Here is a 144,038-nt window from a genome sequence, read left to right on the forward strand (position 1 = left end):
AATCGTCCATATCTTTTTACACCTACATGTAATTAAGCAATACTAAAATGAACTTAACTATTGCTTAATCATAATTTGATTCATATTTGTTTAAAGTCAACAATCATGTTTGATTCTATAGCTTTAAGTCAAGCCCTTTAAACTTGTTTCCATTTCTTTTGTCAAAATACACAAAAACAAATAAATAAATTATCGAGTAAACAAAAATGCTTAAATTATACCTCAGCTATCATCATATTACAATAATTTATCACATAGTCTATTTTTTTAATTCATTCAGGAAAAAAAAATATAATAAATTTCTGTCAATAATTGTTTTTATCATTTCTTAAAATTTCCGAAATTTACACACTTGATTTCAACTGCTTGCCTTTCACCAGAACAAAATTCAATTGGCTTAATTCATTGAAAAACAACATACACTTTGATTTCTATTCATGATTTTTAAACGTTAAAAAAAATTCCGAATTTAATTCAATAAATACCCATTATCGCCATGTTTTAGTAAAAATTACATGATTATCTAGTCAACTAACATGTGATGTGCTGAAATATTAACATCTCGCAATAAAAAAAATGACCGCCCGATCAAAATTTCTGTAAAACATGTCTTAACAACAAACGTACAAACAATCTACGGCTAAGAAACTATCGTCTAGGAATCTAACTATCTACTAAAGCATCCATAATTGCAGAGCACATGTTAATACTAAATACATCCGCTGTGAAAAAAAAAAAATGAAGCTTTACAGATAAAATCATCGTAGTGAACATGTACACTTAATAGTCTCTATATACATAACAAACAGGTGGTGATTTTTAAAAATCATATAAATGGCACCACTTTTTCCTCCCTTTTATATGATAATAATTAAAATTACTATGTACAATTTCATAGGACATGTTCATTCAAATTGGTAAATGTATAAAAATAGCTTTCGATAAAATTTTAAGCTATTGAATTATGTACAAAGTTTATTTCATCTACTTTCTCCTTTATATATAATCATATATACATCATTCCTTAATTTATAAAATAAAAAAAGAGATTTATAAATTGTGTTTTAATATAATCTGTAGAAGAAAGGGAAAAAGACAAGAGAATTAAAAAATATTCGCGTGCTTTCAAACAACTATGTAAAAATATGCTTGTACTTTTTTTCTCCAACTATTCTAAAACTGTACAACATTATCATAAAAATTTTCTTCAGTGAACACAATAATCAACATATCTCTACAACTATTACAACTTGCACTTATAAAAATGAAACCCACTCGTCAAATCTCCCGTCAGAATCATGAACAACATGACGCTGTTCAAACATGGCTATACTCAGCTCACTCGAAAAGATCAAAACAAATTTTTTTTTAATTTCCTACAGTCTACAACAACTAAATAATATATACGTCGTGAACATTTTCAAAAAAAAGAAATCAATTCAATACAAATTACGTTACCCGTTACAAAGATGAGCATGATTAGAGACTAAAGCACTGCTGGGCTTACTTTCAAAGAATTTCACATTCATATTAATTTTCACATATTCAAAACAAAATTCACGTTTTTAAAATATTTAATATTTTCACTTTTTTCCCTCCAAGAAAAATATTTCATACATGCCGTTTGTTAACTTATTGCGAGGGGTAGAAATTCAAATTTTCAAAAACTTTTAAATTTTGCATCTTTAAGAATGAAAAAAAACATCATTTAAACGCATTTTCACATTTTTCAATATTCCGAAATGATTCCATTTCAATCTTCTTTTTATATATACATTGTCACAAATTTCATATGATTTTCACAGAAGCATTAATGTTCTTATATACATGTACATGGTGGGATCTACAAATTCATTTTCACAATCAAAAATTTACAAATGAAAAATCTGAATATCTTGACATACGAACCATTATACCCCTCTAAAAAATTACGATGACGTTAAACAAATGGGTGAAAAATGTGCCGTAATTTATAATTTAAACATGTGCAAGTCAAAATAATACGAAAAACTATGATCTTTGAATAACATAACTGGCTTTCTGACTTCATTCACCAAAAGCGAGGAAAAAAGAAATTAATCATAAAAAAGAATTTAAATATCTGACACTAAAATGAAATGTTAAAATGTTCTCATCTGATCTACTATATAAGAAAATACTTGCAAAAAAAGATGTAAAGTTTTCTTTGTAAATTTTGCCTTTTATTAAAAAATCGCAAAATGAAACAAAAGACATAAATGTCATTCATTAAAAAACAAAAATCCACACAATGATTTAAAACTAATTGTCAAGAGAAAAAAATTAAAACCACCGCAAGCGTGTTCATCGAAAGCTAAAATCTGGATTAAACAATCTACACACCTAATTAATACATGCAAGCTAAAAACTAATTTAATGCAAACAAAAATAGACTCAAGGAAAAGAAGTGAAAAAAATCAAAACTTCAAAAACTACGTAACAAAATCATCGTTCGACCCCTGCCGTTACACAACAAGCTTAATATGTCAAGCACGTCAAGTTAAATAGGTGGGTCACTATACTCATTTTCAAGTCAATTTTTTTCCCTAAATTCAGTTCGTAACTGACGTTAACTTTTCTTAACCCTCGTTAAATTTCCAGTCATTCTTGAGACAGACTACAATATTATATAAATCACAGAATTCCCACTCAAAAATTTTACTAAATATTATTTTTTCGTACGTCTAAAACTATTAAAACAACATTATTCGCCTTGATTAATAGTCAATGCACGCATAACTACATCATTTATCACATGACAGGGGAAAAATGTATAAATATTTACCATCACAAATGCAATAAGTACAAAACTACAATGCTGAAAAATGTCAAGCCTCCTTACCAAGAATAATCATAAAATACATATTGCCAAATTTATTTTCACGTTACCATCTTTACATCAAGTGCGTATCTTGGGCAGTGATATTCATAAGTTTAGCTCTATAAAGGTATAAAGTTTACATATAACACACCAGTACCACAATATCTATAATTAGATTTGAATAAAATAAAGTGAAAACACATCGCTAGATAACATCATGATAAAAATATGTCATGTGACGTCGCCAACGCCCCCATTTCTATACTTCCATTACGCATCTTCCAACTCTAAATTCAGTTAACATGCAGAAAAATGTTCCTTCATAGTACCGTTCATTTTGACTAACGATCTTTTTCATCTGGCAAAAAACAGGCCAGCGCCAAGTTAACAACTGGCAATTACGTGCATGTTGCAAACTTCAGTTAAAAAACGTGTATTTTTAACCTGCAAAGTATTGATATGGTCTTGCTTTAGCTGGAGACATCTGATACGAGGTGTAAAGTCCCGTCGTAGCCGTACTTAACGTAGGGTACTGTGGTAACTGTGAATGGTAGGTCCCAGGTATGGATGTCGTCTGCAGTACTGGATGAACGTGAGCCGGCAACGGATGAGCTGCGTACTGAACGTGCCGCGGACTCTGATGAGCCGGTGGTGGAGCTATTGCGGGAGAGAACGGTCCAAACTGACCAAGACCTGCTGGGAGTCCAACTTGTGGCTGTTGATGAGCCGGAACCAGATAGTGGTGTATTGGACTCGCTTGTCGTCTTCTGTAATCTCTGAAATAGTCACATCAAAAATTGTCAAATTTTAAACTAATTTTTAATTTGCCGTATTCTACAACTCTAACCTTCACCTTTTAATGTCAGTTTCCATATTCAACATACATTTCTTGTTGTTTTATTGGGTTTTTAAGTTTAGACACTATACATGGACTAAATTAACAATGACAATTTTAGAGACAGAAGTGGTTGGAATCAAAGACATAATATGATATAGTTTAAAAGCTTGTCATGAAGACGTTTGCCCTTTTGATATATTACAATATAACATATGACTTGAGCCACTATATGCCATTTTAATAAATCCCATGCTTTAGACAATGATATGAAGTCATTAGATATGATTCAAGTAATAACTTTTAAAGAAATAAAGTCTTACCTGTGAAGATCCACCTGCGATGCGGGGTTCAGTAACACAGTTGGTTGCCCAAGCTGCAGCTGTGGTTGTGCTGGGGACAGTTGTGACATACTACCCCCAGCCTGCCGAGACACAAAACCTAAGTTTCCTCCACTGGAAACCTGTTTCTGGCTCTGACTTGTAGACCCGTGGAACGTATGTCTGTTTAGGTTATTACTCTGTCTCACCGTCGGCGACACATACGCCAGTTTCCCTTGTGCGGCCAACATGGTCTTTTCCAGATCCTGCGTTAATCTCATATCTATCCGAGGACTATTATCCTTGTATTTATCAGCCATATGATGGCTTGTGGTCAGAGTGTTCTGTTTAGTACTTGATGCCTGGTTCGAAACTTTATCATTGTTCGAATGTGCATGTCTTGGCTCTTTCCGCGAAGAATTAACGCGTAAATTCGGCGGAATGAGTGCCGCCGTCTCATCGACGGTGACTCCAAGCTGACTTCCGAACAAGTAGGCATCGTTCAACATATTACTCTCGATGTCCTCGTGTTTAATAGGTGTAAGCATGACCTGTTTTGAGCTCAAGTTTTCCGCTGACACATTGTTTGTTATAACGTTCTTCCTGTTGGATGACGTACCGAAACTTTCTCCTAACGCACTCTCCAGCAGCCCTGGATCTGACATGAACTGTTGTCCGGCTTGTTTCTCTTTTTGTTGTCTAATGACAGAAAAAAAGCAAATTATTTTTTAAATATTTTTAAGAAAACAAAACCATGAAAATTTTGTAGTTTTTCTGTAATTTTTTTTATACCTATTTCAACACATTTTTTGCTCACATCTCGGAGGTCAAATCCACCTAACTGGCTTTCCTTGATAATTTTGTAAAACAAATGTATTCCATTTAGTGTGGTGGCAAAATTCTTTGCTATTCACCTTTCATTTACTCAGTAAATGAACAACACAAAAGCTACACATGCGGTGTTAACGCTTGTCTGTTAAAGGCAATGACTATGAACAACCAATTTTGCTCGTCTTATCTCTTTATGATAAGCAAGTACTCCAAGTTTGGTATTGATACCTATTACAAAGTTTGAAAAAAAGAAAACATATTAAAGTTTGTGCTTGGTGACAACGCAGTGATCAGATTATCTGGACTTTTCCTTCAAAACAATGAATCAATTTTTCAAATATATTTCTGAATCTCTGCATATTAAAAATAGTACAGAACTTACAATAACTTAAAATAATAAGCATCTGGTTCTGAAGCATTAAAATTATCAGAAAACATAATTGCAGATTGAATTTTAAAATATGAACATCAAAATAAACTGATTCTTTTTTGGGATTTATTTGTCAAAAATAGGCATAAAGTCATTTTCCAGCTTTTACATGAGGAAGAAAATTCTGGAAGTTCCTCTACTACTTCAGACATTAGACCATGTGTGTAAAACCACAGATTTTCTTTTAGCTAGCTATTCACTTCTTTAGGAAAATGATAATCGCAGGAAAAAAGAGAAAAATTATCAGAGGCGTTTATTCAATTTACCTTCGTATAACTTTTGTGTCTTCGTCTTCCTCACTGTCAGAACTTATCGTAATTACGCTGACCGACGGACTCGGTGAATCCGCGATCACAATCGTCTGTCGATGGTCCCGTCTGGACCCGGTATACTTCACTGTCGGCAGCGTTTCTGCCCATGTCGCCGGCACCAGTGTGTCAGCCTGCACAACAGGTGCCCTCGCATTGTGGTTTCCATGGTTACTCTGTGGAGGCGTGTTTTCTTTGACCCGTTTCTTTACTGGCGAGAGTTGAGTGGAGGCCTGCTCCTTTGTTACTCTGCAGTAAGGAATAAATTTATCAAAATATTTTACATTAGATTTTTCGCAGATTTTTTACAAAAAAAGTCTGAACAAACAAAATCTAAATAAATGGCAATAACCTAATAAAACTACTGTTGGCCGTAAACATCTATTTCACTTTCTTCATATTCATTCATGACATACTTACAAATACTCATTCAACAGAATGAACTTTAACTCAAACAACAAAAACTTTATATGACATTATACAAGTAATTATGTCCCCTGCCACTGTTAAAATACATTTTAGAACTAGTTGAGACTCAGCTGGTGTTGAATCATCTGTTTTATTGCATATTAAGTTACACCAACATTTTAGTTAAGGTCATATGGCGACCTAATAACTTTACTGGTAGAGGAAGACCTCAGGTACCCCTTCTTGCATTATTTCAGGCACAAGCTGGCACCTGAGTAGAACTACCAACCTTCAGCAAGCTAGCAGGATAACTTTCTCACATGAAAGAAGTCCCTAGAACTGGAACCAGCAGCAGTGAGAGGCAACGGCTTGTCAGGAATCAAACTGACTAACAGTCACTCTTTATCTATTTGATTTCAAAAGGTTCAGACAAATGTTAAACAAAATTGAGCAGACCACATTTTAGCAGACGACAACATTCCCAGTTAGAAAGGGTATTACATATTAAAATTACATATCAACTTTATTCACCTCTGTTTTGGCTGTCTTTTACTAGTCTGTGAAGAACCATGTCTGTTTGATGCCAATCCAAACGGCACCATACCTAGATTCCAGGCTTGTGGCTGGGCACCCTGTAAGTATGATACAACTGTTAAGTCAAAATATTTCATGGAGTTTACGTCACACTTTACCATATACATTTGTATAAGGCAGGGATAATCATTTCATAGTGCTTGGAAGAAGCTGGGTCATTAAACATTGCCATGCTAAATATCTTAATGGGCATTGTAACTATCTTTAATTGGTACAAATCAATTTCAAAATAGTTACTGAGGAAGATTAAATGCAGAACAGTGCAGACATGTCAGATAAGCACAATGGTGGCTAGTGATGCTGATTTGATCTGCACTAGTCGCATGGATTGACTCAGTTTCCACCAGTATGCTTAGGCTTAAAGGAGGCAGATACATGTACTCTGTTTAGATTATATCACAACTTTCTATGTTCAGGAAAGTTAAGATAGTTAAGATGGATTTTAGGTAAGTCTTTGTGTATTATTATTCCTATATGCATATATTGCTATTACCAGTTTGTTATCCTGCATATCAATGTATCAACTTGGTTTGATATTTGTTAAAGTCTGAAAATCCTGTATTTAGCAATTTTCTTTATTGTTTATGCAGAAAAAGAAAGCTTATATGAATCTGAATATCCTGAATTCAGGTAGGATACTGAAAACTTTCACCTATGCAACAGGTGCCCTCAACAATGTAGTTACTACGGTTACAAACACATGTTAAACGTTATACACTTCACATACCAGCTGAGCCAAGGACGTCTGATCAAACCCGTCCAGCACTATTGACTGCCTCCAATTATCTGACAGCATCTGCTGATGAGCCAAGTTCTCCGGTAGGATCTGTTGGGTAACAGGTCGCTGGTTTGTGGCTGCGGCAGCAGCTGCAGTGAGACCGGGTATCTGTTGAAATGGCCCTACCAGTACCTGCTGTGTGGCCGGCCATCCACTCATCGGGGCACTCTGACAATGTAAAAGTTACATTTCTTAACCATATTCTCCCTTTTCTGTTTATTTCTATGCATTTGCTTTTGCTTTTCTTAACCTGCTGGATGTTCCAAGGTTTGAATTTGTTACAGTCCAAAGATTTTTTATTTTGAGACAGTTATCTCAGATATGTACTTGGTTAAAGAAAGAAAAAAAAAGAAGAAAAAATTAATTTTTCTAACATAATGATAATAGAAAAGTTATTTTGTAGATAAACATATTTATCATCAAACAATCTCAAGATAACTATAAAGGTAAGAATTACATGGAAATATACTGAATAAATAAATAATGAAAGGAAAACCCTTTTTTGAATTCTTGTTAGCATATCATCTCATTTAAATTGAAAGTTTAAATCTTCTGTGGCCATTTGAAGCAATGATTCAAACATTGTATTGTGTCATTGGTCATGAATATTTAACTATGAATAGATTGGAACATATTATAGCATATCTGCTGATATTCATATCTAACTACAGTAAAGAACCATAGACCAATCGCTGACCATTTAGTGATCATATGACATATTCTAATCAACCCAATTCATTTTATCAATTCAAATAATAGTGAAGGGTGAAACTTATAGTAATGCTACTGCCGTGGTCTTGACTCTATTGTTTTTAAATTGACTGGCTCTCGGATTAACTATATCCGTATATAATAATATAAATTTGGTGATCCCCTGAATATTGATTTAAGTGGAGTTTACTGTAAATGCAGGGGATACTTTTTGTGTCCCTCTTAGTACGTATTATTTCTGACTGTTTCAGTTGATATCTGAGTAAAACCAACAACATTCTGTAAGCTAAGTGGTAAGCTTCCTGGCATGAAAGAATTTAAAATCCAAAACAGGAATCACTTTTTGTTATTCAAAGTCAACAACCTTAACCATTCGATCCACGAAGACCCCTGGGAGGGTATTTAAGGTAAACAAAAACTGCTCTATTCCATGGAATATTGGGGGAATAAATAAGGTATCTTTACAGTATTTCGTACATAGAATGAGGGAAATGGTTATAATTAATAAATATCGACCAAACATGCATTTGTGTCTATTTAAATTTCACTGTGTATATTTTTCTAAACATGCAAAAAAAAAAACTGTCATGCACTAAGGTCTTGTAAATTTTCTTACAAACCAAGACATAAACCTACTCTGAACAAACTCTCTGTGCCTACTACTGTAATTTAATATCTTTATTCTCTACACTAAGTTTTATTGTCAATTCAATACCAATTCACACAAGGTTATATATACATATATTTGATTTACTAGCAAATTTCAAACCAGCTTCATTTATACATTCTCAAACATCAGAAAATTTGTACTATTTATGAATGACATTAATAGCAAATTATAAAAGGTAACAGATATTCCCCCATAAGATGTAAGGTTTGCATGCTCCCTGATTAATAAAATAACTACGCATAAGAAAAAAAAATTGAAAATATCTTTGTGATTAAATTACCATAAACACCACACCAATTCATATTAGCACCTAAAAGTGAGGATTGAATCAGGGTGGTGCAATAATATAAAAACATGCATGTTTATTTCGGAAATAAGCCCAAGGGTATGATCCAGCCAATTAGCTACAGCTTACTATTTAAATGTCTAATTACAGTGAATGTTGTAAACTATAGCTGCAGTTTCTAATATGAAATAACTATATGTATTTGGAAACTCAAAACTGCACCTATGGTCTATTATTCTAACTTAATCTGTCACCTAACTATAAGGAAACTATAGTCTATTTACTAAATTGCACTTATGGTCTATTATTCTAACTTAATCTGTTACTTAATTATTGGGAATCTTAAATGCACAAATGGCCCATTATTCCAACGTAATCTGTTCCCTTACTATAGGGAACCTATAGTCCATTAACTAAACTGCACCTATGGTTTATTTTTCTAACTTAATATGTTACTTAACTATAGGCATACTATAGTCCATTAACTAAACTACAGCTATAGTATAATATTCCAATCAAATCTAGTGCCTATTGTTTGCAAATGAAGCTTTGGTTATTTACTCAAATTCTAAATAAAACTATCTAAACAATCGCAAAAAAATTTCAAGGGATATGATATTTCATGTTGAACAAAAAAAGAAAAACCTTTCTACCACCAAATCTAATAAATAAAAACTTATAATGAACATGAGGGATGCCAAACATGTTTTCACGTAAATCTGATTTTTCTTATTAATAATTTCATTTCTAACAATTTTTATTTCATTCAATGCTGGAAAATCTAAACCCGACATCTGGTGGGATAATTTTAATACAAATTTAAATGAAAACAAATTGTTCATCACAGGTTACTATTTTACGAAATTTCCAAAATTAATTTTTCCCAATTAAATTCACAACCCTTGATGTATGTAAAAAGGCCATCAGGTTGAAAATGTCATTATATAAATTTTTATTTTGTAATCTGGTTTTCTTAATCAAATGGCTAATGTTAAGCTTTTATATAAAATCAGTGATATACAGGACTCGTACATTTATCAGGGCATGCATTTTTAGTGCTGTTACCAAACACAAGTGTGGAATACAAAACACAAATTTTTAGATAACATTCTGGTACATTGTATATAAATTGTGACATTCATGGCAATGTCCTTCGATACAACATTCACAGCATCAAATAAAACAAAAATGAAACATCCAACAATAACTGAAGTACATACTACATAATGGTATGGTGTTAACCATATTTTTTTTGCTTCTTTTCAAATGATAGGTTACTATGAAAACATTCCAACATTTATATGCTCTTATCTCACAATACAGTCATTGACTTTATGATTTTGTGACATTCATTTCCAATTTGTGACATTCATTTCGAATTTTGTGACATTCATTTCCAATTTTGTGACATTCATTTCCAATTTTGAGACATTCATTTCGAATTTTGTGACATTCATTTCAACTTGTGACATTCTGACATTCCTTGCAGTCATGACCAAAGAAATCAACCAAAAGACTTGAATGTTTTGTGACATTCAAATATGCAGTACTCTTTAACATTCCATTCAAAACCTCAACAGGTAACCCACATTCTATCTCTAGCAAATAGTGACATTCAAGTAATATGCACAAACAGCAAAACTTTGATGACATTTAACTTAAGGCAATCAACGTTGGGATCGAATAGAACCTTAAGATCTTTGTGACATTAAAAAAATAGGAATAAATTGTGACATTCAACTTAAGGAGAATCAACAATTTTCTTTTAAAATAAACCATTCACAGTAACTGATTTAACAGTTACGAATAGTGACTTAACACACACTTGTTTCAAATATCTCAAATATCCACCAAAAAAATATGTAAAGAAACATTGTTTCATCTTTAAATCATTTGAGACATTTAAAAACAGACATTCCACATCAATGTGACATTTAAACATGTAGTATATTAATATGAATTTTTGACATTGACTTCAAATGACTGGATTAAGACATTAAAGGAAGCACAAATCTAAATATCAGGATTTTATCTTTTTTTATATATATAAAATATATATATACATGTATAATACATATATATAAAATATATATTTTCCCTTGTATAGAAAAAGTGGGTGGGGTATGATAAATGAGAAGTGATTCAGTGGAACATTCAATGTGGCGTGAAAACACATGGCTATGTGTTGAAAAGGCTGAATGGTTAAGTTATATGTCCACTTACCATTCGTGGTTTCTACAGAGCCGAAGAAGAAAGAAAGATTTCAGAAGAGAAAAAAAAAAATTCTCTTAACATAATCCGTAATTCTTTATTACGTCTCAATTTTCAACACAATGAAAAACATCAAAAGCAAATTATCTTCAAAAAAGAATGCTGTTGTTGTTTTTTTTGTGTTTTTCTTTTTGTGTTTTTTGTTTTCTTTTTTGCTATTTATCATAAAAAGCTTGTGCAAAATTACATTTCTATCAAAGAACATCTTATTCAATTACATCAAATTTTCCCATATTACAAGAAAGAAGAAAACATTGTTTTTTTTGTGTTTTTTTTAAATCAAATTTTGTTTACTAAACATTTTTAATTCGTCTACAAATTTTATGTACAATTTTTTTTCTGTACATGTATTTCTATAACCTCATTTGAGAAGAATCATTTGTTGTTTTTTTGTTGGTTTGTTTTTTTTTACTTGTTATTAGTGCAAAGTAACTAAAAAAGCATTTTAACACACTATATAACGAGAACTAGCTGAGAAAAGGTTTTCGTAGGGTGATCAGAAAGCCGGTAGCTTACCTGGGTTATCAGTTGAGGCTGTATCTGTAGCGTGGGACCAGCCTGTGTTACCATGGGAACCGGATTATACCTGGTAGGTGAATTTAAACCTGTAAAGGACAAAGTAAATTCATCAAATTTATTAGGGGTGTCACATTTATCCGTTTAAATGGGGCGGAATTTTTTTTAAATGATTCTAAATATTATCTTTTTTTTATGACAAGATATGACAATTGTTTGTATTTTAGTTGTACTCAACAATGTATTTTTTCTGATCTGATAGAATATGGTACGACCCAAGCAGAAAATAATTACTCCATATTCTGACATGTATTGTAATCGCTTTGAGTACAACAAAATATGAACAAAATTATTGCACTATCAGTGCTACTTCCTTTAGTTTTTAAACATTTAATATGCTCTAAATCCATTGTTAAAACTGTTAAACATGTTTGACCTTTCCAAAGACTTAAAAGAATATGGATTTCTTAGGCATAATGTGCCTTTCAAGTATGGGATTTTGGTATAAACAAGAACTCTCGATAGGACAGCATGCACGAATATTTTCAGTGCTTGATAGTAAAACAAGAGCCTTGATAATATAGAATTTCAAAATCCATGTGCAGAGTTGTGGGTCTTGGACAATAACCTCCCATTATACTTTCAAATAAGTGTGTGATGTTTCAACCCATTCCCTTCAGTAGGTTTGGAGATCCCAAATTGCATGCAAAGACATAACCAAAGTGTCACACGCCTGGTAGAGCACAAAAACTCTCCTTATTCCATAAAGAGTCAGGCTAAAAATGTTAGAATTAAGCAGGCAACAGTAAAGAGCCTGGTTAGACTGTAGAGATGTGTGGGGGGACCTAGCTCTATACTGAACAATGTGTCTTAGATCAGTCATAATACTATACTAATGAGAGTAAGGACATTTCTGATATACAATTCCATGTTTTTTCCAAGTCTGAAACATTTCTGTGGCAAAATATATCAAAGGTTAAACCTTTCCTTTAGTACAACTGCGTATAGAAAATTGTACATTCCAACACAGCATTCACATAAATTTAAATGATAAAATGTAAGAAGATTCCACTTGTAAAATGTTTCACTTTTACTGCAGCCGTATGTTCATTAAGAACAATGGACTCGAGTAATTGTGACTTCATATTCCTCCATACCCAATCATACTATGAACTCACTCACTCATGCATGACCCTAAAGGAGGACACACTACTGGGTCAAATCCCGCTAAGTTTTAACCTCTGCTGTCATGTAAAATAAAGCGATTAGCCTTTGCCACAAGTATAGAGCCAAGCCAGCTAAATGGCTAAAATCGCTAATGGCAGAGTGAGCTTAAGTTGTCTCTATTTGAAAATTTCATCTTGATATCCCCAAAATAGATAATGGACAGTTGCAAAAATAAAAGCTAGACTAGTTCATGTAAGATTTTCAGCAGGCTAAGGATGCTTATTCCATAAAGAATGCCCTCTGAAAGACAAGAGCTTCACTTCGGAACACTTATTGCTCACCTTGTAATCCAGGAACCACTATAGATGACACACATAGCGACTGCGTGAAAGGATCTGTCCGACTGAACTGCGTACTTCCTCGCTGCGCTGGTAACGCCTGATTCAAGTGCTGACTCTGATATGGTAGGTAGGTTCGAGACATGGGATACGGCAAATACTGTATTTCTGTACCCGTTGTATGACCATTCTGCAAGTCCAGAGCACATGAATTACGTAACATAAAATTAAAGAAAGAAGACATGCTAAAATCCATTGATTAACAAAATTTAAGTGGCTGAATTTTCACAAAACTGAAAGAAGACATGCTAAAATCCATTGATTAACAAAAATTTCAGTGGCTAAATTTTCAAAAAAACCTGACAAGTTTCATTGTACAAAGAAGTTCCAATACTGATTCAATAATTTTATTATTCTCTGAATATTGAATTCAATGAATTCTTAGAACTACAACATTTCCCACCTCCAAATATAGACATGTGAAATATATCACCTCTGAAAACCATACAATTATAAAGAAATCCGGATTCAGGAAAAAAAAATCATATATATCTTGGATTTATGGCTTCATTCCTAGAAAAAGGATAATAAATATCAGAGTTCTAAGAATTCTGATAAAAATCACTAAAAATTGACGTCTTACAATACTTTCTACAGGATATTACTGCATTGAACGTGAGTACATATATAGATATTTTGGTCGAAACCTCCATGGATGATAACATTTGAGCTTACCAAAAAGTTATCATTTAACTAATCAAAAAGTGTGAACTAAATAACATAGTAGCTGGAATTCTGGTTAAGAACAACTAACAACTGAATACTCATACTTCTTAGTAAAGGTCGTAACAATGACTATGCCTGCCTAATTAAGCTCAACAGGGACGGCATTAGGTTCACTGAACTCGGATCCATAATCTTTTTTTAAATGACACTATAAAATTATAGTCTTAGTGTTTCCACTTACAGGGTGTAGGATTTAAAGCATACTTTGTGTTAAGTCAAAACATGTTTATTTTATTTTTACAAAAAGACAGTGTAGCAATTATTATATTTTCAAATACATGTATCAAATTTGAACATAGTATTTTTTAATTGACGCCCTATAAAACAAACTTAATAAAGTAGTACCTGAGAATGTAAGGCATTCATTTGATTATTGAAGGTCACAGTAAGGTTGTTAGTGGACGCCGGGACAAAGTTTGGCACCAGGGAACCAGAGTTTTGGTTCACGTCATACAGTGATTTGATTGGTCGACGACACACTTCCATAGCTTGCACATTCTGTTTCACACTATAAATACAAACACATCAAAAGTCATATATTTGAACAAAAGATGTTAAACAGTCTTCAATTTTTATAAAATTCCCTGTTTCCTATTCCTTCTTCCTCATTAATATTTGAGCCACATCATGACAAAACCAACATAGTGCTTCTGCGACCAGCTTGGATCCAGACCAGCCTGCACATCCATGCAGTCTGATCAGGATCCATGCTGTTCGCTTACCAACCCTATTACAAGTAGAGAAACTGATAGCGAACAGCATGGATCCTGATCAGACTTCGCGGATGCGCAGGCTGGTCTGGATCCATGCTGGTCGCAAACGCATTATGTTGGTTTTGTCATGACGCGGCTCATTTGTTTCAAAGAAAACATTGTTAAATCATTCATTTATAGAATAGACTTCTACTAACAATCCAAATATTTTCAATTTTTTTTAACTTTTTCAAATATTTCCCTGTTATTTTCTTTTTTGCAGGGAAGTGGGGAGGGATGATCAAGAGAAAATGAGAAGTTTGTGGGGGATTTTATAGCATATTAACTCTTTATATAAAGAAGTGAATGAGAAAACAAATAATGCAAAACGTTCACTAAAATAACTAAACTATTTACATTGAATAGTTGCATCACTAGTTTTAATGTAATTGATTTAAATTTCAAAGTTCAAGGGCTTTTCCGGCTGATTTCTAAGTAATGCAATGCAGTGTAACCAGACTCAACACAATTTAGTCTCTTAATTTATTACATCATTATCAGATATAGAAATCCCCTTAAATTGACAACAGGCCGTATCACATTGAAATTAAGTCAATTTCATTGCAAAAACTAGGATTATGGTTAATTTGTATAGACTCTATGACAGGCCATTTTGCATTACTTTTTCCTTGTTTGTTTGGAGTCACGCCAAACAAGTTAATAAGGTCATATGGCACCTTTTACTGGAAACCCATTGGAAAGGACCTTGGTCCACTTGTAATATACCTTGAGTCCCAATATGGCCACCTAGGTAAACTAACACAGACCTTTAATAGTTGGACTTACCTGAGTATAGCTTCCTCAATATAATACATTCCCATTGTGTTTGTACCAACATTAAAACGAGTTTAAAAGCATTGAAAAACCTTCACAAACATAGTCCCCACATTAAACTCAGCAACCACATATCTTTTTTGTGGCGTAATCAGCTGGATGCTCCTCCTATAAATGTCGACAGGCCTCGCCAGTTTGATCTTCATTCACTCCCTGATTATACCAGATCATACATTCACATGGGAGAAGTGTCATGAAAAACTCTCTCCCGTCGGTCAACTTGCTCCGCTAACAACTCACTGCCTTCTAAATCTGTTGGCACATTAATCTAAAAGTACATGACATAAATGTTCAATATTAGCATGTTATATATACATATATAGGTTTTATATTTAATATTTCTATATAAAGCCTTGGTAAAGCTACATAAACAATTACTTGAAACAGCATTTCTGTACTTTAAATAATCTTCTTTGTTTTGTTTTTTTGTTGGTTTTTTTCCCCCACTTTTCTAATTTCATAACAATTCATATTTATTATGTTTCCTGAAATTTTTTGTCACATCAACTTTTGTGCAAAACCACTTAAAAACAAACTATGAGAACAGAAAACCAGTAATTTTGTTTCCCATATATGATTTTACAATTTTATATCATTTCTTACAGACCAAATTTCAACAAAGACTACCTTTCCCAGTTCTCCCAACTGGTGTTTGCCCTAAATTTGACTGCATATTTGATAAAAAAAACATCAATATATTAGAAATATTAACAGCCAATTAAAATAGTCCAAAGATGTTAAAATATGCAAAAATAGCCCTTACTGTGTTAAAGTAACTAATGCACTAGAAATATGTCGATAAAAATGCAAAATTGTCTTTAATCGCACATATAAATATGTAAATTATCACTTAAATTTTGAATCTTTTTACTTTTCATAAACTCTTAATAGCATTTTCTCAAGTTTGATTTTCTTAAAATATTTGGCTCATCTGGAGGCATGCAACTTTAACTGTACCTCAGCCCTTCCTTACCACCAAGAACCCTGAATTTTAGTACACTTAAGTCAATGCAAATGTCAAAGGTTACAAGGTAACTCAGATCGTGCCAGAACTTGCATTAAAATTTCAGGAAAGAAGTTCACACACAAGACTTGTATATAGTGTATACAGAATAAACTGATTTTATTTTTGCCTTTCAAAGGCCCACACAAAGACTTAACAATTTCGTATATCAATAATTCAATTTGTTTAACTTCGTACAAGGGAGTGTAAGCTAATACATCGGTACTAAAACCACGGAGTATATATCTCTAGAGAGAATTTGTGGCCAGAATGGATTCCAAGACAATTACCTCGCTTCATTCAATACCAGGAATCAATGGAATGAACAAACCAGCTGTATGTATGGGATTTTCCTACCAAGATCTATTTTTGTTATGATCTACTGATTCTGTGAAACAATACAAAAATCTGTCAATTTTCTCCTCAATTTTCTCTTACTGGTTTTCTTATTCACCATTCAGTCTGGAAAATCAGGCAACCTTAAAGTCTGATAAAGTGAACTTCTGCAAAAAGTTCTTATTTAGAGGATAACTTCAATAAACAGCCACCTCTGAACAGAAGACCTTTTGTTTGTTTTTTGACTCGGCATAAGGCATATCAAAAGTAACTGCCTAAAAAGACCATAGGTCAAATAAGATATTGTCGTGCATTACCCAAAAGTGGACTAACAATGTGTGTGTGTGTTTGATTATGGGCGAGCACAGACTTACAATCAAATTTATAATGCCTTATATATAAATCTTAGGTACGGTTAAACCTCAATATAAAGACCATTCAAAGAAAGGGGAAAAAATGGGTCAAAGACAGAAAAGGCCGGGTTGCATTTGTACACCAAATATCATGAGGCTGTGATGTTACGAAAAAAAATTTCCATTGACCCATTAATGTCGAAAATTTAATTCAGTAGGGTATACAGGAAGTGGATGAGCTGCAGACTTGAAATCGAATCCCACAGTATGGGACCATGTGTCAATGCTGTATGCCAAATATCAAGAGGCTGTGATAAGTAGTTGCTGAGAAAACTGTTACGAAAATTTCCTACCATTGACCATTAATGTCGAAAAATCTAACTAATTTTAACTAAGTGGATAAACAGGAAGTGGATGAGCAACAGACATGAAATCCAATTCCATAGTACGGGACCACGTGTCTGTGCTGTAAGCAAAATATCAAGAGGCTGTGATAAATAGTTGCTGAGAAAACTGTTACGAAAATTTCCTACCATTGACCATTAATGTCGAAAAATCTAACTAATTTAACTAAGTGGATAAACAGGAAGTGGATGAGCTACAGACCTGAAATCAAATCCCACAGTATGGGACCATGTGTCAATGCTGTATGCTAAATATCAAGAGGCTGTGATAAGTAGTTGCTGAGAAAACTGTTACAAAAATTTCCTACCATTGACCATTAATGTCGAAAAATCTAACTAATTTAACTAAGTGGATAAACAGGAAGTGGATGAGCGACAGACCTGAAATCAAATCCCACGGTATGGGACCATGTGTCAATGCTGTATGCTAAATATCAAGAGGCTGTGATAAGTAGTTGCTGAGAAAACTGTTACGAAAATTTCCTACCATTGACCATTAATGTCGAAAAATCTAACTAATTCAACTAAGTGGATTAACAGGAAGTGGATAAGCGACAGACCTGAAATCAAATCCCACGGTATGGGACCATGTGTCAATGCTGTATGCTAAATATCAAGAGGCTGTGATAAGTAGTTGCTGAGAAAACTGTTACGAAAATTTCCTACCATTGACCATTAATGTCGAAAAATTTAACTAAGTGGATAAACAGGAAGTGGATGAGCGACAGACCTGAAATCAAATCCCACGGTATGGGACCATGTGTCAATGCTGTATGCTAAATATCAAGAGGCTGTGATAAGTAGTTGCTGAGAAAACTGTTACGAAAATTTCCTACTATTGACCATTAATGCTGAAAATTTAAGTAGGTCAGCAAACAGGAAGTAGATGAGCGACAGACCTGAAATCAAATCCCACAGTATGGGACCATGAATTGATGCTGTATACCAAATATCAAAAGGCTGTGATAAGTAGTTGCTGAGAAAACTGTTACGAAAGTTTTTTCCCCGCCCGCCCGCCGCCCGCCGCCCAACATTCACCATACTATAACCCGGGTTTGCACCAGTGCAACCCGGCCAAAAAGTATGTTTGGCCTATAGAAATGCTGATGATCACTCAAAACAATTGAATTTGCATTATAATAAGTCTTGCAGCGGGGTGGGGGACTGGTTAACTTCAACAATAAGATTAAACAATTGGAATTTATTAAGAGATGACATTGCAGCACAGGTTTGTCTATATATATTTGCAGGTCTACTGTTTTATTTTCTTTGGCATTGATTTTTTTTCTTCACTAAAATAGAAAGTATCTTCTGTTATGAAAAGTCACAGAGATCAACAAGCATAAATTTATGCAATGATAGATAAGATGAAGCTTTCAACCAATCAGTCCCCAACCCCCACTCTTTCCCCCCAAACCCCCACTTCTCTAAAAATTTCACAATTTCTATTTTTAACAAATTCAGCCATTCAGCTCTTCAGGTAAAATCCAGGTTCTTTTCCAGGTGCAACAAGTATTTTTGAAACAGAACTATTTTGCCAATTCAATCAAGTATCAACTACCAAGACTGTGCTGGGGGACCCGGGGGTAAAATATACAGTGTAGAGCTGTATGTAAGAATATTTACCTGCGCCATATCATCAATACAATTAAAGATGTATTTTCTGGCTTCTTTTGATTTGATTTTTGTTTCTAACTCATGCTCTTCTGGTGTCTGAAAATAACACGAAAATAACAATTTAATAGAAATATCAATAAATAGCAGAACATCATAGTAAATAGTTGTTGTTGTTTTTTTTTTTACTTTCCCTAAACAAACTTTTGTTTTACTCTGGAGAGAGTGAAAAAAACAACAGCTATTGAGTACAGAAAAACAATCTTTCTTATCAGTAATCAGTGAGGTTACGCTGACAAGGTAAATGCAACATGGCTACATTCCAGCACATAGCTAGAGACCTCAGGTGCCTTTCCATGCATTATTTAACAAACATTATGTAAAACACCGGTCTATTCTTTTTTTTACCTTCCATATTTTTGTTTAAATTTGGAACAGTCAATTCAAAATATTAGGGATTTCAATAACAAATTTACCTGCCAAATGTTTGTAATGGTTCTATCCTGCTTTGAAATTTGGAACAGTCTATTCAAAGTATACAGGATTACAATATCGAAATACTATTAAAAATTGAGCTGCCAACCGTATAGAGCCTGGTCAGACTGCACACAGCGCAGGCTGGCATGGCTCACGTTACTGGTTGCAAAGACTAACCAATTTCTATTTTCATTACTGACTTATGAACTAATGTAATTAGTAGCCATGAAATATAATCTTGACTTTTGATCACTATTTTCTATTTTCCTCACAGAGCATTATATAAACTTCTTGAAAGTATTTCTTGGACAGGGATGATTATATGATGCAGCTACTGTCAAGGCCTAAGATAAAATATTACTTGTTTCCCCTCCCACTACCTTCCCACAAAAATCACAAATAAAATTTCCTTGCCAAGCAAAATACTACTATAGAAACTAGAGTCTGTGAATAAGGATTCCATCATCATACAGACTGGTCTCGTAACACGTTTTTGCCCTTTTTTTTCTTATGCAAAATTGTAAATATACAAACTGGGATGAATATAATTATTTGAATAAAACTTTGGAACTTTGGTTCTAAATAATGCCTTTACAATCTATTTTTTCAATCAAATATAATTTGTATATTGAATAATTAAAATCATCTTTATCCTTCCTACCTCCACCAAACTGGCAAGGGTCATGAGAAGGGGAAACAAAGATATTTTTATGGCGGCTTAAGTAGATAACTTTATAAATACATGTATGAATACAAGTCAATACAATTGTGGAAAACAGGTACATCTGTACTAAGAATTGCTGAAAATACAAAAATTAAGTTTTTATGTAATCGAATTTGCTGAATCATCGAAAAACAACTGTTTACCATAATCCCACAATCACAAGGCTGTTAAACATGTCGACATGTCGCAACACTACTCCATCATACTTAAAAGGGATACACATAATACAAGTGATTATGCACAGCTTCTAATAATGGCTGCCCTTATATGTGTATAAAATCTATTTTCAGACATTTAGTTACATCTTCGCTAATTCTTTCATTGACCTATAAGAGGATTTGCTTCATCACATATTTTGTTCTAATTTTGGCTTAGTACATGTATATACATCAATAAGTTGTACCAAAAACAACCAGTGATTTTTCTCACTTATTTGGGAAGAGGCCTTAGCCACTTGATTTTGGGAAAAATTATCTCTAAGATTGCTTATTTCGGAAGTAAAAAAGCAGATATAAGTTCAGATTTTTGGAAAAACTGCATGATTTTAAAGAAAATTTCAATTGGGAAGAGGCCTATTATTAGAGTCTGTTATATAAGCAGGAAAATCACTGACAACAACATATTAATAATAATAATTTTGCCCAAACTTTGCGTGAACACCTTCATAATAACTAAATTTTGTTAAAAATAGTCATATTGGACTCTTTTTTTTATCTATACACATACCTTTAATCTCCAGAAAGGGTAATTACTGTCTGTGTTTTCACGTATGAAGAACCGTGTCGTTTTTGTGGCGTTACTCAACATATGTTCTGCGGGTAGGCCCTGAGTCTGTGAAATGTAGCGAATCTGAAAAAACACGAACAACAATTAAACAAACTACAAACAACAATTAAACAAACTACCTTAAATTCATCTGGAACACTGATGCTGAAAGGCTTTAATGGAATTGTTACATTTTATATAGCTACAGCACTCGTTCAAGAAGTGCAATTAAACACGTCTGGATATCAAATGGTATTTTGATTGCACGAGACAGAAGTTCCTGATCGTATTTCTGTCAAGTACTGGCAGGCAATTTGTTTAATAGACTAACGCTAATCCAGAATTTCAAATAAGAGCAAGATTTATGATTCATTTTGTAAGTAATGTCTATCAACTCCTCTGAAATAGGACTCTTTGACTCAAGAACTAAATATTAAGTTACACGAACACTATTACAAAATCGGGCCACTTCAAAATCACTTTGAAGTTTGTTTTAGGCCAAGTTGTTCATCTAAAGGCGACTTCTTCGCCCTAGTCCCCCCCCCCCAGCTCAAGCCCTTAACATATATAGTCATATGGCTACACTAAAGATCAAAGCAAGCCTGCGCTTCCATGCAGTCTCACCAGGCTTTCTCTGTACTGGCGGTAGCTCAATATTTGTATTTTGATATTAAAATCCCTTAATTTTCAAATGGACTGTTCCAAATTCAAAGGCGAGCAATTCCATTACACAAATTCAGCTGGTTCATATATAATGTAGCTGGGAAAAAGTCATCAAAAGAGCACATTGATACAAACAAGAACACCACATTCTGTGTCAACGCTCATCTGTTAAAATGACCATATTTAACAAAAATTCTGCAGTAAAAAGGGGCATAACTCCAAAAGATTCAACAATTATGCCCCTTGTCTTATAACTGCCTGTTGTCATGATAAGCAAGTATTCTAAGTTTCATATAGATACCTTTGTATGTTTAAGTAATGGGCTATATTAAAGTTTTTGCATGACATCAACAACGCAACAGCTATTATAATAGCTCGAATTTTTCTTCGAAACAGACAAGCTAAAAATAATATACAATACATGGACTCTCACATGAATTTGTGCGACAGCCATATAACAGCAATAGCTACATCAGCAGTGACATAGTTTTTTGTAAAGCTTTTCTTTCACTTTAATTTCACAAGGAGTGCTTAGGTCACAAAAAAATAGTTCCCTCCCAGATAAATCATACTTCAATCTGACAAAACATCAATACTTGAACCAACATAAACGATGGACCTAAATTCACAATGATTAATCAACTGCTTCTTTCATCTCGAGAATGTCACACAAGTACACGACATGTCACATCAAAATAATACAGACTTGACCTAAGGCAAGGATTTTTCTTAAATGCTGCGTTACCAAAATTAGGGGAAAAGTCATTTCTTATTAACTGATATTGGAAGGCCTTAACAGTGTCTTTGCTAAGGTTTGAAAAACGGAGGGGTGGGGATTTTTATCAAAAAGTGAGAATTTATTACATTTGTTGATCTTTTTCCTTCTTTCTCTATGAAAAATTTCCCGCCTGCCTGTGAAGAAAATTCTAGTCTCCAATAAACTGCATCAAAATACCCTTGGATATAAGTTCTCATGCTAACAACTATTCTAAGAAAGTTTCATAACTCTTATATAAATAAATATGTTTGGAGTTACAAGTGACACAGAGTGGACTATAATTATATGGACAGCAGAACAGACGGACCGCAGGTCAGAAAAGGGCAAATCTGTTTGTTTCCCAAAGTGGTGGGGGGGCCTTAAAAAATGTTTTAAACCTGGCCTGTTTCATTGATTGGGAATATATCCTTTTACAGCTACCAGTACTTCAAGGTAAAATATTCACTGATAGGTCACATGGCCACTAATTGATTGATTGGGTTAGATTTTTAGCAAACCAACAAAAGAAAGCCGCTCATTGTGGACCTCATAACAATAATTGATTTTCATACATCAAACTGAATACTTGATATTTCTCCATTTCATTTTATGGTGCATTAAAAGGTCAAGAACAAGTTTTTGAATTAATGTCCTTTTCACATTGTAACGAAAGGTTAAAAATTCACATCCTTGTGAAACCTAGCTACATTTAAGGAAATAAAATACAGAAGACGGGCATTAAATCTGTTTTTATTGGATAATGAAATTCATTTTAAGTATTTTCTTCCTTTTTTTATTTCACTAACATTTTATCAAATCAACTTGTGAAATCTCAAACAAACATTTTACACAGTCCTAATGCTTCTCGAGTTTGTTTACATTGTTTTACTTTGAGAAGTATGGGGGAAATTAAAATATACTCTGGTCAAACAAAACATCATTAACTGTCTGCTGTATAAAAATATCTTCTCTTTTTTTTTTTCTCAGGGAATTTACATTCACATTATTTTAATAATAACCCATTGGGCAGTAACACAAGTGATTCATGTCCTGAACCATTATGAAACTGCTATTTATGGACAAATACACAGTAAATTTCTATTCTGTTTGCTAAGTTTCATTGACTTTATAAAGCTCTGAGTCTATAAAGTAAACAATTTCCAACCACCTTGCCCAAATGATGATAAACAAGGCCTTTGACTTGGAAACACAGGGGGTGGCCCCTTACTGTTGTAGGTTCAAATCCCACCAGGGAATTGAATATTTTATCATGTAATGCCGCTTGCCTTTCTAGCCTAAGTAGAGAAAGCTTCTGGAAAGGTAAGTGTTTCTACTCAGGTGCCCGCTTTATGCACAAAGGGGCAAAAGGTGTCTTTCCCCAAAAGGGGCAAAAGGTGTCATTCCCCACAAGTTAAGATAGAAATTATCTCCATGTGACCTTTACAGTGTGTCAGTGTGTCTTAAAACCCAATCAAATCAAACATCATTTATCAGAAGAAATTTTGTTACCTTAGTGCAGTAACAGGTTAACTCATATTAAACTATATAAGGAGTTAGCCCATACTGCACTAATGTAAGTAGTATCTGCAATCAGCTGATTTCCCAACAAAGATTTTTGTATCTATGCAAAGTCTTACTTTTTTGTGTGCGCAAAGTTAACATAAGTTTACATAACAATCAACAAATAACAAAAGATCATTATGTTGTAAAATTAACAGCTGTGGCAAAGATACCACACACGGGGCAAATAAATTTTTAATTTAAATTCTAAACAAAGGGTAGACTTCCATATATTTATTCAATACAGAATTCAGAAAAGGAAATCAATATCAAAATTCCTGTTGACATTTTTCAAATGGCAAATCCAAACTGTAAACAATGCCCTGTATAAAATTCAATATAGCCCAGATTTAAATTACTCTAGTATGCTGCTCTAAATCGAGGTGCCCTCTGACAGCTATTAAGTTTTTATTCAGATACCCAGGTGACTTAAATCCGACTTGTGAAAATTCTCTTTAATTCAGTGCACAAATAGAAAAGATTGGCTGACTTTGTAAGATTTAAACTACAAGCACTACAATGTACAATACCTTGTATTTCTGATCTTTGTAATGTACACAAGGTTTATAAATGTTAAATTGCTCTCCTGCTTTAATCAATGCACTAGTTAATTGTAATCAAATGACGCCCGAACCCCCCCCCCCCCAATATAGGGCCCCTCCCCCCCTCCCACACACATACACACACAACACCCCCCAAGATCTTTGACCTTTTAATTTTGAAACCCTTACTAAGATGCATCCCTGTGTAACCTCAAACTATTCTGTTTTCATCAGCCATCAACCTGAATAGGGAAAGCATCAGATAAGAAATATAGGAGGTCTCTGGTCCGATCCTGTGGTAAGGCAAAATTTCTTAATGATAAATGATCTTGGTCACTGAGCCTTAAATAGTCATTTGCCTTTCACTGCTGATTCAAAAATCACATGGGCTTAGTTAGTCGGTCACTTGTAGGGAAATTGGTCAAAGACCTTCGACGGAGGCATTTCGCACAATAAATTAATATCTTGATTTTTAAAGCAGAAAATTTAATAAAAACAAGTTTTTTGGGTGGGGATTGCATAAAATGAATTATATCTTTGCAGAAATAATAATTCACTTACAAAAAAAAAAAACACAAACATATTAGACACAAAACAAAATGCACTTTATGACCACAAAAAAAACATCAACATATCATACACAAAAAGAAAATACTGTGAAACTTTGATAAAACTGGATAATTTAAATTTATGTATTATCTCACAATCTTACGAATGTGAATGAATCCCCTGGCAATTTCAAAACCTTATTTAATTTACAAGCTTCGCAAAGTTTTGTTTTTCTATTTTCCATTTATTTCGTGTTTTATTTCTTTTTATGATATCAAAACAACATGAGGGAAAATGAGTGTAGCTCCTTAACATTTCTTGAGAAAAAGTGAAAAATACAAAAACCGTTGAATTACATGAAACAAAAAGATTTTCACAATTTTCCACTGTACAAAACTGCAAACATTTACAACATAATGACACAGATCAAGTGATTTTCTTCTCCAATAATATGTTTCATGAAACAAGAAATATGGCACAGCAATAAAACCAGGTTTTCAAACCGGAAACCAATTTTCTATTTTTAGTAACAGCATTTATTAGGGATGGAGCATTTATTAGAGAAGTCACGGTATTTTTTGCAAATGAACCGATAAGACTGGCTATCTTTCCTATCCTTGGAGCAAAAAAATAGAAATACAAATTCATGACCAACTAGATAATTTAGATAGGAGTGAGTCAATGCATGCAATAATTTAACTTCAAAATATTTCAATTATGCACCCATTTTTTGTTGTTGTACGAAAAGAAAATGTTTTGCGGCAAATTTTCATGATGGAAAAAGATTTTAAAAGGATGGGTGTAACTTTTTACAAAATTGTTCAGGTTCACTAAGGTCTGTAATGAATGAGATGAGCATGTCTGTATTGACTGAACCCACAATTACATCCTCAGTAGCAAATAGGCTACTAACAAAAACATTCCCCCCCCAAACTCCCTTCAGCTCCCCCCTTAAAGCCCCCAGGATCTGAGCTCAATAATTCAAACTTTAATGTAGAGGTACCGTAAACTACTAGATAAATTCTGATCCTATATTGAAAACACCTGAAACTTGTCAGACTCAATTAACAAGCATTACTGCAATGGCAAGTCATAATGGCACTGTGCATTTTAATGCCATAATGGCCACAAATTCTCTAAGACTTCTGGTACCCGACAAACAATCTCATAAAAACATTTGCTAGAATGTATAGTAAAAGGGACACTGTGAAGGTCACACAGTCATTTCTTTCTCAAAAAGACCTGTAGTCCTTACCCTTTAAGCCAACTTCAGGGACAAATATGGCACCCAATTAAGACCAGTGAACAATATTAACAAACAGAAGATTCGTCTTACCTGATCATACTCGGAGGAACCTGGGTACAGTGGCCAGCCGAGGAATAATTCCGCTATCACACATCCCAGTGACCACATGTCTATAGACTCACAAAATGGCAAACCTAGCAGAATTTCTGGTGCCCTGAAATATACAATAACATTAGTTAGTGCTTTAGTTACAGTATGAATAAGCAGTAAATATTTTCAAACAAAATACAACATTTCTTATATTTACCCCAATACCTGCTTTACAATAGCCATTTAAATTTTTTTTAAATCTTTAAGCCATTTCAATAACAAAATGCTAAATTAGTAGTCTAGAGGCAGCAGTGACAGTCCAGCATGATACAGAATGGCACACACTGACCAAAATTTATACTAGCTGCAAGAATAGCCTTGCCATTTTTGATGCTACATGTACCATAGAGTTATTGTTACAATCCTCTAATTACTAGGGATGGTGATCAATTACAGTCACATAATTAATACGTAACTGATTACAAAATTATGACAAATTTAGTGTCAAAGCAGTATTATTACTGACACTATGCATTTTGAAAAAAGAATTCCAGCTTTTAACCCATACTGGTAACCTGCTTGAACCAAATGTCAACAGTCTTTACCACCAGTGCAGAGCCAGGCCAGGGTGCAGATCCATGCAATCTTACCCGGCTCTAGTCTATACTGTTGGCTGCTCAATTTTTGTATATCCCTGAAACTATGAATGGACTGTTCTAAATTCAAAGCAGGGGGAACACTTTAAGAAATTCATCAGGTTAAGGGTTAAAACATATTAGTTGTAGACTTATTATGTAACTAACTTCATAAACATATTAGTTGTAGACATAAACATAAACATGCTCCTACAGCTACAAAAGCCAATCATTAAGACTTTTTAAACTTACAAATGTACTAAGTTTGTATAATGGATTTGCCCTGCTTTCAATTTGGAACAGTCCATTTAAAGCTTAAGGGATTTCAATATCAAAATACAAAAAGTTGAGTCAAAGCCTGGTCAGACTGCACTTATTTACAAGATGGCCTGGCTCTATACTTGAGGCAAAAGTTGGCAAGAACTTTTTATTTTATTCGGTTCAAACAGGCCTTGCATTAAGACAAAGAATATGCAGGCAGCATGAAACCAGACTTTTACTCTGCAGCTGCCAAGCTTGAAGATGCTGACGCTATATATAAATACCTGTTATCTCTATTAGCAGGAAAACATGTAAATTATCTTATAGCCAAGTTAAATTATCATACTCAATGCCTTGTAATTTCAAACTCTCCAAATTAACTTTTATCTCACAAAATTTTCTAAAATTCATCCAACAAGACTAGTATGCTTTGCTCTAGTTTGTTTGCTTTTAAATGTGCATGTCCACTTGACTAAATAAAGCATCACATTTGTAATCCAGGTCACTCAGGTTTGATCCTCGGGAAAGGCAAATTGTCTCTGTGCCGGGACAATTATATGATAATGAGTCTGTTTCAGAAATCATGTGGGATTTGAGTAGCCAGTCACTTGCAGAGAATCTTTCACTATCCTGAGAAACCAACTAGTGGATATGACCAAAAATGTATTAAAACTGTGTAAAAACCTACTTACGGTAATAAACAAAACTATCTAATGATGCACTATATCTCCGGCAAAAGTAAATACCTTTAAAAGAATTTTTTTTTCCCATACGGAAGATTACTGAAATATTTTCATTAACAGCCAGTAAACTGATATTACTAGGCAAATAAAATCAAAGATACATCTAAATAGTAGCTACTGTACCAGAGTTACTGCAAAAACTTTATGGAACACAATGTATAGAATTAAGAGGGAATATGGTAGTAAAAAACAATACTGTCGCCAATATCTAGAATATATAATTACAAAATATCATAGGCCCAGTTACATTCCGTCACTCAGTGATATCCAACCAGGGATACTGGACTCTTTTATGTATATAACCAACCTAGCCAGCGTGCAGATATTCAGTGGTTTGAAACAATAAGCCTAAAATAATGCAATTAAATACTCAGGGACAAACATAAAATTATGGATTCTTTCTTCTTTTACCAATAATAGCAGGAAAAGAACACAATCCTAGTTGTAAACAAGAAGTGTGAGTGACAACCAATAACGAAAGAGGAAAGAAAAACATTCCGAATTGAGCATGATAGTAAAAAATCTGTTCCAGATTAACTAACAGTGAGCAAAAGTAAGGAAGTTCCTACTTTTCCAGCCAGACAGAAATCTACCAAATTGGAAGCATACACCATATCCAATGACCTTTTACACTCAAGTACACCGAACTAATTCATCATGTTGAAAGGAAAAAAACAGTTCAAAACGCTTTATCAAAACTGCACTAGACGTGAAAGAAAGAACAAAACCCAGGTAAAGACTTAAAACTTTAAAAGATCAAAGTTGCTTAGCAAAGTCTGCATAAAATATTCAATCTTTTATCTTCTAGATAATTCATACAGCAAAAGAAAAATTTACTTTCCTTGTTTCAAGCTGATTCAGAACTACATGTAGCTTGCACAGTGTTTTCATATAAAGTAAACAAGACCTCATTATGAAAAACATAATGTGAACACAGCTCCTTTTTAAAAATATCATAAAAGGTGCTGCAAAAGTTATGTTGTAAAACTTTTGATGTGTATGTGAACACATGTTTGCTCTCTGAAAGCATTCTAAAACACTTGCTACAAATTTTTATACTGCTTTTATACACAAGTTATATATTGAGGGTTGACTGCATAGCTGATTTAAGTCCTTCCTTATTTCATATAAGTTACTGCAGTTTTGCGGTCAACCCTAAAATTATGCTTTTATAGCCATGTATATACCAACCTTATGAATTCATTTTAATTTTGAGGGAAAACAGAATTATATGGAAGGGTGGAGTGAGAATGAGTGTGTGGGAATGCCTGTGTGAAAGAAGCACAGGTGTGCAAAATTTTGTTAATACTGAATTTATTTAAGTTCAATTGCGTAGGGAGCTATAAGCTTATAGACATACTTTCGAATCAGTTCCTGGAACCAACCAGTACTGAGCAATGAGTGTAAAGTTTCTTACTCAAGGAAACGACTTGCCCCTGAAGGGGTTTGAACCCATGCGACTAGCAGTAATTATATTACTAGTTGGACGCGTTAACCACTCTGCCATGCCGCCACAAAATTTGAATAGTAATTCTTTATATTAAATTTTGAAATCTTTTTATTAGTCATATAATTTGACATCTTTTCAATTTACCAATGATGATGAGATTTTCCATTTTCCTTTTCAGGAACAGGAGGGCACTCAAATTGACTCACAAATCTCCAATAAAGCCTGCTGTTGGCTAACACAGGAAATACAAGTATTATAACAACAAAGGCAGGAGTGTCTTATTTTACCGATATATAATATATACAAAAGGGTCATAACTCTTCTAAAAACATTGCAAGAGCGTTGTTAATTTGTAATATGCAAATCTAGCATACGTTTAAACTTAGTGGATAAATTATATGTAAAATGCAATTTGCATCACACTTTTCATTAAATAACTTGTTTGAAAATCAACAAAGATATTCATTCATTAATGTCTTGCCAGGCCTAGAAAATTAATAATGATTAAAAAAGTAGTAGATATTAGTTGTTTCAATGGCCTATAATAATGCATGCTACTAAGGCTGGATATTATAACACAAAATTTCCAAGAAAATAGTGTTGTGTAACCACCTCAGAGTAATATCAATCAATACACCTTTCATTTACAAAAACAATTCAGCAACACTGTTTCAAGGGAGAACAAAAGGACCAATTATTCATTAGGTAAATCATAGACATTAGTTCATAATTAGCAATATTGACAGACGAATTAATCGTGATTCCGAAGTACCGAGAATCACCGAGAATCAGTTCGACATACTATCATTAAATCATTCAGATTCTCCGCACAAACTAATACTTCAGCAACACGACACTTCGAGCGAAACAAACATAATGTCAATATAATCTCTGCCTTCTTCTGACATTTTACACAGCGACCTCCGAGAAAAACAAAAGCCGTCAAAATAACCCTCCTGCCTTGTAGCGTTACTTAAGAAAACCTCGATACTTAATAAAACCTCGGAACAAAGTAACTGTCAATACATTTCTGCTTTCCTGATCTGACAATGCAATTCTGACTAGAATCTTAAAAAAAAAAATAACGCCAGTATCTTTATCATGCTTATTTTGTCGAAGGATTTAGTTAGAAAAGCTAACAAAATGTCATCAAATGGTTAATTACTTCAAAGTTCTGTCATATGTTATATAAAACATGAAAAAACACAGGATGTAACAGGGTAATATTCCAAGAAAATGCTCTGTAATAAGATTAACACAGATTTTCTACCAGTAGAAAAAATCAGTAGCAATGAATGCATTATTAGCAAGATTTATATAACGTAACAATTTGTCAGTTATATGGCAAGGCCGGCAAAATCAATTGTACCTATTGCCCCGGTTGTCCTGGATATATAAGTGATATTTTCCAGAATTTTCTTCATATTAAAATATCATAAAGGACAAGTAAAGAAATAATTCAAATAAAACAAAAAAGTAAAATCACAATGGGATTTTGATGGCCCAGTTTGAATATGACATCAGATTCGAAACAAAAATTACATATAAACCCATAGAAATTTAATTACATATAAACCCGTCACATAGCAGTGAAAATCATGACCCACAAGAGTGGCTTTACCATTTGCGCATTTTGACACAGTTTATGAAATTTGAGCAATTTGCTACTTTACATAACACTATCTACTTTTTTAAGTAACAATATTTTCAATTTATTAAATTTCATTAAAAAAGGATAGCATGCATGTGGAGATAAGCTGCTTTAAGAAGTATTAAAGCAAAGTTTAATCATTCATATTCAAATACCTTAACTCTTAAGTTATGCCCAATGGCCCCTTAGCAGTCAAACGATGGCTCATGTTTAATATCACCAAAATCAAGGCATCGCTCATGTTTAATTAAATTAATATCACTAAAATTAAGGCGACAAAAGTTCAATTACTTATAAACTGGCCTCTATTCTCAAACATAATAATCTTTTTTTTTTTACTATCGGCAACATATCTTTCTTACAAAAGGTTCAAACTAGTGGAACTTATTTTATGTTTACGACTTAGTCATAACCGATTGAGCAGACAGAGGTAAACATGTCACGACCTTGGTCAGACAGAGTTCAATGTTTAATGTCAATAGTTGACAACTTACGGTGATGAATGCCCTGATGAATGCGTTACCACCAGAGGTGGTTAAGTTAAATCTAATGTAACGGAAAAGTAAACACACTGAACCAGTCTACTATCATATCAAGGGTTGATTTCAAAACTGCAGTTAACTTATATAACATAAAGTAAGACATACAACAGTTTTGCCATCAATCTCAATATATAGCAAAACAAGACACATAATTATATCCATGTTTTGAGTCTTGTCTGGAAATTATCGGTGCAAGTGAGACAATTTAATTATAATATCATTAAAAACCAAATAAATTAAGATTAGGAAGGCAAATAATGAAATTTCAAAGTAAATTCATCAAAATTATTAAAACTCATAACCAAGTAGGAATGTATGTAATGTGTATTGGGGACATCCAGAGTTAGTCAGCCAATAGTATAGAGCCTAGTCAGACTGAACGCCTGTGAAGGCTGGTCATGCTTTATACTGGTGACTTAGGTAAACACTTCCGGTTCCTGACAGGGTTAAAGGTCACCCAAAATAGCTAAAACCATTGCAAAGTTCAAAATATTCAATGTTATAGGCTAACCTATCAAAAATTATCAAACAAGTAATTATTGTCAGGCATATTAAGGTTGTACTTCCAGGCAGCTGAACAGCTAACTGAATTTAATTGACCTATTTAAACAAACAGGCAGATATCAGTAAATAAATTAACATGCACCCAACTGTATTATGCAACCTACATTTATGGCATTGTTCACAACTATTTTTGGGGGCCATCAAGATGAAAATCTGGACTTGGTCAACCAGCAGTATAGATCCTGTATATACATGTAATTTGCCAGGGCTTTCTTTCATGGAAGCTTGGAAGACATATTTATTTACTCCTTGATTTGACTTACAAAATATTACATGCTTATAGATATAAATTATAATGTGACTTCCAATGTCAGAGATTCTGCTATCTCTGACTTCGAAATTTTGAAACTTAACTATGTTCATGGAAGCCCTGTGTGCTGGTGCCAAAAGCTGATCACTTCTAGCTCCAGCATGTTCAGAGTTTGAGCTGAGTGAAAGAAAGATCTGTCAGAAATATTCTGACTCTGGCAAATCCAAATTCATGAGTTTTCTAAATAAACACAGACACAGAAATGGAAAATCAACCTTGTTGCCTTCTATTATCTGATATACTTCGTTCATGCCTTGTTGAATCCGATTTTCGTGGTGTGTATGTTTACTTATTTATAACCGCAGTCGCTGATAGCATTAAAGCCTTGAACTCAGTAATAATACGTGAACTTAACCTGGCCTCTACTACAGAATATCAACTAATGCAAACATTGTATTTTTACTTTTCGAAATCACATTTATATATATTTTTGCAAAAATACTTTATAAGTATGAAGTCCATATATGTCATGCAGTAACAAAATTTTGCAAATGGTTTTATACATCTAAATAATTCAATTTATCATAATTTAAAAGCAGGATAATGCAATGCTGATTATGAAGTTATTTTCATTTTTAATAATGACTAATAAAATGTAACATTTTGATGAACGACTACCGACTATCTAAGTAATTAGTAATTATAAATACATGTATATTGCAACTAGTTAAAGTTGCTCAAGGCAGTTATTTTAAAGCTTGAACTTTCAACTTGCTTTAGTTCACCATACGGCTTCAACCTCCGCTTTATTTTGTATGTAGGATAGTCCAAAAAGTCCATAGTTTACATATTTTGACATTTTCCCTAAAAGTGGTCAATAGTAAGTTTTCCCTAAATTCAGTCAGTTAACAGTTAGAAATACTCCTGAAAATGACCAGCTTCAATGATGGACAAAAGCATTTAAGATATTTAGTGTTTATAGGGTTAATAAAATAACCTTGAACTCTGAGCAAATACTAACCAAGAAAATACTAATCATAGCTCAAAAGCATCTACTGCAGTACTCATGTCTGCAAATTTATTTTTGCTTCTCACACAGCTTTGACAGGATTGTGTAAAGCTTTGAACTTCTATGGAACCACTGTTTAAAGATATCTCATTTCCCATGAGCATAATCTTGAATATTCAAACCCAGTTCTAAATTTCTTCAAGAAATTCCTGATATTAATTTCGCTGATAACTTGTTTCAATAACTCTGACCTATTTTTTCCGCATGACCTACTGACCTAAAACTATTTCATAAATATAGGTCATCTTTAATTTCCATATCCCTGAAGGTTCATACTTTCTTACCCATATCATGGCTTTCATTTTTATTTGAGGCAACGGATGAGCCAACGAGAACGGCTGATTTTCCCATGAGTTTAGTTGAATATTTTAATCTAAAGGCAGAAAATACAGCATAATCAACATTTAACCTTGATGATAATTAACCCTTACTGCACTAATTAAGTAATTAACTTAAATGCACTTGTCAATCAGAATCTTCCAGTCTTGACAAAACCATTTCTCATTTTTAAGAAAAATTTCATATTAGATATGTACAGGCTGAATAGCGAAACAGTGCAGACCATGATCATACAGCGCTGCACAGAATACAGCACAGAATGATCTACCGCCTACTTATCTTGGTATACACTGGTTGCATAGGTGGTTTATCATTAATAATTAAAGAGTTCCTTCATTCCACCATTAAGTGATACAATACTTATTTATGATATGACAAGAAAAAAAAAACTCTGGACTCTTTTAATACAACATTTCATACGATACCGTCATGTTAATTAAATAGTGACAAATTCTATAATTCTGCTTCTTATTATCAGTTCTACCTACAGCACTAACAAAATCTCAAGTATTAATCAATGCATTATGCTTGTAAAAAAAAAAAAAAACAAGGAAATTAAGTCTTTTTACCATTTGATACAACTTCGTACTGTATTTAACTACCAGAAGTAGGCCTCATTCTTACCTAAAGTAGCTACATCAAGATACAATCAAACGACTTCCTTCACGTCAGGAAATTCAACTTCTGTTTATATTTAGTACATTACAACATGTCAACATCACATCCACACATTTCACTAAAATTTCACTCACAGCCAAATTTAGATCAGCTGCTTATATAATCATTCTTCATATTCTTTACATTTGAGCCGCGTCATGACAAAACCAACATAATGGGTTTGCGACCAGCATGGACCCAGACCAGCCTGCGCTTCCGCATAGTCTGATCAGGATCCATGCTGTTCGCTATCAGTTTCTCGACTTGTAAAAGGGTTGGTAAGCGAACAGCATGGATCCTGATCAGACTGCGCGGATGCGCAGGCTGGTCTGGATCCATGCTGGTCGCAAACCCATTATGTTGGTTTTGTCATGACACGGCTCATTTACTGAAGCTACATCGTGTTCAGAGAGTTTGCAGCTTATCTGAAGTTGAACCACTCTTAACTGGTTCTTATTACTGGTAGTGATGTTCCGATTGTCGCAGGTCGCCGATAATCAGTTACTGTTATGTAAAGCGACAATAATCGATTCACAAAAATTTGTTCCCCGACGTCGTGGAAAATGTTTAAAGTATCAAAGGGAATTAATTCTGACAGTAATATTATTTTAGGAACACCTCGCTGATCGCAAAACATCATCTCAGAGACAATTTGGAGTTGAACAGAATCAATAAGTGATGTAAACAATAGTAATATAATGTGATGTGAATGTTATTATTTGACATCCATTGAAAAATTAAATCTATTTCGTAAAAATATGACTATATAAGGTTAAAACTGTGTTGAAAAGTGCTTAATGAAGTTCATGTTACTAAATATAATCAAGTACTATGGGAAGAAATGTTACTTCCCTCTTTCTTTTTAACGCGACTTTATTCGAAAAGTTATCGATTATGTCCCATCCGACTGAACCGATGATCGATTGGGACAAATTTCATCCGATTTCCATCACTAATTACTGGAACGAACCAGTACTGAACTACTGATGTTATGTGAGGAAATATGGTCTGACACGACCCCGATAGGGCTCAAACTAATGATCCCTGGGTTGAGAGGCAGACACCTTAAAAACAAAGCCATCACTCCTGCTCTTTACTTCTGTACTTTTTTATTATACTAGTATAATGAGTTCGATAAACGCTACTTTCATAGATATAGATATTAAGTGCATTAAAGGTTTAAGGGTACCTCAACTTTATCTAACTAAACAACTCAAGTACCATAATTATACTAAAATTGCAAAGCCTTGCAATCAATCCAAAAAGGACACTAATCTTGTTCTAAGATTCTAAACTCTGAAATACATTGTATGTGAATTCAACACCCCCTTCTCCCCTCCCAACCTTGAACCCTCATAGAATATTTTGAACAAAGAACTTAATTATTAAACTCAAACTTTGTTGAAATTTTTTGGTTTCATTTTAAGGCCAAAATAAAAAATATGTCTGGTTCAGGGAACCCGACCGACCCTATTTTTTTACCGCCGACCCTAAACTTTTTTTTTGATTTTCGGTACGAAAATGTTTGGGTACGAAAATTACAAATGTGAAAATTTTGTTTTACGATGCCTGTTGAAATAGCCGATGAGTAACAATCTTAAAATAATCAAAAAATATTTAATCTTTTATGATCAAAATCAACAACAAGTAGAATTGTGAATGTTTCTGCAGGAAACAGACAAATTTTCAATTGTCACATATTTTCGCGATGTCGCTTTTTATAATTAAAACAAGAGCTGTCCGTAAGACAGCGCGCTCGACTTTTTTATTGCTTGCCAATAAAAAAAGTTTTTGCAGTAAAAGGCAATACAAGAATCTCTGTATTTTTAAAGTGAACAATGGCCATGAGCATTAAGATATTTAGTGAAGAATTATTTTACTGAATTGTGTGATACCCTTGAACACTGCAGCAAAGTTTGAAATGTTTAAGTCAAAAGAGGGCTGGTAAGAAAGAAAAAAAAACAGAGTTGAGCCTTAAATAAATTTAATTCTAAGTCGATAAAAGGCCTTAATTTTTAAAACAAATCCTTGACAGAGTTACCTTCTCTTGCGTACAGATGGGGGTAATGATGTGAAATAGCATTAAAAGTTTCAAAGCAATATCTCAAAGGGTTAAGGCAATAAGTGGATTTTACCCATATTCAATGTATTTTCTAAGTCAAAAAGGGGCATAATTCTGTCAAAAACCTTGACAGAGTTATGTCCTCTTGTCTGTTGATGAAGGTCGTGATGGTAAACAAGTATGGTCAGTTTCAAAGCAATACCTCCAATGGTTTTGAAATAAAGTGAGGTGGTACAAAAAACTTAACCAAGCTCAATACACTTTCTAAGTCAAAAAAGGGCCATAATTCTGTCAAAAACCTTGACAGAGTTATGTACTCTTGTCTGTAGATGGAGGTTATGATGGTGAACAAGTATGGTAAGTTTCAAAGCCATACTTGTAATACTTCTGAAATAAAGTGGGGTGGTACGAAAAACTTAACCAAGATGTGACGCCAACGCCGACGCCGACGCCGGGGCGAGTAGGATAGCTCCCCTTTTCATAGAAAAGTCGAGCTAAAAATCGTAGCCAAAAGGAAGATATGTTTTGTTAAAATGTGTGTAATAACACTTAAAATATAGTTTAAGAATTAAATTAACTATTAATAGTTGAGATGGAGCCATTACCAGTATGTGTTTGTAACAATAATGAATATTTTCTTTTTTAAGGGAGGGGGGTGTAAGGTCTGATGATGTATGGTTTTTAAATTATATTTCAAATCTTTTCAATCAGTTTTATGGTACATTTTTTTCCATTTGGGACATATTACCATTTTCCTGAATAAGCCTTTTCTCTTTTCCAACTCTGACTCCCCAACCCCTTACTCTGCTATATACATGTATTATATTTGTCAACTGCATATGAGTGCAGCAAAGATGGCTTAACATATTCAATGTGATCTGGAACTCCTACTTTTTTTGTGCTTGGGAGTCTCAAGACTCCTTCTCTGTGAGAACCCTGCAACTGTTGGTACCAGTTGCACATAAATGGCACATAATTATATATATAGACTTGCGCCCCCTGAAGACCATTTGAATATGTTTAATATTAAAATTATATATACAGTAGCTGTGTTATTTTGGTCCCCGGAATAGTGCATGTCAGATGCTCTAAGCTTATAATACAGCATTATTATTAACTTGTTACAGAGGTGACCTTGATCTTTTAATTGTCAGACCTGTCAGATGCAGGTTAGCATAGTACAGCGGGTGATTCAAAGGGAAAGGGACCACATAATAAGCAGAATAGAAAGCAAATTAGTATGAATACAGGTGCTACATGGTTAAATGACTACATACAAGAAATAAACAACACAATATATATCACATGTTGATGGTTTATTACAAAATGGTGTATGCATTGATTGATTACAATCTTTGTTTAAGTATGTTAAGCAAGCAGCACATCTATATAATTATGGAAATTAAGACATTCTCCCAACCATAAAAAAAAAAAAAAAAAAAAAAAAAAAATCCCTACCCTCCTGATTTTTTGGACCAATGTTTCCTGAACCAGACATATTTTTTTTTTTGGCCTAATTAAAGATTACAAAAATTATCACATCCAATCTTCCACCGCACGGGGAACACCACAAAGTCTTCAATTAAATTGGCTCACTTTTATTGAGAAAAAAAAATACTGAAATTTCTTTGGAGCAGTGAAAAAGTAATCAGCGATTCAGCGGTAATCCAGTTTGTAGTTTCTTCAAGGCTTCGAAATGTGAGATTACAGAAACAAATGAAAATGTAAAGGATAACCCTCCTTACACCTTTCTTCTCACAAATGTCTGAGAAAAACATCTGACAAAAACAATTCCAAGAGAATATTTTCACTAAAATTCCTGCACTTAAGTACCTGAATTACCGTAATGCCCTGTAAAGTACCGAATTACCGTAATACCCAAAGTAAGGATCCTGAGAAATGGACTTGCCATACAATGTATTATAAATGTAATTATTATTATTCACATTTACTGAATAAATTGGTACACAAATTTAAAGATCAAATTTTTAAAACCCTGCGTTAACAGAGCAATGGATCAGGCATTGAACTTAAAGACTGGAATGGCTCAAAACTGGTGACATCCGGGCATAGGACTTCTATGACAACCACCTCTTATTCCTTTCAAAAGTACACTAAAATTGATTTTGTATTAGTTTATATTAAAGACTTTAGTACATTTTGTACTTGTTGTATGAAAACAAAAACTTCTTATAAATGCAATTCGCCATACATGTAATTATTTGTAAAAACAATTATAACCCATTTCAAATTTGGCTATATAGAATAATTTATGATTTCTTTTTTCATGTTTTTCCTGTCCTATTTCTAAATTATAGACCACATGTCTATTTAAGTCTAGATCAGTTAATTTATCGAGAGTCCAAAAAAACTGCTATATATAGTTATTAATCAACATAATTGCCTAGGATTACTGCTATGTCTGCCACTTCATTCCATTCCTATGAATATAATTACTCTGTATCTTTCCAAGCTATTATCTGAGAGAGACACTATTCTTATAAATTTGTGATTATTTGTAACTGTGTAATTTCTATTCCTGGTTGTGTATCGGTAAGCTGTTCCCAAAACTGCCGCATATACATTACATATGGCTGTACTTTCACTTTTCTATATTTCATTGCCAAGGGAATGGGTTAACCGTTAAATAGAAAAATTATTTCTTCTTAGTTCTATATGGCTACAAGTATATCAAAGTCATTTCCACCATTTTGATAGTACTTTATCAACAGACAATAAAATAGTTAGACATACAGGATAAAAACGTGGACAACTATGCAGTTTCTAGATATTTGTTGTCTATTGGTGCCCATCCTATAAGTCTTATTAGCAAACATAGAGAAAGGGACTGTCTTCAAAAAATACAACTGTCATCTTTCAAATTATGTATAATTTGAAGAATTTTTATCCAGCAAAAATGACTTTTATTTATCATTATTTGCATATCTTTGAGGCAGTGCACATCAACACCATCCCAAAATGCTATATAAAGGTATAATTAGTCATATTTCACAAATGCATGTTTTACAATAATGATGTATGTATATATGTATGTATTCAATCACAAAATGTATTTAAGGCTAATATTTTTCTTATGGCCGACATTAAAAAAAATCGACATATTTTAAAATAAAACTCTACACTACATTTGGTAATTAAATAAACGTCTTTTCAATGATCTAGGCAGGCCTGACCTATTAAATCCTACTCTTCCATGTTTACCTGATAGAACACACATAATGAAAACACCATGTTTAAACTAGGACTGTATGTCATGCCTTAAATGTAAAGAAATAACTATCCTGAAATAAAGTTCATTTTTCCCTGATAAAACAAAACCACTCATCAGGTCTGAAATGTTAAGCAATAATAAATAAAAAGAAAATTTACCTATAATATCTTGACTGTAGATAAGTTGAACAAACAGCTTTTGAGACATGACTCGCAGATCCAAAGTCGATGACCTTGACCCTGTACGGAAACCGCACCGGGTCCACTAACATAATGTTTTCAGGTTTAAGATCCGCATGAATTAATCCTAAATTTTTCAATTTCAGTAAAGCTGTTAGCACTTGCTGAGTGATGGGACGGATATATTTTAATGGTAACGGTTGGAACTTGTTATGTTTCAAGAAATCATACAAATTCTGCTCAAGCATTTCAAACACCAGGCACGTGTGACTTTTATGTTGAAAGCACTCATGTGCCCGCACAAAATTAAACTCGTCTGCATTTTCCTGGCTTAATCGTGACAAAATATTCACTTCAATCTGACCTTGACGTGCATATGAGGGATGATTTTTCAAAATTTTTATTGCTACGATTTCATTGGTTCCCTTCTTCCAACACTTGACAACTTGCCCGAACGTCCCGCGTCCAAGAAACTCCAAAACCTCGTAGGAATTTGTCATTGAATACAAGACCTCGTGCTGAACCAGGGTGTAGTCACCCTCGTTATTCGAGGAACTTGTGGTTTTGGAAGTGGTGGTCGTAGTGTTTCCATTGTCATCTTCACTTGAGATCGCAGTCGCTTCCGTCAGTGTTAACTGCATCTGTAGATCTAGATTATTTAATTCGCCTCGTTTTCGTTTAATGCCACACCTTTTATATACACTAGCCACGTTGGAAGAGTTTGCTGCGTTATCCAACAATAGATTGAGGTTTGACGCTGACAAGTAATTGGCGTTAAGTGTGTGTTTATGAAATTCCCCCGACTCATTCCGGGCCTGAGGGAAGATGTATGCGTTTTTCTGTCCGTCTGTAAAGATGGATGGGCTCAAGCGTCGCTGGTTGACTACATACTCACTCGTGGGTTCAAGTTTCACCTTTTTAAAGTTACTAAATGCGCTTAATTTAGACGCTAGGTAGAGCTCCTCTTGCATTGATCTGGCCAGTCTGAAAACAGAAAATACAACAACTCATTATGTCAAATAGCAACTACATAACAACTAGAATACATACTTTAACATAACATAGCCAAATGTTATAATGGTAGGACACTTTAATAATTCCAGTGTTAATAAATATATTGATTATATTAGTTCACGACAACCATCTTATCACTTAAGTATCTTATTGTTAATAAAACATGGTTATAATGCATAATTCTCAGGTCTCCCTTGATAAAAAAAAATCCCCATAATTACTTGGTGTATTTTGTAAATTCCCAATTTGAGTCAAAACAATGTATTTTTCCCAATTTGTTTGGTACTTGTACCATTCCCAAAGTGTGTACATGTATGGGGGGAGGGGAGCTGTACCCTCAGTCATGTAAATATATATAGGTACATGAATGACCTTTTTACAGGTACGGGTGGGATAATTTTATATAATAAAACACAATTAAACAATAACTTGATATGAAAAACTTACAATTTATAACTCCTTCAGAAATGTATATATCCACAAATATAAATTTATACCTTTTATCCCCAAAACTTTTTATATAAGATATAAGTAAACTTGTCAGAAAAATCACAAAAATTTGCTCAAAATGTGCGAAAACAACAACAAAATCCTTTCACAGTCTACTGTTTATGCAGCCATTCCCTTTGTGAAAGTTTCACGATTTTTTTCATGTGACACAGGCATAGCAAGTATCAATATTACTTAAATAAAGCTAGGGATTGGATGACGGCTTTTAGCAGATCTATTTCACACATGTATGATATTATGTCACTTCAATTTCCACACCATTTTAAAACTACCGTGAAATGGTACAGTAACATAACAATAAACAATGATAGTAACATTTCACCACTCCAAAATGTGTGTAAAACGCCAGTCCAAACTAGTATGATTTGAAAATGGTTCAACACAAACCAGGGTTTATGAGTAAGTTATTTCACTTCCCAATATGAGATATCTAACAAATTTCCTGAAAACTGACTACCCAATAAGAACAATGAGGACATAAATTGAATAACGAGGTTAAAATATTTGGAGGTTACAGGTAAATACCTCATTTCGGACTAAATAAGAACTTAAAGGCTAAATGAAGACCTTTCTCCTACTGGAATCAAAATTGAATAGTCTACAGCCTACACTGACCTCTGTGCTGACTGACTGGTCACTTTACGGCTGGCTGACAAAACTATTTTTTTGATACCCCTTCCATTGGTAATGGACAGTTCCAAAAATTAAAGCTCGACAAGTCCATTTTAAGAAATTCACAATTTCAGCAGATTTAAACTGGTGGCTCCAGCCAGACAATAATGTTACCGAAAGCGTGGATGTTTTGCATAGTATGATACAGTGGAAAAGTATTAAGTAATGTTTTTATAACAGAAATGAACATACCAAATCATTGTATCTAGTTGGAAAAAAATAAAAGCCTTTGGCAATTTGTCATTTTACAAAAGCTGTTAGCATGCTCGATTATTTTCTCAGTGCTTGATAGTAAACCAACAGTGTGGATAATTAAAAATTTATATGATGAAAAAGGGCCATAATTCTGTCAAAATCCATTTTTGAGTATTAAATGAGCCTTGAGCTCAAATAAGTGTGTGAAGTTTCCTTCAGTTAGTTTTGGAGATACCAACTTACATGCAAAAACTTGACCAAACCATGATATTGACTGTGACACCATGATGAGTCTAATAGTCTCTATTCTTTGAAAGGTCAAGCTAAAAATCATATCTTTCCTTTCAGAATATGCATGTATGTAGTTATATGTAACAACAGCACTGAAGGCTAAAAATTTCAATTTTTCTCTTCTTTCTTGGGGGATTACTGAATAAATTTGCTCACAAAAAAAGATGTTAAATGCACATTAAAATAAGTGCACTGTACTTTAAAAGCTTTGAGGTTGTTTAACATTATTTACATTCAAGATATACATAAAAGTTAACTTTCACAAAATGAATTTACTCACCCAATGTAAATGTTCAAACCTTTTTCTATTTACCAAAGGCAAGGTTAAAAGGCCAAAGCGAAAATATGTCTCTTTAACAGTACCCTCTCCAAAAACCATGATCTTACTTTAGTTTTCAGGAGAAATAAAATAAATATGTGGAACAATTTCCTGGATAAATATGTAAGCACTGTCTCAACATAATTCAAGACCAGTCAGAAAACCTTTACCAGGCAGTGTATGTGGTAGATTTGTTTTTGTTACACAACAAGTCAAGTTACATAATTCGCTTAAAAATCGTTAAACCAAATTATTTATATAATTATTATTATATTTCTCCATGTTTCCTTATTAGTTATCATGTTTCCGTTTTAGTTTTCCTACAAGTTTTGCACATAAATGAGCCGCGTCACGACAAAACCAACATAGTGCTTACGCAGTCTGATCATGATCCATGCTGTTCGCTATCAGTTTCTCTACTTGTTAAAGGGTTTGTAAGCGAACAGAATGGATCCTGATCAGACTGCGCAGATGCGCAGGCTGGTCTGGATCCATGCTGGTCGCAAACGCACTATGTTGGTTTTGTCATGACATGGCTCAAATGATGTTTTTTTGCTTCATTTTTAAACTTAATAAACAGGTACAACCAATCACCTGTCACTCTGCGTATCATACCTGAATTATGTATAACACAAGAATAGTGAGTTATGGGAAACAATATATACATAGTAAACATTATATTGGCTAGGTTTACAACCGAGAAGACAATTTCTGTAGAAACTAAACCCTTGGAATTGTGGTCTACTTTAGTGTAGACAGCTGGAATAAATTCTGGACTAAGCTGTATAATATACAGTCATGTTTATTAATAGCATTCATTTACTAAGAATTGCAATGGGTTCCTAATAGTTGTTATCTGAAACTCGGCAATTGTGGATTTTTCCAAGCTTACCCCCATCCCACACCCTATTACAAACGAACCTCTTCCATTTTACCTCCATGGTGCTCTACTAATCACAATAGATTTGTCATACTGTTGTGCTAATTTTTGAAGCTGTAACTGTAAAAGGTGAGCAGGGAAAGCCTAAAATGTACTTAATTCAGGAGTAAGTCTATTCACAACACAGCAAGTCCAATATGGATTTTACACTATAGCTACGCCAATATTTATAATTCCCACCTATTAGGGAAGCCAAATTTGGAAGACAAATTTATATAAACAATTGACAATAAAAATAATCTTTTCGAAAATATTGACATTATATTCAAGCATTTTTAAAATAACAAAATACTTGAGATTGCATGTAAAAGCAATTTGGCACAAGGCTTAAAATTTGAATTCTCCAAAACCACAAGTAAAACTCAAAATATTTTTCTTTGAACCAGCGTAAACTAGAATTTGACAATCAAAACATTTGACCTATTTTATTAAACATACCAATCTAAAGCATATTTAATTTAGTAAATTATCCAAAATTCAAGGTTGTTACAAAGCACCCAACAACTAAATTATAATACATATTTCTCTTTATACAATGAATTTTTTACATTTAATTTAAATTCAATACTGTTTTTATAAAAACTAAATATGCCAACGGCAAAATCAATCTTAAAAATTTTTCCCATTCTAAAAAATCTATTCATAAAGATTGAATATCTTGATAACTTTCAATTCATCAATATTGACAGAAATTTGGCCGACAGTGGCTATTATTATCACTATAAATTGGGACTTGAAAATACTTTGACCAAGATCAGGATATATAGATAAAGTTGATTTTATTGACAGTAAAACTTTGTCAGAATGTTAAAACTTGTTAACTCATTTTTCAGCTTTACATATTTTATATATGTTATTTTCTATTTCATAATCAATATTTATATAATATTTATAACAGTATATATTAATATTATTTTCTTCTTTGCACATGTAAATAAATTAATAAACCTACATAATAATATTACACTTAAAGCAGTAATCTTAACTACTGAAAGATTTTTTTCTTTCACTTTGCTCATTTTAAAAATAGATTGTTATCAACCTGTTGAAAGCTGAATACACCCAAACCTGGCCTAGATTCACATAGCGTAAACATCACTTTTTACCATGATGAACAAAGAAGTTGTTTGCTAAAGGCTTAACAAAGGAAAAACTCCCGCCAAAATTTATGATAATTTTGATGACAATTCTCCATCAACAGGTGATTTCTTATTAAACATCGGTGTTAAATCCACTCAACAAGACTATGCGTTTATGAAAACACTCTGTAACAAAAATGGGACAATCCCTCGAATCAAAGCAATTGGAAATTTCTTATTGATCACAAAACTTGGCGAGGGTATATCAAACAAACTTACGAAAAAACCCAAAGGGCTTATGGCAAGATTAAGAAAATAAAAATCTTGAAATTGAAATATTCAATAAGTTTTATTGCCTGTTGTAATGTAGGAAATGATCACCTGGTCAAGATTTGAGTCAACAATCGAAAATCAATCAATAAGAGTTACAAAATCAAACCGTTGAACATTTTATAGGAATGTTTTAATATCGCCTCTAAGTGGATTAATTGACAGTAAACAAACCTTTAGTCCATGACATATTAAGTTTGGAATACATTAACCCTTTGACCGTCATTTGAATAAAATGAATAAATAAATACATACAATGTACCTATTTACTAAAATCTGTTCACTCTATATAGTATACCATGTAGTATTATTGTTAAATATGTAGCACTGAAAATTAAATGATGTGAAAAATGACGAAGCATTACATTGTATATAAATAACAATGATGTATTCAATTCACCTTCATCCTTGCATAATAATTATTTTAAGTGTATGGCGCAAAGTTAACACGCTGATTCAAATATCCGATTTCCTATACAGTTTAACACTCACATTTTCACGTAACTCTAAATATCATTAATGACCACTAATCCACCAATTGTCACACTATAAACTATTAAAACAATCCCTTGAAAAAATCACTATCTTTCATCTCATCTGTATCATTGAAAGGCTGTTCGTCTACCACGACTCTGTTTACATCAATGGACCAAAACATATTGATTGCTCTTGGTCATGATTAAAAATAATAGCACAACGCGCAGAATAATCTTGCCATATAATGTTACATCAGTTTTTGTATAACAGGCCAGTTTGCTCACAGACCAGAATGAAATCTTTATAATCGCGAGTAATACAATATTTGAAGATTTTTGACGATGACCGATAATGTATATGGAACGTAATTAGGATCAACAAGAAATATTGGCATATATATCGATTCGCCAAGTTGTTACCAATTCATTGAGAGCAGCTTCAAGAGGAAATTAGACCTTGCCAATACAGACTGACCATCAATAACTGACTGATGATAAAAGTCTGGCATTCTAGAACACACTGATGATATATATATAATCCACAAACATGTACATGAAAGTACATGTAGATTGGTTATACACAAGGGAAAATTGCTTTTGATGTAATATACCATACCCAAACTTCGACATTTTTCTATATAAAAAGTTGAAATCTATATATAGTCCCGGGTGCCGCTTATGATTTTATTTGTGTGATTTTTATGTGTATAAAACTTTCATTATCTATGTGGGCAAACTTCAGACCTCATTGATTATTGAAAATTATTTTTTGAAGAAAACATACAAGTTTATAACTTGACTTGAAAGCATTTCTATACAATTTTCTCTTGTTAATTTTGTAAAACAAGGCTTCATTGTTAATTATTGATAAATATTATCATGAAAAGTCAAGGTTTTACAAATGCTATTAAAATGACCAGTATATCTATAGCAGTATGTACAGTACTATTTATTAATACTGTTTTAAGGGTGGTAGCACATCCCTGAGCGGACAGACAAATCGATTGGGACATGATTACCATCATCACAATCATCTTATAGAAAAGGAAGATACCGTACAAGTATAACAATGGCAACAATTAGCAAATACAAAGTTATAACTTACAATCTTACATTTTATTAGAACAAAAGTTGGCCCATTCATTGAGTACACACAGAGATTCAAAACAAAAATATATTAAAAACAATTTTCAAAGAGAGCACTCGATAATTCTTTATCCAATATCAGTCATAAAATCACCTCAATATCTAAAGGACTTATTTGTGCAATTACAAATAAGCTTTGTAATAATAAGTTTTCCGCAATGCATTAAAAAAAATTATTTCCCCCTTTAGACTTTAGACAAAAATATACACAAATTTCTTTTGAAATTAAAACAAATTGAAAGCAAATTTAATGCATTAGAATATCAAAATTTAAACAGCAAAAAAAATTACAGCACACAAAATAGAAACTTTTGTTTTCCTACATTAAAATGGCTTTAAATTGAACATACAGCAAGGCACCTGTTATCTTGATATTTATCACAAAAACATATATACATTTAATCTACAAGCCATACCTATTGTTTTTCTGTCTTGTAAATTGTCAAATTTAATTATAAATATCAGGTTCTAATACTATATTGCATTAATCGCTTAATTGAACGGCAAGGAGGATTTAGCTGATCAGTAACTACTAATAGCAAAAAACAACAAAAGTAATGGAAAAGGCTTAACTTATAGTTACTAGCATTGTTTTCATTTGAGTTTATCGATAAAAAAGTTAAACAAAATTACATAGTTTACTTTATTCATGCTGAATACAAATCTATTGTTTCCTTAAGTTTAAACAGTTTTAGAAGAACTTGAACAGCAAAATTTCACTGCAATCGATAATGCTGTTGCCTTTCATTAGATGATATCGTCAAAAAATTATCGGCATCTTTCCTTTTAGTTTAATTTGAGACTCGTGGTTTAACTTCATACGACCAGTGCAGACCAAATCAGCTTCCAGCCAGCATGATCAGATGCCTTGGTCTGCACTGGTCGTGCCGCTGATATAATGATCTGTGCTGTTTGAAAATGGTCTGCACTGTTCACTTTTCAGTCAGTACATTTTTAGACATCTTTTCTTTAATACAAATGGTAAATGCTTCCCATACTTAACACATAGTGGACAAGTCCAAACCTCATATACGCATATAGTCAGGTTTATACTAGTCAACCCTTAGAACGGCTCAAATGCTTTTCCCAGACTAAAGATCATTAGATGGACTAATAACCTAAAATCATAAAATTTGGAATTCTTTTGTGCACTTAAAATGGAAAACTATGAAATAGATAATATGTAAATATACTTGGTACAAAGATGATAATCGTTTTTTATGTGTTTTGGGGCTGATATTTTTTTGGTAATTAACATTATTAAATTGATCAATCTTACTAAAGTTCAGATCTACGTATCTTAATGCAGAGCATTATTTAGAGCTGATTTTAATCAGATTGAAAATTGATTATCCCTGGGAAGTTTCTGGGAAGCAGTTTGAGCAAATGATCAGAAATTTTGCTCACAAGTTATTGGTTCACATATCATTATAGTTACAGTAATACAAAAGTCTTGAAAAAATATGTTCAGTCCCTTCATGTCAAAAAACCTCAGTGGAGTCCCTTTAAGCAAAATTATTACTTTCTTTACAATCAATGATTCATACAAGAAGGAATTCAAAAAAATAAACGATACAATTTAATACCACAGCTTGTATTGATAGATTTTCTTAATGTTAGTAAAAATAATTCACAAACCAGGAGATAATGATTATTTGAAACAAAAATAGCAGTAAATTATGAAAGTCCATTTATTATTGGTTTGTTTACATATTAAATAGCCTTTCCTCTGACAGAAAAGTGGCAGGCAATTAGATATTGCAAATTTGCCAAGTGTAACTGAAAACTTTTTAGTGCCTAACCAATTTAACAAGGCCTTTTGCTCCCCTATTATATTTCCACAAATGAAAGAAAGCAATCTCAAACAAACTGTGAGTTAGTCCCAATGGGTTGCTTGTATTTTAGTACCATGTCTTTTTGTGTTCATCAGGATAAAAAATTCATAAATACCACTTAACAAAACTGTTTTATATATCCATTTTTTTGGCAATTTACACACAAAAAATGTAACATAATAATAGATCCGAGTTATAAAAGAAGCCACTGATCAATATGATTTGATTATTCCCAACTGCAAAAACTTGTGACCATGCATGTACTGTGAAATTTTATTTTACTCAAAAGTGAATACAAACAGTCAAATCTATAGATTATCTGGCAAGCAACCAAGGCAATGCCAATTTAAAACTAGCTCTGGTCAGCATTTTCACACAGCATAAATATGGATATTTTAAGAATCACCATTATACCCCGTTCAGATATTATTTATTTTTATCATTTTTGTCCTGAATTAACACAATATCTTATTGTAGTTTTTTTCCTTATTTTTATCTAAGATTTGCCCAAGTCCTCAAACTAAAGCAAATTTTATCTTTACAATGAATTACATGCCCAAAATGTATGTTGAGCAAGTAGAATGGGAGATTTTTTATTATCAAAGTAAATCTTATATATTTATGTAAGTGAGTTGAAACACTTGATAAAAAAAAATAAAAGTTAATAAAATATGGAAACAGTGATTTTTCTCACTTAATTGGAAAGAGGCCATAGCCTCTTGATTTTGGGGAAAATTATCGCTAAAATTGCTGATTTGGGAAATAAAAAAGCTGGTTAAAGTTCAGATTTTTGGGAAAACTGCAGGATTTTAAAGAATTTCAATTGGGAAGAGGCCTTTTGTCAGAGTCTGTTATATTATAAGTAGGAAAATCACTGCAAAATGAATGTATGCCTTGAAGCATTTAAGGCTCGAACCCGCAATACCAGGGATTTAATACACCTTGAGGCTTCTGCATATGTTAATGCACGAAAAAAATTGAATTGCATAAAAAATATCTTGTCTCATAAAAGCAATTTGGTTATTGACATTTTCAATACACACACGTGATGACCCGTTGGCTGCTACACATGATTCAGTATGTATTTTCGTCATTAATACCGTGAGTGAAAACAAACATGGCAGTCTTTGTGTTCAACTTCCGATGAAGATTAACTGAATTATGTTGAAAAGAAAGTCAGATGCGAGACACGGCGCGCATTTACTTCACTAAAATGCCTGATCTGCAAAAATATGTGCAAATTGCGCAACCGCACGGCCTAGATGCAACACTGGTATATATATCCTTCTACTACATAATGCCCCTGCGAATTTCAAACAATTAAACTCCTGCAAATTTATCCAACTATAGAATCTATTAGCTGTCCCAGTGCATTTTCACTTTGTATAACTGAGGCCTATAAAAAGGCCTCTTCCAATTGAATTTTTGTTCAAAATCATGCAGTTTTACCAATTATCTGAACTTAGTTACACAAGCTTTTTTCTCCCATATTTGAAATGTTAGCAATATTTTTTCGCAAAATCAAGAGGCTTAAAATATCTTAGAACTCAAATAAGTGAAAAAAATCACTGTGTCCTTATTCATGTCAACATCATGAATACCAGTCACAATGAAATTTGTTACAGTTACTGCTTAATAATAGATCTTAGATCATCTAATTGTTGAATCTTATATATTTTTCTGGTTACTTAAATAAGTTGACCGTTCAATTGATGTGGGTTCTTATGTTTTACATTATACACTGTGATTCACAAACTTTGATCACAAAACACGATGGCCCATGGCCTAAAATGGCTAAATCAGCTAACAGTAAGCTAACGTATACATATTCTTGTTTAAATCACATTGTGCATTATCAAAATGTATATTAAATGTATACCTAATAACCGTTTTGACCTGTCGGCGTTATTATTCCAACAGCTTTTCAAACCTCAATCATCACGCGATACCGGATTTTGTTTACCAAAACTCGTGAAAATCCAAGCATTGTTTTGGTAAAATATGGTTATGTTTTGTGGCAGTTTTAAGGTGTTTTCAGGTAGATCTTTTCACTGTTTTCACTTTAATCGTCACTTTTCTTATCATTTGTTAGAAACTTATTGTATTTTCTTGTTTCAATCACGAAATAAGGCTTCCAGAGCCATTATTTTATTATCACTGCTAATGTATCACTCTCCCCATTCAAGATCATGAAAAGTTCAGACTGATAAACGAAGAGGATTCTGGTTGATGGGTCAAATACGAATAATTTATTTTCAATAAACATGCAAATACATAAGATCAAAATATAAGAAAATGGTTTAAATACATATACGCCAAGCAAATGGCATGAAATAATTCAAAATTTCTACAAGAATTATAAAGACGTTTCATATTTTTCGGATTTACAACAATTTATCCTTTAGATCAATGACAGACGTCATGTGACGTCATGGATACCTGTCTTAAAATAGAAACCAATAAATCGGGAGGGAAAAGTCAGCAAACAATAATTTGCCATATAAGACAATTGACTCGAAATGAATTTAAAGATTTCTTTAGCAAAAATTAACTTAAACACATTCAAATTATACATTACTGACAATATCTACTTCATGGCCGTTACAATATTATATAAAATATAATCTCCCTTCTTAGTGAAATTAGCCAGAATAAGAGGTCTGCTAGATTTGCCTCCCTTGCTTTGTGCATTTTGTGGTCACTAGATTTTTCTATTTCACGGAAGTCCAAAAGCTTAAAAATATAGCTCATAGATCAACTCGGACACTTAAAACAAAAAGATATACAAATATATATATATAAATATGTAGAGTCTACTTAGAAATAGATCAGAAATCGTAATTGTCCAATTTTTAAAAGTGAAAAGCGTTGCATCGCTTTTCAATTTTGGGAGTTTTTCACAATTAGAATAATTAATATATAAGGTAAAACTTTGTCTAGAACTTTTATCAAATGGAGCATTAATTATTACGAAAATATAAATTCTGGTCTCGACATGTCAAAAAAAAACCTCAATGGAGTCCCTTTAAGTATCAGATTGGCCTATTTCAACACTGTCACTTTAACTGCGGACTTCTAGCTATAACATTACTTCATTGTCTGCGGTTTTAAATAATTAAATTATATCTATTAAGGATTTGGGCAAACCACTTTAATAGTGACACATGTAGATCAAGAACTGTAGGGCCTACTGCATATTTACACTGCATACTCGTGAGCTTCAAATTAATTGTCTGGGATCATAATTAATTTACACACTTCAAATAGAACAATTAAGATTTGATCTAGTTATTTTGCTTTTATTTCAAATTCTATTTGAAACACCCTGGTCAAATATCTGCAAATATCTGCATACAAAATTGTTAACCAGTAAAAGTTATTAGTGATTTAACCGAAGAAAAGTAAACTACAGGAAAATATTTGAAATCATTTTTTTCCGATCAGAATCTAGTAATTGAGGAAAATATTTGATGAAATAAAATGAACATATTGATCACAGCTTTTGTTTCCGCTGTAGGCCTACTGTTAACTTATAGGCCCAAATGCATTGTCCGTTGTTGTTGGTAGTAAAATAATGTTACACAAAATATCTAATAATACCTATTAAACGCATTTTTAAGATAAGGTGAATCACTTTAAGTTAGTACTGTACAAATTACACCAACATAAAATTATTTTAAGTCTTCCTAACAAACATTTATATTATTAGTTTTATATTTACGTCTGCTGTCAATTTATAAAGGTATCTCACTTTTGTCTCTAAAAAATGGAAGTTTGCAGTATTATTAAAATTCGTTATAATTTCAGCTAACAACTTTGTTTCTTTTCTATTTCTATTCTATATTTCGTCACGGCGTTAATTGCAAATAAAGCCCCGATTTCATAGACTAGTACTTTTTGCACGGACGAGCACCTGTACAAAATACTTGAAAGTTTGTGATGCTATTAAAATAGACTATTAGTATTTTCCCCACTATTTGGCATTATCGTTATGATTTCCATTCAAACACTGAGATCGGAATCTCGCTTCAAAGGGGAGATATTGCCCATACACAAAATACGCGATGGGCTACTCAGAAATGCAACTGCTTTGAAAAGCTTTTTGTATAGTTCCGAAAAAAAAGAATTAACCGGAACAAAAAGTTGCTTTTTGGCAATAATTAGTCATAGTGATTAAGTACTTTGTATGGAAGTCAAAATACAAAAACTACTTTGTTTACATTTGCTTCTTTTATGACAAATTATTTCACGTTAAGGCAACAATAATCTAACATGCTCTAAAACGTTATTCAAACGTTATAAAATTTATTGCAAAAACTATACTAAATAATAAGCCAGCATAATTTCAAAAGAGAAGAACGTATGCATTGCGTATAAAACATTTATTATTTGAAGAAAAGCATAATATTTCGAGTAAAAAAGAATCTGAACTGTCCAATAAATGTATGGGTAACATATTGATAACGTATGTACACGTGTATACGGCAAACGGGCAGCGCGTGAGACACAAACGTCTGTGTATCGCACGTATTTCAGCGCTTGCATGAGTACATTATGTATGCGTTTGTTTAAAACATACATACTTGAGGAACGAACGGGTAACACAAGAATAACGAATATACAATATTTGAATAACATATGACAAATGTGAGAGTAACTATGTAAGAAGCGCGTGAGTAACGTATACTTAACGCATGAGTAACGTAAAATTAACGTATGAGTAACGTATTATAAAATGAGCGCAATATCAACGTATGGTTAACGCATATGGGAGTGTAATATAAGTACAGCTCGAGCATCAAGTATGGATTTACAAATTCGCTAGGAAAATATTGTAACCAGCGTACGTGGCATTTAGCCACTTAATAATTGTTTTAGATGTTTAAATACATTTATGCTAGTTAATTATCGTACGTTACAGTCCCTTCAAATATAATTGTCCGAAAAATCGAAAATGAATTCAGTTCTAACTCTGTAAAACTAGTACTTTTCAAACGATTGTTTTTTGTTATTTGTCGCAATAGATGAACTCAATGCTAAATAAACATTTTTTCTATATAATTTCAAAAAATCGTATTAATAGATCTATATGCATATTATTTGTATATCTTTATGACAATTCATTTAATGTATTTGTTAACTGTGAAACTATTTAAGTCAAATAATTATTCAATTTTCCAAAACATCTGTCTACCATGTCAACATGGTGATTGAAATTATCTCGTTATTTAGATAATTTAACGGCGAGCAAAATGTGTTAAATTCCATTATGATTGGATGGTTTATTACTGTGCAACTGGCAGAATACACATATTTTATGGCCAATCGATTTTGTTTGGTTTTACGGCGCACCAACACTATCTAGCTAGGTCAGATGGCGCCGATACAGGAAAGGTGATTTTGGCTAACCCCGGGTGTTACAAACTTAGAGGCAACACCAGGGGTCAAAACCACTTCAATTGCTGGAGCTTAGATGCACAGACTCTAGATAGTGATTCGAACCAGTTTAGTCGCGTACGTCTTTACGATCACGCAGGGATAAACGGTGGCTGCAATTCTGATGTCTCAACCCTTAAATTAGAGGCAACCCCTCAACCACAAGGCTTGGCCAATCAAACATAAAGTATCCAAGGCAAGAAATGTCCTAGAATCATCCCTGAGGGTTACAGGGCAGATACAATCAAGAAGTATACAGGAAGTTGGCTTATCAGTTATCAGTAGGGGTGGAAGTGGGCATATTTTTTACAAGGCTGAATGAGTTGACACTTACCCGCTAATTAGACTTGACCATCTTTCCATCTGGACACGATCATTTATCAGTTTTTAGAAATATTTTAAGATATGTACTGACTGCATTCCAGACCATTGCTGGTAACGAGGGTAAATTCTGACGCAGCTGGCAGCATGCTAAGGAGTGCTCAGACCGGGGACTGGCCCGGACGGTATCTAGTATTAAATGTCTGTGAGGATATTGCAGAGTTGCAGCACCATTTCCGATTCAAACACCAGCAATCTTCATGCAAAATTACAACTGCTTTGATACAAATTTCCTGCTGGAAATTACTGACCAGCCTTTGTCACCAGTATAGAGCCAAGCCAGCCAGTAAACCTGTGCAGCCTGACCAGGCTCGATACCACTAGTTGCTCAATGTATGTATGTATTCTAATTGTTTAAGGATGGTCTATCCGCCCGTTGAGGCACTAAATGCAACTTTTGCTGTCGAGTATAGATGCTACCATACCCTTATTAAAGGGTTAATTTTGAAACACAAAGTGGTGATAATTTCCAGGGAGTATTAGCCAAAGATATGAAATTTGCACCAAAAATAGGTAACGGAATGGCCGTCAGTAGGCCACATAGAAACAAAAAACAACACATATTTTTTATTTTTTGTTTCTATTTATTCTATCTAAGACTTTGGTATTGGTCTAAAATATAAACATACACATATACCAATAGTATAACATAAAACATTTTATAATCATTTAAAAATAAAAAAAAAGTTCATTATGACAATATGGGTTACAAATGTACAGTAAATGCATATTTAAAACAAAAACAGAATGGTTCATTACTGTATACAATGAAATGGTCACAACCACTTTATATGGGGGTGTTTTATAGATTAAATTTTAGCAAATAAAGCTATATATATCTGTTGCCTATAGTTTACAACATTATTTTAATTAATACTTTCAAAATACCTGTATGAAAGAAATATGTTCTTAAGAGCAAAATGGCATATCCATGAAATTAATGCTAGGCAGTTAAAAAAACTTTTAGTACTTCATTAGCAACATAATTTTTGTTTCAGAACATTTTATTCCGTTGACATACAAAATTTATGTGCGATATTCTATGTTACAACTCTTTTGAGAACTGACCACATGAATGTGAAAACCACATGGATATGAAAACTACATAATTTCACTGTTTATAAATTTCATAAAAATATTTCATTAGATATATAGATTTATATCTGCTAATTTTACCAACTTGATTAAATTCTAACCTGATTTCTGAAGACAATAGTACATGTTATTTTAGTTTAATTTCCGAACTACATTAACAACAATGTTACATGTACATAAATTTGTTTATAAGAAAATTTGTTTGTGAGATTACATGCATTCAATTTTAATTTGTTAATTTATAAAAAAAATAATAAAATAAATTTGCATTACAAATAAAATAATGTAAATATGTATTTTCCATAACTCTAAGCACATGTTTTATGTTTAAATTAACAAATAAAACAAAGTCACATGTGAAAATTTTATCAGCACAAAATTATTTAATCTTAATTCAACAATATACAAAATGTACTATATTGTTTATAACCTTGTACAATATGACTTTCAAGTTGTGCGACATGTTTTGAAATTAATAATTTAAATGTAACAAAATTCAAAAGAACTTTTAAAAATAAATTCAAATCATTTTATTTTATACAATGGCCAAGATGTTTGCAGGGAGAAAATAAGACTCTAATAATGATGAATTTCCAGAGCAATGAAATAATTTCTCTTCAGTTTAATGAGGCATACACTTTTATGTTGTTGCTTTTTTTCCCCCACCCTCTTATGATATGAAGCAATTCTTATGATAAATATGGTAGAAGAAGTATCATCACAAGAAGTTCAAGGAATTTAATCTGCCTCTCAACCCAGGGATCATGGGTTCGAGCCCTCATCAGGTCACGACCATGTTTCCTCATGACACCAGTACTAATTAGTTCGAGGAAGCAGACTGGAAAGTGATTAATAGAAGTAGCAAGATCGAGCATATATGTTTAAATCTAAATGGTTGTGAAATATGCTAAATATCTGAAATGGATTTTTCAATAATCACAAATTTGTTGATCATTTTTATGATAAATTTCAAAATATTCTTGTTTGTTTATTCCTTATGTTGAATTTTCAGTCATATCTAGATTACCATTAATTATGTGTCAACTTTCCAGCTTTACTGTTGGAAAAAAAGACCCCAGAAAAACAAAACAAAAACTAGAAATGTGTCATCATGCCACGGATGCCCCCGCATGCAGCCAAAATTTCAGATGGTGCATTAATTATTTTTTTCATTTTAAGTTTAAAGCCCTTAAAACTTTTCAATGTTAACACAAACCATTTTCATAAAATGTTCAAGGCATTGAAACTATTCAGTCTAAACCTTTTAAAAATAGCATATTGCATATTTGTAGCCAAAATAATGGCTAAAAGTAAGAGTGCTGAAACTGAAAGTTCAAAATTTTTCCAACATTCAGGAAAGATAAGTTTGTCTTAAATCATTGAACTACAACCAAATTCAAACTTAAACTGCTTATTCCTAAGATGTATCTATATTATTTTCAAAGTGAAAGGGACATAACTCTGCCAAAAAATCATCAAACCATGACCATATTCCAACTTGACCTGCCCATTCCTTTGACATATCCATATGTCAAATTTAAGTTGAATATGTAACACTGTTGGGTAGATAATGCACAGAAACTGTAAATTTCATATTATTTTCAAAGTGAAAGGGGCATTACTCTGCCAAAAATCATTGAACCATGACCAAACTCAAACTTGGCCTGGGCATTCCAAAAACATATCCATATGTCAAATTTGAGTTGAATGTGTTGTACCATTTGGGAGATAATGAACGGAAACTGAAAATTTCATATTATTTTCAAAGTGAAAGGGGCATAACTCTGCCAAAAATCATTGAACCATGACTAAATTCGAACTTAACCTGCGCATTCCTTTGACGTATCCATATGTCAAGTTTGAGTTGAATGTGTAGTACCTTTGGGGAGATAATGAACGGAAACTGAAAATTTCATATTATTTTCAAAGTAAAAGGGCATAACTCTGCCAAAAATCATCGAACCATGACCAAATTCGAACTTGACCTGTATTTTCTCATGACATATCCATATGTCAAGTTTGAGTTGAATGTGTTGTAAGGTTGGGGAGATAATGAACGGAAACTGAAAATTTTATATTTTTTCAAAGTTAAAGGGACATAACTATGCCAAAAACCATCAAACCATGACTAAATTCGAACTTGACCTGTATTTTCTCATGACATATCCATATGTCAAGTTTGAGTTGAATGTCTTGTACCGTTGGGGAGATAATGAACGGAAACTGAAAATTTTATATTATTTTCAAAGTAAAAGGGACATAACTATGCCAAAAACCATCAAACCATGACTAAATTCGAACTTGACCTGTATTTTCTCATGACATATCCATATGTCAAGTTTGAGTTGAATGTCTTGTACCGTTGGGGAGATAATGAACGGAAACTGAAAATTTCATATTATTTTCGAAGTAAAAGGCATAACTCTGCCAAAAATCATCGAACCATAACCAAATTCGAACTTGACCTGTATTTTCTCATGACATATCCATATGTCAAGTTTGAGTTGAATGTGTTGTACCGTTGTGTAGATAATGAACGGAAACTGAAAATTTCATATTATTTTCAAAGTAAAAGGGGCATAACTCTGCCAAAAATCATCGAACCATGACCAAATTCGAACTTGACCTGTATTTTCTCATGACATATCCACATGTCAAATTTGAGTTGAATGTGTGCAACCGTTCTTAAGATAATGAAAGGAAACTGATGATGACGGAATGACAGAATGACGGAAGGACGGAAGGACGGAATGACGGAACAGGGTAACACTATATGCCCCGGCCATTACATGGCGGGGGCATAAAAAGATTGAAATATATTAATTATCTTTTTCTATCTATTGCCTAAGACATGCATTGACTCAATAAATCAACAAAAATACCATTTCAACTGTTTGCATACATACACTAACTTCTCAGAAAACATACAGTACATTTTCAGATCAAAGACAGTATATTCTTAGGAAAATGTACTATACATCCTCAGATAACATTTGTGTTTAATTTATTCTTAGATTTCATACTGATAATATTGTGTAGATTTTCAGATAACATTCTCAGATCATAATCAATAACCTCTCAGATTACATACATGCAAAGTACATTCTAAGAGAACATTTTGTACATATGTTCAGTAAGCATATTGTATATTCTCATATTAACGTATTGTAAAATCTCAGATTACGCATTGTACATTCTTAGGTTATGTACAGTGCATTCTCGGATTACATAATGTACTATACAATCCCAGAATACATATCATACACCCTCCGACATTGTACAGTACAGTAATGTATTCACAAATTACAGTTTATTTCCACATCATATTCTTAGAACATGTACACAACATAGTCCCAGATAATGTTCAGTACATTATGAGATTATAAAAAGTACATTCCTAGAGCACATACTGTACATTTTCAGATTTTGCTCAATATTTACTCAGATCTTTCGAAAGATATTCTCAGATTATACACAACATGTTCTCAGATCGGGCACTATATAATTCTAGTTTTGCAGAGCCCATTCTCAGACTACAAACTACAGTACCTTAATCTCTCCAATCAAAATCAAATGAGCTGCGTCACGACAAAACCAACGTAATGCGTTTGCGGCCAGCATGGATCCAGACCAGCCTGCGCATCCGCGCAGTCTGATCAGGATCCATGCTGTTCGCTTACCAACTCTTTTACAAGTAGAGAAACTGATAGCGAACAGCATGCATCCCGATCAGACTGCACGGACGCGCAGGCTGGTCTGGATCCATGTTGGTCGCAAACACACTATGTTGGTTTTGTCGTGACGCGGCTCAAATACACATTGCATTCTTAGATTATGCTCAGATTTTCCGAGACAGCTGTAACAAATCTAGCCTAAAAACTACAATAACTAAGATAATTTAATCTAGTACTGAATTATTTCATTGCTATGTATATAAATAAACAGGGGTACGTCTTTTTGAACATTCATTTCTCACAATCTCTCATAAAATAAAAATGCACAAAATTTTCCAAAATACTTAGACTTATTATTATTCCTTTTTGTTTTACAATGTTGGACATACTGCTCTCATACATATAATATATTTGAGCTAATTCTGAGACCAGACCTGGGGTAATCACTAATCGTAATCATCGATTTTTTAATTGATTACATGATTACAGTGTAATCATCATGTAATTGATTACCTTGCTCAAAATTGATTACATTAATTGTAATTAATCAATTACAGCTTAAATTCAGTCTGTAATTATGATTACAATTTGATTGATATTGATTACTTTCAGATTTTACATGAAACTATTGAAATTCAAATGATTTATTTCACATGTTACAGTTTAACTAAGGTAGTAAAATATCAAGTGAGACATTTTAAGACATCACTCACAATGAAGAAATAAGTTTTAATCCATACAGTTAACCAAATTCTAACTGAAAGATAGACATCATTGTTTGGCTGGTATTCTAACCAAAATGTCAAATCATTGGATTTATGATGTCTTTGAATTTCCTAAAGAAACATCTGGAAATGTGACAGCACAGTGCAAATTGTGCCCTAAGAAGATAAATGGAAACACTAAGTCACATTCAAATTTCATTACCCACATAAAGGTATGTTAAATTTTGTTTCACATATTTTGGTTAAACCATGTTTTAAAAAGTTTCAAACAATGTAGATAACTTCTTTACTTTGTATATTCTAGAGTTTATGCCAGATGCATAGTACCATATTTTAATTATATGCAACAGTTATTTTGTAAGGTGACACTGTTGTACCATTGAAGTGTTTGTAAAAAAACCTGATAATTTCTTTGTAAAGTCTATTGTCTCTTTGAATTCCCATATAAAAATTTATTGTTTTCACACCTGTTTTAACACCTGTATACAGTATACTGTACAATTGACACTTTTAAAATTTTCTGTTGCAGAGAGTTCATTATGAAACCTACACCAAGAAGACTGAGGACCATCCCTGCATCATTGGCCCCTGTAGAGCGTTTGTTTAGTGTTGCGGGTAAAATTTTCCGTCCTGATAGATGCAGTCTGACTGATAGACGGTTTCATTAACTTATAATGCTTAAGTGCAATGCTAAAATATGATAAAGTGATGTGACAGTAACTAAAAGTGTGTTAAAATGATGACTGTTGATGAGTTGGAAATCCTTTGTGTATATAATGTATATAATGTATATATTAAATAGCATTAAGAAACTTTTGTTTATAGTTATTCATGGAATGTAATCAATTACCAATCAATTACTTTCTCAAAGTAATAGTAATTTAATTGATTACAGAGGCAAGTCTGAGTAATCAATTGTAATCAATTACTATAAAATCTGAAAGTAATTGTAATTAAATCAATTACTGATCAATGTAATCATCCCCAGGTCTGTCTGAGACAGGGCCAAATTTGGCCGTAAGTGAACCAAGCCCTTTAAATTATAAAATCAAAATGTATTTTCTTAGGAAAATTCTATCTACTAGCAAATGGATGCTTTTTTTTTTTACTTCACTTACGATAAATATATAAAACATAGGATTCAATTGGAATTTTGCAACATTATTATCAACCTCAAACATGGAATATTCTACATGATTCCCGTAAAACTTCAATAGAGTATGTTCTTATTTTCATCTAGTACAATTTATGAAAGGAAACCATAAACTCTTACAAGAGGAATGAATGAAAACTTGCACAAATCTCCCAAAATGTTTAATATACCCCAGTACTAAGTTCCAGGTGCGAGATCATTTGTTTTTATTGCCTAGGTTGTCTCATATTTTCCCAAGGATAAGTGAGTTTTTGTTCTTATTCTTGATTAAAAACATAAGAACAAGTTAAAGAAATTCTTCTGATCAAACGGACAAGTAAGCCAAAATCAGATTTTGCCGGCCCTACCTACCAATTCATGTAAATCTATCAGTAAAGTTTGGTACATCGTCAAAAAATGTTACATTTCGATTCAATACCATAAAATTCAGAGTCTTTAAACACATATTTCTCTACCTTCATAATGTACTTATATTTATGTACACAAAAAATAGCAAAGTCATAGCAAATCTATGAAAGTTTTCATGTATACAGACATAAAGTTCATCTATGGTCCATATATATATGATATATATATTTTTTTATCAAGAGTATCTAAATATACAAATATGTCATGTATATCGCAATAAACAATAACATTTATAAACAAATTTCCCATTACACCACCGCTCCCTGCCCAAGCAATGTGGCAGATAATAGGAGAAATGAGTGTAATTTTCAACAGTTTTTGCATTCCAGTCATTGGGATACTGTTTTTTTTATGGTAAAATTAAACTTGAGATTTGTTCTACTCGCAGTGCAGGGGGCATTTAGCCAGGATTTTATAACCCAAAAGCCAAAGTCCTTGCTATTCTTTGGGGGTGGGGTATGGTGTGGTTATTGATAGGTGCCTCTAGTATTTGAAACTTGGGGTAAAACTAAAAATATTTAACCTTTCAGCATAATGTATAACACTAGCTTCTTAAAGAATAGGTGTGGGACTTACTTACAGGTAAATTACCACCCATATTACGTAGGTATTTGGAAAAACAGGGAACATACTTTGAAATTTGCTGATTATTTATTAATTTTAACCAACAAGAACCGAGTTCCCACAGTTGAAGAAATGTTCGGGAATCTACTCATTTCTGCCCCCATCCCCACATCATCCCAAAATGGACAAATAAATATTAGTCTCTTTTTTTTTTATATTTCCAATGGCTTTATATGGCTTAATATGCAGATACAATAGTTGTGGAGACACCCCTCTGATTTAAATACATATTTAAATGAGATTCTTCATTATATGTAAAATGATTTTATGATAAAACAAAAATACAAAACATGGACCAAGACTACAAAACTTGAGATTGAGTACCAGTCTATAATGCTTGTACACGATTGGCTGAATTCTTTCTATGAAATTTCAAACGGACCAATGGAATGGCATTATACATAGACTGGTGTTCAATCTGAGAAATATAACCTACAATCCTATTCTCTTTGACTAGATACTTAACTAAAGCACTAATTAACACACATGTACAGACAGACACACAAATAAAGAATAAGATCATATAGTTGTTTGGGGAACAACATACTTTGTAAATATGGGTAATTAAAAAACAAACAATAAAACCCTTTCCTTCAAACTAAGCAGATATCTTGCTTAGCAGTTTATCTTTTTTGACAGCTGAATTGATCTGATATGTGATTTCAACTACAAAAGCGAGAAAGGCATAATATTATATTTGAAACATGAAAAAGAAAGAAATACTGTTATATATGTGGCATAAATAATAAATTGACCAATGGAAACCAAGGTCTATAATAACAAATAATTGTACAAGATAGCTATAGAGACAGATCGTATATACCAATATTTAAGTGCTGATCTAAACTTAGCAGCTTAAGACTTAGTAGTAATGAAATTTTCCTGAAATCTCTAATTATTAAGAAATCAAAGCGACACCAGGACTCATTGGAGAAACAATTGAATGGCAATAATTGATACAATAATTAAATGAAAAATTTAATATGTATAGGGTTCTGAATGGAGGATTATTTTTTTGGTTATCTTACAAAATTTTAAACCATAACTATGTCTTCAAAAAACCTAAACTATCCAAGTCAGAACAAGTATTGTAAATAAGAGATAGCCAATTAAATCAAAAGCAACTTAAAATTGAACAGCCAACATATACATTAATCTGCATGTCAATTAAAAATTCTAAAATTAAATCAACCGTCAGTACAGTGTAAAAGTCATATAATGTTGACATTCTAGCTTTTTTTGCTGGTGGTGGAAAACTCTAAGACATCGCTATATGCATTTTTAGGCATGCGTAGGTATCCAAGTTAAACAACCAATTTTCTGCAAGCTGGATGGATAACTTACTCACTTAGGCCTAATTTTATAATGATGACATACCTAAGTTATTATCACTGCTGTCTAGAAATTTATAAAAATCTTTCCAAAATTTTAAACCATAACTATGTCTCCAAAAAACCTAAACTATCCAAGTCAGAACAAGTATTGTAAATTAGAGATATAAAGACTAAAAGATATGTCCTTACAAAGGAAAAAGAGAGAAAGAAAAAAAGAGCGAGAAAAAAATACAAAAACAGTTCACATTGACAATGACAACACAATAACTTACAACTATGTGAAACAATAAATGTATTTGTGATCATTTACCGCATACCCTCTTATAAATGCCCCTTTCCTAATAAATGCACCCTCATTCTTTGACAAAAAAGAAGTAAAGAACCGAAAACAGTTACCTAAATAATAGCAATATATTATAATACCAAGGAAATGAAAAGCTGGAGTTTCAAGTATATATAATCCAGTCAATAAAAATCACAAAAACTGTAAATTGTTTCAATTTGAATGATATTTAATTTATACAATTTTATTTTAGTTTGATTGTGATAAAAGCTATAAGCTTATTGAAACACATGAATCTGTTCCTGGAACCAACCAGTATTATTTTCAATTGATTGTATTGAAAGCTGTAAGCTTATTGAAACACTCAAATCTGTTTCTGGAACCAAGTTTATTTTATGTACAAAATCATTTTAGTTTGACTGCGTTAGAAGCTATAAGCTTATTGAAACACTTGAATCTGTTCGTTCTGCGGCGTTTATAAGAGATTGTAATACACGCCGAGGGCGTTTATAAGAGATTGTAATGCACACCGGGGGCTTTTATAAGAGATTGTAATGCACGTTGGGGGCGTTTATAAGAGATTGTAATGCACGCCGGGGGCGTTTATAAGAGATTATCCGGTAATGAACATCTATCAGACATTGAAACATTCATAACAGGAAAAATATATATATATCAATGCAACAACCTAATACCTTGTCTCTAAAACATAAAATGTATAAAATTTCATCAAGGCATCAGGGAACATCACTAACAATTTGAGTCTAGACAATTTTTTTCAGCAAAAATCCTCAAAATCAAAAAATAAATTACAGTACAAAGAGCGCAGATTTGTCAATACATTCAAAAAATATTTTGTATTCACACAAAATGGAAAAAATAAGATTTTTTAAAATTATAAACAACAAGATTATGTAGGCTGCGACACACAGTAAATGCAACAAAAAAATATTTTGTATTCACACAAATGGAAAAATTTAAGATTTTTTTAAAATTATAAACAACAAGGTGTAGGCTGCGAGAACAACACATATTCAACAGACTGTTCTTAAAAAAAAAATCATTATGCACGACAATATATTATATATGTATGTTACATACATGTATCATAATATAACAGAATAATAATAATTCAAGACAGCAGTATAAAAGTTATTTCTACACAACAAAAGTTGTATTATTTTCACCAACTAAAGAAAAAAGCTGAGTGATATCAAACATATCTCACTAAGAAATATATCAAATATATCTCACTAGAAAATATATCAAATATCTGCATCAGTGTGTAGATTCTTAAAGAAAACTATTACAGCTTTTAATAAATAAACAGAGATTAGTTATAAAAATAAAAGAACAATATTCATTTTTAACAAAAATACAAAAAAAACAGTATTTCGTAGAGTATGATTTAATGTATACAAAACTTAAATCGCTGTTTATTAAACATACTCGATTCTTTGGTCGATAGAAATGCAGAAAGTATAATAGCTTTTACCTTATAATTGACCTTGTGTAAAATTCAGTTACTAAATAACTATTCTGAAATTAATTATTGTTCTTTAAAGCTGCATACCTCCAGAATGAGCCAAAATATTTCAAGAAAATCAAACTTGAGAAAAATTTACTACGATTTTAAGAAAAGTTCAAGATTCAAGTAATAATTATGTTATGTATGATTAATGACTTGATTTTGCAGAATTTATCACCATATTTCTACTGAGTGACTAACGTAGTAAGGGCTATTTTTGCTTATTATTTGGTACCTTTTTAGATAATTTATGTGGATTGTAACTGCCATTTAAATTTGCAATGTGTAAATTACTTTCTTTGTTCACTTCACAAGATTTTACTATTCAAAAATTTCAATACATTTTCAAAATTTTCATGAAAAAAAAATTAGCATGAATCTGGAGGCATGATATTTTACTATGCCAATGGTCATTCCTTATTAAACCTTTTTAAGACACAGGAGTCAATAATCATAAATGCAGTGATTTTTACCATTAATGAGGATATAACATTAAACCAACTTGCTGAATACCCTTATACCTTCAAATTAGACTATAATATAACCTTAATGATGACATTAAAACAAAGATAATACTATTGGGGATTACAACAATATCATTCTAAAATAAGAGCTAAACAAACAACATATGACAATTAAAAATTAAAACATTGATAAGTGTATTGCCATCGTGATAAAATAAATCTTTAACATATTTTGTATTATTAACATACATGATTCTTTTTTTACACATAAAATTCACAACAAAAAAGCTGCCTTTAAACAGGAACTGTATCCGGTTCCTTGGTCACCTGTACACTATTGTTACTTTTAATGAATTCTTTCAGCTCTTCAATATCACTGCACTGATTGTACAAATCTTCTCCAAGCACAGTGTCCTCGATCGTGACCTTATGACCCGGAAGTTCAAGCTGCATGGTCCCTTCATCCCCTAAGTCCTGCCGAATACAAACTGTCCCTTTAATGAACACTTTTGAACTTTTTCTTGGTTTTGGAGACCGAAATGAAGCTTTTGTGCTGGGGTTTTCGTTTTGTTTCGCGATTTTAATCAAGCCTTGATTTAAGTGAGACTTCCCTGTAGATTCAGACTCCGTTTCTTGCCATGGTGAGATAACAGATCTCGGTTCACTTATACGCCATTTTTCAATTGGCTGAAAATAGTTATTCTTGATCGGTGAACTGAAATCGCTCATTGCCGAGCTTGTGGACAGGGATTTTCTCGGTGATTCATCGCTAGAACACAATGAGCTGTTATCGAACTCAATTTCTATGCTGTTGCAACCATCAGACCGTATTAGAGCATTCATTTGATGATCATCTATGCTGATCACCTCGCATTCGAAATCTGAAGACAAGGTACTTGTGCTTGTACGACTCCGTACATCATCCCTTCTTGGACTGTGCCACGGTGGTATTCGCCACGGCTCCCAAATTGGTGGTCTTAAATTCTGCAACGTGGTGTCATTCTTACTAGGTGTCTTTAAACCATGATGCGGAAAGCTATCCTGCCTTCCAAATGTTTTATTCAGAAAGAATTCACCCCATGCGCGTAAATGATCCATTCTTGGTGACATATCACCAAAGTTTGACCTTGTTCTTTGATGAATAACGTCAGCGAAGGCTTGATGAATATCACTGTTGGATCTCCCTGAATTTCTCCTCTCACGATTATTTTCCTCTGCTCCACTTCTTGGACTACACAATTCTGACACTTTTTGCTTTGTATTGCCTGTTTCCGACTCTTTTGACTTAGGAATATTTTCATTGATTTTATACCCTGCCTGTAACACCTTCACATCGTCAGTGCTGGGTGAAACAGGAGGGCGTGAGCCGTTTTTTGGACACCCGTGCTGAGAATTATAATATTGTTGAGAAAAAGTGTTCCCCATACCGTATCCATGACCTTGACCTGGATATTGTGGAAACGAGGCTGTTGATGACATTCCTAACCTCGAAAAAGGCAACGAACCAAATCCTTCCCGGTATCTGTCAGGCGGATAAGAATATCCTGGCGGGAAGGAATTTAGAAAATTTGAACGGAACGGATTCATTTCAGAAGCACCTGGTATAAAAGAATGTCCACTAGGCTGATAATGTCCAGGCATTGAATATGGCAGTCCAGGATGGTACATGCATGATGAGTCATTTGGTCCCCTTGCGAATGTATCAATGTGATTTGCAGCATTAAAGTTCATATGAGGTACCCTTGTGGGGTCTCCAAATAGCCCCGTATCCCTTGTTGGCATGTGTGGATGTGGGTGAACAGGGGGATAATGAGGATGCGGGTGATGGGGGGTCAACGAGAACTGCTCAGGCGGTCGAAACTCATTAACAGTCCTTTCACCAATACCAGGCATGCTGGGTAGTGTAGGAATAGGGGGGATGTTAGTAAGTGAAGCACTTGACATTGATGATGGTGAAAATACAGAGGGAACTGGTGGCCCCATATGAGGCATGGATGGGATATGTGGCGTGATACTTGGACAAGACGATATGGGAGTAGGAATGCCTGGAATTGCTGCCATTGGACTATTTACAGGTTGAGGCACCACTGGAGAAGTTGCATCCTGCATTTTTTGAATGGGCGGTGAGGTGGCGTTGTTCGGAGCATGAGGGCTTGCACTTATCTGCATATTCATAGGTGTGCCAGCAGTATGATTCGGTAAAGAAGGTGTTCTGTTATCCATAATAGGATTGGGCGGAGACGCATATCCATTATTTTGCTGTGCAGTCACTGTGGATTGCTGAGGTAGTTGTGCTGGGAAGAAAGGATGATTTTCTGGGCGAGGCTCTGGCATATGAAGTCCAGGATCTGTGAATGGTATTCCTGGGTGCGTTTGTGAATTTGATGGCGGCCTGATTCCAGGAGGAGACTGCACCATTTCTCTTGGAGAAACACGCCCCTGCGGACTCTGGTGATGAGGTCGGCTATATGGTTTAGGCTTTGATCTCAAGTATACACATTTACGGTAAATGCAAGTTTGTTTGAGGACGTCTTTGCGAATACAAAAATGGCACTTCATACAGTTTTCTTTAACCTGACATGGTCCACACTGACCACACCTTTTGCGGCGTTTACACCTTGACCGGTCATCCAATCCGTAAGTGTCATGGGCACCTGCCATGTGGGACTCGTCAAGCTCAATAACAAAGTCCTCTTCTTCTGTGTGGACTTTCTGTGGGAACGACATCCCAGAAGGTGGTCCACCATCACCCATCTTCACCTGAAATTCAGTAAGAGACTATGTAACAACATTTTGCTAAAAAAATAAGTCTAATAAGAAGGAATAATAACTTTGCATTTAGAAAAGTGACTGAAATATTTATCTTACAGTTGATAAACAGATTACGGGACAGGGCTGGCCGTACCAAGACAGACTGTTATTTTGGATAGTGGATCGTGACCTTAGACAAAGCAAACCAAGCATGAATGTTCAATTTGATATTTCTGTGTCTCATAGGATTATATGAATATCATATATTAAATCTGTTTATCACTTTAACCATCATCCGAGTTGGATAGGTCATATAGGTATTTTTTCAGAACAGCCATGGAATATAATATATAATTCATTTTTCAATTAAGTCATTACATTGAACATTGCAACTCTAGCACTGGATACGGCAAAATCTCACTTATAAACCTTGCCTTTGGCAGTGTTTTTTTTCACTTTTGGGGGAAGGGGGTCGGTGCCCTTTGGAGGGGGAAAATGCAATAGGAGGGGGAATTTTCCCGTTTACTAATTTTATATTGTTTTCTTTGCAGTGGAAAAGGGGAGCAACTCTTGCAACACAAGTTTAAAATACATCTCTTTTTCTTATATAAGAATTTAAAATATTGATGCGTCGCACGTTAAACTTGTTGGGACGCCAGGAGTCAAAGCTCCCCTTATCTACCAGAAAACGATTTGTAAACAACCTTGCTTAACAGTAACTCTTACAGGCATAAAATAAAACATTTTTCGGCAGTTAGAAGCAAAAAAAAAAAAGATTTTCATTGCAGGGAAAAAAACATACTATTTTGAGGGGGAATGGGGCCGAATTTCGCAGAATATTTTGGTGAAAAAAAAAACACTGTTTCAACTTTGGTCACAGCCAACCTGTCCCAAAATATGTCAACCTTGTCCTAATCTACAGACTGCCTTGGTACAGTATACTCTATGTACCTATTGACCTTTTCGAAAACCTAGCTAAACACCGTTTTCCGGTACGTTACGGATTTAGCTCTGGGGAATTACACCAAATGAAGTACATAACACAGTTACATGATATTTCTATTTTTCTATCATTATTTTACCGTTTAAGTTGAAAAAAAATGATGTATTTGAAAATTATCAATATTCCTTTAATATCTATTGCAAATTCTTCAAAAAAATAAATTGTTTCTAATGAAAATCAATATAATTAAAGCAGACGTAGAGCAATCTTCCATAATAAATAAGGTTATATTCAGCTTAAACTTGTGTATTTACTTTATTTTTTGTTTGGAATTATTCATACAATGATATTTAATTATTTTCTTATAAAGAAATAACTGTTTTATTTCAATTTAATTCAAAAAAAGGCCGAAAACATCGAGTTTGCTATTACACTCCATTAGGTGAATTCCCCAGAGCTATGTACAGAAAGTACCGGAAAACTCTGTTTAGCTAGGTTTTCGAATTCGTGAATATCCTGGTTTGCCTTTTCCCATAGATGACCGAAAAAAAACCTAAATACTGTACATATATATCAATTGTATTAAATTGTATTATCTAAATTTGCTTTCAACAAATATTCTCTCAAAGTCTATCATGCAAATATGATATTGAGTTATCTCAATTATCAAATAATATAATCCAATCCAGCGGTCGGTCTATTTACCCCAAGACACACATAGACTACCCCAAGACACACATAGACTACCCCAAGACACACATAGACTACCCCAAGACTACTCAAGACTATGTCAAGACACCCCAAGACTTTTACTGACATGTAAATATGTTTTAAATTTACATTTTTACGGGAGGTAACTATGCGATTTCACATTTACACATTGAATCTCTCTTCATTTATTTCCCTGTATTTTTTTAATGTAAGATTATAAATATATATTCTTTTTTTGTGCAAAATAGTTTACAACAATGAAATAATGCCAATGTTGCTGGATTTGGGTGTAGTGCAAGTTTAATTCTGCGACAATGTCATTTTATGAGTGACACATTTTTCATGCCTGATTATTAAATCGATCATATTCTGTTTAATAATATTGATTTTTTTTACTTCATCTGCCCCACATTGCATTAGATTAACAGATTAACATGCATAGTCTTGTTGTTTTAGTAAAGTTAATTTTAATCAAAATATTTTTTTATATTAATTTAAAGAGTATATCAATAAATGTTTTAGTGATGACAGTTCTAAGTTCATACATATTAACAATATTTGATATATATTTGACTGTAATTAACAAGATGACACGTAAATAATCATTTGTCGTATATAATAACACTTTCCCAATTTACACAATATATATAAGTTTCTTGGGGTGTCTTGGGGTAGTCCTGGGACTAAAAATGTGTATCTTTCTGTCCCAGAGTGTGTCTTGGGGTATCTTGGGGTAAATAGACAGGCCCTCCAATCCAGGTGTAAATGTATGTCAAACTTATTAATATTAAATTTATTTAATTTACATCCAGGTGTAAAGTCCAACACCATTTCAACTTAAGCACATGTTCAGTATACATACATTTGATTTAGTCACATGCCTCAATAATATTGCAATTACTATATTGGACGGGTTGACCTGTACAGAGTTGCTTTAGGCCAAGTTTTACAAGTATCCAAACTGAGAAGTCTGTCCGAAATATATACAACAAAGCATAGTGTTTTATGGCGTAAATTGGGGCACTTATTAAATCGAGCAATAAAAATATACTATTGTATCTTCAATACATATTGATTATACACAATAAAACAAACATATTTCCAGCTGGTCCAGCCGAGAATTTTGGTAAAAATGAATTGTGAACTCGAGTAACAATATTTTAGCTAAGAGGTTAATTAGTCCACGTACTTAGCCGTTTTTGTCAGTCCATATCAAACTCAATTGTTTCATTTCACTAAGTTCACTATGAAAAATTGGAATGTTTAACCACACGGTTGTAAACCAAGCAAATTGTTATAAAAAATTCTAATATGAAAATTTAGCCGCCATGCTTGTTTACAGATTGGCTTTATACCACTGTCCATAAAAAATATTTTTAGTTCAACTTTTCAGTTGAAAAATATTTTAACTATTTGATGTGTTAATATACTTTTCAAAATATTATTTCAATAAGAATTGTGATCGTATATTTTTTTTACGATAATATGTATTTTTCATTTTCAGGCAAACTGGTATTATTTATGGATTAAGAGTTTTATCTCAGAACGAGGTTATAACCTTTGAACTATAAGGTTGTCAACAAGATGGCCAACAATAATTCTGTTGATGAGTATCTCGTTTATTTGAAGGAGAATGCTCAAGAACTCAGGCAATTGGGCAAGAAATGGGGCATGACAGAGAAAGAGATTGATAATTGTGTTACAGAAGCGCTGTCATTAACAGAAAATAAGGAAGATCTGAAGAAATCTCCCAAGAACATAGCAAGAAAATGCTGGGCTTACTTCCTGTTTCTGATAAAGATCCAGCTGGGCATTGGGTTACTACTGATGGTGTTGCTGGGAGGAATGTATACCACAGCATTATACCATGAACCATCACAACGTGCTATTATGAAAGCCATAATGCCTTATAGTTATGAGATCATGAGAGCAGTGCGACTAGCAGCAGTGCCCTTGCACAAAATGTTTAATATATCCAGTATGTTAATAGATCTATATATTATAAATTGTACCTTAATTAAGCCATATATGCTATAACGTCCCTCATGCATGGTACTGTCCTGTAAATCAGGTAACTGTCCCGCAGATGATTAATGCTCCGGTAAAAGTAAAATCTGAATTAATCAGTGATGATCTCCTTTGCAGCAAGAAATATTATATTTTTATGTAATCTTATTGACAAGTCAAGATCATATTAACTTTTCTAGAATGCTGATAAGGGAACGATTTTTCCATAAGTATAGCAATGAGTGGCGGCATGGGCGAGTGGTTAACGTGTCAGACTAGTAGACTAGTAATCTAATGATTGCTAGACGATTGGGTTCAAACCCCATCAGGGGCAAGTCGTTGTTTCTTTGAGCAAGAAACTTTACACTCATTGCTTAGTACTGGTTGGTTCCAGGAACGGATTCGAAAGTGTGTCTAGAAGCTTATATTGTAATTAAGATCATTAAAAAGATTAATTGTTTACTCCCTGTGACTAGCCTAAGTGGGGGTGCCAAAAACTGTAATGAACAACTTTTCTTGATGAATTTAATATGGCATGTATGATTAAGTAGTTATAACCACTTAAAATGTTATGTATGACAATGTCTGTTTCTGTTACGATTCAAATAAAGGAATTTGTACTAGAATCCTCTTTCTTTCATTATTTAGGTCTATACAATTCAGAATGTCTCATTGAGAATCCCTACTTTGTGCAAGAAACACCGGACTGTAACATCTGTAAGAGTTTCAAACAGGTCAAAGGTTTGAATGCAACTTCATTCAATGCCACAAAGTTTACAGCATACTCCAATACCATGAAACCGGTCAAGCTTATGGTAAGTTTTGATCTGTATATCAAATTATCATTATATTAAATAGTTTTGATTTATGTAGGCGGTTAATCAATTATTGTAGCTAATAGTGTTAAATTGTCACAGTATTGCTCATTGAAACTGCTTTTAGTCACATAATAATAACAACTGATGGGTATCAGAACAGTAACTGTTACTGTTGTTTTTATGTAAGAATATTAGATCAGGTTCTAATACTTCAAGGATTCCGGATTCTTTGGTGTGAGGCAACTATCCAGCTAGCTTTATATGGAAATTTGTTTGTTCAACTTGGAGTGCCTGCTCTTGCCTGAACTCTGCCTGAAATAATGCATTGAGGGTCACCTTAGGTTCTTCCACAGGAGAGAGTGGAATATTGCCATGTGACTAGAGAAGAGTCAATTTTGGCCCTAAACTTAGTTTTAAATGGGGAAAATACGTTAGCTAAAATATAGTTTTTTAGTGGGAAAGATAAGGTACCTGGTAGCTAAAATATAGTTTTATATTGGGAAAAATACGGTAGCAAAACAGTAGTTTAATAGTGGGAAAGATACGGTAAGGGGTAGTTAAAACATAATTTTATAGCACTTGGGAAAAAGATGGTAGCTAAAATATGATTTTATAGCGGGAAAGATACGGTAGCTGAACTGTAGTTTTATTTTGGGAAAGATAACGTGCAGGGTAGCTAAAAGTTTTAAAGCATAGTTTTTTATAGGAAAAAGATAGTAGCTAAAACATAGTTTTATAGTTTGAAAAATATTGTATCTGTAACATTGTTCTCTACTTTAATTTCAGAAAACATTGAACCGGAACATTACCTACGGTGATATAAGGAACATGTATCTGGGGATTGAGGATCGGCTTGTGGCCGAACCTTACCAGTTCATGTCCACTGAGCCAACAATTCAGTCTCTGTCCCAGCTGTTAGATGAAGATCGCGGAGAAGAGGTTACGTCCCTTGAAAATCTGCATATTGACTGGTATATAGTTGTGTTTCTTTAAGCAGAGCTTGATAGGTTATCATGTGGCAATTTAATACTATTTAAGGACATGATTGGCGACATGTCCGGGGTCCGTACTTTCAGTGCCTGAAAGGGTGGATGGACCTTTATTTAACTTAGAACACACATACACAGAGCTTGGTATCACGAGTTTGAACCTTGACTGATAAATTGTTTAATTTATTTTTATATTGATAAATTGTTATTTTATTTTGTTTTCATTAGAATTCAGTTTTGAATTATTTCAACAATATTCCTCTGTAAAGAAATCATGAGGTATATAAATTTAGGGGTAATTTCTCAATTTTACATGAATGTTTAAGAAGTTTTAGGAGTTTTCTCGTTTTTACTTTGATGTTTTTGGATTGTTTAAAAAGTTCAATACTTATACTATGTTTCAGGCACAGTACTACTGTCAAAGCCAGTGCAGGTCTTAGGACACTATTCCCTAGACCACCATTTTTACCACCGGAGACGGAAATCACACTGGAGAAACATATCTTCATAGATGGTCCAAACACAACAGCCTATCATGTGGTAAATTCAATATTTTTAGCTTGACTTACCGAAGAATAGAGAGAACTATAGTACTCACCCAGGGGTCAGTGCCAGTGTCACAATTTGGTGCAAGTTGGTATCTTCAAAACTACCAAAGGGAAAGGGATGAAATTTCACACTCTTATTTGAGGGCATAAAAGAATGTTACTTTCCAAGGCCTATAACTCTAACATGGATTTGGACAGAATTATGGTCCTTTTTGAACTTAGAAAATTCTACATTATCCAGCAGTGATTTTCCTACTTATATAACGAGACTCCGAAAAAAGGCCTCTTCCCAATTGAAATTTTCTTTAAATTATGCAGTTTTCCCAAAAATCTGAACTTAAACCAGCTTTAATACTTCCCAAATCAGCAATTTTAGTGATAATTTTTCCCAAAATCAAGAGGCTAAAACCTCTTCAGTCTTCACTGAGAAAAATCACTGTCCAGGCTTTTGTTTTACTATCAAACATTGTGAATAATCGTGCACGCTGTCCTACTGACAACTTACATTCTTTTTGTATTATGAACCACAACTGTTAAAGCAGCCTTAAGCTTTTCTAAATGTAAAATATGTTATTTTTAGATAAATCGTTTCATATAATTGTCAAATCAAATGAATTACGGTGTAAAATGAAATTTGCTGATGATAAAATACATAAGCAAAAAGGAAACCACTCAGCTTGTATGTTTTGAAGAAAAAATCGAGCTATTATAATCACTTCGGCATTGTGGTTGTTGGCCTTTTGCAAAAAATTCTATATTATTATTCAAACATTTTTAAAGTTATCAACAAAAAACTTGTAATACTAGCTTGTCATGAAAAGATGCAGTTGTTAGACAAGGGGCATAATTCTGAAAACAATATTTTTAGAGCTATGCTCCTTTTTAACTTAAAATTTAGAGTGAGACTAAAAAAAGTGTTGGAGCACCACACTAAATACCATATTCCTGTATATACCAGACAAGGCACTTAAATGATTAAATATGTAAATGTTAACTTTTCACCCACCGAAACTCACTGTAAGACATCTAATTTATCTGTTCACACTGGTTTATATACGATAATGAATGAAAAAATATAAGAATAGGCTAAAAAGCGATTTTTTTCTGCTTAGTGTTCGTGATTTTTACAAGGGTTTAGAAGTACTGTTGAACACTGTAGTGAGTTATATCTTAAATATTTAGCAGACAAGTGTTAACACTGCACACGGTGCTCTTTGTTTTTTCAGCCTGTAATGAATAGCAGTCCACTTCATTTGTACATACAAGGAAGCGGGAAGAGACGTCTGCTTGTAAGGCCGGTGGAAGGATGTAAAGAATACTGCAACTCAATGCTTGTGTTCATGGACCCTGGGGACTCCTGTATGTGAACCATTTATTTTTAAGCTCACCTGATCAAAAGTTGTTGACAGATAATCTTTCTTTTGCAATACATTGTTCATGTTATTCTTCTTGTATGTTTGCTTGGAATGAAAATATCTTAGGTTTTCTCATTTTTCTGTGGTTACAAACAAATATTTACATTAACAACATGAAGGGTAGTATACCGTGAAGTTAAAAAGGTAAAAGTTTGTTTGTACCAGGGGATGAGCTTGGGATAACCCACATTTACCGAGTTCCGGTTAACTGTGAAGTACAAAAATTGCTTTGTTTTTATCACCTCACTGCCCAATGATTTTTATTCTTGAGTCTATTTCATTGAACTCCACTGTAAATGTATTATGAGGAAACCTATTATCATTTGGGTGATTGACACTTTTATTGTTTAATACTTTATAAATTTTTTTTCAATAATTTGATTGAACAAGTTTTATAAGTGAGATGATGAAACCAAGAATTTGCATATATGAGCCGCGTCATGACAAAACCAACATAATGGGTTTGCGACCAGTATGGATCCAGACCAGCGCAGTCTGAACAGGATCCATGCTGTTCGCTTACAAACCCTATAACAAGTAGAGAAACTGATAGCGAACAGCATGGTTGCTGATCAGACTGCGCGGATGCACAGGCTGGTCTGGATCCATGCTGGTCGCAAACCCATTATATGTTGGTTTTGTCGTGGCGCGGCTCATATTTATATATTTAGCTACCATTTTTGCTATTTTCAGTGTTATATAATCGTGACATGTGGCGAGTCTACATTTCAACCAATAGCGATCATGCCAGTGTTGGATATCTAATAGCCGTACAGATTTAGGACGGATGAACTACAACAACAGGACTATGAAAATAACTTACTGAACCCAAAGAAGAAAAACAAACCTAAAGAATCTCAAAAACTTACTGAATCTAAATTATCTTTTCGGTATTAAATATGAACAACACATCTGATAAATTAGAAGCATTTTGAAAAAAGCAAACTTTTGTTTTTATGTTTTTTTCCCTGACATTAGCCTTTAATAACATTTATATATTGAGATGATCAATTTTAAAAATAAAGTGTTCGTTCTTTATAGCAAGTTTTAAGTTTCTGCCGATTACAATCAGTTCAGATGCCACTAAAGTTAAAGGTACATGAACATTGTAAGAGCAGTGTTTATAAATATCCTATATTTAAGAAGAAAATGCCTAAGCGACAGCTATACTGTTCACAAGGCGACACATTCGACTCGTGGAGTTCTAGTTTAAAAAAAAAAAGAGGGGCAGTCTTTTTATAATTTAAGTACATGTTGTTTTATTATTTTACCCTTAAATTTTTCAGGAATAATGTATCTCTTGAAATAAATCTATATTACTGATGCATCTTGACAGTGAAAAATGTCACTAACTGTTTATGTAATTACTAAATATTGGATTGATAATCAGCATAAAACTTAGTGAAGGCAATTAAAATGAGCAAATGTTAATATAGTGGGTGCCAGACTGCCGGCTTTGATTTTCTTAGGTGATCTCACAAAGGGGAATTATCAGGTGAAAATCAATGCAAGAGTTATTGATCTTTGTCACTGAAACAGAAGCTGAATCTTCAATACTTGTGATGATACATTTGTAAATCTTGCTTTCAAAACTTCTTCAAACAATTCAGTTATAAATCAAACAATGGAAACTGGACAACAACAAGAAAGGAACCAACGATAATAAATTAGCATTTTATTTACAAGTAAAGCAAAGTGTATCGACAAATATCACATTATAGCAACTAAAAGTGCATTAGTCACAGCTTTATTATAACGGGTGGTAAAATTCAGCAGTGGATACAAATTTCAGAACAATTGTACAACAGCAAAATTATGAAAATGATATAATAAAAAAATCCATTAAAATTGTATAGTGCCCCTAGTGCATACTTCAAACTATTGACAGGGGCCATAACTCTGCCAAAACAACACAAGATGAATCAGAACACATTAAATACAGATAGGTCTTTATATTTCTCCATCCATTTAAGTTTCAATGATGTCAATATAAAGAAGTATATTTTTGAGGCTAAGTCTGAACTGCAGTAAGCATGGTAATCTGTACTAGCTTGTCTGGTTGGAGGATTTTTCAGATTCTCTTGAAATTTGATATTGTTATATGATATTATATGATATATAGAGGATATTGAATGAATGTAGTTTAATACTAAATTTATTGAACAAGTTGAATAAAATCATATTATGCGAGTTTGATCCTCCCTACTTTATCAGACATGTCCCTCTTTACAATTTCTATTTCTCCTCCCACATTCCATTCTATTTCTGAACCCCTCTGAACTATTTCATATCCCTTCCATACTATTTTTGAACCCCTTAGAACTATTTCATATCCCTTCCATACCATTTCTGAATCCCTCTGAACTATTTCAGACCCCCTCCCTAACATACCAGACCCTCCTACTTTCTATTTCAGACCACTCCCTAATATTTCATATCCCTTCCCTACTATTTCTGATCCCTTCTGCACTATTTCAGACCCCCTCCCTAACATACCAGTCCCTCTCCTACTATTTCAGATTCCCTTCCCTACTATTTCAGATCCCCCAACCCCTATGATTTTAGATTTTATTAAAATTTCCAATCTCCCACCTTAATTTATTAGATTCACTAGTTCTTTATACAAGAAGGACGGTAATAATAGTAATATTAAGATTCAATAGATCTTTATGTAAGAGGTACGGTAACATTAACAATATATTATCCGGAAAAAAAATTCAATACTTAAAGTATATTCAAACGAAGGTTTCATGCACCAAATACTGTTGTATTATAAATTATTTTATATCAACACCAAAATATAGGGCTAATATTAACACAAAATATAGGGAAAACACAGAAATACTGTCAAATCTTAGAATACTTAGTAAAACTTTATACATCAACTTTGTAAAAAAACAAATCCTCAAGGTTTTTGTTTAGAAATCTACAACAATTATTTATACTGTATTCAATAACATAAAACTAATAGTTATAAAACTTAACAAAATTCACAACAGTGAAATTAAATGATACAAAACAAAGGTTAAATTGTGGTGAAATAGGGTAAATCATCGCGTTATACAAATGCAATCATAATACTGGTAATTTAAATTATAAATTAAAACGGCTATAAATTTTGGTCATTTTTTTCATAATGGGGAAAAAAGAGGGTGGGGTATGGAAGAATAAAATTGAATTATTTACTATTTTTAAAAGTTTAAATGGAGAAGGTAATATATGAGTAATGCATTTATACGAACTATAAGTAACGGACAAAAATGATGTAAGATACCACTGTTGCAATATGTTAAAGCTGCTTGCCTCTACATAAGCAAAAGAAGAAAAAAAACACGCACTGAATGACTGATTTTGCAGTATTTATCAACATATTTCTACTGTGTGACTAAGACAGTAAATTATAAAAAAAAATTTTTTTTGCAATTATTTTGACATTTACTTGGAAATTTATATGGATTGAAAGTTAATGCTGTCTTGTAACAATGTGTAATTATTACTTCCTTTGTTCACTTGAAATTTTACTTTTAAATACATTTTTAAAATTTTTATGAAAATTTGCATGAATCTGTGTATATTACTTTCTTTGTTTACTTGAAATTATTTTACTTTTAATACATTTTCAAAATTTTCATGAAAATTATCATAAATCTGGAGGCATGCTGCTCAAACATTCTATATATTTAACAGACATATAACCATGAAACATACATTCAAATAAATCATGTACCCTACATGTATTACACATTTATGAACCATAGGTTAAAGGTTAAGCTCAAACATGATAATTTAACATTAAAACAACACAGTTTCTTTAGGTGAAACATTCTAGAAATATTATTTAATCTTAAACCAATAAAAGACTAAACATGTACATGTACATTCTTTCCTTTTTGGTATCATAAAATCCAGTCTCTATACCCTGTAGCAAATTTTTTTTGAAAAACTTCCATGACGGAAATAATCATGCACACACACACAAAAAATATAAAAACAACAAAAACTGCAACCGACTCTTTTCAGCGCTTGACAGTAAAAGGGGCATAACTCTGTAAAAAATTAACCCAGATTTATGAAGCCTGTGCCAATCATGTAAGCTAATCATAGAAACAAGTGTGTAAAGTTTTAACCTATTCCCTTCAGTAGTTTTGGAGATAATAACAATCATGCACACAAAAACTTAACCAAAATGTGATGGTGATGCAAACACCTGGAAGAGTACGAAAGCTCTCCCTATTCTCGAAAAGTCCAGCTAAAAACTGAATGTCAAGGGTAAACCTTGCTAAAGACAGTTCCTCTCCAAGTCACTTGGCTGTGAATAATTGATATCATGGCATTTGCTCACATCTGACATCACATGTCATGTAAATATTCCTTTCCGTGTAAAGCATGTTATAGAATATTACCCCCCTCCCCCTTTACACACACAAAAAACATCATTAAAGAGTAATCATTTAAATGTTGAAAAAAAAATCTTGACAAAAATATCTAACATGGCAAGGTGTTAATACACACATAATGGAAAATGAAGGGGAACAAGAGCTGTCAGTAAGACAGCATGCCCGACTGTTCTCAGTGCTTGACAGTAAAACACGAGCCTAGAAAAAAGCAGATTTTTTTTAACTTCAAAAATTGCTATAATTCTGTCAAAATCCATGTTGAGAGTTATGGGCCTTTGATAGTGACCTCCTTTTATACTCTCAAATAAGTGTGTGAGGTTTCAACCCATTCCCTTCAGTAGCTTTGAAGATACCAAGCCTGCATGCAAAAACTAAGCCAAAGTGTGAAGCTGGCCCCAACACTGATGTCTGAGTGAATACAATAGCACTCTGTCTTTTTTGAATAGCTGAAGCATAAAGTGCCATAGCGGTACCCATATTTGATAAATTTTGACTGCAAACTTAGCAAATAAAAAGCAACTCCTATTAAAACAAACAGTATTTTTTGACATATATTTTGTGTTATCTTTTAGTATGACAGTCATGAAAAACTGTAAGGGTGAAAATTGTTTCTCATGATTGGAGGTATAAATGAACACATATCAAAATCTAGTGAAGAAAAAAAAAACATGAAAAAATAAAAAAAATAATAATGAAATGCAAACAAATAACAAACATATAAAACAATAAGCAGTTATCACATTTTTGAATATAATGATTAATCACTTTTTTGGATAATAATCACTTTTTTTGGATAATTATCACTTTTTTGGATAATAATCACTTTTTTGGATAATAATTACTTTTTTTGGATAATAATCACTCTTTTGGATAATAATTACTTTTTTTGGATAATAATCACTCTTTTGGATAATATTCACTCTTTTTTTTGGATAATAATCACTCTTTTGGATAATAATCACTTTTTTTGGATAATAATCACCTTTTTTGGATAATTATCAATGTTTTTGGATAATTATCACTTTTTTGGACAATTATTACTTTTTTGAGGGATAAAGAGGCAAATTTTAGGCATTAAAAGCACTTCACCTAATGGACTTGTCCAGTTTCCATTTATGGTCGGAACAGTCCATTATCAATTTTGGGGATATCAAGATGAATATTTCAAGTTCAACAGCCAACAGTATGGAGCACTCCATAGAGATACAGGCTGGCCTGGTTTTATACTGGTGGCAAAAGCTAAAATGACTTATAGTTCTAGCAGGTAAAGAGTAAACAAACCCAACTCAGAAATCCTTACTACCCTACCATATGTCTGATAATGGACTTGCCCAGTTTTGAATCTGGAACAGTCCATTATTGGTGAATTAGGCAGCCGTCTATTTATAGCCTGGTTATGCTATATTCGTGTCATTGGCAAGTAAAAATAATCTAAGAACTAGAAACATATCTATGGTCTTAAAGTGGATTGGTCTACAATGGGCACATATTTCGTATTTCAAATATTGAAATCATATCAGACAGCATATTATAGACCAATCCACTTTAAGATCAAGAGATGCATTTTCAAACTTAGCAAATTCAGATTTCATGCATGTAACATACACTTTCACAACAATGAAACTTTACATACACAATACATTTTGACAATCCATTCTAGATCTGAGAAAAAAATACTAGTCAAAAATCTACATAAGAATAACAAAATGCAGCCAAAAATGCTAGAAACTTCTTTAAAAACTTTGGCAAAATTGAGCCAGATAATTAAGCAACATATCCTAGGAATATGTTAAGCATATCTTTTCCAACAAAATACTCTTATTTTGGCTAATTTCATCACCACTTTTTGAATACTCTTGAAAAGTCCCTTGAATGTATAAATAAGTCAAACTGCTACTAAATTGCTATTGAGGCCAAAACAGAATTATAACTAGGTTCCTGTTACTCGAATGGCACTACTTTTTTGTCCCTATGTAAAAAGTAACTTTATTTTGTCAAAATTCTAATTTGAATTCTTATAAACTGATTTCTCAGCTGTTAATCAGTCTTTCTTCTGTGTGAACTTTTTTATTTTATGCAAAAAAAAAAAAGTACGAAAATCTCCCAATATATGCAAGGAAATATACCTAGAACAATGTTTCTGATTTTTCACATGGTTACAGTAATTTTCTTTTCTGCGGCTCTTCTTAATGTATCAAGCACACTGTGAAAATGTGTCTAGGAGGTGTCAATTTTGTGAGTTCAGGCTTCAGAACCCTGTATTTCCTTTGTCTTGCACCACAACATTATGATATTATCCCTTTAAAAATGATAAAAAATGTATCACGAATTCTAGCCTCACTTCGGAGGTGCCATAGGTTTTGATGGTAAGCTGGGAACCGTCGGTAAAGACCGTCGCATTTTCGGTTGTGATGATATGGCGAGTGCAGCTCGTGCCGTGGAGGGACGCTGTGAGGAGGGTGGCATTAGTCCACTTCTAATCAAAGGACTAGCAGGGTCTTTTGTCAAACTATCTCTGCAAAGAAAAGTAACAATACAGAGTAAGAAAAAACATAATTTGCTTTCACATGCCACTAAAAATAGACACTTTTGGTTATTTTATGCGTGGAAAAAGAAAAATTGCTTAAATTTGTTGGGATCTGATAGGAAATTAAAAACACCAATATAAAGTATCAGTCTTTATCATCCCACTCCTTAGATGTAACAACAAGGAACCCACCAATCCCATCCCCCCCCCCCGCCACACACACACCCCCTTTATTGTATGAAAAGGGAAAAGAAGTTGATAATCATGAAAATAACGACGATTTTACTTCCACATATTTAAGTCTGCATTATCATTTCAACTAAATTTAAAACAAAATTGCCAAACCTTTTTCCTATGATGGGAACTCCTGATGAAGATGGTGGTCTAGGAAGGCCTGTAGAATTCACACGCAGACCGCTCGTACTCCTCAATTCACTTCTCGAATTGGCAACAGGGTTCGTCCCAAGAAAACTACCTAATGGACTTTGGGCGCATACCTGGCTTTGAGTGTCTATATGTTTCCTTACAATATCCCTCTGACTTGGAGGTGGGATAGATGCTTTTTGTCTGTCTTTTATTTCAGATATTCTGAATTTATTTTCTGCGGAACTAGCGCGATAAAGAGTATCACTGTCGTCATCTTCGGATAAACTTTTTCGTCTGTTCACATGAGTTGATGTAACTTTATGGTCAATGTCATGATTGTTTGTTTTAGATATTGACGTATTTTTTGTAGGAAAGTTTTCTTGTGATGAAGAAACTGGTACAAATGTTGAAACTGTAAAATACAGAGAAAATATGATGTTTATTATGTGAATCAAAATCTATAAAATGAACATTCAACGTCGTATAACTACAGTAACTAATATGCCTGGAACACATGACGTCTGAATAAGTTTAAAAATTTTATTTAAAAAACCTACTTGTTTCAGGTATGGACCAACCTATTTCAAATGACGAATTTATAAGACTACTAAATTCATAGAAATTCAAATAAATTACGATTTATTGACAATATATCCTAATAAAGATAACTGACAATAAGTTTATAATGTAACCAATAGACACAAAGGATCATAGTAAAATTACAAGAGCTGCACTGATGGTCATCTTTTTTGTAATACCACTGGAAATAAATAATAAGGATCTTTCGATTGAAATCTTAACTTTTTTTTTCTTTCTGTGTCCCTATTGCTATTTATAAGTTATACATTATAACTTAAAACAAATAGAAGGCAAATACTTGTCTTAAATCTTTAATTATTGAAAATTAATCACACTATTAAAAAGTTGTTGTTATTTTTTTTTAAGAAGAAGAAAAGAAAACTCACACATAGACCAAACCACATAAAGCCTGCTCCAAAATTTGCAAAACTATCACCAAGTACAAGAAGACATTTTATCTGATTTAAATTTACCATTACCACTGCATATGTAGAATTTAAATTAGACATAGTGTGCATATGAAAGACACAGTGCAAAGTCTATTTACATAACACATATGCCAACTTTGACATATGTGTAAGAATAAGTTGATAGAAGAAATTTAAGAAAGGCAAAATGAAACAGTCAAACATAGAATTATTTATTATTAAGATTCAACCAGCTATTGTACTGAATGCAATGTTCAGTTTTCAGGTCATGGTGATTGTGACCTTGATCTCTGACCTTATGACCTTCAATACAATCAAGATATCCCCTAAATATATTTCCAAATAGTATAAAATGGAATAACTGGACATCAAAATCTTCTTCAGTTATAGTATGAAAATGCAAAAATACCAAACACACCTGAGGGCAAATTCTAATGTCAAATTCCTTTATCCTGCCACACCATCCCCCCCCCCCCCAAAAAAAAAAAAAAAAAAAAAATGACATTCAGTACTCAGCTAGCACTATGGTAAAGCCCTATAGGACTGCACATTTTATAAATTTGATTTTCATTGGATATCATTACTTTATATTATTTTTATATATGACTGTAATCTTTATACATGACTGAAATCTTTATATGTGACTGTAACCCTTATATGTGACTGTATTCTTTATATTTGACTGTAATCTTTATATGTGACTTTATTTCATGCTTTCCAGTGTTTTATTGTAATATATCAGATGATTATATTCTGATAAACCACTAGTGAAATTTATAAAATATAATTTTCACTGTAGCCGGACTATATCTGAATGCGGATGAAAAGAAAATCATAACTAAATGGAATAACAGGCAGAAATAAATGCCATCATACGTAAATTTTGCTTCTTTAGGAAAAGAAAGTCGATGTCACCATACATCATGTTAAAAATGTAACAAAATTAGAGAAATTTAACAGAACTATATTTCAAAATTGATGATGTGACGTCATGATGTGATGACGTCACAAAGGAGAATGCGCGACGTTACGCGGCAAAATCAGTAAAAAATACTTAAAATCACTTAAAAAGCATGAAATAAAAAGAAAATTTATTTGTTTTACATATAAGATTGAAATATATTTAATTCGTGAACACCAGCTATTATATTTTCACTCGTGGCTACGCCACTCGTGAAAATATTGCATCTGATGTTCACTCAGTGAAATTATATTTCAATCTTACATGCAAAACAAACAAATAGCCTCTATGTAATCTTTATACATGACTGTAATTTTTATATGTGACTGTAACCTTTATATGTGACTGTATTCTTTACATGCGACTGTAATCTTTATACATGACTGTAATCTTTATATGTGACTGTAATCTTTATATGTAACTGTACTCTTGATATGTGACTGTACTCTTGATATGTGACTGTACTCTTTATATGTGACTGTAATCTTTATACATTACTGTTATCTTTATATGTGACTATAATCTTTATATGTGACTATTATCTTAACATGTGACTGTACTCTTTATATGCAACTGTAATCTTTGTATGTGACTATTATCTTAACATGTGACTGTAATCTTTATATGCGACTGTAATCTTTATATGTGACTATTATCTTAACATGTGACTGTAATCTTTATATGTGACTGTACTCTTTATATGTGACTGTAATCTTTATATATGACTGTAATCTTTATATGTGACTATTATCTTAACATGTGACTGTACTCTTTATATGCAACTGTAATCTTTATATGTGACTATCATCTTAACATGTGACTGTAATCTTTATATGCGACTGTAATCTTTATATGTGACTATTATCTTAACATGTGACTGTTATCTTTGTACATGACTGCTGTAAAATTATTAATTTAATTTCTTTTTTCCCTAAATGATGGTGCTGTATAAAAAAATTATCATAAAGATTTTTCACAGGTTATATGACTTTTTATAAACTGTTGTTTGCAATATAACTCTGTAAGTTGTAAGGTCAGGTCATATGCGCTCACAATGTTTATACTGGGTGATATAACCAGTCAAAAATCTATATAACCATTGAAATTTATCATTCATGAAAAAAACCCCACTCTATTACAATGCAAGAAAAATCTTATAATACAAGTATTCTACAGAAAGCCACAAACCATGCACTAGCAAGAGAGAAAGATCTTCAAAAGTCTCAGACAGACTGCAATAACTAAATTGTAGGTTGACCGCACAACTGCAGTAACTTGTATGAAATAAAGAAGGACATACAACAGTTTTGCGATCAACCCTCAATTTAATGAAGAATTGCTCATACTTGACAGGAAAAATACAGATGCAAACATTCAAGTTTTTTTGGTCGAGTTTAAATTTTAAGTCATATTGTCACTATAAAGGTTACATGGCAACCTTCCAGCTTTATTGGTGGAGGATGACCTCAGGTGACCCTTTTACACAGCAGAGGACATCTGGAAAAAATCCACTGACATTCTGTAAGCTTGCTGGATAGCGACTTCACATGGAAGAATCCAAATTCCCTGACGGGATTCGAACCCAAAGAAGTGTGGGTAAAATGGTTTAAAGTCAGGAACCTTAACCACATGGCAATAAATGCAAATATCAACCTGCATACGCTTCAAAAGTACAACAAATATTTCTGAGACATTTGAAGATGTTATAAAAGAAGTAAAAAGAAAGAGAAAGAGAGCATGCATGAACCTGAGGGAAGAATTTTACAATTTTCATCTCCTTCAATGTTATTCTCATCCCGGACTTTATGTATCAGCTCTTCATCTTTAAAGGGAGACAACTCCTCTTCATCGGACTCAACCTCAGAGTCGCCTGACAGGCTAACGGCATCATCATGATCAATTTTAAGCACCTGCGGGGCTTTAGCTACTCTTATTTTCGCCATTCTCCTGCAGAAAGAAAAACACAAAAGATAATCGGCATGAAATAACAAAAAGGAAGTATAAGATTTTCTCCCTAAATTCTTTAAATGGACTTGTCCAGTTTCTGTTTTTGGCTTGGTCTAAAATCAACTTTTTGGATACCAAGATGAAATTTTCAGCGGTTCCATCAGGAAATGGATCTGTGTTCTATGGTGGCATTTCACAAGACAATGAAAATATTAGGGAATTTTCCAGCTTTAGTTGTTAAAATGTTTTGTTTGGGTTTAACTGGGTACCAACACAATTTAGGTTCTATGGCACCGAAACAGGAGAGATGATTTTGGCTAACCTCGGATGTTACAAACTTAAAGAAACACAATAGGGGTTAAAACCACCTCACCTGCTGGATTTAATAGATACATAGACTCCAATAATTTGAACCTATTCAGTCGCCTCTCAATTCTGATGCCTCAACCCTTAAAGGCAACACCTCAGCTACAAGGGGAAATAAGGAAAAGGTCTCCTGCTTAAATTGGGAAAAATTATGAAGCATTCTGGAAGTTCAAGGAATGTTAAAAAGTTGAAAAGTTTTATTCACATTTGTGTATGATCACATAATCTGCCATTTCTTTAAGAATAATGTCAAAACAGTTCAATTTTTTTAAATATTGAAACAGTATGAGGCATCAGAACTTCTTTTTATTTTTTTGGAAAAAAAAAAGATATTATTTTGGATTGGGGACCGGACTTTATAAAGGATGCAGATCAAAGGTCAAAAATGACCAAAGTTAACATCTGAAAACTTGAATGGGAATCATGCAAGCAATCATAATGGAAAATTTGAATCACACTTGGCCATAGCTATTGGCAGGACTGAATATAAATGATGTTGGATCATCTTCTTTTTTTTAAAGTTCACCTTTGACCTTTTGTCCTAGTAAGCTTTTAGAAGACAAAATGTTTTTATAGGCAAGTGATATTCATGTAGTAAATGTTCAGAGGTGAACTTTGTTCCAAGGATTTTGTTAATTTGCATAATAATGGCAGTAATTTTTCAGAAGTGGTTTTTGCATGAATGTGGTCAGTAAAACAATGGTTGACATGGCAACATATTAATGTATGTTCAGAGGAAACAGTCAACATCAATTTGATTGTGAAACTTTTTATATCTGGTTTTGAACCATAAGTTAAAAATGCGTAGGAAACTGTTTCTTAAAAGTGGCCTTTAATACAGATTTCATTTAACTATATAAAAAGTTCATACATAAAACTTCAGAATGAATAAAGAAGATCTAAAAATAGAACAAACTTTTCATGTTCTTGTTTCCATGCCTTCAACTCATCAACAATTTCCGATCTGTCCCTACTTTCTTCTGGTAAAGCATCATATGTGTGCTCTGCCTTATGCTGAAACTAAATATAGATTCAATAATCACCATCTATGACTGGGTACAAAACCTGTAAGTGTCATTATCTTAGAGCAAAATAGCTTTATATGTTCACCCTTCAATACAGTGATGTTTTGATAATCCAGATACTACTTTTCCCAATAAAATTTTTGATTGACAAATTTGTCAGATATTATCTCCAATTTTTATATAGACAGGTAAATTAATGAATGGCTATGATCAATTATCGAATGGCTCCGGTCAACTATTGAATGGCTATGATCAATTATTGAATGGCTCTGGTCAACTATCGAATGGCTCCGATCAATTATCGAATCATTCTATTACAATTATTTTATTGTCTACAAATTATGAAAATTCACCCAAAAAATATTCAAAAGCAGGTGGCCATCTCTAATACAAAGCTCTTGTTACATAATGGACGCATTTCATAGCAATGATGACAAAAATGGTCAGAAAAAAATCATGCAAAGGACATTTATAAACATATATTGTACTGAAATCATGTAAACAGATATAAAAGTGAATTATACACAAGAGGAGTAATTATCAATATATCGGTGTATCGCTGATATTTATCATCCGATATTGATGTATCATCTTTAAATATGCTTTGCAATTAATCAATGACAGCTCTACAAATTGCAACAAGTGATTTATTGCAAAAAGATATGAAATGATAATCATATGATATAATGTGAATAATGCACAAGAAAGGTGATGTCACATTTTGACGCGTATACAATAAATTATCGTGACATACGTGACATGAAAACTCTCATTCCTGGAAAGTGATGTGACAGTGACATTACATGATATCATTAGAACCTCAGCAAACAAATAATAATTGTGGTAATCTCATTAAATATACTGACAATATAATATAAATAGGTCATTCACGACAGATGTTAAAGCAACAAGCCACCAGATAAGTGATCAATTTTTTTATAAACAAGAATTGTAGGTAGGACAGCAGGCTTGACTTAGTGCTTGATAGTAAATCAAGAGCCTGCATTACTCAGAATAGTGAAGTTCAAAAAAGGGCCATAATTCTGTCAAAATCAATGTAAGAGTTATAGGCCTTGGATAGAGACCTCCTATTATGCTTCCAAATAAGTGTGTGAAGTTACAACCCATTCCCTACAGTAGTTTTGGAAATACCACCTTGCATGCATAAAATTAATCAAAGTGTGACATCGATGCCAATGTGATTACTATAGCTATCCCTATTCTTCGAATAGTGAATATAAAAATAAGGAAATTAACATTTTTGTTTTGGTCATTTATGTGGATTTAAGCTATTTATGCCAGCTTACATTACATTGATTTTTATATCCACTTTACAATATTAATATTGTTACTACAAATACACTTTTCTTTAACTTTTCATAGAAATAATAATTATCCTAAATCTTAAGAGGCATGTTGCTTTAAAAACTGTTACCTTCTTAAATTCCTCCCACACCTGTATGTTTCATAAAGAAATGAATAAAATTGTAAAAATTCTTCACAATGCAAGTTTCTTTTCTCATTTCATCTCAATAACAAGTCTCTAATTTAGTGTCCTCTTCCATTTACAAAATTATCTAGTTTTCATGAATAGTAAATATTATATATCACCTATCCAGGCATCAAAAATTGATAATGTTTAAGTTTTAAGTGTCATGTTGATAATATGTATCTCTAAATAAATTAATATCTTTGTCAGTAAATCCAAAAATCATATTTATAAATGTCAATGTCAAATATCGGCTTTACTTTAGTTTTAAATCACATTTTAAAAGGCCTTATGTTGACTATAGCTTTCCTTGTGAAGTCAGGCCTCAGGTGTACTTTCTAGCAATTATTTTCAAGGATGAGCGGGCATCTGGGTAGAACCACCAATGTTCCTTAAGCTAGCCAGATAACTTCTTCACGAGTCACCGGTGGGATTCACACCCAAAGCAGTGGAAGGCTTTTGGCTTGCAGTCAGCTGCCTTAACAACATGGTAATAGTCAAGTATTTGAAAGTAATAGAGACAAAATCAGGATTATCTGATTCTAATTACATAGGGGCTTTTTTCACATGTTTGTTTGGTTGGTTTTACTGCCCATCAACACAGTTAAGGCAAAGAATCACATACAAGTGTAAAACTGCTGCCGGGAATGCTGAATATCCAAATTTTGGTAATAAAAAGTAAAAATATTTATCATCCACCCTACCTTAGGTTCAAAGGTTATCTCTGGGGCTCCATTGTCAAGCTCCCCCGCAGCATCTGGGTTTAGCCGTCTCCTTGACAACAGAGCTTTTGATGGGTTCCCACAAATGACCTTGCCCATTGTAAGATCACTTGCATCAGTAGTCTCTACCACTTTATGAAAAAAAAGAGTAAAAAAATACATTTTTCTGAATAAATCTATTTGCATTATTCTATACAATATCACTTTAACAATGCTGAAAACACTGCCTTACTAAAAGGAAAATCTATTTTTAGTATCAACGACACTGAACCTGATTCAATAATCTGAAACCTCATGCAATGACAGAAGCCATGTATTGACATGTAGTTAATCAATAAAGTTACTTTGAGAAACTGTGTAATTAATGACAGAAGAATGGAAGAGCAAAATGTCCACTTCCTGCTTTAGTGGAAAAATTCTGGTAGCATAACAATAAACTCAATAACATTTTAAAATTTTGAAGACATTTGCAGACAGAACATTGTACAATTGTAACATGCTTGCATATTAAATACAAAGTGTTTCTTTGAAAAGTTTAGTATGCACAAAAATCCAAATAAAAAAACCCCACAACATTATATTTATAACTTGACATGCATTCTCATTACCTCTACCTGTAAAAAAATCATACTGTAAAACATGTGGCTTTTTATCAGTTACTTCTAACTTATGATTTTGTTGACCTTCTTCATAATTTTTTTCTAAACAATTTGAGTACCTTAATATGCAAATTAAATCAATTCTTTTGTTATTTCTAAACTACATGTTAATTTTAATGTCAGATCTTATATCTCGAAGAGAAGTTGTTGTTTCCTTGTGGAGTCTATCCAAAAATAACAGGCTATATTACCTTTTCCTCCAGAGGAAGGTCGCCCTGACCCTGATGTTGGACGCATTCCAATGGCTGTAGCCGGTCTAGCTCCAGAAGATGCCGGCCTCACTCCAGCTGTCATGGGTCTGAACCCCGATGAAGGTCTCAGAGCAGAGCCCGGTCTATAGCCTGTGTTAGGTCTAAGAGCAGCAGTGCTCGGTCTGTTACCACTTGGTGGCCGACTAGAATCTACAACACAAGATTACATATAAATAATACATTATTATATATAATTATAAACAAGAAATATAAAAATGAAATTACCATACTCAGTTAATTATTAAGAGTATATTGACAGGATTTAGTATCCGACCTGAGTGCACTTGGTAAGGTAAGTATATCACACAATATGCATAAGCAAACTCAAAAGTACACAAAAACTTTCCAGAAATAATAGAAATCCTCATATTTTTCCAACAGTCACAAGCATAAATTTCAGACTTCAATTTTCAATAAATATGTGACTTCTTATATATCATTGGAACTAATAAAAGGGAGTTTTTTTAATGTTTTGTTAATACATGGCAAACTTTAAAGTTACCAGATATTGCAGCGTCCTCATCCTCGTCAAGAGTCATTTCCTTCGTGAGTTCCTCGAGGTATGCCCAGTCCGCGTCGAATACGTTATGCTTCTGGAACGAGCCCACGCCCTCTATTAAAAGCTCATCGTCAAGGTATTTTAAATGAGGTATCGCTTTCTTAACTGCTTGACGGTAGTCATAATCAACCTGAAAATAATAATAAGAGTTAATTGTAATCCCTATATGTATTTATTCTTATTTTCCGAATGTATATAACAAAACAAATCTTCTTTTCCCTGTACGGTACCTCTTTACAAAAAATTTCAAAACAATACATATTATTGGAATTCAAAATTACTTTATATTCATTTAACCCTTACCATACTAAATTTGTTAAAAATCTTGTTGGTTGTTTTAGAGACTTTGTATAAAGAACTTAAAGAGAATGACGGACAGATAGGCAATGGACATAGAGTGATGAAATATGCTAAACCCTAAGCAATATGTGCAGCTCTGATAAGCTAAAAACAACAACAACAAACTCAATCACAACAACAACAAAGGCAATCAGTGATCACATGTGTCACCTCATGATAGCCAATTTCATCATGTTGAAGCAACTGTGTAGCAGGAGACACAAATAACATTCACAGGGCAAAACACGTTTTTTAGTCAAGGGCTATAACTCTGCCAAAAATCATTTAAGCAGGAAACCTGTGTAATATGTACTACTCTGAAGAGGCAACGCAAAAACGAAAACAATAAACAACTTACAGCCGAGTCATCGTCCGGGGATGATGTTATACATAGAGGATTGCCGTCGAGTGTTAGATTTGTAAGTTTACCGCATATCGCCAAATACTGCACTTGCATAATATCATCTAAATTATTCCTGCAATAGAAACGCCAATACATTACCATTTACTAGAAGATGATGACAAAAGCATACATGTTACATGTTTTGTAACTTCAAAGCATTTTTTGTTTTGGTTTTGATGTCAGTTTGATACCTTATTTTTGGTTCTATAGTGACAGTCTAGTTAACTATTAACCAGCATTTCCAGATTCAGCATAACATGAATATATGAATTCTTATGAAAAAAATATTTCTTAATCTTACCAATTGTTCTTAACTCAACAAGTGTCATTGCCTACAAATAAAGGACTGTGCATAGTACAATTTTTTGGGGAAAAGCAGAAATATTTAAGCTGGAATGTTAACAGGTGGCGGTGGTTTCGGTAGTTTAATCTCCAGATCACGGCAGTAAGCCAATCTGAATTCACAAGAGCACAGTTCAGCCACCACATCGTTTCAGGGCAGGCTGTCAAGCAATTTACTAGCACTAAAGCTTTCACTTTCGCAAGAGACTGATAACTTCTGTACATGCCAAAGCAGAGGTACTGTGTGAATGACCATAGAAAGGATTTCATGATCTCACAACTAAAATTAACTGCACGTCCTGGAATCTAACTCAGGTCGCCTGATTCACAGTCTAACCTATTGAGCTGACTGGACCGCTGCAGAATGTGATCATTGCCATGTTGCCACTTAATTGGTCATATAGAATTTATTTTTAGTTCCTACAGTGTACCTGTAGGAAGCTATAAGCTTATAGACACACTTTTGAATCTGTTCCTGGAACAACATGTATCCACTAGTAAGCTATGAATGTAAAAATTGTTTGTGGGAATAGCGGCCTGCCAATGAAAGGGTTTGAACCCCTGCTGCCAACAATCCTAAGATAACTAGTCCAACACGTTCTCAACTCGGCCATGCCACCATTTGAATGGATTTACTTCACTTAAAGGCCCATTATGCCTCAGATATGCTTTTATTTTCATTTCTCTCAAGCTTTTTATTTTTTGTGTACTTCTATAATCCAAAAAGTTACTTATTGGCCAATTACTGGAGACTGCTTTTTGATAACAAGAGCTGTCGGTAGGACAGCAATGCTCAACTATTCTTAGAGCTTGATAGTAAAAAAAAATGCTTGATACAATTACCTCCTCCTGTTTACAGGTTGGGGTAATGATGGTGAACAAGTGTGCAAAGTTTCAAAGCCATATATATGTCAATGGACTTTGAAAATATTTGAACTATTACAAAAACTTTAACGTAAATTCTAAGTCGAAAAAGGGGCATTATTATGTCAAAATGCTTGATACAGTTACCTCCTCCTGTCTACAGGTTGGGGTAATGATGGTGAACAAGTGTGCAAAGTTTCAAAGCCATATGTCAATGGACTTTGAAAATATTTGAACTATTACAAAAACTTTAACGTAAATTCTAAGTCGAAAAAGGGGCATTATTCTGTCAAAATGCTTGATTAAGTTACCGCCTCCTGTCTACAGGTTGGGGTAATGATGGTAAACAAGTGTGCAAAGTTTCAAAGCCATATGTCAATGGACTTTGAAAATATTTGAACTATTACAAAAACTTTAACGTAAATTCTAAGTCGAAAAAGGGGCATAATTCTGTCAAAATGCTTGATACAGTTACTTCCTCCTGTATACAGGTTGGGGTAATGATGGTGAACAAGTGTGCAAAGTTTCAAAGCCATATGTCAATGGACTTTGAAAATATTTGAACTATTACAAAAACTTAAACATAAGTGGTTACGCCGACGCAGACGCCAACACTGACGCCGACGCTCGGGTGACTACAATAGCTCTACTTATTCTTATCGAATAGTCGAGCTAAAAAGTTCAATTATAGTAAATTCATATTTTATATGGAAGTCAAAATACTATATTGTATACATTTTGCTACTTTAATGACAAATAATTTCACATCCATTACTACTTTTTTTCAGGCAACAAGTATCTAACATTTCTCTTAATCTATTTTTTACACATTATAAAATCCATGTTTGCCTTTCCTAAAAAAGTAAAAATTTATTTGTTTCTGAGGCATGATGTGTCTTTAAGTAGGAAAATTAACATACCCTTCCAAATCTAAAATTTCAATTTGGTCTAGCATGCTCAGTGCACTTATATCGCATATTTCATTATAAGACAAATAGAGTTCTCGTAGATTACACATTGAAGAAATACCATCAAGTTCAGTCAATGAACATCTGGATGCCCAAAGAACATGCAGACTTCTTAACGACGAACCTAAATCCCTGAAAGAAAATAAAACAATGATTAAGGTTAATTATGTATCACAGGCTCACAACCCTTGATTTTACATTTCTAGGCACTGTATATGTCTTATATGGGCTTAATAACCACCAATTTGAAGTCATTACAAAATGAGGTCAAAATATGCAAAAATATCCCTGTGTTAGCAAGGCAGTAGAAATAATAAATTAAGGTGAAAATGCTGCAAATCAGTCATAAAAGGCACACAACATAGAAATAATTACTTTTATCTTGAATCTTTTTACTTTTCTTAAAATCTCAGTACTTAAAAAAAAAAAAATTGTACTTTAAAAAAAATAAAATTTCTCAGGTTTGATTTTCTTGATATATTGGTAGGCATGCAGCTTTAAAATGATATACCAATACTTACTTTAACTTTACTCCTTTCACACATTTATTTTCATGGCAAATTAGGAACTTTTTAGTAAGAAAATCATATGCAAAAATGGAAATCCCTATTAACACTCTCATGCCATCATAAATTTACAGTCAACATACCTTATTCTAGGTATAGTACTATTTGAAACTTTGAGTTGGGTAAGATTCTGCAAAAGTTGTCCGAAGTTGCCAAGACTTGTATCAGTGGTATTCACTTTCATTTCTAAATGCCGAATATCATCTAAATTGTCTACACCCGTGAGTAGCATCTGAAAGAATAGCAAAAATGATGCATGTGTTACGTACAAGGTACCTTATATTGATTTAGTTTATTTTATTTTTCTAAATTTAAGCCACATCAACACTTCAAAGGTCATAAGAGATGACCTTAAATAAAAAAATAACCTTAACAATGAGACAGGCGTGATTTAAAGTAAATATGAATAGATTTCATGAAAACATTTTCAGAAATTTATAAGTTCATCAAGCAAGAATTTGCATTCCAGTCTCACAAATAGACTGAAGCAAAAATGAACTGTTTTAGGTTTATAAATGTTAAATTTTATGATACTAACCAGTTTTCGAGGAGAGAGGAACTGTTCTAATAATAGATCTGTTTCCTCGATCACAATGGGTTCCGGATTAATACATGCTTCCTTGAACTCTGTGATCTGTACACCTCGAGCCCCAAGGGCACTCTGCGGTCTTTCTATACCAGGCTCCATCTTTAAACTGTAATGTATACAAACATCAACATTTTAGAGCAGGCTAAAAAAATTCTCTAAAAGTCAGTCTGCTAGAAAATTTGAAAATCTGTAATTCTGTTTGCAGCATAGCAAATTTGAAATTGAAAATATCAGAATTAGGATTTGATACATTCAATGATATAAAATCTGGATAAAGTTTGATCCCTCAGAGGCATTAATTACAACAAAAATGACATGAAAATTTTAGATTCGGTTTGATTCTGTACATGAGGGATAGATAATGAAAAGGTGCAACAGCATTTGACACCTGCTGTGAAGTACAGAAATCTATTCCTCTGAAGCATTAACACAACAAAATTAAATGAAAATTGATATAAAGTTACTCATACACTTACTTGTGTTGAAGCCTGGTCTCCTGGGCAACAGCCATCTGAGATTTTATTTTTTTCCACTCAATTTATTGTTTGAAAACTAAAAACAAATAAAATCAATATACATAAGTATCAAGTATTAAACTTAATATGACAGAGAATCTGGGTCAACTCGGCCCCCAAATCATCTCAGCCCTGTATCAACTTAGCATGGGTCAACTCAGCCCATGGTACATGTAATGATTACTTTCATTACTTTTATATATTTTCATCATAACTTTCATTGGTTAACATTTTCACGCTAACAGACCTCTACTGAATACTTAAAAGTTTTATCGATGAAAGTATGAACTTGTTCGTGAATTTGTAGAGAAAGGGAGAATTTACAATGCATGTCACATGTGCATGTTTTGCGTACTTCAGATGTTTTTTGTAAAAAATATCGTTCAAACAGCATTGGTCGCATTACAGAACAGTGTCAAATACAATTACATTTATTGTCATAAAAATTCAATCTAAAAACTTTATTTATGGATCAATATTAAACATATTGTCTTAACAAAGATAATTTCAAACAACATATACACTGCCAACTTTTTCAATTTCTGTTTGTAAGTGATCTTATCACTGACTAATTTTGCAGTAATTTACTCCTTAAAAAGTTTACTAACTATACAATCTATATCCTAATAGGGCCTTGTTGGCCTTTACCATGACAGACACTAGCTAATCTAGATTAAACATTTAAAATGACATTAACTCATACACTGATGAATTTCTTTAAAAAATGGACATGTGACGTCCAGGTGCAATTTTTGAAACTTTCCATTACAAGTTCTTGGGATATCAAGATGAAAATATAAGCTATAAGTCAGTCAAGCCTAAGTCCCAGTGAGGCGTTTCACATTATTGAAAACAGAATATAAACACTAACTCATCAATGAGTTACACAACGTCACAAGACACACTAGACAGACACTTGATTACCTGACATTATCTCGTAAATAAGGCGTAACATTATACAAATATATCAATGAAAACAAATGTCAATCATATCTTATTCTGTATAATCACCATTACCTTTATCTAAGCACCACTTTTAAAATATTCAGTATCATGAGTATTCCATGACAACCTTCATAACAGGTGATAGTTCACGAAACTCTAAATCAAAAGAATCTTTGGAACATACAGCACTGGATGATATTTTTTACAAATCTTTTATCAAGGATCTTATATAAATGACTCTCAATTATATAGCTTCTAACTGCATTAGAAGAAAATCAAATGATTAATTTCGTTGCAACGGACGCATTTTCGCCATATTGGAATTTCTACATGTAAGCGCATGCGTACAGCAGTTAGTATTGCGTAAATCGCGAAATGACTAAAATATACGAAACACGATAAATTAGGGGCAAATATTAATCCATCCTTATAAGTGATCATTTACATTTTACAAACGTGTTAATGTAAAAAAAGTTTAATAGTGTTATTATTAAGGGACTAAAAAGTTTCCCATTCAGTACAAGGTATCACAAGGCACAGTAATATGATTAATTAAGCCTACTTTTAAATTTGACATTGGTCATTTGAAAATTATACATCATATTTTTCTATGGTTTTTTTTTAAAATAATATATTTAATATAATATCCGTACAACATATAACACACAAAAAAAAGAAACATTGACAACTACTTTTTAAAGATTTTATAGTGACTGCTTTCAAGATTCAAATGCCAGTGTCTGTGATGTGTTTATTTAAAGTCACCGATATGACAGCAGTCTTCTTCTTATTCTCAGTAATAATAAGAAATATATTATTTTTTGGCACTAAGATTGCTTTGATTTTTTTCTTTAAAGATATTGTTTTAAATACATACATGTTCTTTAACTTAAAGTGAAGTTATATATGCTCATTTTTTGTGTTGTCAAGTTGAATTAAATAATTATCCTTGCCGAGAAAGTCTTAATAAGGGTATTAATTAATAAATAATATTAGATGATGAAAATGCAAACTGAAACCACGTTATATAGTAGGTGTTGATATTGTTGATACTGTTATTTTAAATTATAATTAATTAATCAATCTAAGATTAATGAGATTGATACTACCAACGGTAAAAGGCCTTTCAAGATTTTTTTCACCCAATAAATTCTACGGTGATAGCCTCAGGGAATAGAGTTACGCTCACACAACCCACGTTGATAGGCTTTTCAGAGGGTTATTCACTCAATAAAACCTACGGTGATAACCTCAGGGAGTACAATAATGCTCACATATGCCACAGTGATAGGCTTTTCAGAAGGTTATTCACTCAATAAAACCTACGGTGATAACCTCAGCGAGTACAATAATGCTCACATATGCCACAGTGATAGGCTTTTCAGAAGGTTCTTCACGCAATGAAACTACGTAGATAGCCTCAGGGAGTACAATAATGCTCACATATGCCACAGTGATAGGCTTTTCAGAAGGTTCTTCACGCAATGAAACTACGTAGATAACCTCAGGGAATACAATAATGCTCACCTATGCCACAGTGTTTGACTTTTCAGAAGGTTCTTCACGCAATGAAACCTACGGTGATAACCTCAGGCAATACAGTAGCGTTCACACAATCCACGGTGATAGGCTTTTCAGAATGAAACCTACGGTGATAACCTCAGGGAATATAGTAACGCTCACACAAACCACGGTGATAAGCTTTTCAGAAGGTTCTTCACGCAATAAAACCTATACGGTGATAGCCTCAGGGAATACAATATCGCTCACAAAACTGACAGTGAGAGACCTTTTAGAGGGCTCTTATCACATAAAACCCGCGGTGATACCCTCAGGGAATACAGTAAAGCTCATACAACCGCAATGAAATTAATTTATTTCTTGTATCATTAAACATTTTCACATTTCATAAACCATTATTTTGCAATTATAAATGTTGATATCATGTGTAATTTATGTATTATATCTTGTATTTGTATACGTAATATGGTGATGAGCTTTTTATGCTTAAACCAAGAAATAAAATTTCTGTTCTTTTCTGATGATAAGCGTTTCAGAGGGTTCTTCACGCAATAAAACCTACGGCGATAGCCTCAAGGATTACAGTAAAGCTCACACAACCAACAGTGATAGGCGTTTTAGAGGGCTCTTATCGCATAAAACTCCTAATGATAGCGTAAGGGAATACAGTAAAGCTCACAAAACCCATAGGGATAGGTCTCTTAGAGGGTTCTCATGGCAATAAAACCAACAGTGATAACCTCAGGGAATACAGTTAATCTCACACAACCCAGAGGGGATTCTTCACTAAAAAACCTACGGTGATAGCCTCGGGGAAAACAGTGAAGCTCACACAACCCGCTGTGATAGGCATTTTAGAGGGTTTTTATCACAATCTACGGTAATAGCCTCAGGTAATGCAGTAAAGCTCAAACAACCGAGAATGATAGACCTATTAGTGGATTCTTAATGCATAAAAACCCCAGTGAAAACCTTTAGGAATACGGTACAGATCACACAACTTACGGTGATAGGCATTTCAGAGGGTTCTTCACGCACAAAAAACTACGGAGAGAGAATTAGACAATACATTCCAGCTGAAACAACCCACGATGAAAGGCCTTTTAGAGGGTTTTCATCGCAATAAAACTCACGGTGATAGCCTCAGGGAATACAGTAAAGCTCACAGAACCCACGTAGATAGGTCTTTAAAAGGGTTCTTATCACAATAAAAACCCTCGATGATAGTCGCAGGTAATGCAGTTAAGTTCACACAACCTACGGTAATAGGCATTTCAGAGGGTACTTATCGCAATAAAGCCACGGTGATACTAATATAGCCTCAGGGAATACAGTAAAGGATAGGCCTTTAAGGGGATTCTTATCGCATAAATACCCACGGCGAAACACTCAAAAATAGAGTAAAGTTCAAACAACCCATTTAATAGGCCTTTTATAGAAGTTTTTCGCAATAATACTAATAATGATAACTTCAGGGAATACAGTAAATCTGACACAAGCCACGGTTAGAGGTCTCTCGGAGGGTTCTTCACGCAATAAAATCTACAGAGATAGTTTAAGGGAATAACGAAAAGTTCACGCAACCCACGGTGATTAGCATTTTAGAGAGCCCTCATCGCATAAAACCCACGTTGATAGCCTCATGGAATGCAGTAAACCTCACACAAACCCACGGGGATAGGCTTATAACAGGGTTCTCATAGCAAAAAACAAAAACACACGGTGATAGCCGAATGAATATAGATAAACTCATAGAACTTAATGTGATAGGCCTTTCAAAGGGTTCTTACCGCATTCCAACGCACGGTGATACCAGAAGGGCATATAATTAAGGTCACACAACTAAGGGTATCAATATGCTTTTGAGTGGGTTCTTATCTTGATAACAACCACGGCAATAGCCTCTGAGAGGATTCCTTTCGTAATAAAAACCATGGTGATAGCCCCAGGGAATACAGTTTGGCTCACAAAATCCACAGTGATATGACCATTAGACCGTAGTCGTACGCGACTCACGTACGGCTTGAACTTATAACTATAGTCTATAGCTATACGGGCCCATACGGCTAGCCACTGCCTTATATGATACAATCTACAGGAGTAACAAAATTTTGTCTTTAAAACGCTGTTGTTTTAATTTAAATTACTGATGAAAAAGTCGCCTAATGTTATCTTAAACAGAGGATTTTTTATGGTCCCAGGTCCTGAATATTTTTGTATATCTGTTATAAATTTCAATTTACATTTTACGTACTTACCGCTTCAAGTCATCCCAAAGTTCCCCTTTCCGAGTGTCATAACTTAAAAACACGTCTTTTAAAGCCGTAAAGTATGAGAATAGAAAGAGAATATTTCCCATTTATTTCGCATTTACGACCTCTTATTTAGAAGTTCAGCACTATAACAAAGCCACTAGAAAACCTTCGTACACATTTACCGGTTATTTATCAAAATAAACTACATTGTATGATAAACCAATGGTTAACCTCTCACATTTCATCCAGTTGTTATGAAGATGTTTATAATTAGTACTGAAAAAATATAGTCTTTCGTTATTGCTTTTTTTGCCCTACGCAGGATTCAATGTATTTAAGGTATGAACATCCTAACGGAACTGAAAAAATGACAACATAGGTCAGATATATACCTTAAAGGACACTTGTATGCAAAATTTAAACAAACTTTATCGTACGAAAATCGAGTATTACCACTTTTCTGAATTTAATCTTGGATGTTAGAAGGGCCCTTTTTCAGAAACAAGGAACCTTTAAAATAATCTGCAATATCATCCTTATGAAAAATGTTTTCCAATTGATTTTTGGTAAGAAACACAATGCAACAATCCGCAAAAGCAAAATAATTGTTTATACAAAAAATTTATGAAATATGTTTAAAAATGTTGCCCGACCCCACCAATTTTTAACACGTGTTTGACCAATTTCCTGCTTAGAGAGCCTAATTAAACAAGTCCCGTAAATTTAACAAAGTGAGTGCCAGTTTTCAAAGTTACCCTGGTAACTGGTTGCTCTGGTAAAATATCAAATACATTTACCGTCTAGTTTTGATTTTAATGCACTTTGAAAATACCAGGTACCATATTTATCATTAAATTTAACATTATTCAGCCAAGAAATACATATATTAATCAAATATTCAAAATTAAACACTTTTTTCTTCCCAAAAGGAATATGAGAGATACATAAATAATGTTACAAGAAAAAAAAGAAAAGAAAAAAAGTTGACCCTTCTATATAGGGCTTGAACCTACGCCCCTAAGTTTATATGTATTTTACAGTAGTTCTAGCTTATTTGAATGTATTATGATGGTCATACCTTAAGATTGTTTGTAATAAAGAAAATTTTACTCATTGTTTACTGGCATGCGCCATGTTTTAAAGCAAGCTGCATATCAAAGAGTCAAAGAGCAAAGTATTTATCTAAATATCTTGAAATGGAAAGTGTTAGATCATAAAGTTGTAAAATTGTGTAAACATTCATGTTAAACAGAATTTGTGGTTAAAATGCAATTTTTTGAATGAAAATTTTAATTCTGTTCTAAAATTACAGCATAAAATACTTAAGGGTTCTTTAAATGACATAACTGAAAGATGGACAAGACACAATTTAATTAAGTCGCATTCAGTGCTTTCAGCACTTTGGTCTACATTGCAGTGTATTTTCTATTGAATTTAAGGACAAGTTTCGCATGGAACTTTAAACGTTTCATTTCGCAAAAAAGCCCGTTTATTTGCTTTAAATGTAAATGAAAATCGGGGGATTGGTACGTGTATTAGCAGCTCTTGAAAATTTCGGAATTCAGTCTCGGTTTTAGGAAAACTCTACAAGAAGATTATCACACCATCTGATATACCTCAGAAATGCCGCGTACCCTTGACTAAATTTCCAGTGTATCTTAAATTAACATAAAAATATGACTTAAAATCAAGTAGTATTCTCTTAAACGATAAATAAAAAAGTCACGTGGGTTGGCTACCTAAGAAAAGGTGTTAAAATTTAATTGCATTGCAGTACTTCTTTTGTTAGCCGTTGAACTTATAATGTATATAGCACGTTTAAAAACAGTTATTATTCAGAGCGGGCGCTATGGTGCAGTGGTAACACTGTCTGCCTACCAATCAAGGGGTCGTGAGTTCGATCCCCCGCTTCTCCACTAAAAGAATGAAATGACTACGAGACTCACAGACTAAGACATAGAGCTCTATAGAACCTACAAACATAGATAAAATAGATTAAAGGTTTAAAATATACGGTTACAGACTAAACTGACTAGAATGTAATTCAAAAGACCTAACGAAAAAGGGGACAAAAGACAAACAAATACTTAACGGAGCATGCTACAATGACATCGGCAACAACAGAAAAAAGACACAATGAAATCGATAACAACACATGGACACAGCAGTAAAAAGACACAATGACATCGATAACAAGAAATGTACAGAACAGGGAAAACCCCAATGACATCGACAACAAAAGAGAAAGACACAATGACGACAAGAAATGAACAGAGCAGACAACAACAGAAAAATACACAATGATATCGAAAACAACAGAAAAAGACACAATGACATCGACAACAACACTTGAACAGAACAGAAAAAAGACACAATGACATCGACACCAACAGAAAAATACACAATGATATCGACACCAACAGGAAAACACAATGATATCGACACCAACAGAAAAAGACACAATGACATCGACAACAACACTTGAACAGAACCGAAAAAAGACACAATGACATTGACACCAACAGAAAAATACACAATGATATCGACACCAACAGGAAAACACAATGATATCGACACCAACAGAAAAAGACACAATGACATCGATAACAACACTTGAACAGAACAGAAAAAAGACACAATGACATCGACACCAACAGGAAAACACAATGACATCAACACCAACAGAAAAATACACAATGACATCGACAACAACACTTGAACAGAACAGAAAAAAGACACAATGACATCGACACCAACAGAAAAAGACACAATGACATCGACACCAACAGAAAAAGACACAATGACATCGATAACAACACTTGAACAGAACAGAAAAAGACACAATGACATCGACACCAACAGGAAAACACAATGACATCAACACCAACAGAAAAATACACAATGACATCGACAACAACACTTGAACAGAACAGAAAAAAGACACAATGACATCGACACCAACAGAAAAAGACACAATGACATCGACACCAACACTTGAACAGAACAGAAAAAAGACACAATGACATCGACACCAACAGAAAAATACACAATGACATCGACAACAACACTTGAACAGAACAGAAAAAAGACACAATGACATCGACACCAACAGAAAAAGACACAATGATATCGACACCAACAGAAAAAGACACAATGACATCGACAATAACACTTGAACAGAACAGAAAAAGGACACAATGACATCGACACCAACAGAAAAATACACAATGACATCGATAACAACACTTGAACAGAACAGAAAAAAGACACAATGACATCGACACCAACAGAAAGAGACACAATGACATCGACAACAACACTTGAACAGAACAGAAAAAAGACACAATGACATCGACACCAACAGAAAAATACACAATGACATCGATAACAACACTTGAACAGAACAGAAAAAGACACAATGACATCGACACCAACAGGAAAACACAATGACATCAACACCAACAGAAAAATACACAATGACATCGACAACAACACTTGAACAGAACAGAAAAAAGACACAATGACATCGACACCAACAGAAAAATACACAATGACATCGATAACAACACTTGAACAGAACAGAAAAAAGACACAATGACATCGACACCAACAGAAAAAGACACAATGACATCGACAACAACAGAAAAAGACACAATGACATCGACAACAACAGAAAAAGACACAATGACATCGATAACAACACTTGAACAGAACAGAAAAAAGACACAATGACATCGACACCAACAGAAAAAGACACAATGACATCGACACCAACAGAAAAAGACACAATGACACCGACACCAACAGAAAAAGACACAATGACACCGACACCAACAGAAAAAGACACAATGACATCGACAACAACACTTGAACAGAATACAACAATGATATCAACGAGAGGATACATAACGGAAAAGGCACATACTTCTGACATCAGTAAACAAGGTACATTGACATCAACGACCAAACTTGAACAGAACGTAAAAAAAACAACAACTTAAAGAAACATTCTAAAAAACATTCTACAAGCCACTGTAGACAAAAAACGATACACACTACAGAATGGTGTATCAACGTAATAAGTTAATGTTTACAAACAGTCCTCTACGGAGTAGACTACAGGACACCGAATAGCGGAACGGTAAACACAAAATGACAAGACACTTAACAAGAAAAAAACTAGATCAGATAGCAAAGCGGAACAGAATGGAACAAAACCACGGCAAAAGCCACAATGTCATCAACGTTACAGAAACAGAACAAAACAGAAAAAAGCCAAGAAGACACATAAAACAGAACAATAGAACAGAAAACGAGGAACGATAAAAGTATGCTTACATTTCTTGATAACTACGGAAGAAACAACAAGGACTTTAACAGGACACCAAAATAACAACAACAACAACAAAAACACACAGAAAATTGAAATCTATGGATTTGTTGCTGATTATGTTTAATTTGAATAAAAAATGTATAAACTATTCATTTGATATTTTATTTTACAGAGGATACATCCCCCGAGATGACTTGGCAATTTCATTTAACAGAGTATAAATCCCCCCGAGATGACTTGCTAATTTATTTAACAGAGTATACATCCTCCGAGATGACTTTGTAATTCTATTTTGCAGAGTATACATCCCACGAGAATACTTGGTAATTTTATTTTACAGAGTATAAATCCCCCCGAGATGACTTGGTAATTTTATTTAACAGAGTATACATCCCTGGAGATGACTTGGTAATTTTATTTTATAGAGGATACATCCCTCGAGATGACTTGGTAATTTTATTTTACAGAGTATAAATCCCCCGAGATGACTTGGTAATTTTATTTTACAGAGTATAAATCCCCCGAGATGACTTGGTAATTTTATTTAACAGAGTATACATCCCTGGAGATGACTTGGTAATTTTATTTTATAGAGGATACATCCCCCGAGATGACTTGGTAATTTTATTTTACAGAGTATACATCCCTGGAGATGACTTGGTAATTTTATTTTATAGAGGATACATCCCCCGAGATGACTTGGTAATTTTATTTTACAGAATATACACCCCCCGAGATGACTTGGTAATTTTATTTTACAGAGTATACATCCCCCGAGATGACTTTTGTAATTCTATTTTGCAGAGTATACATCCCCCGAGAATACTTGGTAATTTTATTTTTATTTTACAGAGTATAAATCCCCCGAGATGACTTGGTAATTTTATTTTATTGAGTATAAATCCCCCGAGACGACTTGGTAATTTTATTTAACAGAGTATACATCCCTCGAGATGACTTGGTAATTTTATTTTCCAGAGGATACATCCCCCGAGATGACTTGGTAATTTTATTTTACAGAGGATACAGCCCTCGAGATGACTTGGTAATTTTATTTTTCAGAGGATACATCCCTCGAGATGACTTGGTAATTTTATTTTGCAGAGTATACATCCCCCGAGATGACTTGGTAATTTTTTATGTCGTCTGAATATGTTAGAGGGCCATCGCGAAGCTTATTATTGCCGCAGAGATCAGACTGGGGAGGGGGGTTGGGGGTAAAACTAGCGCTCACGTAGTTTTAGATATCCATTTCTCAGCCGATGGAAATTCGACTACTATATATTGATAAGCATTGTAAGCAAACCAATAATATAAACGTCAGTTTGCATGAACATCTTCACAAAAAGAAATCAATACAAACAATATAATCATATCTTTATATATTTGCTTGCACAAAACATTTGTTATAAATATATTTTCCATTTACAAATATAAAGTTAAAAAATAAACATTAATAAAAAAATAATTTGAAACAATAAAGGTACTTGTTAGGTTTTAAATACATGTATATGGGGGAATGAAGTCTTTTTGAATCAGTAATGGTCATACAACAAACATTCGGGACACCTCGTCGATTATAAATAATCATCCATATCCGATGTTTGACGGAAAGGGCCGAAAAATTTCGATTATGCATTTAAAGTAATAAACTATAGGTAGAAAAAGTACTAAATACAGTTTGTTCAAATTACACATGAAATTGAATACGATACATCTTCAAAGAATTCTTCAAAGAATTTGTCCATCTTTGTTTACCTTGGACAGAACCATTCGTCATATTAGGTAAAAAATTCAAATATGTAGTGACTAAATAGCGAACGGTGCAGATAATGAACAGGCACGTGCCAGCTTATCTTGTTCTGCACGGGATACATGGGCAAATTCTGTTACCGTCCACAGAATAAGGGCATTATCCCTGTTCACGTTTTTCACACATGACTTATAATCAGCAAAATTGATTACTAGTTGTAAAATAAATACAAAGGAAATCAAATTGCTTGAAATGACATCATAAGAGAATAATGCTTTACAACTATAATGTCTTGTTTGAATTTTGAATCCAGTGCATGTATAATTCCCTAACTTAGTATCAATAGTATTTATGAATTTTTAAGGATAAATCTTGCATGTAACAATAGCCGAAATAAAAGTCATAAAAATATCTAAAGAAAAGCAGCTTTAAAACAAATAAGATCATATGTGCGGAGTGATATGCGATTTTGCATTCGGAACACCTTGCCGATTAGCAATAATCATCTTTGTCCAAAGTTTGACGGGAAAGGCCGGGGAGTTGCTTTTATTGTTTGGCCGGGGAGTTGCTATAATTGTTTAAGTAGTTTCTGCCATAGAAACAAATCTACATTTAAATATCTTTCTTCATGTCGAGATGTAATGTAAATATTATGTTCATATATTCCTGGTTACGTTTATTATACACAAACACTTTTTTTAATAAACGTGTGCTTTACAAACAATGTATATCTTGTAGAAAACTGAAAATGTTTATCACAAAAAATGTTACAATGAGTAGTGGATTTCATCCTCTATGTAAGAGCCGTTTCTTCTGGGACTATAATTTGTATTTGGTTTATGAACACTGAAATGTTAAGAAAAAAAGGAGTTAGAGTTTCATCTATTTTCAAATTATTCTTTTGTTCAACTTTGATTCTACGTTTTTGATAATCTATAAATAGAAACACAGCTTGAAATGTATATTAAATTAAAAAAATTGCCCTACTTTTATTTGTCCTATGAGAAGGCCCAAATTTGAAAATTTATGACAAACGTCACGTCTATCCGGATAAACACTGCACGTCCGCATCGACTTAATTAGTTTAATTTTAAGCTATTTAGTGTTAATCAGGGGGAAAGAATGGTACATGTATCTTTAACAAAATTTGAATTACCTTAAATTTAGAAAATACGATTTGCACTATAAAACAAAACATCAAAGTTCCGCCAGATAAAACTGTTCTTGATGGCACCCCTGTAAAATGAAAAAACACCATTTAATCGCATTTATAATAATAATAATAATGATGATGATGATGATGATGATGATGATGGTGATGATGATAATAATAATTATAATAATAAAAAGGTGTAAAGAACCAAAGATAAAAAAGATACAAAATTATGACATCAAGTCATGGAAATATAATTGCGAATCGTTAGACGGTTTTGCTACAGTATTCAAATTTGGAAGAGTGTAATAATTATGTCGTTTACCAAACTTAAAATAAAGATATAAAAATTAACAAATTCTTGTTTCTTTTAACAGTGCAAAATTGTATCTGCAATCACATACATTGAAATTCCATAAATTGTCGCATGAATTAATCTTTTGTCTATTACTCAAGTCATTTTTCTTATATTATTAGGAAACTTAAATTTTAAGTTTAATGATTCTGCATTTTAAAGCGGCCTTCAGCTTTTCTGAAGGTTAAAAATATGTTTTAAATAAATCGTTTCATATAAATGCCAAATCAAAAGAATTGAGGTTTGAAATGAAAGATGTCATCGATAAAATTCATAAACAATGAGGAAATCCCTTCGATACCTCTAATTTACTAGTCATCTCTCTATATGTAAATTAGTAAAGTGGACGATTCGTTTCCCAATTTTCTATTTTTAGAAACAAAGGTCACTGCGCGCTATAAATAGCTCTCGGGACGCCGTCCTGAAGAAAAATTATGCTCGCCCATATGGTTTCTTTCCGGTGGCGAGAGTAAACAAACCCGAAAACACACACGTCCTGAAGAAGGCTTAACAGTGATAATTATGATGGACTTTGCCTACGTGAAATACTTAGTTTGAAACAGTACATAATTGTTTTCCAACAAACAATTAAAGCTGAAAGCCGCCTTAAATATATATGACATAAGTGATGACAATTTAAGCAAATTTCAATAATTTGACCTTGACGGTCAAGGTTAATTAAAGGTCAAGAGTCTGTAAATTTTGTAATGTTTGATTTCTAAGAAAAAAATACCTCCAGTAAGTTGCCCATTGGATCTGCACGTGTCTTGCTCAATGACGGTATCGTAACCATAGGAACACGTGCATTTGTTGTCTATGCATATTGCATAACTTACTTCTTTGCACTCCTCGGTAATATCACAGTACGTTTGTAGCACTGTTTAAAAATAAGAAACAAAATTAAGAAAGGAAAAGAAAAGAAAAATAGTCAACTGATTGCCGTTTTTTTTCAAGTAAAATTGTTGCAAAATCACGTGGTGCTTCTCCGTCATTCCTTAGTTCTAAATGACTTTGTAATTATATAATAAGACATTTTCACGTCATGCACGGCTGAAAGAGATTTACCGTAACCACAGAGACACCCTTTGCCGTAAAGATAATATAAAATTTGAACTGAAAATCGCAAAAAAATGCCACGTCGCAAAATTAACCAGATATACGGCACACAGCAATACCAATTATTATGGTGGCCGATTTGTGCCATGTCTTTTTTTTTGCTCCTCGGGACGCCAGGCGGAAACACGTTAATACTTCAAAATGACCACATTGTCGCACTTCTTCTCCGCTTTGCGCCAGACAAAAATACGACAAAGTGGTTACTTGATCAATTTGTAGTACTTTGTTGAGAAAATACGACATGGCACGAATCAGGCACCATAAATTATAAATACTACGAAATGATAAGTTTATATACATAATATTAACATAGGAACTTATTCTAAAAAACTTTTAATTATCTAAAAGAAATTCCTTAAACCGGCCCCATTCCCTTCCCCACCCCCAAACAACAAAATAAACTTAAACAACTAACAACTTCCCCACCTTTCGGTACACAATCATAATTCACGCTTTTCATTCCTTGAGGACATGCACATTTACTGTTCTGACAGCTTGAACCCTTGATGCCCACACATTCTGCGGAGTTTACGCAGTTATCACCGATCCCTGAAATAGTCGAGTGCAAAAATAAAAGAAAAACACCTCAATTCAACGGACGTATATATATATTACTGATTAACAACTTCAAATAACTTGCATCTTATAACTACTAACATGTACTGATTAACAACTTATAGTAACTAGCAACTTATAATTACTAACTTAAACTGATTAACAACTCAAAATAAGTAGCAACTTATAATTACTAACTTATACTGATTACAACTTATGATAACTAGCAACTTATATTAACTCACATGTACTGTACTGATTTACAACTTAAAATAACACTTGTACTGATTTACAACTTAAAATTACAAGCAACTTATAATAACTAACTTATACGGATCAACAACTTACGATTACTACATGTAGCAACTTATAATTACTCTTTTACTGATTAACAACTTATAATGAATAGCGACTTATTATTACACTTATACTGATTAACAACTTATTATAACTAGCAACTTATTATTACTAATTCAAACTGATTAACAGCTTAATATAACTAGCAACTTATAATTACTAACTAATACGGACTAACTACTTATAATAACTAGCAACTTATAAATATTACCAATTGTTTACCTCTTATTTCACAGTACTTGTGCGTCGTGTTGGACATCTGTTTGTATGCGGACATACACTCGCACATGTTTGTGTAAATTCTATCACACAGAGCGTGCGGTGTTCCTCTGCAATCATCGTTGTATTTGCAACTGTCACCAATACCTACAAATGATGACGTCATAAATGAAAAATACAGACAATGAAAATATTTTTAGTCACACATGAGATTTTATTTGCACGAATAGAACTGTTGTTGTTTACCCTTAAACTGCTAAATATCTTAAATAGACTTGTCCAGCCCTTATTTTTGGAACTGTCCATTTTATCAGGATGAAAATTGTAAGTAGGTAGAGTGGCAGCCTTCGCAGACTTTAAGCACTTTAAGCACGCGCAAGCTTGTCTGGTTCCATACTGACTGAAAAGGCTACTCACTTTCGGTTCCCTCAGGGGATGGGCTAAATCAAGATAATGCAGTTTTGGAGAACATACAGTCATTCAAACTGAACATTAAATCTATACATTAAATCTTACAAGTAGATCTTCTAAATTGATTTTAATTTCGCGTCGTAATTATTTGCGCAGTTCGTGTTCAAATATTTTTTCTATACAATCACAAATGTCGCGTGCTCTTAACAAAGCAGCCGGGCGACAAACGCGGAATACAGTAAAAGATAGATTCATAATACTCGCCCGTAAATCAATATCACCGTGTATATCCAGTAACGCTGGAATGTGAAAATAAAGCACGATTCGTGCAATAAGTAACGCAGAATTATGCAATAAATGGTGGAAACTATGTTCTTTATTATGATATTTAATTATTATGGAGTATCGAATTCAATTAAGAAATACAGCACTTTTTGTTATCACATCTGACGTCATACGACGTGTCACATTCCTGTCTGAACACTGCATATATTATATATAAACACAATTTAAATTCTCCTCTGGAAAATGAGAAATATGGAACTATGTTACAACTGCATGTATATTTATCCGCTTACCTTTAACCTCACATTGAGTTGTTGACAGTTGTTTTTGCCATGCTGGGCATGCGCATTTCTTAGATGCGTTACAAACTGCATTCGGAACACCTCTACAGTCTACGTCCATAATGCACTCTCCTCCTAGTACTAATTTGTATTAGATGATAAAAGAAAGAATAAGGATATATGTCAAAATTGACAAAAACAATGATTTATATATTTTCTGGTTTCTTTTCTTGTGACAATGCAGCCAACTATGTAGTTTTGCAATAGATTTTTTGGACAGATTTTAATGAAGTTCGATTGCGCCGACGCCAGAATAAGTCGGAAAGCGCAAACATTATTCAAATAGCCGGATCTTGAGACCGAGAAATTTAAAGCATGCGGTTTTAACTGACAGAAAGATTGTTGTATGTTAAAGGGGAATTCGCAAATTACACCAGAGGTGTATCTGTGTTTTTGGATAGATTCTATGACATTGATCTTAAATACCTATTTGCTGGCATCGGCTTTCCTTCCTCGTGTATCCGGTTGGACAAACACATTTCTTTGTATTTCCGGTATCACATACGGCTAGAGCAATAGGAGTACAGTCGGCATTATTGGCGCAAACTATGTCGTACACTGAAACGCAATAATAAAGCCTTGCTAAAGATGAACTTATTTACAAAGTCGATTATTTTTTATTTTTATGCAATAACAGCTTCTTTTCAAAGCCATTTTTCAAAAATAATAAATAGTAACGATCTCATATTTATCAATATATTTATTGTAAACGATAAAGCGCTTTCATAACGATCTTGATTTCGGGCTGAAGACGGCCATGTCAGTCAGTGACATTTAAATATAGAGCAAAATAGATCAGGGGTAAACCGGCTTACGCGAAAAAAAAAGTTCATTTTGCAAATAGCTCAAGGTATTTACCTTCCAATTCACATCGCTTATCACGTTCAATATATCCATCAGCGCATGTACATTTTTTGTCCAAATTGCTGCAAATCGACTTCGTGATCCCTCGACAATATTCGTCCCTTATACACGTCTCTCCGAGCTCTAAAACAGTAAATTGTATAGATTTTATAAACTTTACAATTTTTAAAATTTAATAACATGCAAAAATGGTGTTTGGCCTTTCGTTAAGAAATGGACTAAACTTAACAGTTTGAATCTGTTTATATTGAAAACTTACAACATACGAATCAGCAACATGCTTCTCTCCCTTAGAATAATACCGGCAAAAAAAACACAAAAAACAAAACAACAAAAAACAACATATTGTATAATCTAAATCAAATATGGGGATAACTTAAAAGTAAGAAAGAAAGACAACCTACCACGTGTTAAACATTGCCCGCCTATTTCTTTATACGCGACAGAGCACACACATATCTGCCTGGCCGAGTCACAAACAGCATTTTGAACACCTCTGCAGTTATCGGTGGTCGAGCAGACATCCGAAAGACCTACAAACATTATTAGTAAGACATACTTGATTTTTTTTTCGATTAACATATAATATGAACACAATAGAGACGTGCAGAATTAAATATATTCACTGATAAAATATGATGCAAATCCATACATTCGTGCAAAAGGGAGAAATCATTTTAAATGTATACAGTTGGATCCAACCTCTCCGCCCATATTTACTAATACCTTAGAAAATATTCATTAACGTGATAAATATCAATGTCAATATTCGTTTTATATTTGATTACGAAATCTTAGCACCTTTTCTGCAATGTAGACGTTTTCCCCTTAATAATTACTGCTCCCAGAAAGATGAGTCATCACCATGTGTCCTTGCAGTCCCAGGTGGATCCCTTTCGACAGCTTCATAACATTTCTCGCATTTGTGTGTAATTCATTTAAACACTAATCACTCTTGTCAATTCAAATAATGAAAAGATGGACAAAAATGAAAAAAAAAAAACATATTGTTTTACCTTTAAATGTGCATGTGTCCGCAGATCGTTTGTACGCCCCCATGCATGTACATAGTTCGGTGGCAAGATCGCATTTCACACCCACATTTTGTTGAGGGTTACAGTCTGTGTCTTGTGTGCATTCGTCCGTCAATCCTGGTATTCAAATGTTTATCTATTAACATTTCATTTCAAAATAGTGCAACAAAAACAAATTCTTTTTTTAAATATCTGAGTAAATACATTTATTATAAAAAAAAACGAGTATTAATTGAAGAAAACAACTCTCCCTCCCCGGTAGACACATTAAAAGACATAAACTTAATGAAGCAACAATTTTGTAAATTTTGTCAGTTACATGATGAAGAGGACAAATATCATTATAAAAATGTTAAAACCATACACTACTCATGAAGCTTATGCTTAACAAAACACGGTGATTAAATATTTTCATTTTGTTCCCGGAGAAGGATTACTGATAATTAAATGGACTGATTTGACACCTCCTATACAATATTTTTGTACAAGCCATTCTGCCATGAATTACATGTACATGTAATAGTGTATACAAGCAATGTGACATTCACCTCGCACTTAATTCAATATACCATTTGACATTGACATGGCATTAAATACCCGGTACAATAAACAAGCCATCTGACATTGACCTTACACTGAACAGAATAACAGGCCATTTGACATTGTCAGGGTACTTAACATAAAATGTAATGTACAAGCCATCTAACATTGACCTCGCACTAAAAAGAATAACAGGCCATTTGGCATTGTCAGGGTACCAAACAGAATGTACACGCCATCTGACATTGACCGCGCACAAAATAGAATAACAAACCATTTGACATTTGCATTGCACTAAAACGTATAACAAACCATTTGACATGGACCATTTTTCTCACTGACTCACAAAACAAACCTTTCATTTGACATTGTCCATTTATCGCCTTGTACGCGCTCGTACAGTCACATTTGTTATTAGCATTGCAGACAGAGTTCGGAACACCTTTGCAGTCATCTATGGCACTACATGTGTCGCTGAGACCTATAACGATTTCAAATATCTAAAAATGGTAAACAGTAGTATCGAAATACAAAAAAAACATATTCACTTGATTTGTAGAATGCTTTTTTTTACAGCCAATGAAAGTTTTCGTATTTTGTTTAAAGGGTTGAAATGCAAAACTAATACCTTATTTATATTGATCGAGTGTATCCTTTAACATATTTTGAGAAGTAGCTACCTTTCCATTCACATTGGTATAATAACAGTCCTCAGACATTTGGATAAACATTTGTATACATGTATAAATTATAACTTCTTCGGAAAAAAGAAAAAAAAAACAACTTTCTTTAATACATGATTAAGAACAATTAAGTTTTTAAATAAAATACATAAACAAAAATTGTCTCTCTGTCGAAAAATTACTACTATTCCGATAAAACCCCGCTAATCCGAACACCCTTCTAAACCGGACATGTATCTCGGTAGGAAATCGCCTGCTTTACAATGTTCAACAGTATTTGCCCAGTTTTCTCTCCTAATGTTAACTGGAGTGAACAAGTAATTGTGTATCAACTGTCCCTCAAAAAATAAAAAAATATATCAAAATATCTTAAACGAACCTTTCCAAATACATTGGTTATTTTGGCCATCTTTTGGTTTATAGGAGTTTGAACATACGCATGTTGATGTAGTTGGATTACAGATTGAGTTTGTCACAGCTTTGCAGTCATTAGTGACGCCACATCCATCTCCAAGAACTGATATTGTAAATGAAACAATATAGATAATAACATAAATTGAGTATAATTTTGTCGGAGAGTTACTTGCAATACTATAAGAAGAAGACCAGTTTTCCAACATTAAAACAAGATTCCTTCCCACAGGCGAGCATCCAGGTCAAACCTGCCTCCACCGTTTTTATACATGTGGAATTAAGTTTACGGTGTTGCAAAGTTAATGACGTGCGGTAAATCATCTGTAACACCTCGAATATACTCTAACTCAATGTTTCTTGGCTAACGTAAAAATTAATTAAATAACAAATGAAACAGAACAAGAACAGATTGCGCTAAGATCGGGGCAAATACATAAACATTACCTTTTGGAACACAGGTATTTCCTTGACTTTTATATGCGGGCAGGCAGTTGCACACAGTGCTTCCAGGATTGCAGAACGAATCTGGGACATCTTTACAAGTATCTGCGTTGCACGGATCACCTGGATCTAACAATGTATGTTATGATAATTATTATAATAATGATGATGATGATGAAATTGTGAATGTTAAAAGTTATGATGACAAAAAGGATAAAGATTCTCAAAATATTTACACCTGATGCCAATTTTGAAGATGACGGCTAAATGTGTATGAATACCAGGGATTATTTAAGGGAAGTGATTTACGCGCTGAAATTTTAAAACAAATTTGTTTATAGTTTCATTCTGAAATTTTGCATATAACGTTAAAAAATGTATCATACGTATAAAATATTGAAAAAAAAGCAAAACAACTCCTCTTCTGTCGTTAAAATATTTACAAACCTTTGAGAGTACATTCAATCCCTTGTTGTTTATATAAAGCTGAACAGATGCATATTTTGGTACCCCCGAGGTCACACACTGACTCCTTCACAGCAGTACATTCACTGTTGGACTCACAGGGATCTCCAAGAACTGTTTAAAACATATTTCTATTTTTAGAAAAGTAATCTATATTTAGACAACAATGCTATTTTTAGACGATGATTTTTTTTGCACATAAAGTTCTGTTATACTGTCATTAAATATATATATTTTGAATATTTCTATCTTTCGAAATAAAATATTTTAAGAAAATATGATAAAATCACTTTTTAGGAAATATACATGTATTAACTTTAAAAACTATTCTATGTCAACATGCAGTTCTAATCTTATGTCCGCAATTTAAATTTGCAGGACAATTATGAATTAGGGACAAAGTTCAATATCAATTTTTTACCTCCTCCCTTTTCCCTCTATCCCATCACCCTAGCACCAACTAAGCTATTTTTAATTTACAAAAAACCTTAAGCATTGACCATGTAGATGAACGATTATATTACTTTAATTGATTACTTTTTGTTATATACATGTATTATCAAATATGTTTTAAATATTTAAAATGGAATACAAACTACAATTTTGGTGGTGGTGTTGGTAGTTTTTAAGCCATATTAAATTTACTAGAAGAATAGTTACATTCATTTCTAAAGTTTATAGTTTCTTAATTGAAACATTGTAGGCATAAAGTTGTATTTTAAAACCGGATATCCTCTCAGAGAACCACACAATCACGTGACCTTGTGTGAAAAGATCAATTAATGCCGGAAATGGGGGAAAATTAGTTGTTGGTGAAAGATGGTCTCTTAAGACATTGCAATCTCTTTAGACAGTTCAAAGATCACTTGTGAATGGTGTACTATAGCCTTAGCCTAATGACGGAAAAATAAAGATTAATCATGGTCTGATCATGTTCTGCACTGTTCGCTTCTCATTAAGCTCTTTTTTTTTTTTAAGTTTCCCTTAAATATAACCCAGCAAATTGTGCGCTTTAGGGTTTTTTATAGTATAGACGATGGTCTGTGAAATATCAGTTTGTAAAGTCAGACGAACAACCATAAATAATGAAAAGATTTGTCCAAATTGAAAGCCCTTGAAAAATGACTAAATTGATGGATCGTGGATATACCTTTAGAAAAGATTTCTGCATGGGATTTATACTGACCAGATGGTGGTATGAACTAACCTTTAGGGACGCATAACCCGTTCGCTTTCTTGTATCCGGATAAACAAACACAACTTTCGGTGACGCAACGAGAGTTCGGAATGTTTCTGCATGTATCGGTCGTACATATTGTTGTATCTACGGAGAAAAGACGAGGAAAAAGAAAGAACAAAATGAAATGTTTGCATTGAAGGAAGTTATGGTGACGAAATGTCAATAACTACTAAGTCATACAAAGATCGAACGAAACTTTAAATACAGAACTATGTACGTTCAACAAATGTAAAATCATAAACTAAATAGCATAGCTTGTTATTGTCCAGCACGGGCGTACACACAAATTTCTTTAGCTAAATGCAGCCAGTAGAAACTAGTTATACAAAATTTTTAGTGAAAGAAGTCTGCAATTAATTCATATTTGCAATTCAACACAGTTTCTAACCATTTCTTACCTAGAATACACCTGTCTCCTTGTTGAATATAGGTCGAGCGGCACGTGCATTTTCCCGACGCACATGTTGAATCTGAGACGCTGACGCAGTCGGATGATGCGCCGCATGTATCCCCTAAACCTGAAAAATATACAAGAGGATTTTGTTCCTCCTTAAAGCTGCATTTTATAAATTTCATAAAAACAGAAATAACTACATTTGTTTAAAAAAGGGGTCCATATCGACTTTTATCTTAGTCATCAGACGACAAATTAAGCTTGATAAGCTTAAAAGTCAGCAACCTCATTTTGGCGAAATCGAAAGTACATTTCCTATTTACATGTGAAACTCCGCCTTTAGGACCGTTTATGTATAAAGTAGTTATTGCTTAGTCTTTGCAGTTATGATAATATTAAATGACCAAAGTGCATTGCCACCAGGAGAGAAAATTTAGCATATTTGTGGCTACTGCTAGATTAAAGCACACAATTTGTACACCTGAATACACTGTCATGAATAAGTAAGAAAAAATTACAAATATGGGGGCGTGCTCCTTTAATCTTGAGGAGCTGTTTTAGGACATCTCGATTGAAGATCACGTGGAAACGCCTTGTACTAAATTTATATTTAAGGGTATTTCATTCATCAATTTCTCGTAAAAGATTTGCAAACATCGTCACTTTCCGCATTTAAAATTTGAATTCAAAATCATGCGGTGAAAAAAAACAACCCGACCTGCTGCTGGTTATTCGGAGGTTAATTGAGTATGTGTAAACAGTATCATCAATGTTCAAACACGGAAAGTGCCGAATCATGCCGGAATTTTACGATGTCATGCTTGTCTCTATCACATGTTTTCCCGTGTGGGTGTAGGTTGTTTAGGACGTTTCATATTACACCAAATGGTAACCTACGTATCTATTACTTGACAATTGCACGTTACAAGCAGATTATATAACGTTATGTTACATTCAATATCATTATTATCGTCGGCAAACCTGTATTTATTACAAAACATACACCATTCTTATTACATATACTCCTATATAGTATGATATATTGTCAAAATCTGTCAATTTTCATTGGATACGGAAAGAGCCGAAGCTAGCCGAATTTATATGAAAAAAAAATGTCTAGTCATTCCCACTTACCCTTCGATACGCATTGACCACTTACTCTCTTGTATGCAGATGTACACAAACAAACCCCAGCATCACAGTACGAATTCGGAATATTTCTGCATGTATCAACGGTACACACAGTGGGATCTAAAAACAATAGACCAATAACAACGTTACGTTATTACTGAAATGCAAACTGGCTTACGTCAAAACATTGACACATGTTATAATAATTATACAGCTTGAATCTGTAAATTCTCGACCAGGAGTTGTCGGCAATTTCTTCCAATTTATTTTAAAGCTGTCCCGATTTACAGTCATCGTGGATTCTAATATTTTAACATGGTCATTTTAAAAATAATTGAGTTTTATATTATGTTTATATTATTTATCAATTCTAAGGATTATGGGCCCTATTGAATCGGTAAACATATGATACCGATATATACTCGAAGCTGCATCGGCTTCCTACGATAGTTATCGTGATACCTATATTAAGTACATTTTTGTCGCGTCTCAAGACGGGTTTTTTTTACTATGACGTCATTATTTGAGAGAACACCAATATGGCGGTTCGCATATATTGACTTGTCCGTGTCAATATTCTAAAGCAAGTCTGCATCTCCATGGTGTTCTCTCCGTTACTTCCAATTAAAGATTGAATAAACGCGAGTCGTTGATTAAAAAGAAATGCATTATTTTGCCCTTTCCTTCCAGAATTTCTACACTATTTAATTGTATCATTTTGTTAACGAGTTCTCTGATAAAATGAACGGTTCCTAAATTCTGAACAGGACTAGTCGATTACCAAATCGGGGTAATTGTAACGGTTTATTGGTGCCTACCTCTTACACATTGACCATTTTGCTCAAGGTACGTATCTCTACATTGACACTTCTTTAAGGTTTGACTACATGTCGATTGTGCAACTCCTGCAGTACAGTCGGTGTCTTGTTCACAACTGTCTTCGAGAACTGCGGTGAAAATATAAAAGAGCACTGGCATGTAAAAATGTGAAATAAACTTTTTTTACAATTGACATGTCATCGTCAGATACAGACGGTCAAGGTTAAAAAAGATTTGTGCAATTTTCAACTCGTCGAATTCAAATTACATAAATCATTAAAAAAATATGGTTTTCAAATAGCACAATGGCTTCGGTAATTGCCAGTAGGTTCCGAATGCCAATAGCGCTGAAGAATGTACATGTATTCTAGTAAAATTGATTTTTGTCTGTTTCATCTAGACGTTTGAGTCTTTGTCACCCACAAACTCTTTTCTTCAATGAGCGGCAGCCATTACACATTTTTATGGTGGTAGATTTGGAACGCTTTTTTGCGTCGTGTTGTCACTAGCGACAGCACGACAAAGCGCTAAAAGGCGCGTTGTCGGACATTCGTCTTGTCTTCCTGCCGCTAACGATGTACGCCAAACGGCGCGTTGTCGTGCGGCGTGTTGACGCGAGGTCACATTGTCGCTTTGTTCAAATCGAAGGATTTGCTTATAAGCCAAGTGGCAGGGCGACATCGCGACAACGCGCGCACGACAACGCGCCATTTGACGTGCCAGGACGACAAGAAGACAGCGCGACAACGCGCCGTTTGGCGCTTTGACGTGTTGTCGCTAGTGACAAGACGAAAAGGCGATAACGATATAGGTTGCGTTGTCGCTATCAACGCAACGCGCAATGTACCAAATCAGCCAACTTGGATATGTTCTATTGACGTTTGTGAACGTCTTAGTGAAACTGACTAAAAATTACTCTGACAGTATACGAAGCAGGTATTGGAGACTAATATTAATTCAATAAATATTGTGTCATGAAATTTGTTTAATTATTATCAGACATTTTTGGAAAGCTGTAAAGCTTTGGTTAGTATTACAAAGCGGTTGGATGATGTTGTTTACTTCAATTCTAACCTTTCAGTTCACATCTTCCGTTCACTTCTTTCACCTCTTGTGTACAATAGCACCTGGAAGTGGCCTGGTTACATCGAGAATATTGGAACCGAGAACAATCAGTGTTGGTATTGCAGACGACATCAGAAACTGTCCAAAAATAGAACAAAACATGTATACACCGTATGTCTATTTGTAGTAACAGGCATTTTATTTAAGGTTTCTGTTAGTTTCTTGTAAAATAAATATAATCAAACATAATATAAATAAGAATCGGCCATTCTCGGATAATATCGTTATAGTGCCGAATGAGCTTATTTCATATTTATAGAAGTTGATGTCGCAGACTTGTAATCTCGACATTGTGGGTTCGACTTCCGGGCTGGCTAACTAAATTTACTAATAGGTCTTTCGGATGAGACTTTCAATCGAGGTCTTGTGTATTAGTGCTTAAACACTTGGCACGCTAAAGAACCAGGTGAAGCTTCCGGAATTTGGGCATTTTTCTGTATCTGTATCATGCACTGTCCTTCAAAATTCTAAAATGACTAATAAAAACATCTTAGAATAATACTCTTCTGCAGAACTCGCCCATATGGGCAACCGATGGCGAGTATAAATAAACTCAAATACACACATCAGTGCATGCATTCTAATATTTGTTTATTTAATTTTTCTTTGGATTAAATGCACATAATGCCTCAGAAATCAATACTTTATTTTCAATCCTAAAGAAATGTCATACATGTGTTTAATAATGTTTTAATAATTGATTAATAGCATATTATATGTTTTAACAAGTGAGGAAGTAGCGCTGAACATGTTAATGTGTCGTGTCGTTAAGGTAGCAAAATGTAAACAAATTAGTACATAAAATACTAATTCACTGTAATTATACCAATTGCCAACATGACAAAATCAGCAAAAGATGGCAAATGAGTATTTACTTTGAAACAGTAACAAAATATCTAAAATAAAATAGTTTTTGAGAAATAAAAGTGTTAAAAGTATTTTTGTGGTGATTCAATGGTAGTTTCCTGTGCTTGTGTGAGTACTGTCCTGTGTGTCGGGTGTTTGAGTAGTGCCAGTATATAATGTTCGTAGTATACTGCGCGTGTGTGAGTAGTGTGTCCTGTGTGTTTGGACATTTTTTTGGTATTGTTGTGTGTGTCACTAATTATCTGTAGTCTATGTGTTTCAGTATTATTCTGTGTTTGATAGGTGTCCCGCGTGCAAGTGTTCCTAGTTTAGCGCGCATGTGTGAGTCCTGTATGTCAGGCAGTGTGTGAGTAGTGTTTTGTGTGTCCGGCCACTTTGTGAGAAGTGTCCTGCGAGTCAATGTGTGAGTAGTGTCTTGTGTGTCAGTTCAGTGTGAGTAGTGTCCTGTGTGTCACTGTGTGAATAGTGCCTTGTGTGTCAGTGCGTGAGTAGTGTCCTGTGTGTCAGTGTATATGTGCGAAATGTTCTGGGTGTTAGTGTGTGGGTAGTGTCCTGTGTCAGTAGTGTACTGTGTGAGTTTTGTCCTGTCTGTCAGTGTATGTGTCCTGTCTGTCAGTGTGTGAGTAGAGTCCTTTGTGTAAGAGTAGTGTCATTTCTGTCAGTGTGTGAGTAGTGTCCTGTCTGTCAGTGTGTGAGTTGTGTCCTATCTGTCAGTGTGTCAGTTGTGTCCTGTCTGTCAGTGTGTGAGTAGTGGCCTTTCTGTTAGTGTGTCAGTTGTGTCCTGTCTGTCATTGTGTGAGTAGTGTCCTGTCTGTCAGTGTGTGAGTTGTGTCCTATCTGTCAGTGTGTCAGTTGTGTCCTGTCTGTCAGTGTGTGAGTAGTGTACTGTCTGTCAGTGTGTCAGTTGTGTCCTGTCTGTCAGTGTGATAGTAGGGTACTGTCTGTCAGTGTGTGAGTAGCGCCCTGTCTGCCAGTGTATGAGTTGTATCCCATTTGTCATTGTGTCAGTAGTGTCCTGTCTGTCAGTGTGATAGTAGTGTACTGTCTGTCAGTGTGATAGTAGGGTACTGTCTGTCAGTGTGATAGTAGTGTGTGTACTGTCTGTCAGTGTGTGAGTAGTGTCCTGTCTGTCAGTGTGTGAGTAGTGTCCTGTCTGTCAGTGTGTGAGTAGTGTCCTGTCTGTCTGTCAGTGTGTGAGTAGTGTATTGTCTGTCAGTGTGTGAGTAGTGTATTGTCTGTCAGTGATTTGTTTTAATTAATTTATGTTATTGTTTATTATTTTTCATACGAAACATTGTTAGTATTTTTAGTGGAGTAGCGGGGGATCGAACTCGCAACCCCTAGACTTGTAGTCAGACAGTGTTACCACTGCACCACAGCGCCCGCTCTGATTTACAACTATTTAAAAAGTGCATTTATACATCATCACATAAGTAAACATGAGCTAAGTTATACAATTGAACTTTCACACCTATATAGTTAATATAGCGGTAAGGTCTATAGTGTTTTACAATGACTGACATTCGTGTCCTTGCTTGAGGGGATGTGATCAAGGACTATACAAAGGGAAAATAAGTAAGACTGTTGATAGAACCATACCAGAAAAAGCCATGTTACGTTAAATAGAATCACAGTTCTACTATTGACAATAAGTAAAAAAAGGTATAAACAACATATCTTGCAGATCAAATAAATATTTTCATAACTTTGTCATTATGTCATTATGATATAATACTTATTATGCATGTATATTTGTTTAAATATTGTAAATGTAATTATTGTAAAAATTGTTTAAATGTAATTATTTAATATATCTAAAATGAGCGTATGTCAAACAGAAAAGAAAAGTTTTAGGACAAAATCGTAATGAAATACTAAGTATACATATAATTTTGATTGTTTTATGATGTTTTTCATCATCATTATTATTATCACCATTATCACCATAAAGTTGTCAGAATATACAAAAAGCTCTTACTGTGTTAGTCACGCAAAATAGTTTTCTTTTTATTTAAATCTTAGTAAATTTTATCTAAAGTATATTTTTTCTCAGAAAAAAGTAATAGATATATGACAAGATAAATAAATTCTACCAAATGGTATCACCCCGTCTCCCTACGTCGACCAAGGGACTCAGTTGGTTATTCGCGTGAATCACCAACTACCAACCAGAAGGTAGTTGGTAATTAGAACTGTGCATGATTACCCATAAAAAGTACACTTTCCGGAAATAAATAATCATATTAGAAAAAAAATAAAATAAAATAAACGTAACGGAAATATGAAAAGAAAGATGTGTTCTCCAACACACTATCTTCTTATGTCCACCAGAGGACTCAATTGGTTATTAATTCGAACATTGCATGTTTTCCATAACATTTTTCGGGATAAATATAGCGGATATATAACAAGAAAGATGTTTGTTTTCAAAATGGAAACACACTGTCTCCTTATGTCGTCCATGGTTATTTGTGTGTATCCTAAACTATCTACCAGAAGGTAGTTGGTAATTCGAGCTTTTGGTAGGTAGATGGGAATTCGCGCGAATCAACAACTAGGTTCCCTACTTTATTCTGTGTTTGAAATGTATGGTGTGTTGTAACATTTAATGCTGGTGAAAGTGGACTGAATTACCAACTAACACCTGTTAAATAGTTTGGAATTACGAATAACCAACAACCAGCTAGTAGGTATAGTTGGTTATTCGAAGATCCTACTACCAACTACCCACAAAATTGACGCTCATTTTTTATTTTATACCCCTCATCCGACCAGTCCTCAAGTAAAAATGAGAGTATCGTTTCACTTGCAATTATGAAATAAATATTTGATCTAAAATAATCAACAAAAAAGAGGATGTACATTGTCTATCAAAACTCAAAATGTACTCACCTTGTTCAACAACGCATGCATTTGATTTAGCAACATAGCCAGTGGTGCATGCGCATTTTCTTTCTGTATTACAAATGGACGATGTTACAAACTTGCAGTCTGCCAGCGCCGTACAACTGTCGCCTAAACCTACAATTTTGTATCAGTTACTTCCCTTTAATATGTTTGATATAATCTAATATCACTTTAAAGCAGCATCCAGATAAATGCTAATTTTCATGAAAATTTTAAAGATGTATTAAAACGTCAACTGGGTCTGTACAGGCACGGATACACGCACCAGCAAAATGTGCCTAAATTTGACATATGAATTGTTTTTACAATGGAAACCGACTGGGGACTTAAGCAACCCGTCTGAGGACTTTGGCAAAGTATTAAGAACTAGAAAAACTAATAAAATCGTTCTTTTGCAATACTTAGAGTGTACCAGGTTACAGAGAAATTGTGATACCAGTTAAAGCAAAATATTGACATAAGCATATTTTGTATCAAAATTAGCAAAAATATATTGACAAAATGATGGGTAATATTTGAATGAAAATCCGATTATTAACAAACTTTTGTATAACGTGTAAGTAGCAGAGTGGTGAAAAATGTAAGTTACATACTAAAGGTTTAGGTAAATGAGTTTTCGCCTGTGTATTATTATTGAATATTGAACGGAACACCATTGCATACGCCAGACGTTGCGTCAGACCAATGCACTCTTTATCGCTTACGTCATATACGTTAATCCGTAGACGAAGTGGGCGCAACAGAAACAGAAAAAGTTGTCATTTAACTAGCCTTAAAACATTGATAAAACCCATTTTCCTTTAAATCCCTACGCTATTTACAAGTAAACAAAAACTCTGATAATTATCAAACGTCTAACAAAAGTAAAAATGCTTGTGTAGTCAATACATTTTGGCAATTTATAATATCAAATTTTCAAATAAATTTTGGTCAAGTAAGTATGCAATATTCCCAAGAAATCAAGTGCACAACTTCTTTGACCACTAAGTATATATTATTATATTATCAATGGCTTATAATTTCCCAAAAATATTCTCTTATAGAAAACAAACCTTTTTCTGAACAAGATGGGTTCGCCGGATCATTAAATATTCTGTCGGAAGGACATTCACAATTTCCGTCGGCGTCGGCATTTCTATTACAAATTGAGTACTTAATAGCCGTATCGCAAACTTGATCATTTGCACACTCCCTTGGCAATTCTGAAAAATAATGCATAGTGTACATTAAAACTAAAAGGTTGATTCGTTCTTTCCATAGAAATGTATGTATTAATTTCCCTATCCCTTAGTTAACACTAAATCTAGGTCAATTCGTTTAAGTATCTGTCACTTTGTCCTCTGTGCAATTGCATTTCCCGTAACAGGTTAGACAACTCTGGTATTTATATATCTTTAAGAATCATTTCCCCTTTCATCATTGAAGTTTGATAAGTAAATTGCTATTTGAATTATTTGAAGCCTAATAATTTCTTATTCAACAATATCTACACCACTCAAGAAACAAAGAACAATAACTGTGTCACATATTCCTACTAATTACGTCCCTTTGTTTTCTATTTGGTTTTTAACGTAGTAACATGCAGAAAATGTCTTCAAATTTTTATGTGTTTAAAATGTCACAAAATCTTTTCTGGTAATTTTGTTATAGTTTTAAACATGAGTTCACTCACGCATTTTTAAAGTTGATGCTTGTGTCACGTGACCTTTTTTAAATTTTAATTAAATAACGCATTTTATAGATAAATATAGTTGGACAAAAACACATAGAATTAAGTTTCCTATTTACGGAATTTTACTTTACTAATATTCTCATACTGTTAACTTGTCTAAAGAATTATAATAACACTTCCATCAGCATGTTATATCTATTTCTCTCAAGATTTAATTTCCTTTTTTACGGTAATTTGTCTATCGACTCTGCACAACGGGAAGAGCATCGGATTTGTAAACAACGGGCGACTGGCACGATCCTCGAGCGAGGCGGAATTTCCCCGTGACAATTTTTCTTTGACAATGAATCTAACGGTCAATTATTTCTTACTACTGATTCAGAAATCATATTATTGCGTGTGACCGGGCTGCAATCTTTAAAATAAATCGTCCTTTAAATCTATTGGCTGCTTTAAATAGATTATTTAAATGTATTGTATTCATACGCACTCTATATATTGTTATGCTCAGTATAAACAGAAGACAATGCCATGCTACACAAGGTTCTCGTAAATGGGACCTCGCATACTGATAAGTATAATAACTTGAATAAGCTTTTCAGTTTAGCCGGTTAGGTAGATTTACCGCCGAAAAATCGGCGTTCAAATCAGATAAACAAAGAAACAAATAATACAGCTCAGAAACTATTGAAACACCACGTGTTACTTTTTCCATCATGCGTGCGTTTGAAACCCTATGCACAGTAGCGCAACCCTGGTTTACAATTTTGAGACTTTCAGCATTTGGCACCTTGTTTTTTAAAAAGTTTTTTTTTACATCTTTAGATATGGCTTACCAGTAACTGGACAGTTGTTTAATTCAACAAACGTTAACATTTCAGATGTTTGTTTTACCCAATATCTGATCCTTTTTTGTACAACAGTGCACCTACAAAATAAATAAATAATTAAAGAAAGAAAGAAAGAAAGAAAGCAATAAAGAAATAAATAAAGAAATAAATAAATTCATGATTTTAATATAATGATAAAAGAATTGTTTAGATTATATAAGATGGACAAATTCCTGGCAGATATTTAGCCCAGTAAGGGTTTGACAAATAGTTTTTCAAAATGAAAGATGGCGTAATTACACTTACACTATATAAACATTGTTTGTCTTCGTCTCGTCTGGTATCCATTTGAAGAACACAGAAGACACATCGTTGCTATCTGCGTGTGACAAGGCTGCAATCTTTAAAATAAATCGTCCTTTAAATCTATTTGCTGATATAAATAGATTATTTAAATGTTTTGTATTCATACGCACTCTATATGTTGTTATGCTCAGTATAAACAGAAGACAATGTCATCAACACAAAGTGAATGTGCAGTATAAATAGGTCGTAAAGGTAGCAAAATGTAAACAAAGTAGTGTTTTGACTTCCATTATACAACATACTAATTAATAACTATTATTATTATTATAAATATTTAAGAGGGTATTATTTCGTTCTTTTTTATTTAATCACGGAAGAAAAAAACAATGGAAAATGTTTACCAAAATCTCAATTTGTTGCAATTGCAACTGTACAGCGCGCAGTAATACATGAATTAACTACTCGAATGTGCGTGATGCAATTAAATATACAATTTAACAAAGCCATCTTGAACTGTCTTGAGAAAACATAACCAGATAATTTCTGATAATGAAATGAAAAGCTGAATGCCACTGAAAATCATCTGAGAAAGTAGTCCCAAAAATAAATATTCAAATATGCCACTGAAAATCATCTGAGAAAGTAGTCCCAAAAATAAATATTCAAATATGGAGTTTTGACTCCGCCCACTTTCATATTTCATGTTTCATATTTGTTTTTTTTTAAACAAATATGACATATATTTAACTGACAAAGCACCAATATTTCAATGGTAAAGTTAAATATGAGCCGCATCACGACAAAACCAACATAATGCGTTTGCGACCAGCATGGATCCAGACCAGCCTGCGCATCCGCGCAATCTGATCAGGATCCATGCTGTTCGCTTACAAACCCTATTACAAGTAGAGAAACTGATAGCGAACAGCATGAATCCTGATCAGACTGCGCGGTAGCGCAGGCTGGTCTGGATTCATGCTGGTCGCAAACGCATAACGTTGGTTTTGTCATGACACGGCTCATATATATATATATAATATTCTATGTCGTCATTTTTATCTACAGTAACTCCTCATGTATAAACTGCTCCTACCTCATCACCGCAAACATTTGTTGTATTTTTTACCCCCTCTATTCTCTCCAGCTTTCCAACCGTCTCGTAAGTGTTTATTATTGGTCGAGCCTGACAGAAAAATCCTTTAAAAGGAACGCCGGTTTTTGCAGTTATTGACACTGTAATAAAAATATGTAATAATTTTATGCAATTATTATTATTGTCAGTAATTGTGAGTACTTTGAAACATCTGTTTAGAACTTCAAATCACTACGGGGTTTGCTGAAAGCTCAAACGTTACTCGAAACTTAAAGATATACAATGTACTATGCTCATCCATGAGTAAAATATTTTAATCACAGAAAATTTATTGAAATCTGTTAAATTCTTACCGAATATGTTTACCTTGAATGCTTGAGTAAAGGAACGAATTAACTATATGTATGGGAAGCTGTGTTATCCATTACAAGACAAATGAGCCGCGTCACGACAAAACCAACATAGTGGGTTTGCGACCAGCATGGATCCAGACCAGCCTGCGCATCCTCGCAGTCTGATCAGGATCCATGCTGTTCCCTATCAGTTTCTCTACTTGTAATCGGGTTTGTAAGCGAACAGCATGGATCCTGATCAGACTGCACGGATGCGCATGCTGGTCTGGATCCATGCTGGTCGCAAACGCATTAAGTTGGTTTTGTTGTGAGTTGAATTTTAAACATGACATAACTACTTTATATGAGGTTAAAGGCCCATTATGCCTTATATATGATTTGATTTTTATTTACCAAAAGTTTTATTTTTGTATTTGGTTTTCTTTTATAGTTTCCAAACAGTTACTTATTGGCCAATATCCTGGACTATATTTTTGTTCTGTTGCTTTGTGTCATTTACTACTCTAATAGTGATTTAGTTCCATGTATGGAAGTCAAAATACTACTTTGTTTACATTTGGCTACTTTTATTACAAATAACGTCATTTCTTCAGGTAACAAGCATCTTACATGCTCTAAGACCATTTTTAAACGTTTTAAATTTCATGTTTTCTCTTTCTAAGAAAGTAAAGTATTACTTGTTTCATAGGAACAATGTGTCTATAAAAAATGTATTACTTGTTTCATAGGAACAATGTGTCTACAAAAAATATCTTTCTTTTAAATTTACAAAGAGACTCATATCAATATTTTTTCATATCAAATTTGAGCATAGTATAATTATATGAAAGGTTCAAAATGACGTTTTTCCTAGTCAAGCTATTTGAATGAATAACTGCATCATAATTTGAAATGTCTTGAAATGTTACAACCATTTAAAAGAGGTCTGTATCGTTTCTTCTATAACTTGGAAATAATTTTGATTGAAAGATATGTATTTTGCAACGGTACACGTGTTTAAAACATTATCACGCGTATCGGGCGGAATCACGTGTTTCGACATACTTGTATATAGTTGTCGTGGTAATTTATTTTAGTTCGATTGTGTTGGAAGCAATTAGCTTATTCTAACACTCAAGACTCCGTTCCTGGAACCAACCACTACTTAGCAATCAGTGTAAAATTTTTTGCTCACTGAAACAACGGCTTGCCCCTAACGGGGTTTGAACCCACGCGGCCAGCGAATCTTAGATTTTCTAGTCCGAAGAATAAACCACTCGGTCACACGCCACTGGTTTGATCCTCGTGCGATGGGAAATTTCTCGGTAACTATTGATCTTTGACATTGACACTAATGATCATTTGAGCCGCGTCACGACAAAACCAACATAATGCGTTTGCGACCAGCATGGATCCAGACCAGCCTGCGCATCCGCGCAGTCTGATCAGGATTCATGCTGTTCGCTTACCAACTCTATTACAAGTAGCAAAACTGATAGCGAACAGCATGGATCCTGATCAGACTGCGCGGTCTGGATCCATGCTGGTCGCAAACGCATTATGTTGGTTTTGTCGTGGCGCGGCTCATTTGTCAGTCAGCGCTGATCCAGAAACCATGTGGTCACTTGCTAATACATTTGTTATAACTGGTAAGTTAACAAAGGAAAGCCATCGTCAAGATATGTTCAAAGATGTGTTAAAATCGACATAAAAACCAGAAAAAATAAACAACACACAACAAAGTTAACATGGGTAGCTATTTTCATCTGTACAGTTACCTTTGCGTGTAAATTTATCTTGTGAAGATCAAAAATTTTATCTGATAGTACAAGTAAAATCTCGACAGAAGGGTAAATCGGATACCTCTGCCTCGGGCTTTCAGAATAACAAACTTGTGAAAGTTAATTTTATGGTAGTAGACAATCGAATAACATCAAGTGTAAAACAAATAAATACAACTTTAAGCTGGGCTTCAAATTACTTTTACACAACCACATCGTAGGGACACATATTTTTTGTAATGACCAAATAGACCTGCATGCCTCTACATTCATGCTAATTTTCATGAAAATTGTACAAAGTATCAAAGTACTTAAAGTACTGGTAAAGCGCACACCAGAATGGGCTCTTTTACATGTTTTAGTTAATTAAAAGCGTTTTAAGCTACACATTTAATGTTTCAGCTTATCAAAAGCGTTTAGCGTTTCTTTCTACCCATTTACATATTTTAGTTAATTAAAAGGGTTTCCTGCTACCCATTTATATGTTTTAGTGAATTAAAAGGGTTTCGTGCTACTCATTTACATGTTTTAGTTAATTAAAAGGGTTTAATTCTACCCATTTACATATTTTTGTTTATTAAAAGGGTTTCATTCTACCCATTTACATGTTTAAGTTAATTAAAATGGTTTCGTGCTACTCATTTACATGTTTTAGTTAATTAAAAGAGTTTCATTCTACCCATTTACATGTTTAGTTAATTAAAGGCTTTTCGCGCTATTCGATCATATAAATATTTTTCGGTTAATTGAAGGCCTTAAGCGCTACTCATATACATATTTTACTTAAATCAAAGACATTTCGTTCTACTCGATCATAAACAATTTTCGGTTAATTAAAGACGTTTCGCACTACTCACATACATATTTAAGTTATCGTAACTAGTCGTCACGCTTATCATAGACGTTTGAATATACTCTTTCTAATTTAAGGCGTACCAGTCTAAATTTTGACTAATCTAAGGTGTTTCGCAATACTCAATTTTAATACGTAGTTCGGTCGTTTTCAGACGTTACATGGGTGTACTTGATTGGATTTATACCTGTAATTCGGCTCGTCTTGCAATAAGTCCGACTGGATGTAGAAATTGTGTATTCAAATGGATCTGTGCTTGGAAGTAGTCCATGAAGAGGCGTCATGTTATCGCAGGCACTTTTTAACGGACCGGTTGGGTAGCCAAATATCGCAGGTAGCAGAAATGTTAAACATGTTGCGCAAACTATATTTCTTCTTGAAACAGTCATGGTATCGAACCTTGAAGTGCAGCTGAAACAAAAATAATAATAATAAAAAAAATAATAATATCAAAAATAATAATAAATGTGAAATAGGTCCAACTTGTTTTCTTTTTTTCCTTTTCATTTCTTTCTAACTTTTTGGCCCGAAAAAGCGTATTGGTAAAAAAAGGTCTTCTCATATGTGATTTGAAAGTATACATTTACAATATCAAATAACAAGAACTTGATAAATAGTCGCTGTGTTATAATTTCCGCCTTTTTTATTTAAAGCAGACGAACAAAAATGTAAAGATTTTTTTGCGCACACAGCAAAAGAGACATAAAACACGCGCACTGTCGATCTTAATCTTTCCATATACTTTTTATGATAGTGATTATGCAAGAATAATGATTCATATCATTCGGGATACCTCGCTGATTACCCAATATAAATAGTCCTTATCCATATCAAAAGGACCGAAAAGTTGCGATTGATTTTTAAATAAATATGTTTTGTACGTTTGTTCGATTAATTCTCTTATTCAAGCCGTAGGAATCAGAATGCGGTACCATAGTGGTGAAGATGTCGGATATGGGTCTGCCTTAACACTCTTCGACCATTTCCGTAAATCTTCGGACAATCACCGATATGTTCCGATTGTAAATTGCCTATGCCACGAGCAATAAAGCCATGTCAGTCTGCAACCCCGCGTAATCTGTCTAGTCACGAAACTGTTCGCTGCATAATGTGACCGAGTGGTTAAGGTCGTTTATTTCGAGCCACTTGCCCTTCATCGCCTGGGATTCGAATCCCGTCAGGGATTTTGTATTTTTTCATGTAAAGAATCTACCCATACAGCTAGCTTACGGAACGTCGGTGGTTCTTTTCAAGCACTTGAGGTTTTTCTTCCGCTAGTAAAGCTTGAAAGTCAAGTCGCCATAATATTATGCCCTTTACTTAAACAACGCCCCCCCCCCCCCAAAAAAAAAAAACAAAAAAAAAAAAACAAAAAAAAAAACAAAAAAAAACAAATAAAAAACAAAATAAAAACAACAAAACAAACAACAACAACAAAACAATAAGCAAACACCCATAAAACAAAAACAACAAAAAAAACATCAAAACCCTAACGTTAATAAATTAATGAACAGTTTCAAATTCAATCCAAAACAAGTTCATTATTATATACTAATTTAAACATGAAAAGTGTTTCTAAATAAAATATTTACCAGTTTATTTGTTTTATATGATCGATAAAACATCAAAAATGACGGAATGCTTTTTAGCCGGGCATTATTTGTACCCATTAACAGTAGTCGAGCCGTTCTTCATACATGTAACTAACCTTAACCATAAGGCTGCTTTGACAACCAATTTTCTTTCTATGCGACCAGTGCAGACCCAGATCAGACGGCACATCCGTGACGTCTGATCTTAGTCTGCACTGTCCACTATTCAGTCAGTACATAATTTGAAAAAATCCACTTAAATGATGAATGGTTTAGTCCAAATATAAGTTTTGACAAGTCCATTTCTGGCATTTAGCATGGAATAGGTTTGTTGATATAATACATAAAACTATCAATAATTTATACATAATACATGTATTTCTAATAGGGGAATATAATAAAACGTCAGGACGCAATTTTGCAATCGATCGAATGCAATGATTACAGCAGACGATATTTAAATGTACATGTATGTCTATATATTAAAACAAATATACATGTCAATATAAAAGCAGCATTTCTAGTACTGTAAATAAACTGAAGTCTATTTGTTGTGTGTGTCTTTTGTTAAATTTCAATATCATTTTATAAATATTTTTGTAAAGAATGGGGAAAACCGCTCTTGTATGTTTAACGCTTTCTGTTATTTAGTTGTTAATTAAGGAAGTTTACTTTTAAGAATGTACCCAAGCGAAATCGGAGTAGTTCACAACGATTACGGTTAAACTAAATGTCCACTGAATGTTCGATACTTTTAAAAAAACACCAACAAACTAACATATCTTTACATGCAATAAATGGCCAAAGCAATGTTTTCGTGAAAACTAAAATATAAAATAAATAAATAAATAGAATGGGTGCAGCTGTGACCAAGTGGTAAAGGCGTGACTGCTGACTGCCTCTCAACCCAGTGATCGTGGGTTTGAAACATATTGGGGCCCCGACCATGTGACTCAAATCAAAACAAGTACTGGTTAGTTCCAGGAAGCAAACCCGGGAGTGGCTTAAATATACAAGCTTTCTTTATAATTTACCATAAAAATAATAATAAAAAAATACCCCCGCAAAAATCTACCTAGTTCCGGAAGTTTAACCTACAAAATCTTTCTACGAAAAGTTGCTAAATTTTAATAGATGCATGTTTTGTTCTGGTATTGATTTGTTTGGGTCTTATTTTACATTTCGTCTATTCAACCAAAAAACTAATCTATAAAGTTCACTTACGACGGTAACAGGCACAATTTTATACGTCGGTCACTAGTTCCAGCCAAGTGCGAGCCCTTACGTCATAAAATCCTAACAGCTGTTCGCGGCCATAATTAAAATCCAACAAAAATCATTACATATTAAAACCTTGCACTTAGATAGACACGCGCCAAAGTCAAGTTAAAAGTTTACAGTAATTTGGTTTTAAATCTTTTTTTGCGATACGTCTTTGTAGTGGTTATTCAACCATTCTATAAAATTTGTGTTTAACTTTGCAATTATGAAAAGAATGCAACGTGTTTGATATAGTAAAAACATGTATACCTTGTTTTAAAGCATTGTTAACGAAGACAAAAATTGATTTATGTGTTCAGCTGACATAAATTATGGGTCTTCCTGCCTTGTATATGCATATTTTTACTTTAACCAGCCGGATTGTAAAGGTCGCTAACTTTAAACACCTTTAGCCTTCGCCGCTGTGTGTTCGAGTCCCATAATTGACGTTGAATAATTTTATTTTATACAAATGTCCACCCTGGTTACTTGAAACGTCGTTGGGTTTTCTTCGGTACCAAATAGTGCTTGAAATAACAACTAGAAGATCTTGTAGTGTTTGGAAATTTGCCGTACGAGATTTTCATGAAAATAACTAGATAAGAAAAAACAGAGAGCATTCCGTATACAAGCTGAAAAATGCATACTGGTAGCAAGAAGAAATGAACGTGTTTTAAAATAGGAGAGCACTAAAACAACTGTTCTTGCATATTAAAAGAAAAACATGCGTTCAGATGTCAACTTACAAAATCATTTTATAGTGAAGTAACGAACCCTGTTATTATAGTGTGTTTAAACCCCTTATGGATTCTCGCGTCATTTTTTCGGACGAACTTACCCCTGGCAAAATCCTTATTCGCAGATGCCTTTTTTGGAAGTGTGAAATGTGCCTTTAAATTGAAACATTGACAAGATTGACTTGCTGTCAACTAGAATTTTGACTGCATTTAGCAAACATTTATATCCGCATCCATGACTTTGCAACTTTTGTTGTTAACGCCTAAAGTCATTAGATGTCCTGACCTTGGGACACCTAATCGGGACTTTTTGGTATTACATTTTACATTAAAGACCCATCACGATACAGTTTGCTTACTACACGTGTTGCGATGATTCAGCGGTATGTACAGTGTGTGTGAGTAAACGATTGGCTGACGATTTCATATAACGCCCTTTCCTGGTTCTTTAAACATAAATAGCTTTTCCGACAGGATTTTAGTCATAATTTATGATGTAATTTAAACTGAAATTTTGAAATATATATTATGCAGTTCGTAAGATATAAAATAACCACAAATGTATCTTTAAAGTAACGCTTGAATGAACAATTACAATTTACACAAAGCGTTAAAGGCGAGCAATAACGCAAATGCATTTATTTTTTATTGCAAACAAATTATTTCATTGCTTTAATATTACAATCGTTTACTTTTAACTTAGTTCACGCGCAGTCTTATATCAGACAAGATATCAAATAAGATATCAAATAAGTGAACATTATGTCTCTCTACGGTGGCACAAAGGTGACATTTGTGCGTTTTCATTTATTTTATTTATCTCGTGCGTTAGAGAAGTCGTGGCCAAGAGATACTAAAGTGGTGGGCACGAGATACTATGTTGTGGCCACGAATTACTTAAGTGGCGGGCACGATATACTATGTCGTGGCCACGAGTTACTAAGTCGGGACCACGAGAAAATTAAGTGGTGCGCACGAGATAATATGTCGTGACCACGATTTACTAAGCAGGGACCAGAAGATAATTAAGTGGTGCGCACGAGATACTATGTCGTGACCACGAGTTACTAAGCACGGACCAGGAGATTATTAAGTGGTGCGCACGAGACACTATGTCGTGGCCACGAGTTACTAAGTCGCGGCCACGAGTAACTAAGTGGTGTATAATTTTAAATTCATTATCTGGCCGTGTTTGCTATATAATAATATAACATTACAACTGTTTATACTGACCCATATTACCTAGAAAAAATAATGATATAAGTAATGATTCATATGTAACTAAAACCAGATTTTCAAATTTGTTCAGTGTTGGATCAAGCAATAACTGTGGGTTTATTTTACAATAAATACAGGTTTGCAGATGATAATAATGGTATTGTATGTTTCAATGGTGATATGACTTGCTCATATAAAGTGCAATTGCAAGCAAGTGGTAAAAAGGGTAGCTAAAGACCAAACTTCAATAAAATATTTCAACCTAGTTTGTTGCATCTAAAAGTGATCTGACATTGCCCCGGCAAACCGATTTTAACAGATATAGGCATAAGACAAAATTTCGTTGTCCGAGGAAGTAAACCAAATTTGTTTCTTTTTTGTTAGAAAATTTTGTTTTTAATGAATTTGGAACAAGTATACTTAAAATAACATACTTAATATTTAATGAGCAAGACTGTATTGCAACCTTACCTGTCGGCTGTGTGGACAACGCCATGTTTGTTCCAGCGGTTAATATTAGAAACGGCATCGCTTTCAAAATTGTGAAAGCTCGCCGATGATTGGCTGTTTGAAAAATCACGTGATGGCGATTACCTATTGCTGATCGTCAGATCATAATGCGTAGCGTTATTTTGGAGCTGATTTTATTCAAATTAATCTCAGTTTTTGTTCTTAATAAACATTTTATTTATTTTTTAGGAAAAAAGTAACCATTACATTAAATTGAAGTCATTGTTCACGCTGTGTTTGATGTAACATAACACTAGATAAAATGAATTAAAACAGATTCTCGCGAGCGAAGCCCATAGATACGAAAAAACAATTGTTACACGCATATTACATAAGTGCTTATGGCTCACGAAAGAATAAGAAATATGAGCCGTGTCACGACAAAACCAACATAATTGGTTTGCGACCAGCATTGATCCAGACCAGCCTGCGTATCCGCGCAGTCTGATCAGGATCCATGCTGTTCGCTTACAAAACATATAACAAGTATAGAGAAACTGATAGCGAACATCATGGATCCTGATCAGACTGCGCGGGTGCGCAGACTGGTCTGGATCCATACTGGTCGCAAACGCACTATGTTGGTTTTGTCGTGACACGGCTCATATTATACTTAGCTTATATCAAACATATTGTATACACCGTCAAATGACATATGATATACTAAAGCAATTCGGTTTGGATTTCATTTTAATCGAAAAAGTGGCTAGGATGTGCTCCAATTTACAGGGCAGTTTCCGTACTATTTCACAAAACTTACATCATAGCGTGACAGTAGAAAAAAGTATGAATTAGTCAGTAATTGAATAATATTCTGCTCACCTCGGCATTTATGCTTTTAATATATTTAATGTTTGAAATTATTTTTTAACTAAAATTACCAAAAACAAAGAGGCCAAAATATGCAAAAACAGCCCTTACTGTGTCAGTAACACAATAGAAATATGGTCATTAATACTACAAAATCGCACAGACACTTGGGGTTTGGAGCTCAAAACGCCTTTAAAATCCAAATAAAATGCATATTTGTCAATCCCAGCACATGTACTGATCATGTATATAAAAAAAACTTAATATAAGCCGTTTTGAAAAAAAATCATATTTCAACATCTATAATATTATTATTTTTTTGATAATTTATATATGATCAGTACATGTGCTGGGATTGACAAATATGCATTTTATTTGGATTTTAAAGGCGTTTTGAGCTCCAAACCCCAAGTGTCTGTGCAAAATCGAACTGATCGCTTATAGAATGTATATTATCAATTGAATTATTTTGCTTTTTTTAAATTTTAGTACATTTCTCTCGACTTTGAAATTCTTGAGACAGACTCATCTGGGGGCATGCAGCTTTAATACATCAAGTTATTTACAGTTCAATCCCATCTTACCACAATATATAGGTGTTTGTATCTGCAAATCAAGAACATCTACTGATAAAATATTTTACGCTTCAGTGTCGACTTTGTTCAACTACATTGCACATTAAACCATATAATACACCAGGAAATAACCAGGAAAGTAAAAACCAGTTACCCTTAAAATAACATACTTCGGTTTAAACATATTTTATTTAGAATATTTATACTAGTGTAAATAACAACATAACAATAATTATAGATTTTAGCCGAAAGCAGAAGCTTATAGAAGCCATTATCTAACATACTTCATGGAACTCACAGGCACTAGACACAATTAATTTACCCATATATGCTCATAATACTATATATAAAGAATATATCTTTATATATAGTATTATGAGCATATATAGGGGTAAATTAATTGTGTCTAGTGCCTGTGATAGAACTCAATATGGATAATATTTTACCCCTGGTAATAATATGAATCAAATTTCAATCATGATATTAAGTGTAGTAACACATTTGATATAATAACGTTTAATTGGATTTTTAATGTTTGATAAATAAAGTGAAACGAAATGAAGCATTTTCAATAAACCCGTAGGCTGCTGGCGGCAACTTTATTTATCATCCTTGCAGACCAAGATCAACCGGCGCATCCGTGACGTCTCGTCATAATCGGTACAAATCGCCAATCTGTCAATAAATATTCAATAAATTTTCCCTAAAAATGATGAATGGTTCTTTCTAGATTGAAAGATGGACAAGTCCATTAAAGATATTTAGTGGGGTGAGGGTTAAAGCAACATGCCTAAAATTATTGCTTTTCATATTCAGTATGTAACCAGTAGATTCAAATAAAGAGTGCACTTATTGTCCTGAGTGCAGTCAACTATTCTGTCATATTTGGATGAATTTTAAATAACTTGAATATGATAACGACGTGTCACGTGAAAGAACCAGGTCCTAAGCTTTGAAGGTAACGGGCACACGTATATATCTTCCTTGAGAAACTTTACACTTATTGCTCAGTACTGGTTGTATCTTGACATTTGTTTTCATATAGCCACAATACAGTACAGACGAGAAAATCATTATTTAGATTGTGATCTTTATGTGCAACATTTTTTCTGTTCTTTTTAAGGTTCCAATTGTTTAATATCAGATATGTCCATTTTATTTCCGCAAATGACGGGTGAACTACAGGTTTATAGCCTATTATTTAGACACTTTATAGTCATTTTATGTTGTATATGTATTTATATTGATGTTTTACAACTGAAAATTCACGTTGCATACCCACATCATGTTGTTATCAAAGTATGTCGATAATTCGGTGCATTGTACATATCCATTTTTGCTTATTTTCAGATGCGCGCGCATTCGTGCATGATAGAGTAATATAAAATGATAATAAAATTTATAACAGATTTATTAACAGATAAATGACGATTTGGTTCGACGGTTAGGTTACTTGCCGGCTTCACTGGTGAAGCAAGTCTTAAGCGGGAACCTGAAAAAGAATTGTTGACCTTTTGCAAGCCTTCCGAATAGCTTGCAATAAAAATGATACAGTCAACACAAGTTAACGTGTCTGGTGCTCGCAATAAACCATACATTTTCAACTGTAAAGACTGGAAATAAATGATACAAAGATTCCGTCGGGGTTAAAAAATCGCATAATGAATAAAAAATTGTACCTTTACCAGTACCGGTCGCTTAGGTCATATTCAAATAATATGGAATGGCCTTTAAAATATACGATTCGTGCTGCGTAAAATTGACTTTACGCCCTCGTTTATATAATAAAATATGCAAAACATAGTCATCATGTTATATAAACTTATACGTGACATTTTAATGTATTTTTTATGTTGATAAGAGCTGTCAATGTACTTTACTAGCATGCACAAATATTCGCGTGACCTTGACATTGTGGATGCTATGCGTGAAGTGATTTTAATTTTCAAACAATATATCAAAGTAGCTTATCTCAAAATACTACTACAACGAGAGGTGTTCTATTTAATATCCCATCTGCGTTAAATATCTTATTTCTCCGGCATCAACCATATTTTCTATAAATAGAATATCAAGTTCAACTTCCGGTGTTATCGAAAAATGGCGGGTATATAATATGAGGTTTAATGCTTAATTCGTTTTAAAAGTCGTTTATTTGAAAAAAAAACAAAAAAAAACCACCACCACCACAATTACACCCCCCCGCCGAAAAGCACACACAACCACAGAAAATGCACATACGTTATTTAATGTTTTGTAAAGTGATTGAAATACAAAAAATAATTATAGTTTTGTACAGAGGAAGGCTTAAATATAAGATTTCAAAAGAGATAGAAATTACTACCAAATTTATCAGCACGCTTTTACGATTTTCGTCTATTACATCAATTTTTTTCATTATAACTTGATTGATCGAGCTAGATTACACGGACAAGGTTATTCACAAACAAAATCACTTTATGTACATTTACACCAAGTTTGATTTGACAATTTGTTTTTGTATGGTGGCTGATTTGGAACACGTCTGTGCACCGTGTTGTCGCTAGCGACAGCACGACTAATGACGCGTTGTCGCACTGTCGTCATGTCGCTTACGAAGCACACGAAACGGCGAGCGTTTGGTGTGCTTTGCTGGCGACAGGACGACAAGATGTCAGTGCGTAAACGCGCCATTTGGTGCGTTTCGCTAGCGACAAAACGAAATCCCTTTAACTGTTAATAGACTAGTCCAAATTCAAAGTAGAACGGGTCCATTAAGCTTATTTAACTGAGTGAAACTTAATTCTTAGAAAGGCAGCATTTAGCTGGAATACACTTATATGTACTACCTCGTGGTAACTCTCATTGGACTCAATGGCCGCTGTGCAATGACCTTCTGATTAGGTCAAAATTAATCTCACGTCTTGGCTTATGATGTGTAAAAGGAGGTTAATTATTATAATAACTTGCTTCAAAACTAACGTTTAAAGAGCATTACTGGACATGTCCGGGACCGTTCTCTATTGCGTACGCTACTTTTTGGCCTAGATGGGCGGATAGACCTTCAGTTAGCATAGAATAAATATGAGCTGCGTCACGACAAAACCAACATAATGGGTTTGCGATCAGCATGGATCAGCGCAGTCTGATCAGGATCCATGCTGTGCGCTACCAGTTTCACTACTTGTTATAAAGTTTGTAAGCGAACAGCATGGATCCTGATCAGACTGCGCGGATGCGCAGGCTGGTCTGGATCCATGTTGGTCGCAAACGCATTATGTTGGTTTTGTCGTGACGTGGCTCATATATACCTATAAACACCTCACCTATATTTCACAATAATACCTTTACAAAAAGAGTTGCAGGAAAATGCCGACAAGTTGCGATTTATTTTGGAACTTGGTGCAACCATCTATAGTTTTTTTTATAGTTTGTTTGTTTGATTGATTGTGTTTTACGTCACACCGACAGAGTATAGGTCATAGCAACCATCTTGATTTACTAAATCAATGTCACAGTGGAATAGAATATTTGCTCTTAATAGCAATGTAGATGACTCTTTTAATATCCTCTGATGTTTTGAAATGTTATAATGATCGTAACTTTTCGGTCCTTTCCGTCATTATTCGGTAAGAATCGGGAATAATCGTGATTCCAAAGATGCAAAGGAAATTTGGTATCAGCAACTTCTCTACCATGTACAAAATAGAAACAAACTTTGTTTTTACATTTTTTTTTATTAACCATTTTACATATTTTATAATTATGAATAAAACAATCTCGTTTTACTGTACTTAAGCTAAATATTACAGCATATATATGTATATTAAGTAAAATAAATATTACGTAAAATGTAGTTAAAAGGTATAAAAAAATAAGACAATGAATGTATATTACAAATAAAAACAAGTTTGACCAAGAAAGATGAGCAGATAAAAATATTTACAGGAAAGTTATGTTTGACCTATATATGGTTAAACAGCACGGTTTTAAACGTGCTGCCCGGTTTGAAATATGATTGCACGGTTTGAAATATTATGCTTGTGGCGTATGAATAAACACTTATTTCAAATACTATGATAGTCGCACGGTTTGAAATATATGCAAGGTGTTACACTACGTTTTATTTACATTTATATGACAGTCGCACAGTTTTATGGTTTGAAATTTTATTGGTACGAGTTTCACACTGTTTAAAACAGAACTTAAAAAAATTAATGTGCGCGGTATATTCTGAAACATTACTTTGCTAATGAAAACACCGAAAAGTACACAACATAACTTTACTTATAATTTAGCCAGCATAATTTAAGTATTAAAACATAATGATTAAGTACCATACATTCTGAAGAGCATAAAAGCACTGTACGATTCGCAGCAAAACTTTGGGAATAAATATGGCAGCCGCACAGTTTTCACTTGTAAGAGTGTCGCACGGTTTAAGATATAATTTTGCTAAAAAGAACACCGTCCGATTCGCAACATAACTTTAGTTATATGGCAGCAGCACGATTTAAAACATAATTTTGGTAATAAAAGCACCGTACGGTTCACAACAAAACTTTACTTATGATCCCCGCCGAACGGTTTGCAGTTAGACACTTTGTTGTAAAAATTACT

The 144,038-nt window shown here is 33.5% G+C and overlaps 5 protein-coding genes across 7 annotated transcripts; 1 reads left to right on the forward strand and 4 right to left on the reverse strand.

Moving 5' to 3' along the window:
* Nucleotides 1-2,207: 2,207 nt before the first annotated feature.
* Nucleotides 2,208-51,404, reverse strand: LOC132746458 (homeodomain-interacting protein kinase 2-like). The gene is made up of 14 exons (XM_060735611.1): nt 51,078-51,404; nt 40,371-41,375; nt 26,758-26,881; nt 21,312-21,434; nt 19,397-19,483; nt 15,854-15,942; nt 14,434-14,608; nt 13,306-13,492; nt 11,798-11,886; nt 7,293-7,511; nt 6,503-6,603; nt 5,522-5,812; nt 3,998-4,693; nt 2,208-3,615 (listed from the first exon to the last, which is right to left on the reverse strand). The coding sequence occupies exons 2-14, from the start codon at nt 41,360-41,362 to the stop codon at nt 3,279-3,281; spliced, it is 3,510 nt and encodes a 1,169-aa protein (XP_060591594.1). The 5' UTR covers nt 41,363-41,375; nt 51,078-51,404; the 3' UTR covers nt 2,208-3,278.
* A 14,796-nt stretch (nt 51,405-66,200) lies between these two features.
* LOC132746462 (uncharacterized) lies at nt 66,201-72,076 on the reverse strand. Its single transcript, XM_060735616.1, has 2 exons — nt 71,898-72,076; nt 66,201-69,063 (listed from the first exon to the last, which is right to left on the reverse strand). The coding sequence occupies exon 2, from the start codon at nt 69,055-69,057 to the stop codon at nt 66,598-66,600; it is 2,460 nt and encodes an 819-aa protein (XP_060591599.1). The 5' UTR covers nt 69,058-69,063; nt 71,898-72,076; the 3' UTR covers nt 66,201-66,597.
* Nucleotides 72,077-72,256: 180 nt separating this feature from the next.
* Nucleotides 72,257-77,430, forward strand: LOC132746463 (uncharacterized). Its single transcript, XM_060735617.1, has 6 exons — nt 72,257-72,686; nt 73,364-73,530; nt 74,320-74,504; nt 74,927-75,062; nt 76,297-76,429; nt 77,179-77,430. The coding sequence occupies exons 1-6, from the start codon at nt 72,293-72,295 to the stop codon at nt 77,265-77,267; spliced, it is 1,104 nt and encodes a 367-aa protein (XP_060591600.1). The 5' UTR covers nt 72,257-72,292; the 3' UTR covers nt 77,268-77,430.
* Nucleotides 77,431-82,854: 5,424 nt separating this feature from the next.
* Nucleotides 82,855-98,614, reverse strand: LOC132746464 (leucine-rich repeat-containing protein 56-like). Of its 3 annotated transcripts, none has more exons than XM_060735619.1 (14): nt 98,365-98,614; nt 97,309-97,384; nt 96,782-96,938; nt 96,327-96,475; nt 95,630-95,809; nt 93,459-93,576; nt 92,705-92,891; nt 92,143-92,352; nt 91,275-91,423; nt 90,517-90,537; nt 88,973-89,076; nt 87,509-87,690; nt 83,755-84,187; nt 82,855-83,397 (listed from the first exon to the last, which is right to left on the reverse strand). In XM_060735619.1, the coding sequence occupies exons 2-14, from the start codon at nt 97,341-97,343 to the stop codon at nt 83,220-83,222; spliced, it is 2,103 nt and encodes a 700-aa protein (XP_060591602.1). In that variant the 5' UTR covers nt 97,344-97,384; nt 98,365-98,614; the 3' UTR covers nt 82,855-83,219. The 3 variants fall into 3 exon arrangements, with proteins under 3 accessions (XP_060591602.1, XP_060591601.1, XP_060591604.1); XM_060735618.1 differs by having other exon boundaries at nt 87,491-87,690; XM_060735621.1 differs by lacking the exon at nt 90,517-90,537 and having other exon boundaries at nt 87,491-87,690.
* Nucleotides 98,615-107,768: 9,154 nt separating this feature from the next.
* Nucleotides 107,769-135,803, reverse strand: LOC132746465 (protein draper-like). The gene is made up of 26 exons (XM_060735622.1): nt 135,554-135,803; nt 132,925-133,148; nt 129,772-129,911; nt 128,679-128,773; nt 128,379-128,470; nt 126,923-127,072; nt 125,856-125,984; nt 122,046-122,174; nt 120,971-121,099; nt 120,156-120,272; nt 119,026-119,145; nt 118,595-118,711; nt 117,370-117,501; nt 116,926-117,051; nt 116,447-116,584; nt 115,740-115,865; nt 114,827-114,961; nt 114,215-114,343; nt 113,805-113,933; nt 113,373-113,504; nt 112,899-113,027; nt 111,913-112,056; nt 111,205-111,327; nt 110,396-110,539; nt 109,311-109,390; nt 107,769-109,000 (listed from the first exon to the last, which is right to left on the reverse strand). The coding sequence occupies exons 2-26, from the start codon at nt 133,124-133,126 to the stop codon at nt 108,992-108,994; spliced, it is 3,096 nt and encodes a 1,031-aa protein (XP_060591605.1). The 5' UTR covers nt 133,127-133,148; nt 135,554-135,803; the 3' UTR covers nt 107,769-108,991.
* Between the last annotated feature and the right edge of the window lie 8,235 nt (nt 135,804-144,038).

Source organism: Ruditapes philippinarum, unplaced genomic scaffold (assembly GCF_026571515.1).
Source record: "Ruditapes philippinarum isolate M1 unplaced genomic scaffold, ASM2657151v2 ctg612_1_1_1_1, whole genome shotgun sequence".
In the NCBI taxonomy this organism is placed as follows: Eukaryota; Metazoa; Mollusca; class Bivalvia; order Venerida; family Veneridae; genus Ruditapes; species Ruditapes philippinarum.

What these genes read in the sequence shown, in the direction of transcription:
- LOC132746458 (XM_060735611.1), bottom strand. Translation starts at nt 41,362, where the DNA reads ATGCAAGAGGAGCTCTACCTAGCGTCTAAATTAAGCGCATTTAGTAAC. An exon ending in TGAATGCCTTACATTCTCAG is followed by an intron (nt 13,493 to 14,433) that starts GTACTACTTTAT and finishes CTGGACTTGCAG; the next exon opens with AATGGTCATACAACGGGTAC. An exon ending in AAAAGACAGCCAAAACAGAG is followed by an intron (nt 5,813 to 6,502) that starts GTGAATAAAGTT and finishes TCCTTACTGCAG; the next exon opens with AGTAACAAAGGAGCAGGCCT.
- LOC132746462 (XM_060735616.1), bottom strand. Translation starts at nt 69,057, where the DNA reads ATGGGTGATGGTGGACCACCTTCTGGGATGTCGTTCCCACAGAAAGTC.
- LOC132746463 (XM_060735617.1), top strand. Translation starts at nt 72,293, where the DNA reads ATGGCCAACAATAATTCTGTTGATGAGTATCTCGTTTATTTGAAGGAG. An exon ending in TGAAACCGGTCAAGCTTATG is followed by an intron (nt 73,531 to 74,319) that starts GTAAGTTTTGAT and finishes CTTTAATTTCAG; the next exon opens with AAAACATTGAACCGGAACAT. An exon ending in GAAAATCTGCATATTGACTG is followed by an intron (nt 74,505 to 74,926) that starts GTATATAGTTGT and finishes ACTATGTTTCAG; the next exon opens with GCACAGTACTACTGTCAAAG.
- LOC132746464 (XM_060735618.1), bottom strand. Translation starts at nt 97,343, where the DNA reads ATGGCTGTTGCCCAGGAGACCAGGCTTCAACACAA. An exon ending in GAGACCAGGCTTCAACACAA is followed by an intron (nt 96,939 to 97,308) that starts GTAAGTGTATGA and finishes TATACATTACAG; the next exon opens with TTTAAAGATGGAGCCTGGTA. An exon ending in CCCCGGACGATGACTCGGCT is followed by an intron (nt 92,892 to 93,458) that starts GTAAGTTGTTTA and finishes TATTATTTTCAG; the next exon opens with GTTGATTATGACTACCGTCA.
- LOC132746465 (XM_060735622.1), bottom strand. Translation starts at nt 133,126, where the DNA reads ATGACTGTTTCAAGAAGAAATATAGTTTGCGCAACATGTTTAACATTT. An exon ending in AAATGGTCAATGTGTAAGAG is followed by an intron (nt 120,273 to 120,970) that starts GTAGGCACCAAT and finishes TATTGTTTTTAG; the next exon opens with ATCCCACTGTGTGTACCGTT. An exon ending in AGGAGACAGGTGTATTCTAG is followed by an intron (nt 118,712 to 119,025) that starts GTAAGAAATGGT and finishes TTTTCTCCGTAG; the next exon opens with ATACAACAATATGTACGACC.